Genomic DNA, 135,551 nt, shown 5'->3' on the forward strand with positions numbered 1-135,551 from the left:
GACGCTGCTCCGCGTTCGCGGCTCGGGGCAGCACCTCCGCACAGCGGTCCGGTGCCGGTGCCGGACCCTCGCCCCCCGCATCCCGCATCCCCCCCGCCCCCGGCCACCCCCCCCCTCCGCCCGTGTGCCTCCTCCTGCACTTTTCGGTTGGGGCGCGGGCCCGGCGGGAGGGGGGGGTGGGGTGAGGGTGAGGCCGTGCCGTGGCAACCGGGCGGTTTCCAGGTCAACAGCGGGACGGCGGCGACGCCGGCTCAGGGCGGGAGGGGAGGGCGGCGGCGGCGGCGCGGCCGGCGGCAGGTGAGGGCGGGCGGGGGCCGCCGCGCTGGGGCGGGGGCGGCTCCGCACCCGGGTCGCTACGGGGGGTGGGGCAGGGGCGCAGCCGCCAGCGCCGCAGCGGCGGCTCCCCGGGCCCCGCCGCAGGGCAGAGGGCTGCCCGGCCCCGGCGCTGGCGAGCGGGCTCGGGGCGGGGGAGTGACGCCGAGCCGTAGTCCTTCACCCCAGAGGCCTCGGCTTCCCCTCCCCGCCCGTTTCCACGCGGTGTATGTGGGGACAGGGTCGGTTACCTCAGGTGGCGGCTGTGGGGGCGGCCGCCAGGGCGTCGCGTAGCAACCGCTTGCCAACGCCGGCGAGTGACGTGGCCGTGCCTCACCCCGGACGGCCCCGGTGGCCGGTCAGGCCTTGCCTGGCCCTCCCCCCCTCTTCCCCACTGTGGTTTCGCTGTGACACCCGCCGCCCCGTTTCCGCAGCAGGCGACAGCCCACCTCCTCCCTCCGCACGCCCTTCACCTGGGCTTCGGGTGGCCTCGGGCGGCTTCTTGGCCTGGAAGGCCCGCGGGCTCTCCCGAGGCGTTCCCGGGAGGGTGGCCGAGGCCGGCGGAAAACCGAAGCTGTGCGGTGGGCGAAGGTTTTAGCCGCTTGTTTGCGCTGGCCAGAGCGGAAGGGTAGAGGTGCCCAGATGAACTCTCGTTCACCTTTCGAAAATAACCTGTTTTGATTCAGACTTTGGGCTGAAGGTTATCCCGGCTGTCATCGGTTTTGAACTCTCTTTTCCAAGACTTGAGGTAAACTCGCTGTTTCCATTGGAGGTCGCTTCGTCTCCTTTCAAATGCTCCTTTTCATAGGGTGCCAGCATTTCACGGCCAGGTGCTGTTCAAGTGGCTGGGGGGTGGTGCTGGAGGCTAACGCAAGGGGAAAATCTGTTGCCACACACCCTGGGCATCTGGAAAACGAGATGGCGCCTGGGATTCATTCTCTGATGCGGGCCGCTGCTCGACGTGTGCCTCGGCTCTTACCGTGAGAGCGCTGTGGCGCTGTTTCTGCAGCCTGCGAGAGAGAAATGGCGCAAGCCTGGTGGTGTGCTGTGGCCATTCACTATGGGCATCATCTGCCATGGCTCCCCTGCGACAAGGGCTCCTTTTTACTGCTCTGACACCAACTCCAGCCTAATCAGGGGTCATTGTCCTGGAAGGCATCTTCTGTGCAATGCCTGGGGTGTTAGGGTGCAAGAAAAGAGTCTTTTTTTTTTTTCTTTTAAAGTCCTCCCTGCCTTTCACACTATTCGTGTCTTTCTGTGTGAGCAGGTCAAAGACTGGAATGGTTTATATGTTTCCATATGAGTATTTAAACCCATATGAGAGGAATAAATAGCATGTTCAGTTCTGCAGTGAAGAAAGAGGGCGGAGGCTAAGTTATTTTTTTGTCTTTGGCTTGTTATTTTATCCCGGTTTTGCTTTTCCTGTAGGAAAAACTGCTTGGTGACAATAGCTAGCAGCTGGCCTGCTAGTGATTCATAAATATCCCTCATACATTCACCTTATTTATTAAAAGAAAAAACAAGTAAATGGAAAAACACCATGTCTGAAAGCGACACGCTCAGCCAATATATGCTGCCTTGCTTCATCTGGTGTCTTGTTTTCTATGCATATATTGTGTTTTATTCACAGTTGGGCCTTATACCACATACACATACACGTATACATGCATAATTCTTTTTTCTTTGTGACTCATCTTGTAGTCTTATAGGCAAAGTTATGAATCTCTTCACAGAATTGCATCTCAGATACTCCCAGGTTTAGTCATAAATTGGATTATAGCAAAGGTAAGGTATAATGCAAAGCAATAATAGAATATAATGCAACTGGCTGACAGCAGGCCAAAACACTACACTCATTTTTCTAGCGTATCTGTGCGGAAACTTCCTTGTTGGCTCTTTTTTTATGATAATTTAGAGGGAAGGAAGGGAAACCGTATTACCAATTTCCCACATTCCCATTTGTCAGTATAAGGCTCCCTGTCAAACCTGACTTCAGCCTTTCTTGACATGGGGAGTACCCATCCTTTTTCATTTATAATACTGCTTTCCTGGAGGAAAATCTTAATCTCAGCCTTCTGCAGTTTATTATTGGCTGGGCCTGTGGGGCTGGTCTCCAGTTCATATTGACCTGTGCATGGCAGTATTTTATTTTTTTAAAAAACATAATAATTCCTCAGGTTTTTAAGAAGAAAGCAAAGAGGAGCTGCCAATCAAGAGGTCTGTCATGACTGGCAATCCATGTAAGAGACTTGCCTGGAGTGACTGTGAGTATTTCAGGACTATTTTTGCATAGATCCCATGTTTTCCTGGGTAACTTCCAGTTTTGTTTGCAGCATTGTGGTGTGCATGCTGCTAGCTGTGTACAAGCCATTCTGAAGTTGTGCCACTCTCACCTGTGCTGTATGTGGGGTGCTGTGCTGGCCTTTCTGCCTTTTTGGAGGAGGAAACTGGGAACGACTGTTCAAATGACTATAAACAGTGCCCCTGACTATATACAAAGCTCAAACAGCTGCAAACCTTCACCTCTCTCTCTCTCGAGTTAACATCTGTCACTGCTGCTTCTGTATTGAGTGGAGGAGGGGGGCTGGTAAAATGCCAACCTCTGCAGGCATGCCAGCTCAGCACCCTGCTTGTAGGACTGATGACTGTGAAAGAGCTGGTACCGGTCTGCACCACGCAGAAGCCTACTGTCACTGACAGATGATTTCTGAAGATAGAATCTCATCTCCTGTATGTATTATTAACTGAGGGACAGGCTAATGAACCTTTGTTACAGGTCAGTTGTAATATTTGATCTTAGGGCAGAGTTCTGATCATATTCCATACTAGACTGAAAGTTGGGGTTTAGTCATTAAAGACAGAAGTACCCTTCTTTGCGTTTTGGACCAGTTTGATCCATGCAGCACATTTACACCCAGCTTACAGTATTTGGGCAATGGAAGACAGGGATACTTCAGCTAATGTTCATGCTGGGGAAAATAGACAGAAATTTCAAAAGTCCCCAGAAAGTAAACTTAGATACAGCAAGGGTATTTGATCAACTAGAGCCAACTTAGCTCATGCAGAGTATTTTGGGAATGAGCAGGAAATACCAAAGTCCTTTTAGAACCTCTGTGCTGAGGAACAGTGCCATTACTGTTGTCATTGCTTCCATTTCTGCCTCAGCCACTCTAGACCCTGGGCTGCCTCTGCTGCCAGTTGCCAGTGGGGCTAGACCAGCCAGCTGTACATTGGTCCTGATTGATTGTTCTGTGGAATTTAAAATGAAACTGGACCATCATGCCCATGATTTCCTGTGCTTGCACATAATCCATCACAGCCTGGAGCAGATACTGCCAGAACCATCATTTACACTTGAGGTAAATGATGTGAGGAGAGGGAGTTTCACCAGCCTTGCAATAAAGTCAGGATCTGCTGCTGGCGCTGATATTGCTTAGGGTAGGAGTTCAATGTGTAATTGTTAATAAATCCTTGTTTATTGCATAATGCTGCTGATGTGTATGTGGTGATGGTCAGACAGTCTTTGAATGCCTATAATGAGTTCTGATTCCAAAGAGTTAGGAGAGATGTCTTAGGAGCCTGAAGAATTACCATTTGGCAAATCGGACTTAGATTTCAGGGCTTGGATTTCAGCATACAAGAGTTGTTTTCTTTAATAAATTGAAGGTAAATGTATATGGATGAATCAAAAGACACAACAGCAAGTAGATCTGTAGGACTGAGAGCAGCTTTCCAGATTAAGAACATTGTTCAGTATAACAAAAGAAAACAAGAGGTGAGCTATATGCGTACAGAGTACCATGGAATACAGGTAAAGAAAGGAGACAATTGAAGTGAATCATTTGGTTAAAGTATAAATGTTGTGTTTCCCTCATTTCTCTTTACAACAGATGTCTGTGCTTTGAATCAAAGACAAGATCCCAAAGATTCCCATGAGGCCCACAAGAAGGAATCAAAAGAGAAGGGAAGGAGACTGGCAGTTAGTCAGTGGGACACAGATGTACAGCCTCTCGTTTCATCTTCTAAATGGCTTCAAAGTCATGGGCTCAAAAGAAACAAATTGTCCCTATCCCAGATTTTGTCACAGATTGGATTCCAGCACAGGAAAGGTATAAGAAAAATCAATAATAGAATTATAATAACCCCCCCGACTTTGAATATAAGTGCACACTCATTTTGCACCCCAGTGCACACAGAGGAGATTTTCATGTTGTCTCATCTTGTATGATAATGGCAGAAAGGGAAGCTGTATCTGCAGTTGCTGACATTGTCAGTTCAGAGAACTGAGGAACTCCATCTCCTTTTGATCTGAGAAGGACTTAGGATCTGAGAAAGGCTTTCCTTATGCAACTGTACTGTTGCTTTACCCGAGGCTCTAGTTCAAATCCTCTCCAATTTAGCTATAGCTGGGAAATAACTCGTGCTGCTGAGGCTGTTTGTCTTTTTTTCCTGCAAGTAACACACTGTAAGATTTCTATCCATTTTTAGATGGCAAATATAATGTGTGTTGTGCCATAAACTGCAATGTACTAGTTGATCATCAGGGCTAGCCAACCTGCTTGGGAATAGTGTATTATTTCCAGGGATCCAGCTTTAAGGAAGCAGTTAAATTTGATTAGAATTCAGGCTGCTTTTCATGCAAAGTCAGGCTATAGGAAAATGTTCCTTCCTTTGCAGTTATCTGACAGCTGGAGGGGAAGGGTTTGCTAATAATTATTAATCACTGCCATAATAGTGCTGTGCAGAGCATGGTAAGATATTCTTTTCTTTGAGCAGCTTGCTGCCTGAGAAGTAGGAATTGTAATGTGTTGCAGTTGTTCTAGGTTGCATAATTTAAGATTTTGGCTGGCTTGTGTCCATGGGGCATTCAAAGATCAACAGTGCGGATCTTGAAATCCTGTATGCTGTAGATGAAGATGAAGCTGTTAAGCAGGGTTAATGTTACAGTGTAATTTTAGGAAGCAGAATGTACTGGCTTAGCAGGGCAGCATGCTGTAATAGCTGCTTTGTGGTGTTAAATATTCCCACTCCCAATGTTCTCCTGTCACTGGAGGTCCTGTAGAAGATTTCTAGCTACTGAAAGAGCAGAGTGCAACCTTTTCCTTAGTTGCACCCACTTCTGCACCCATTTAGTTGTGTAAGAGAACAGTATTATCTGTACCAGATCTTGTATTTTGTTTGATGAACAAATATTTGCAAGTCCTGTTGTGAGGTAAATGGATAATACAGAAGTTTAATTGCCTAAACCTTTAATTTATTGAAGTCCCCTGTAACTTTTTGGTCTATAGATAATTAAATGTGTGGGTTTTCCCCACTTCTGACTAAAATGGCAGGGAGCAGCAAGAGCAGGGCTCTTGGGGGAAAATGAGCCAGAAGGCAAAGGGCACCACAGCCCAGGCAGTGCCCTCAGTGAGCAGGATGCAGTCCTGCAGCACCTAAGCACCGCAGGCAGAGCAGGGTGCTGCTAACCGTGTCCGCAGGCAGTCCCAGGCTGGGTGAGGTGATGAACCACCTCTAGGGCCCAGTCAGGGAGTGCAGCCAACAGCCAGAGGCAAGACTAGAGATAAGGCCACAACATGGGTCTTAGAGGCACGTGCAGGAGACAGAACTGGAGACAAGGCTATAACACAGGGCTGAGAGGTCTATCCAGGAGAGAGGTCCTAGCAGCAGGACTTGAGACAGCTACACCTACAACACAGCTGAAGCAAAGACTGGGTGCCCAGGCCTGGGTACAGACCCAGGTGAGGCTGATTGTGGCAATCGAGGCCTGTTGGTGCCCTCGGGGCCCTGTCAGACATAGCCAGAAAAAAATGTAAACCCAAAACATAGTTAGGGTTTCTCTCAAGTTTCTTAATGTTAACTCTTCAATACAGTTGCATGTGCCTCGCACGTGGATGGTATGCACATCAACCTGAAAAGTATCTGTTTGTAGTAATCCTTATGATTAGCAACTTGATCTTTTGTGACCTTTACTGTAGATTACGTGACCACCTTGGGGAAACTTGTGGCTTCTCGGTATGCAGATGGTCTGTTTCCTCAATACAAGAGAGCACAAGATGTCAGCGTGTATAATGTAAGTGTGACTGACTTATGGTAACTTCCCTGTGCACTTGGAAGTTGTTATCACGTAGCAGAATGATGTGACTAAAATGTCTCCCTGTGGCATGAAATACTTATATTCTTTGTGAGAACTGTGTCTTTTGATCATTTTTTTCCCCTATTTTTTAGGTGATTTCGATCGGTGGTGGACAAGCTAGATATCTTTTTCTTTATTTTCATTGCAAAGTCTTATGCTCTTGCCTTGGTGCAGCATTGCAGTAAGTCTTTCCAGACAAGACTACAGTTTCTAAGCAACATTTACCCTGTCTTGAAAGAGGGAACGCTTAAAAAGAAGATGCTCAGCTGAGTCAAAAAAAAAAATAAAATCGTAGGCAATAAAACAAACGGGGATGCAGAAATAAGTAGACATAATGCGCTGCCGTTGCTGATGCAAAGCGCTGCTTTGCTTAGTGCCAGTGGGTCACAAAAGGCTCAGCCTGCTCTATAGAGACAGCTAGCTGGAGCTCTGCCCAGGCTCATGTTCTAAGGAATGTCTTAGCAACAGCTGCTGGCGGCCCCATTGTTAAGAGGATGGATTCTGATTGAAGAGATATCCATGTGCGCAAGGAGGGGAGAGAGTTAATTCATAAAGGATTTTACAAAAGCAAATGGCTTGTCATTTTTTTCTGATAACTAGAGTCATTTCTGAGGCACAAGGCTTAAGAATGGGAAAAGAACCATTTCAAGGAGCCTTTTCCTCTCATTTTTTCCCATTGATTCCATGTGAAATACCTATGTGTCTTTTAATCTTAGGACATGTTGTGAGCAGTAGGGAAGACATTTCTAGTAGTATTAAGGCAGCAATGCCACTCTGCAAGATCTGGTGACGTTGTGAGGTCTCAGTTTGGATATAGTGTACAATATTGTGTACCATGGTTACCATGGGTTGAGAAGAAGCAATTCAAACCAGTACAGATACTGGGAAGAGCTAGTAGGATGAACTGCAGTGGAGTGCTGATCTTATAAGAGGGTTGATGTTGACGTATGTAAGTAAGGCTGAAGAAGACTGACAAAGGGTGGCATTATTGCCCTTGAATGCCTACAGGAAGGCAAATTACAGGGATAGGGAAAAGCTGTATTTTTTTTTATGCTAAAAGGCATGCTAGCCCAAGAATAAATGGGTATGAATTGCCATGAATAAATTTAGGCTGGACAGTCAGAAGTTTTCCAGCCCTCGGAGAAATGTGAATCTGGAACGGCCGACTACAAGTGAAGGGGTGGTGCAAGAAAACTGTTTTATTTTAAGATGGAGTTTGATCGATGTAGTGCAATAAGCTTTTTGTATGAGTCTGGCTGTCATAAGAGGAAACTGATTTTCTAAGTGCTCCTTCCCAGGCCTAAATTCCTTTGGCAGACAGCCTGAGACTCTGTATCTGGGAGGCACAGTACAGGGCCCTAGCTGACATTAAAGAACAGAGGAAAATACAAATGAGAGGAAGAAGTGTGCAGACTGACACACAAAATATCTTCTCCCCGAGAAATGTTCTTGTTTAGAAACATTTGTATCTCCAAAGTTTTGTACTTAGTCCCGGAAGGGACTGTTGGAGGTAGAAGGTAGCTGGTAAATTAGCTTGCAGGGGTCAGAGAGATTGGGGAGTGTCTTTAGTGGAACCTGTGGTGAATTTTTAAACCCAGAGATCATTTTGCATGGTGAATGTGTATACATATATTCATAGGGAAGGGTCTGCTGTTTTTAATTTTAATACTGAATCTAGGTTTTACTTATTTTACAGATATGGTATGGGAACTTTTTGTTGTTGATTGCAGTCTGAACTAAATTTGCCTAAGCACCTACCCACAAATAGTTAATCTGTAATGCTGGGCATTGTTAGTGAAATAATAGTACAAACAGGAAACATTTTACATTTTCCTTTCAAATGCTAAAGACAAGGTGGAGATTGAAGTGCCCCAGAACCAAACCATAAGCTCCCTTGTATGGCTGTACAAAGTTTTAAGAGCCAGTCAAAATTCTAGTCTAAGAAGGTACAAAGTTTCTGTGTCCTTGTTTGTTCACCCATCTGCTCTGCAGCCCTTTCTACATTCTAGCCTGTGTTCAGCTCATTCTAATTGCTCCAGTCTTGAGACAGACAAGTCAGACAACCCACTGGCACTGTCCCATGCTCATATAAAAAGATTATGAAAAGCAATTAGGACAAAACGCGGTGTCTTTTCTTTATAGCTTAAATGCATTTGTCAAGTATTTGCTCTTGAAATAGTGGAAGAAAAATGGGTTGTTTTCACTGCTACCTTGGCTGGCATATCTGGCACTTGCAAACCAGCTATTGCAGCTGTGCTAAGCTTGGGGCTGCATTTTTATTATTTGTTTTGATGTTCAATTTCTTTCTCTCCCTTATTTAAATAAAGCTGACAGCCAAAAAAGAACTGATTCTTCATTTTGTGGATTGTCTAATGGGAGCTATTGAGCTATATAAGCAGCGAATGGAATGGTTAACCAGTGAGAGCCGGCAGATATTTGGAGTGATTCAAGAACGGTGCATTGTCATTGTTTTGGATTTTGGCACTGTGGCTCCAACTGAATTTGATCTATGTCGGGATGCGCTTTCTATGGTACTTGTGGAACAGGTGACCCAAATTGCCAAATTCAACCTCATTCGGTAAGCAGAAAGAATCATGGAATCATAGAATGGTTTGGGCTGGAAGGGACCTTTAAAGGCCATCTAGTCCAACCTCCCTGCAGTGAGCAGGGACATTTATAGCTGGAGCAGGTTGCTCAGAGCCCCGTCCAACCTGGCCTTGAATGTTTCCAGGGATGGGGCTTCTACCACCTCTCTGGGCAGCCTGTGTCAGTGTTTCACCAGCCTCATTGTAAAAAATTTCTTCCTTATGTCTAGTCTGAATCTACCTTCTTTTAGGTTAAAACCATTGCTCCTTGTCCTATTGCCACAGGCCCTGCTAAAAAATCTGTCCCCATCTTTCTTATAGGCCCCCTTTAATTATTGAAAGGCTGCAGTAAGGTCTCCCTGGAGCCTTCTCCAGGCTAAACAAAGAACTCCATGTCTGCCCATTGCTGGAGAATAAAAAGAAGCCGCATATCATATAGACATGTGTTTGGATAATACGCTTTCTGTAGTGGAAATTGTCCTGATTCATGTCGTGGTAGTATCTATAGATTTTGCACCAAGCTTCACCCACAGTCATGCTGAGCTTGCTACTTCCATTTAACAGAAGACCATTGTTACCCTGAAGAACAGATAAAAACTAACAGGACCCAAATAGCGATACATGCCTTCTATAAATGTAGCATAGTAAAACAGAAAGATAAGGGGGACTTTGCAACAGCAGTAGTGCTCTTCAGGCGTCTGAGTATTACAGAGTGAAACAGTGGGATCCCGTCTGACTGCCTAGGCATTTTTGTGTCTTTAGGCGTTACAGATTTCTGCCTTACAGCTAAATGTACGCCCCCCCCAAGTGCCATAGGCAGGGGCATAGTCATTTGTATTTCTATAGATTTCCATGGTCACAGAAATCGGTAGCAGAACTAGGAAACAATACTAGATTTCCATAACAAAAGGACAAATGCTTGTTCCCTAACATGAATAAATGAATTTGGATTTAGTTAGAAACAGAAGAATAGAAGCAGCTATTCAAATTTATGTACCTCTGCACAAATTCTCATATATGCTTAAAGGTTTGAACAGGCAAGCTTGGGTTTGGATAGATGAGTGGAATTCTGTGACTATGAAAAAAAACGGTGCACAAAGTAGGTCATATAATTTTAAAATTGGTTCCACAATGGTAACTTGCAACTACACTGTAATTCTTAAAGTTGTTTTACCCAAGCTTTGTCCTACAAATTTGATTCTGGTGCCCTATCTTAATTCTCTAGCTTGTGATAGAACTGAGATTTGAAAAGTAGAAGATAACTCCCATAGCCTTTGAAAAGCACATAAAATGTTTTCTTCAAAAATGATCTGCAAAGCCGAGTCAAAATTGAGGCACAACAATTGTGTTCATTGATTTGTTTGTTTGCACGGGAGGGAGGCAAAGGACAACATGGCATATAAATTATGACTTTAAAAGAATCTTGGAAAACATAATTGTCTTTTAGATTTGCAGGAAACTTCAAAATAGTCCTTGATGGAATGCTGCAGATACTGGAACCAGTTGGGTTTTTATTTTATTTCTGTCTTTTTATGTACAAATACCCAGGCATACATGCTCATGTACTTTGTACTTCTGTACTGCCATTGAGACTAAGGCCTTTGATCAATTAAAATATCAAAAAGCTTAGCATCATAAGTTTTATTTTGATCGGTAGATAAAGATCAGCCCTACTACAAAAAAGCGTGTCAGTTAAAATGTTCTGACACAAAGGTCATGCAGCAAGTTGTGGAGAGACCTGTGGAAGCCAGAATTTTTTTTCATATACATGTTTTAAAAGACTTGATTGTGTTTTTATGTTAGGGGGAGATATGAATTAGGAACTGTTTTTAAAGTACTTTAGCTCTCTTGACCCTACTTTGGAAACAGTTGTCTCAAAAAAATTATTATAAAATTTACAGTGTTTTTCTAAGGGTTTTATTTTTCCTTTACTTCTTTTATTGCAAGTCTAGATTTAGTATGTGTGGTTTATTGTAATTGTTACTTAAGAATATAAAAGAATAGTGGCTTTTGTTCTGCCAGCATTATTCTCACTATTTCTGATTTATAGTTAATGTCATTTTCAGGGCTGCTCAGGATCTTATGAAGTGGCAACAGAAATCTACTCCTGTGTCTGAGCATACTGTAAAGTCTGCTGTTACATGGCTCTGGAAGCTGGACCGTATGACAGCTGCCAGCCATACCAGCCCTGCTGAAGCCCTGCTGGAAGCCATGAGTGACGAGGCGGTAAGCTCATACAACTTTTCAGAAGCCTCAAGTAAATCCAAGAATATTCAGGGCCAGACTGGGTACTGTGATTTGCCCTGATGAATATTGCAAAGATAAATATTAATGATGGCATTTGGAAAGGGTTGTTTTTTTTTTTTTTCCCCCAAGTGTAGCTGCATACTGTGTTTACTGATGGCTTGTTTGTGTAAATGTACTGTATTTTGAATGCAGAAACTTGTTTATTTTCTTTTCTAGAGTACACAGAATAAATAACATATTCAGTCATTAAGGGAAAGAGAAAACATCTTCCCTTCCACTTTCTTTGCCATACATGTTTTTCAGGGCTTCAAGTTTATGAAAAAATTGCTAGTATTAACATTGTTGAAGACAGGGAAACCATTTTTATTTTGTTATGTACCCAAAGTGCTCATGGAAAATTATATTTAAAATCCAAAATAGTAAGTACTGAGATTTATTTAAGCATTAGCTCATGGTAGTGATATGAAAATGCTTTTTCATCAGCCAGGCTATAGCTAGAGTTTCTTCCAGGGCAAAAAGACAAAGCATGCACAGGTATCACTGCAATTAAATTCTCTCTGTTTCTAAAAGCACCATATTACTTTATTCATTATAGCAGTCAGAAGGTGTAAAACATAGATGCCATCATTTGAGATAGTCACTTAAGACTTGTGTTGTTAAAGAGATATTTTATGAAATTTGCGTTCAATGTACATTGTTTCAGCTCCCTAGCACCTGAATTGAATGGAAAAGATGGTCTACTCTGTATAGCCTAGAATTATTGGTTTTCACTGCCATTAAGATCCATCCCTGTGCACGAATCCAGTCCTAACTCCTTTGTAAATCTCATTCTGAAACATTGTTAGAAGGAGAAGGTAAATTTGGCTTGGATTTCCTTCTGGTTCCCTGTGCTGGTGGATTCTCATCCAGGTGAATCTTGATGTTTGGAAACCAATATTAAACAGGAATTGGGTGAGGAACAAATTATGGAAGTGAGATTTTTTTATGACTGCTTTTTTAAAGGCATTCTTTGTAAATTTTAGACCAGATACAAGGAAGAAATTTTTTTCACTGAGGGTGGTTAAACACAGACACAGGCTGCCCAGAGAGGTGGTAGAAGCCCCATCACTGGAAACATTCCAGGTCAGGTTGGAGGGGCTCTGAGCAACCTGCTCTAGATACAGATATCCCTGCTCACTGCAGGGGGCTTGGACTGAATGGCTTTTGAAGGTCCCTTCCAACCCAAACTATTCTGTGATTCCATGATTCTATTATAAATTTTATTAACGTTTTAAGTTTGCAGTGTATTACTGATTTCCTGGTGGGAAACAAAAAAAGATTGTATTTAGATTTCAGCATTGTCAGGACGAAAAAAAGGCTTGTTGGACCTGGTGGGTCTGCATATGAATAAACAGAAATTAAAATCTGTCCAACAGTGAGACATCTATTATTTTTTTCTGGACATTGGTGGGCTAATGGGTAATCCGGGGGAGTCAATTGTGGCAGGTGCTCAACATAAAACAAACTTCAATTACTCCTAACAGCAGTCATTATCATTCATAACTGACAGTTCACTTGAGGCCAAGCTTCACTGTACTGCAGGCTGGGAGAGACCCCATTCAGTCCTAGGCAAAAGCTGCGCACTCACTGAACAGTCATAAATGACTCATTTCTCAGAACTGGCTTCATCAACAGAAGTTGCTCCAAAACAATAGCTCTTTTTTCCCCTAGACTTGGCTCTTCCTGTCATTCCTTTAGCTGAGCTTTCCTTCCCATGTGTGGTGACTCCCTAGATTTCCTTTCTTCATGACCTGTCAGTGCCAAACTTAGGGTCACTTTGCTGTAAGGTTGCAACCCTTTGATCTCTACCTGCCACAGATGCATCCACAATGTTTAACTTGCAGTTCAGTGCAGGTGCCACTCTGCAAAGTGTGGGTCACCCATCCAAAACACACCTCCCCACCAAGGTAAAGACTGTGAGGAACTGTTCATTTTGTTGTTCTTCCTGCATAAATTATAACTTTCAAAATATGAGGGACTAAATGGAAAAGTTTTAACCTTTCCCCACTAATCTCTAAGGAACATTTCCTTTGTGGTATGGTGTTGCTGGGTTTGTAGTTAAGCAGAGTGAATTGTCTGTGGTTAGCAATTTTGTTTATTTTCTTGTGAGGAGCTGGTTCTGCATCAGCTATGCCCAAGAAATGTCAGCATTTTAAAAGTTGCAGAGGCAGGCAGAAAATCCTTTGGAGGAAGTGTGAAAATTGATATCCTTATTGAATATCAAGTTTATGAATTGTTGTCAGTCTTAGGAGGGACGGGGAGAAGATGTGAATCTGAAGGAACACAGGGAAAAGTGGTTGTGCAACATGCATGCATTCCCTCAGGTCAGGAGCTTCTTCAGGAAAAGGAATAGGAACAAGGTGTTGTCCAGCGACTAAGTCTCAGCTGGGAGAGCTGTGGGCATGCTTGGATAGCTTTTCAGCTGGTTGAAACAGAGAGGGAACTGCGTAAAACTGAACTAAAGCACAGATAGGAGCAAGAGTTCTTTCATTTTGTTTCTGTGCACCTTTTTCTAAAGCTAATAAGTATTTTGTTAATCTTGCACTTTAATGAAACTCATTCATTCTTCTCTTTAACCTTAGTGTTTGTCTAGCGTTAACAGTGATGCCAGGACACCTGGCTGACCACAGACCTCTTGCTCCCAAGCAAGCGTGATGTGTAACTATGGGCCCTGCCTCCCACATGGAGTGTCTCGCCCACTCTACAAGGGGAGCCCAAGGCGGCAAGGTGCTGCTTTGTTTATTTGCCTGGTCTAGCCTGAGATTGGGTTGCTGGGTGGGAGAGGTGTCTTCCAATGCTGAGGATCAGACCAAGTATTTGTGGCAAAAGGTGGAGGAGGGAGAGAGCTTGGAATCCAGAAGTCATGTCAGTTTGTATCAACGTGCTTAAGATGGGGACAGTACGGGGATCCTACAGCCTGGAAGCTTTGAGTACCAACTGGACAGAGGATGTTCATGTGCCAGTCTGTGGATTCAGGGAGCTGAAATATAAATCAGTATCAAAGGCAGTAGTGGAAATGCGTGAACACACTTACAGATGATACTGAATTTGCTTTACTACTGCATGAAATTATGTGGGTGCAGAAACATTTCCTCAGTGCCATCCCAGGCTCAAATAGTTGTCTTCTCTGTTGTGGTGCATGTCCCGTGGTTCCTATTTGAGTGTATTTTTTTCAGTTAAATGACTATTTATCAGATATTTATCAGTTGGTATGTACCATGCCGTAGGACTGATACTCTATACTTATTGTCTTGAACGTCGGTGTGGGATAGCTGCTGTTACATTTCTTTTTAATGATGGTGAAAAGTCAAGAAGCATACTTACCATGAGGACTGTTAGCATGGGTAAGTGCAGGTAACATCAAACTTCTCATAATGTCCTTTCGTTATTGCTTGAGTATTACATTTCTTCAGCTTCTCTCCTTGCAATAACGTTTTCAGAATATAAGTGTGTGTAGTCATAATAAACCTGCCGAGCTCCTTCTGCCTTGGAAAGTATAAAAAATACGAATTATCTGTTGTCCTGGTTTAACCCCAGCTGGCAACTAAGCCCCACCCAGCCGCTCACTCACACCCCTCCCAGTGGGATGAGGGCAAGAATCAGAAGAGCATCACTCTGAATGCCCCCCCCCCTTCCTTCTTCTTCTTCCCCCAGCTTTATATGCTGAGCAAGACGTCATATGGTATGGGACATCCCTCTGGTCAGCTGGGGTCAGCTGTCCCAGCTGTGTCCCCTGTGTGCTCGCTGGTGGGGTGGGATGAGAAGCAGAAAAGGCCTTGGCTCTGTGTGAGCCCTGCTCAGCAATAGCAAAAACATCCCTGTGTTATCAGCGCTGTTTTCATCACAAATCCAAAACACAGCCCCATGCTAGCTACTGTGAAGGAAATTAATACCCTAGCCAAAACCAGCACATCTGTAAATACCAACATTAGCATTCAAAGAATGATGCATCTTTCCTGCCCTAAAATACATACTGCCAGTAAAAGTGTGTCTGCTATGAAAGTTCCTACTGATTTTTAGCCCTGGCAAGGCACCGACATAGCATCTCTCTTCATAAAAGTGGAATGTGGCGCAGAGCCTTGTCTTGACTAATAATACAGTTGTCCGTCCTTATACCTCTCTTTGGTTTCCGTTAACTTCTGTGGAAAGGGGCTTGCACCGGGCAGAATCAGACCCAGGGGCTGTGGACCAGGTTCTCTTCTCATTTCAGGAAATTTGAATTCATTTGAGTTACTTGTGTAAATGAGAGGGAGAACCAAAGATTTGAAAATCTCGTAGCCCAAGTAATGCATTAGTTCTACCAAATTTTCCTACCAGTACTTAGCACAGGACAGTGCTTGTATAAGCACCAGGGATCTATGTAAAACAATGTCTTCCGATTCCCAGTTTTGTTTCTGTTTAATGACAGGTTGAAGCTGTTTATTACTTTGCTGTGGGTGATATTCCAGTGGACACAAAGCAGCTACTCCTTGAGAAGGTTTCTGATGGCCCCTGTCCAGTCAACGCTGTCTCTTTCAATGCTAGGGAAGATGAAACCATTATTTTTCTGAAAGAGTTGAGCCGCTTGGCCTCTGGCAGGTATGACAAAGAAGCAACACAGTAATGATTTCAGTACTTGTAAAGTGCTTTGCTGCTAGGAATGGTATCGGAAGATATCTGAATATAATCCCTGTTTTACTCCTGAGGAAAATGAAACAAAGCAGTTCAGTAAGCGGTCTGGGGAAATTGAGGAAATAGTCTAAGAGATAGAACTAAAATGCAGGTCCTACTTGAACAGACCGGGTTGTCTCCACATATGTGCTCACTGGCTTGCAGAAAGGCCATTCCTTTTTTATGTCCTAAATCATCTGGCATCTGCTCCTCTTTTGAAGTCTGAAAAATTGTTCAGGGGAAAGGGTCACAACATAAACTGAAACAAGTTTTTATTGTATTGCTTTGTGCTTTGGTAATATCCACAGGCACCAGCAAAGGGTCTAGAGTTTTGTTGGATCACGTGACATACAGGCATGTACTGAAAAGGTAATGCCTGTCCTAAACGGGCAGTTCCTGGAACATCAGAAAACTGATGTGGTGTTATCCATCAGGCCTGATTGTGTGGAAATGTAGTTCTGTACTGTGCTGTCTAGCATCTGTTTGGTATGGTTGGTGGAAACTGATATATTCCACATGGCTTATTGACCACTTCAATCTTGATTCTGATCTCAAAATAAGGAAAACATGAACAAAGACAAAACTCTACAATACCAAACTCATGGTGAACAGCAAGAGGGCAGTAGGAGTCAGTAGGTGTTTCTCTGCTTAACAGAAGTCACTGTACAGTGACAGAGCTGTGAAATGGCTGCTAGCTCTTTCTGTTTCACTGTTGTTTGTGCAAGAGTGGGAAGACCTCCAACAGTAGAAATCTCCTAAATGACAGCAGAGCAATTGGTAAGATGGCAGCTGCTTAGCTCTTTTATAGCCATCTGTGTTTAGAAGTAGCTTTTAAGAGATGGAGCACCTGCCAAAAAACAGGACTGTGGGAGAAGTGTTATGTTTGCTTTGGTCTGATGTGTGCCTAAAATGATTGTGGTCATTTAGAACTGTGGTACCTCGATGGTACCAGGTACATTGCTGGTCACCATCCTTCACTTTCTTTTGGCAATGTTTTTACCTCCTTTATGAAAGGAAAGTGATTGTTTCTTGTATGGTAGTGAAAGAGGCAAGAAGAGTTGTGGGAGGGAGCTGAGAGGAATCGTTTTGTTTGATATGATTCCCACTGTCTTATTTTTACATGAGTCTAGCTTTGGTGCAGAGACTTAATGGGCCAATTAATATCTTGCTGCTGGGTATTTGCCCGGTAACTGTCTATGAGTTTAAGTCAGCTTTCTGTTAGGAATGGCTAAGTTCATGGGCTTTTCATGGCTTGAGCTTGTTTCTAGTGTAGTTCTATTTTAGAAAAGCATCTTTTTCCTCCTCCGAGATCTTTTCTGTTTTGACAATGAGGGTAAATGAAGTCTGCTTGACTTCCTGATTTGTATGTCGATAATGCAATAAATGTTCCTGTTGGGCTTTCAACTGTGAGGATAATCTGGTAAAAAGGTGTTAAGTGTCACCACAGACATCTCAAATGACATGCTTGCTCAGCATGTTAAAAGCATTAATTAAAAATAGATTTCCAGGAGATAGAAAAGGAAGGTGCCTCAGAGTAAATGATACCAAAATGAACAGATGTTCTTCATGAGAAGACTTCAGAATGTACATAAGTGTATATAAAATGTTTGATAATATTCATAGTGTTGTTGTAGTTGTAAGGTTTAGATTATCTTGAATAGAAAAGCAGATAATCCTGAAGTTGTACACTACTATGATCTTGCACGTGTGACATATATCTCGTTAAAATTAGGGAAGTATTTATGTAGCTTACATACTGGTGAAAACTCATTTTGTATTACAGATTCCATGCTTTTGCTGAGAAGAATGACTATAGAGATGCTACTGGACCTGCACTAAAATGTGAAGAGGATGGAAAAGGACTAATTGCCCTGAATTCCAGAAGAGTGAAAGGGCGAATGCCACTAGGTAGACAATAGAAAAGCCAAGATAACTGATTTTCTCAGCAAGGTTTCAGAATAGAAATGTAATACGGAAACATGCTAAGTGTAAAATCAAAAGAGGCCTTCTGTAGGTGGAGTGAGGACAGGAATGGTCAAATGGAGATTGTGTGGGTGGGAAGGAGAGGGAAAGGAAACAAGAGAAGTGAAGAGAGCAGAGGATGTGCATGTGAGAATGAAAAAGAAGTGAAAAAAGGAAGATTTATTTAGGGAGATGAAGAATAGTACTGGTGTGCTTATGCCAGTGACCTTGTGGAAATGTACAGAGAAATGGCAGAAAGAAAGAGAAATAGCGTGGAAGACCATCTAATACAACAGACACATCAATACGGTTCATATGTAATATGAGGGGATTAAATCCACATGAGGTTGACTTGCTTCTCTCAAGATCTGGATTTGTCATAAAAGACAGGCAACAAGCACAGTAAAGTCACCATAGAAAAGAAGGGACAAAGGCAGCGGGGGTGGGGGGGAGGGGATTGATGAAAAAAAGCCCAGGAGGAAACAAATAACAGAAAGAAACAGTTTTCCTGGGGGGTGGAGCTGGGCAGAAAGTTCGAAGTGTGTTTCTTATTAGTCACACTGCTGCTTCCTCTGGGTAAGTCAGCCTTACTGTTCAGTGGGGCTGGACTGGGGACTTGTGATGTGAAGGGAGGCTGTGGTGTCAAGTCTGGTATCTTTATCAGCAGGACATCAAATTAAAAAAATGATTTATTTTAAATATCAGGAGGCATAAGACCTCTTTATTCTAATGGCTTACATCCCCATTATGCTGAGGGGCATCAGTGTTGCCCCAAAGGTAAGATTAGTGTTATCCTCTTCTTACTGCTAGGGAATGTGTGGCATAAGATGGATTTAGTGACTCACCTAAGATCGTTTGTCCGTCTTGGACTAACTGGCCCATGTTCCCTGGATTGTATTCTAGCTCCTTGTGTACTAACCTATCCTTCACTAGGACTGTTGTTATAACAGTGTGAGAGAGCCATAGTGGGGAGCCAGAAGTAAGAGAGTGAGGTGTCACCCACCTGTTTTTTTGCTTTGTGAAGGGACACTGAAGCCTCACACAGGCAGGGTTTAGAAACCAACAGCAGAGTATGCTTCAAAACCCTATTTCAGAGCAGTATAATGCTCTCCTTCAGTCTGCTACGAGTGCTTCCTCGCTGGACCCCATTTGGGGGTGTGCATGGGGGGGAGCTGGCTTCCTCTTCCCCCAGGGCAGTCGACGTGTTTCAATAGATGGGCCTAGAGCTCCTGTATGACTGAAATTACTTCCTCACCACTGTTTCTAAAGCCGAATGCTGAATAGCTTTAATCACTCAAAAGGGCAGTAATCCCCTTGAAGTGCATTGTCTGTTGTGTCTTATTGCTATTATGGCATAGAATTTACACATTAAAAAGGAACAATTAGCTTTCTGCATTTACTAGGTATTATAAGCACAGTCGTGACATCACTGGCAGCCAATCATAGCGTTTCAGTCGTATGCAGAATCTGAAGTCCTTTCAGAAAAGAAAACACGTTGGAGACATTATTCTGGTCTGTGTCTGATGTCTCTTGTTTCAGAGACTCCTTCAAGAGTGCAGAAGGCAATAACAATAAAAGTGTCGACTACTCACTAATGGGCTCTGAAACTGGTTCTTGTATGTGTGGCATAAACTATACAAGGAAATAAATACAGAATGAACCAGAGATTTAATCTTCCAAATGTGGTATTTCTTGAAAATAAGGAGAGGCACAGGAATATTTTGATTATGCTTCGTTTCGCACCACAAACGCAACAGCTGGAAACTGAAACTCATCATTATGTTTTATGGACTGGAAAAGCTGTTTTAAGGACATGTGGTAGTTTTCTGGGTATCCACTGCATAACAGTGTTTTGCAAATGCAGGATAACTTCGTGTTCACTGTTTTTCATCTGCTTAGCCAAAACAAGTCGGAAGTGAACTATTTAAAACTTTAGATAAGAGCTCCATTCTCCCCTGTTTTGCATCTTGAGCAGTCATTTAGAAATCAAGCGTGAGAAACTGCCGAATTTGAATTTTTTTTACACTCATTTTGAGTGGATGCTTGAGATCAAAACAGGTGTAAGCCAGTAAAGAATTAAGGTCCCTATGTTGGCAGGCTCAGATTTACTTAAGGCAGAGGAATGCTTTTACATAAAACCCAATTTCACCAACGTGCTGATTATTTTCTCATTCAGCACTGATTTTCATGTTATCACTGCTGCCTACATTCTTTGTGTAGCTTCTTCGTCTGCAAAAAGCTGCAGAATTAAGCAACCCTGCTATGCAGTTAAAATTATAAGTGGAAGGGAGGTGAAATTTAAGTTGGAACTTGAAGACATAAAGGGCAAGAGGTGGTGGAAGCTGTGGAGAAGAAGGTTCTTGCCGAAAAGGGGCACGGTTGTGTCATCTGCTTGGAGTGACAGGGAGATAAGTGCTAAACAGGGCTTGAAAAGCAATGGAGCCTTGAACTAGATCCTGAAATGAGTAGTGCGTCTTCGTTGGCTGAAATAGAAACAACAGTAAATCTCAGCACAGTGTTTTCCTGTGTAGTAGAACGGATGAGCCTGTATGCGTGAAGAAAAAGCAAACAGATTGAAATCAGGATTTGACTGATGTGACAAATCCGAAGAGGGATGTGTCTGACCCCCTGGTCAACAGTGTAAGCGTGTGTTCTTAGGCATGCTTGATTTTCCACATTTACCTTATGGTTACAGAGAAAATTTCAGATTGGTGTGTGTGACATGGGAAGCATAAGAGCGCCAGCCTCCCATATGACATTGAAGTCGATGAAGTCTGCGCTGTTTACGTACACAGACATGGGAGAGATCGAACTGTCCGTTTGGAGAGCCGGGATGATGACTTAAGAGTAGCTACTTTGCCTGCAAGCTGTAGCAAAGATCGTTGCCTCTGCTTTTTCCTTGCATGTGCTTTGTCTAGTCCTAGCAGCTTTAACCTTGGCCTGGGCAATCTCTGTGCTAATGTGTAGCGAGTGATGCAGATAGTCGCTCTGCGATACCACATGAGATACAAAGTTCATTTGCTTTGTCCATTTGCCCAGTGGGAAAGGGGCTGATCGGGCTGTGGTGAGTTTCGGTGCTGCTTGACCTGGCAGGTACACAGGTAAAGCTGTGTACTCCCCTCTTGCGCTCCTTTGTACCCCTCTTCATCCCCCTCTAAGTGGGGATTTTAAAACTCAAGGCTTGAGGGAACATTGCTATGTTCTGCTGCCACGTAGAGGCTGAGGAAGGGACCAGCAGCGAAAAAACGAAATTGCCCATCTTGGCTTGCAGGCAAATGAAGTTTAAAATAGATCTTATTCCATTATATTTGTATTTACTTGCTTCCACGGTCTAAGTCAGATAATCAGAGAAGTAAGAAGTGTTTCTGTTTTCCATAAGCTGCTTTTGCACTTGCACTTGTATTTGCTTGATGTTTCAAAGATATTGTAGATTTTGCAGGCTTTTTATTTGGGAGGGATTTTTTTTTTTTTTTTTTTTTTTTCACAGCAGGTTTTGTGTCTTGAGTATGAAATCAAATGGGTTACAGAGACTTGTCAAACTGGATGAGTTTGTCTGCTGGGAGGTAGGTGTGGAAAAGCTGCTTCTTTTAAGATTGTCTGACAGTGTTAAATAACTGGGAAATGGAAATGAGAGTGGTTATGAGTTTCCGCGTACATGTGCAAGTGTGTTTGTGTTTTCGCTTAGACCTACCATCTTGCTTCTCAATTTGCTTGTGTCAGCAAAATGCTTCTGCCCCTCGCCGCAGGCTCTTCTCGCACCCTTCCCCACCCTCTTCCTCTTTTGCAGGCCCTCCCTCCTCCAAAGCAGAAATGCCATTCAACCGAGGGCAGGGCACATCTGAAATGTTACCCAGAGTGAGGTGCTCTGCAGGGTTGCGATGGCTGTGGCGAGAGCCAAAAAAAGCCGGGGCCAGGCGGCAGGGTGTTGAGGCCAGTTCCCTCGTGTGTGTCTGGTGGCAGCCCTTTTGCTCTTGCCATGTGGTGGTTTTTGAGTGGGAACCAGGGGGTCCCAGGGGTCTGGCTGTTAAACCACCAGCTAGGGCAGCTGCAGGGGGGACACTTGACAGCAGGGGGTGGAGGGACGGAGAGGGCCCTTTCCCTCTGAGGATATTTTTATGATGAGGTCTTTCCTGGGACATAGGCACCTGAAGGCATGCAAGAGCCAGTGGGCCTGGAGCAGTTGGGGACTGCACCCCCCAGGAGAGTGACTTTCGGCTGCTGTTTGGTTGGTGGCCCCCCAAAAATGGCACAGCTGAGGCACGATCGCAGGGAACTTAAACCAAAGGGAGATTTCTGCTTTCTTGGTCATTTTTTACTGGTGCGTTTTGAGAGACGGGCTGCAGGTTGAGTACAACCCTGGAAAATACTGTGCATTGCATGTGTCTATATTTTGAGTTTGGGAGCTTGGTTTTGAAAAGCGCAGCTTTTCCTTCCGACTTCTCCTTAGCTGGAGAGGAAAAGAAGCTGAGGTGGAGGTGAGCCTCCCATGTAGAGAAAGTTGCTACAGTTGTCACTGCATGCAACCTGCTCTCCCAGTTGAATCCAGGAAGAACTGTTGCCAGGTAAAAGGTTTTTTAAGCAACGTGACTTTGATAATGTGCAGTTGTTGATGCCTGCATTTGTCCTGTATAACGTGTCATCAAACATACTTGCTTTGAAAGTGCATGCAGTTTTACTTTGCTGTGCTGCAGCATAAATAAGAATTGTGTAATAGCACTTCAATATACATATCTTACTGGGGACAGTAACAGTAATCCTGTAAATTTAATGAGTCCATAGCATCAGTTTAAGAGGAAATGAAGCAACACAATGATACCATCAGTATTGTTTTAAAGGTAGTTGAAATATGCACACTTCTTTGAATATTTTCATATGAACATAAAAATGTTCATAAAATTAAATCTGGATCCTCGTATTTGATAGCTTGTGGAGGATATCCAGATTTTGTTGGAGACAGCCCCGCTGGAATTGCATTCTTAACAGTCTTAAGCTTAGAAATATGAGCATGTGTGGTGTGAATGCGTGTATTTCGTGGTTTTAACTGTGACAACAGGTGTGTGTATATGTGTATATATCAAATGGCTGACTACTCATCAGAAGATCCCTATGCTAGCTCCTTACTTGCTGGAATTTTGACAATGCTCAGATTTTGTGTGTTTTGCATTTCTGGGGAGAGATTGTTTCTAGTAGAAAAGCTGAATTCTTTCTGAAGTATTTGAACAGAATACTTTTCTTAAACCTAAAAGATAAAGATAACAGACTGAGGTTTTTTTTCCTTTTGTGTTTTAAGTTGTGGAATATTTTGCTTTGCTAAAGCTTTTTGTAATTTAGGAAATGTTGATCTTTGTTCTAATGGCTGAAACAGATGATTTTGAAATGCAGGAAGGTCCCAGGAGATGGCAGTGTACAATAACGCATTTCAAAATATTTCTTGGAAACTAAAAACATTTCACAATTAAAGTCAAGTTGTTATTTTGTAAAATGCTCATGTTATTATTTCAAGGAAGTTTATCAAAGAACAAAATGATCATGCTTGTTTGTTTACTGATAGCCTACTTTAGTAGACAAGTTTGCATGTCTTACCTTTTATACGGTGAACCACCACTGTATATTAACTGAACCACTAGATGATAAGATACAGTTTGGCCTCTTCAGCATCTTTATGTGCAACTCAGTAACAGATTGTAATCTGCGATCAGTTGTGGTCTGTGTCTGTGGTTAGGATAGCTCATGATTCAGTTTCTTTTATATTTTTACTGTAACATTACACAGTTTTTCTGTGTTGTCCCATATTACTTACATTTAAACTCTTGAGACTAACCTAGTTTACACATTTTTTAGTAGTCTTCATACTGCTTAGGTATACATGGAGCCTCAGTTTTAATAATTGTACTCTACTAAATAAATACTTATTTTAATTTTTTAAATCGAGACAAACATATCTACTGAGATTAAGAAAACCTTATATCAGCTCCAGCTTTGGATTTTTCAATTTTTTTTTTTGAGAATATAGCCAGATAGTAAAGCATTTTATTTTTGTTTAGCACTTATTTATGACTGTTGAGAATTGCTAGGATAAAAATAAACTTATCTTAGCAAAATTTCATCATGTACTTTTCAAGAAAAGAAGATTTAATTTTAAATAAAGGTATTTATGTACTTTAAGGGAGTTGAAAGAGTAGAAAATATCTTCTCTTCAAAGTTTCAAAGGTGAGTCTAGTATTTGGAGCCAGCATTTGCAATGAAGTCCAGGGGACAACATGTGAATTTCTTTGTGGCATTTCCTTATTGTTATCCGAGAGTGTTAAGGATTTGCTTCCGCTATGGGAACAATCTGTGGCCAATGCTGGAGGTTACTTACACCAGGCTAAGCACCTCTCATGTCCTGGTGCCAGCTTTGAACCTTTTTTGAAGTATGTCAAAGAGCAGCACTTGTCACTGCAGTGGGACCTCAAGAAAAACAAGGTTCTATGGCAACATCTGGATGAATCTAATGACTTTGTGGTAATTGAGGAGTTATAAAAAGCAGAAATTTTCTCAAAATGTCAAGTTCTATTTATGATTTCTTTTGCAGTAGCTGGTGTCCGTGAAGATGTCTTTTTGATCTGGAAGGAGTTGGAGGAAGCTAGAAGTACAGTGAGACAAGTTCAGAAAATCTTATCAGAATCTGACCAGCCTGCTTCTCAAGATGGTATAATTTATGTTTCTTTCAAGACAGTTACCATTATATGCATGATCAATATTTTATTTGTGAACAGTTTTGATTACATGTCAATTTGGGGATGATTTTCTCAGAAATACGTATATACAGGTAGCACCTATACTTGGCATCTAAACTTAGGGTTGTTTGAAACTTTCCCTTACAAATCTCGGTTCACTACTGTTTAAACTTGCTGAACTTTACCATCTTAGGCTGAAACACACCAGTTTTAGTTCACCAGTGACTAGGTTTAGAAATTGCCTAGATTTGAAGGTATCAAAATTATTTTTTTGTGGTGTCGCTCTCTCTGCCTGGGCCAGTAAACCTTTAATTTTATTCCCCACAGTGCTAGGGGAGTACCTCATCTCTCTCCCATCATGGTCTTCTTGGGATAGCCTCCAACCTGGTAGCTAGTTCATTCCCCTAAAAGGGAAGAAGTGTGGGTTTGAATTCTCTTAGTCAAAGGTAGAGGACTAAAACCAATTCTGGATGAGTGCTCTGACAAGTGTTGTGTTAAGAAACATGGAGGAACACCCACATTTGTTCATTAAACTAATAGTTCCTGCCATTATATTTGGCCTAGAACATGATCCATTTTTTGTTCTGTGCATATTGGTTGGATTGAGCCCTATTGGAGACAGAAGCACAACTGGTTTCTGAATCTTTGGAAGGCCTGAACAGGGGATGGTGAGAAGCCGCTCAGCCGTGCTAAGATGGAGGTGCTCTGGGCATGCTCTGGAAGCAGAATGATCTCACTGACAAGACTTAAATACTGAAAACCTAGGAATCTGTAGAGTCTAGGCAGCTTCAGTGTTGAACTGCAACTGAGGAAGTGGATTTTCAGGATCATAGCTGTGATTGTCAGTGTTTGTATTCTGCATTAGTCCTTGGTTTTAAAATACTTAACATGGTGTCTGGTGGTATTTTTTGTCTAAGTTGATACAAGATTTAGGTTGAATTAGCACAAGTCATCAGTGATTTTGTATAGCTCCAGTATTTTTGCTTGCAGTGCAATTGCCTTCACTTTTGGCTAGATGGAGGCTGGGGCCAAATATCCTTTTCTGGATCACCTGCTGAGGAACACTTTGTAGTCAGTTTGTCAGTCGCTTGAACTCTCAGTGGTGTGTTGAGATGTGTGACTAGGGTGGTAATGGTGAAGATTTGAAGCTGGGAACTTTCTCTGCCTGCACTGGGTTTGAGCATCTGTCAATAGCATAACTGCAGAGCTTAAACTTGAGTTTTTTCTTCTGTGAAGGCATAATACAGTTCTTTGTACTGGTAATAGCATCTTCTGAATTAGCAGGACTTTCCATGTGAAGTTAAACAGCTATACCGTAATGCATATGAACAAAAAGACCACAATAAAGCTGCAAGGGCAGCCCTAATTTCAGTGTTTATTTATGTATTCCTGACTATGCAGCTTTAATGTTCTATTAGTATTTGCCTTCATACATAATCACTTCATAAATAAATTAAAGAAATGAAATTACAGTGTAATGTATTTTCTCAGTTCTTCAGCACTGACTGATCCCTATTGATCCGAGCAACTGCAGCCTTTCTGTTTGTCTGCCTTTCTTCCTGTGTTTGCCGTCCTGATCTACTGCAAAACGTAGTTTGTTCTGAAGACCGCAATATTCTCCAGGAGAAGAACCAGAGAAAACCAGACAATTTTTCTGCTGGCTCTCCAGATGATGCACTAGTTACTTGAACTGAGACATGACTTTTTACATAAAGCATGTCAAAGAAAGAAAACGATAGTTTTCTGTTTAAAATTATGTGAGTGCGTTTGTGACACTTGCCAGACTGGCTGTTCTAAGGATGACAAGCAATCAGAAAGCAAATGTTTCCACATGAAAAGGCTCCAGATCTGCACCTGCCCTGATGCTGGTTCATCTCTCTGTGTTTTAAGGCAGTAGATGTCTCCATAGGTTTGTTTACAGGGTCAGGATCTCAATACTGTTGTCACTGTGGCTTCATTTAAACACAGTAGGCATTTATAGTACCTAAGTCCACCAAAATTAAAGTGTGACAGAATAAATTGATGCTGCTGTGAGACCCACTGCTGGGTCGTTTGGTTTAGGTGTGATTTGTTGAGCTAGTGATGAGTGTGTGTAGAGCCCTGTATACTAGTACCAGTATCCAGAGATGTGCAGTGCCTAACCTTTAGATGATCCTTATAAAATTTCTAAGACAATATGACATAAAAGGGTAAACATAAGAACAGTCATACCAGATCAGGCAGAAAACATACCCTGTTTCTTTCAGTATCAATTAAAAATGCTAGAACTAGAGAAAATGTTAAGATGGTACACAAGTGATTCATGATTTAGGATACATGGTGCAGTATTCAGTCTATAATAATGCAATATTGCAGAGAAATATTGCAGTAAAATATCTTCCAAAGGTGTTGTAGTTTGCCTTTAAATAGCCTTCTGTAATGGGTTTGCGTGGCAGGGTTTTGGTAGTGGGGGGATTACAGGGGTGGCTTCTGTCAGGCTTCGTCTGTGTCTGACGAGCCAATGCCAGCTGGCCCCAAGATGGACCTGCCGCTGGCCAAGGCCAAGCAAATCAGCGATGATGGCAGCGCCTCTGGGATAATGTGTTTAAAAAGGGAAAAAGTTATTGCACAGCAGCAGCTGCAGCTGGAGAAAGGAGTGAGAATATGTGAGAGGAACAACTCTGCAGACACCAAGGTCAGTGAAGAAGGAGGGGAAGGAGGTGCCTCAGGTGCCAGAGCAGAGATTCCCCTGCAGCCCATGGTGAAGACCATGGTGAGGCAGGCTGTCCCCCTGCAGCCCATGGAGGTTAATGGTGGAGCCGATATCCACCTGCAGCCTGTGGAGGACCCCATGCTGGAGCAGGTAGATGCCCAAAGGAGGCTGTGACCCCATGGGAAGCCTGTGCTGGAGCAGACTCCTGCCAGGACCTGTGGACCTGTGGAGAGAGGAGCCCACGCTGGAGCAGGTTTGCTGTCAGGACTTGTGACCCCGTGGGGGACCCACGCTGGAGCAGTCTGTTCCTGAAGGACTGCACCCCGTGGAAGGGACCCACGCTGGAGCAGTTCGTGAGGAACTGCAGCCCGTGGGGAAGGACTTATGTTGGAGAAGTCATGGAGGAGTGTAGCCTGTGGGAGGGACCCCACGCTGGAGCAGGGGAAGTGTGTGAGGAGTCCTCCCCTGAGGAGGAAGGAGCGGCAGAAACAACGTGTGATGAATTGACCGCAATCCCCATTCCCTGTCCCCCTGCACAGCTCGGGGAGAGGAGGTAGATAAGTCAGTAGTGAATTAAGCCTGGAAAGAAGGGAGGGGTGGGGGGAAGGTGTTTTAAGATTTGGTTTTATTTCTCATTACTCTGATTTGATTGGTAATTAATTATGTTTTTCCCCGAGTCGAGTCTATCTTGCCTGTGATGGTAATTGCAGAGTGATCTACCTGTCCTTATCTTGACCCAGAGCCTTTTGTTATATGTCTCTCCTCTTTCCAGCTGAGGAGGGGGAGTGATAGAGTCGCTTTGGTGGGCACCTGGCATCCAGCCAGGGTCAACCCACCACACCTTCTCTGAAAAAGACCAGCGGCAATGCTAACCAACGTTTTCAACTGTCTTTTCAATTGTATCTTCTGTTGTTTCATTTTCTCAAATTATTCTCCTTGAAGTTAGAGATCTTATACAAGAATCTTTTCTGACATTTTGTAATCCAGCCTTCATACTACTAAGAATATTCTGGTTATATGTTAATCATGTAGCTATTTATCTTCTTTGCTCTCTGTCTTCTGATGGGTTTGTTCCAGTTACAAAGGATTTTTTTGCGAAGAATTGTCTGATAAGAAAAAAAATCCACAACCAAAGCAGAGAATATTAAAAATCAGTCAGAAACAGCAGCTCACTCTAATGCAAGCAGAGTATGTTTGAAAATTTTTGCTCCAGTCATAGGCTGTTTTTGAAAATGGCTTATCCAGAATGAATCGTGTTATACAGGAGATTTTGTTTGGTTTGTTTCCTTTATTAGCAACCAAAGCTGATCATCCATTACAAAAGCATACGTCTGACAAATATTTGACTTCTGAGAAGTGGTTGCAGAAGTATGGCTTGAAAGCTCAGAAGCTCACACTGTACGATGCACTTGCTGATTGTACTTTTCGCCATGCAGATGGGATTGTTGACATAAAAACTAAACCAGAGGATGAATCTTTGCAAACTGATGCTGTGAGTATTGTTAATTTTTCCTCACATCCTGTGAGTTGTTTGGTTTTTCTTTTGAAGCTTGAAAAACTTGACTGATAGATGAATTTATGGTAGAGTGTCTGGTCCATTGTTTTGTAGTTTTTCTTAAAATTGGCTTACTAGTGGAATGGGACAAAGATGTTCATAAATAAGATTATTTCAAAGGGCTCTTTGAAAATTCCTGCTTCAAGGACTCCTTCCTGGTCCACGTCTAATCTGCAAGGAAGAATTGGGACTGGCTTAAGCAGTGCCTTGGTTTTCTATGTATTTGTGTGGGGTACGGCAAAGATTGCTTGTCATCTTTATTTTTCCTTAAAAGAAGAGTTGGTCTCAGCTGCTCCAGTGTTTGCAGGTCCTTAAACAAATTTGAATTAATTTGTATTCTATTTGTTGTTCTCAAGCTCTACAATTACACTGTTTGGTAAGCTTCGGTTCTTGCTAGCTACAAGAGTAAAACCAGTTTCTACTGACTTTTGCTAGGAGCAAATTCTGTGACCACCCTATCCCGTGTCTATTTCTGTACCTGTTCATGTGCAACAAGCATGTGCCTTTGAAGTTTGTTTGCCAAATATTAAAGGTACTGCAAAATAGTGTGTTTTGGAACATGAAACATGTTTTGCTTGGCTGTAGGAGACAAAGAGGAAGGTGATTCATGCAAAATACTGTGACAAGTTTGTACATACCTTCTGGAAAGATGGATCTGTAGTTCACATATATGTTAGTGCAGAAAAGTACAAGCAGTATGAACAGAAAATGAGAACGGCTCTCAGACAAGTGGAAGGAAGGTTAGTGTTCTGTCATGTAAAATCAGTTTGTATTATTTTATGTTGGTGTTGAAATGTTTGTCATTTGCTGTCATAATAAGCTGAAGTGGTTGGTGAACTGCCAGGAGCAGTACTAAGGCAGAAATCCGTTTTAATTCAGAATCTTGTGCGTAAGATTTCTTAGTAGCCATGAACAGTTTTATCTTTTGTTCTCCTTCTGGAACACAAATGTGAAAATCAGTCTGCACATTATTGAAATACTGCTGAAAGTGCCAAAAAGCATCAGACATAAGGTGGCAGAGAGCTTCTAGAATCATCAATAAAACTTGGTAAACATTCATCCCGTGTACCTAGGATCCCTTGTGATAACGCTGACACCAAGTAGCACAGCTTGGCTTGTGCACATACTGATGATGGTTATCTGCCTTTTTTGCAATTTTGTGTTGAAGCAAGCTTGGAACAGTCTAGATTAGAGTCGGGACACGAGCTATTAAATAATGTGTGTGATCAGAAGTTCAGCGCTCAAGCTAGCTCCCTAGTTTACTTTTCTGCAACTGTATAGATACACTCTTAGATTTTGGAGGGCATATACAAAAAAATAGGCAACCTGAGGGTCTAATTCATCTGTTCTGAAGATGCCCTAAAGTAAATGGGCTTTTATATCTACATTAGGAGAAGAAGGAAACTGAAAATGGATATTGTAGAACCGAGAGAAAGACTAAATGTTGCCCTCGGTTTTGTATATTAGGGCAATGAGATGTCCCACTGAATAAAGCAGGAAGTGAACTTTCATTTTATTGCTGCTTCTGTACCAAAAGTATAACAACCTGATTACATTAAGCAAGGTCAAACAGAGTTTGTATTCCTTTTAGTTTATCTTAATCTCTCTGTATTTAGGATAACATTAACATGCTGTGAAAGGAAAATTTAAGGTGAGTATGTATTTTGTAATCCAAGGCAAGATTATGAGTTTGCTGTTTCGAATCATTCATCTCATTGTTAAAAAGTCTTGGTAGACCTCATCAAACACTTTGGGAGAAATAACTAATGGCAAACGAGCTATCAGTTGCAAATGTAATAGGATCCTTTAAGTTTCCATGATACCATTTTTTTAAACCTCTGTGGAGATGAGTAATATTTTTCCCAGGGCCATTATATTCCATCTGTTAAATGTCTCTGTTTCAGAGTAGACAAGTAGTTTATGACTCTCAAGGGAAATCAGATTTGGACCTGCTGCAACCATTACTGAGGGAATGTTCTTGTACACAGCAGTATGTATGCACGTATTTAACTGGCAGGCATGCTTCAATCCTGTTTAAAATTTAAAACTCAGTTTGTATTTAAGGCTCAAGGTCAGCAAAGCATTGAAGCATCTGTGTTATATTAAGACTCTTCAAAGTGCTCAAGTTACTTGCAGAATAGGTTCTCAAGTGGTTTCCTGAAAAGGGAGGCATATTAGCATATGCTTAAATGATTTCCTGAGATCAGCCTGGAGAACATAGAATCACAGAACAGTTTGGATTGGAAGGGATCTTACAGACCACCTAGTTCCAACCCCCCTGCCATGGGCAGGGACACCTCCCACCAGACCAGGTTGCTCCAAGCCCCATCCAACCTGGCCTTGAACGCTTCCAGGGAGGGGGCAGCCACAGCTGCTCTGGGCGACCTGTGCCAGTGTCTCACCACCCTCACAGGGAAGAATGAACAGTTAGAGGGGCAATAGTTATAGTTACTTCCACGTGGGATTTCCCAGCTCTAACTACCTGATAATTGACTTTATAAAGGTGCTGTATTGCTTTGTCTGTTTTGTCTGCCTCCAGATTCCTACCGAAATTAGAAAATAAAAATATTATGTGTTATGTAGTGACAGAGGATTGGTTCATCAAGGCAAATGTACCACTTCTGACAGTGACTAGTAACAGGTGCTTAGGGAAAGAGAATAAAAAGTACAGCAGTGATAAAAAGATCCGTCCTGTCAGATTCTGATATACAAAGCTCCAAAGTTGTGTTGTTTTTTTTTCCTCCCCCAGGATTAAGTGGCTTCAACAAGGAAGCAGAGGGCTCTTTGGGAATGTGTTTGAAGATGATGTCTATATTCTTATTGATACATCCCAGTCTATGAAAGACAAGCTACCATTGGTGAAGAAGAAAATATTTCAGCTCATACAGGTGTGATAAAGTGATGATTCTGAAGACTGAGGAGCATTTTAGAGTAGGCTGATCTTTTCTGGATGGTTGTTACTCTAATGTTTTTTTTGTTACTATAATTTTTTTTTTTAAATAGCAGCTTTATAAAAATATTTTTCTTTTTCTTGATGTGCTCATTTTCTAGATAAAAGTTTATATTTCTCCTCATTTGTAGAAATAGTTGAAAAAATCTGGAGAAAATGTTAAAAACTCAAAAAGTTTTAAGTAGTTCTTTCCCTCAAGCTACCTCCCTCCTAAAAAAAAAGAAAAGAAAAAAAAGAGAAAAAATGAAAAAAGCTATGTATTGAAACACCTTTTGGCATTTTCATTTTTATTTTTAAGCAGTGTCATCCAATTCCATTGGCATGTTGTGATTTGTAATGTGTGTTCTAGATTCACTTTCATACTTTTACAATAGAGGGTGTAGAACGCTTTGAACTTGCTTGCGTGTTACAGTGACTCAGAACTTTGCAAGAGGACTTGCAAAGTGCAGAAGTACCTCAAAAGCAGTGAGTCTTGAGAGACACGCCTAAGATAGGGTTTGTCTCACCTAGTTTTAAAAATCTACGATGATGTCACCTAAGCTATACTTGAGAGAAACAGGCACTGTTAAAACATATTAACTTTTTTTAGACCTGAAAGGAGTAACTGACAAATAAAAATTCCATCAGTCTGGCATTGATAGCAATCATTAGTAGGGCGAGAAAATTTAAAACTCTAACAGAGAGGTTTTTAAGCTGAGCGCCCAAGTCATAGGACATAGTATGATATGGTCCTCTAGGCAGATGAGCACTAGGAAATTACTAGATAATGTGCCAGGAGGTTTCACAGGCAGCTGCACAAAAATGGTTATGAAAGGGCGGCAAAGATTCCAGGCTCCGAAAGGTTGTACGGGCTTGCACAAATCTTCCCCTCCTTATAACTTCTGTCCAAAAGCAACTTCAACAAATTCTTAATTCTGTTTTGCTATCCTAGTTCCCCTTGCCAGTGCTTTACATTTGATTCTTGTTCTCCTCCTCTGAATGATGTCTTCCTTTGTTTCTGATTTCAATTTGCTTTCATAAGCAGTCATAGTCTCTTCCTTATAGCACTGTTCATATCCAGTTTTGTCTCTCTTTCTTGCCCTCCTAGACATTTGCTGTTCAAGTACTTTGAGAAATATGAGGAAATGGAGACTTACATTGGGAAGTTCAAGTAATCTTAATAATTGCTGCAAATAATTGTCTCTGTATGTCTGTACACCACAACTGATTATTATCATAATATATTGTAACCATATAATCAACTATATATTAATTAAAACAACTCCTACTGGTCAGTATTTCAGGAGACAAGTATTCTTTTTTTTAACACTGAGTAAAATTCAGATGCTGTCTCTTGCAGGAACAATTGAGACACAAAAAGAGATTTAACTTTGTGAAATTTAGTGCCCAAGCAGTGGCATGGCAAGAGAAACTTGCTGAAGTTAATGAGGAAACTTTGCAAGATGCTTGGCTTTGGATAAAAGGGCTTGAGGTAACATGGCAACTAATTGTCACAAAGTGTGTTTGTACAAAGTTGTGTCTTCTCTTTCTGTATGGCTGGGGTATTTTTGTATTAACTAAGTATTTGACTCGAGTAAGCTGAAAATATAGATGATGTATAGACTTTAGTAGATCTGAGTACAATGTGTTTTCTGTCAGGTATAATAATCCTTTAACAATGGACCTGCTTGTAAGATGATATTAATTCAACTTGCAGCCTGCTGTGTTTAGTAGCCGCAATGCAAACATTGACCAATTTTTGGTTTCTGTAGGAACCATGGCAATGCTCAGAGCCTGTGTCTAAATTTGTCACTCTTGCTGCAGGACTGTTCGATGGATGAGGGCTGTAGCTGGCAGACTTAGAGCTCAGAGGTGATACAGGAAACTGGTTCCAGCAATGTGGAGGAGCATTTCTAGTCCCTTTTGGTGAATAGATAGACAGTTGACTTTAGCCTTCATGGGAACATGAGAGCAACCATACTAAGGCCAAACATCACTCTGTCTACCCAGTATTTTTTCTCTGACAGTGGCCAAAATCTGAGGATTTTTCCCTGAAATAAAGTAGAATTCCTTGTAATCAGCCACAGTCCACCACCAGGTTATAACTGCCAGCAACTTTAGGACCAGTTAATGTGTCAAATGTGGACGGCAATGTTATGAGCACAGGACTCAAAATCAGCCATACAGCAGTACAGATACATCCCATGTTATGTTTTCTAACATAAAAAACATGTTTATATAATAAAACTCCTCAGCATTATGACAGCTCTTCCTCAGACTTAATCATGAAATTCCTGGGGATCAGGGAATTAGGGAAGCTACATAATACCTCTGAGACTACGAAACAAGATAAATGACTTGGTATTCTCAGAAAATACTAACAGACAAATGTGTGGGGAAAAGGAAGTATTAGTGCGGCTTCACTGAGTAGTTGGTGAATACTTATGGCCGAGTTTAGTGAGCTTAATTTTACTGCCTTCCTTGGGACTTGAAAAGTTGGCTCTGTTAAAGCCAGATATATGTGGTACAGCATCACGCAAGTTCAATAATACTTTGAACTACTATAATTTGATAGTGTCTTGTATATGCACTTGGGAATGGCCTTTTTCATCATTATTTATGAAGCTGTGAATTGTTGATTGTAAATTTCCTTCTCAGTTCAGATCTAGATATCCGAAATAGCACAGGGAATGGTACAAGAACAATCTACTTTTTTTTTCGGGGGTGACATCTGCTGCTGACCTTTTAGTCTGTTTAAAGCAGTGCAGACATAAATCTGAGATCAGAAAGCTGGCTTTAAAGTGAAGCTGAAATGAACAGAAGATTGCTCTGGAATATTAATCAGAGTAGATCCTTTGATCTCATTTTATACACTTTAGTCCCAGGATGTTGAATAAGGAAGCTGAGCTATAAACAGTAACTAACAGTTCCTTTAAAATCCTTTAGAGGTGATAACATTTATGATTTTGGGGGTGATTATGCCACATATTTGAAGCATGTCAACTTTGTTTAAACACCGATAAAACCAGTGTTCATTTGTAACAGTAGCAACTGAGAAATCTAAAATTAACAGCTTTTACCATAAGGTACATAGTTATTTCCCTTACATTGTCAGCATCCACAGTGTCTTCCCATGATACAGTGGAAGAATTTTTGTTGTTATAGCTAACTTTTGTGCTAGAAATTGAGTGATGTTTACATTGATGTGATGAGAGGGTAGATGGGAGATAGTCTGGAAAAAGTATTGTTCAGAAAACCAGGAAGTCCTTTACTTATTTTTGAGAAATAAACTTGTGCAACTCTTTTGTGGAGCTTTTGAATTATTCGGTTAAATAAAATATGTATTTCAAGGGAGTGTGGTGAGTTGGCAATCAGGAGCAGCAGTGGGAAAATACAATAGAATGTACCTTTTATCTGACATCTTTCTATCTGTTTATAGTCTTTTAGTGATTGCTTTTGCTTCTACAGCTCATATTTCTGTGGCGGGCGTTCTGCTTACGTGTGTTTGCAGAAGTACTGAATACCAATTTGGTACCAGTTTATGCTACTTTGACACTTTGATCTTTCTATCTATTTGACATAAATATTTTCACCATTTTATTACTGATTTCAATTCTGTAGTATCCCTTGAATCAGTATCCTGTCATTACGAATTTAAGAACAGAGGCAAAGAACTGTTAGTATTTATAGCTGTTTCTTTGTCTTTTTCTTTTTGGTTTCTTAGGTTGGAAGTTCCACAAATACACTCAAAGCTCTGCAGATTGCTCTAGCTGATACCGACACTCAGGCTGTTTATCTCTTGACTGATGGGAGACCTGACCAGGTATTTCTGAAACGAGAAAACAGAAAATGCAGCAGTGTGGTGTCAGAGGGCTGAAGCAGGAGATGAATATCCTACCTGCAGAGCCGAGCCTCTTGAGTCTCTTGGACGTTGTCATAGCATTGAAAAATTGTATCTGAGAAATGTGCTGTTTGTGAAGGGGTTTTGATTAGAACTCTCCATCCACAGTCCCATCTTTGGTGCATGATAACTCATGACATTTCTCATGAGTTGTTTTAAGGATCTGGTAATGGATTAAACATTAAAGCTGTGTGCTAGTATCAAGGTTAGGTTTTGTGCTAAATAAAATGTCTCTTTAACTTAGTACAAATATCTCATGAATTAAAAATAAAAAAATAATTATGGTCTCATGACATGACTGAATTTAAATATTAAAACCCTGCAATCTTGCATGACAGCTTGAAAACCTAAAAGGAAAATGATTGATAGCAAAATTAAAAAAAAAAGTTTGCGTTAAACATTTTTCCCCAAAGAATACATCAAATATGTGAGTAGATACCTTCTTACATTCTGTTGCAGAACTTACCCAAAGGCTATCTCATGTCTGAATAGTAAGGGCCTAATTATTAATTTACATTATTTTTGCGTAAAGATGTTACAATTAATAGTGTTCCATTAGGTCTCTGTATGATTCATTTTTTATCCTACTGAGTCAAATTTGGTCTAATGTAGGTGCAATTCTGGAACAGCAGCAGTCTAGAGTTGCTTTAAGTCTAGTTTTAGGTGGATAATGAAATCAAAAGGATGCTTTTATTTTTGAGTGTGTTGTTACTGTGACTTAAAGTGATGCTATCTCATATTATATCACACTATATAACACCAACTGAAAACTGGAAAAAAAACCCACTTTCAAGCTATAATGCATGGTGAAAACTAGCCCATATGCTGAGAATGGCATTTTAAAAATACTTTATTTGCCCTTGAAAATTTATCTCGGTTGTAATGGCAGATGTGCAGCAAAATCCTGACTTTACTTAGGTAAATAGCTGGGCTGAAGACCACATGAAATTAATTATTGAAGCATATTCAATAAGTCTAGAATTCAGATTTATGCAGAAATAATTTCTTTATACCTTGATAAGGAAGAAAAATGCTAACATCCCACTTTTCTTTTTGTTCTGTTTTTCTTGATAAAAGAAGAGCAGCCCACAAGGAAGGGTGGATTTATATGCTTCAAAATTACTTGAATATCAAAATGTAAACCTACTTTTAAATTAGCGGATGAGAAACTTTAACTCACATCTTTCAATGTTGTTTTTATTTCAGTTTTAATTTGATGTTTTCTAAAGACAAGATTCTTATTGGCTATCACTCATTAAAATTCAATTTACAATGGATTAAAATATTTGTATTGTTTCACACTTTTGCTAGCTAGGAGCATATATTAATATTTTATTAAAGAATAATTTGGCTTAATGTACACCTATTCAGATTCTTCATTTTAATATTTTTATTAAGTTAGAAATTAATGAATACTTTATTTCTTTTTACCTAGTTAATAATGGCTTTTATGAGTTATATTATACTTTTTTAGATGAGAAAAGGAAAATGTCCGTAGTAGTTAAAAAATTGAACTATTAAAGTGCAACAAACAATTATATTGCAAATACTGCTAAATTTCTCAAGATTTATGACAGTATGCTGAACAACCAAAGAGTTATCAGGTGTTAGAGAAGTAGGTCAATCATTTCTTTCTATCAGATTCTTCAACATTTTTAGACATGGTAGATCTTTTACTTTTTTACCTTATTTTTATTTTTTATTAGAAGAGGAATGCTAGTTTTCCTTTTTTCTCAGCCTCTATTTTGTTTCCTGGTATTGAATCAACTTTTTGTTGAACTAATTTAGCTTAATAATAATAACAGTTACATACATGCAAAAATATTGTTCCGCATCCAGTGTCACTGAACACCAATGTAGCAGTTTAATTTCCTATACTTTAGTAATTTCCTTTAAGACTTCAGAAACAAAGGGTACTGATTATATTATAATTTACATTCTATTTTATTAGAGCATCTTGTGCCTTAATACATTATCAGTGTTTCAAATTCAGTTTTAAATTAGCTCATTTTATATAATTATAAAATAGCAAGCCATAGGAAATATATGCTTTTAACTGATCTGTCTGTCACTAAGCAAGAGTATGACTGATTAATTTGTTACAGATTCTTCATGTTTTGATAAACACATTTCTAGATGCCGCATATGTAATATACCCTATTTAATATACCCTTTTCAATTTTCAGCCCCCTCAAATAATTTTGGCTCAAGTCCAGCTTCATCGTAAAATTCCCGTCCATACTGTATCCTTCAACTGCGATGATACAGAAGCTAATAAATTTTTGTATGAACTATCTACTGAAACAGAGGGACGGTTTCATTATTATAACATTTATTTGACTGATGCTGATGCTGCAGAGTTTATTGTTGTGAGTATCTGAAAATAAATATGCTTGTTTCTTCATGCTATTGAAGGAACCGTAGGACTCACGTTATGGTGATTTCATTTTACAATAGATTACCGAAAAAAGAGGGTTAATCTTAGTCAGATTTGAAGTGATGTGAAAGGAATGTGTGACATATTTTGCTTCTGAAATTTTATTCAAAAGCTTATGAAATTTTGCTTATGAAATTTTTTTCAAAAAAGCCCAAATATCATGCCAAATCCATTTGTAGTGGTACTGTTGCAAACACCACCACCCCCTGAAAACCAAAACCCCAAAACTATATAGACCAAATTCAGCTCTGGAAGAAACATATGTGATCTCTGCTATCTCAGAAATAAGTTCCTGTTTAAAATGAAGCTATGGTTTGTATCCTGTTGATAAATGAGAGAATGAAGAGCTGGATTTGAATGATGAAGAATGAATGATTCTATGAATTTTACTAAAAGTTTGCTCTACAGTAGCCACTGGGGAGAGATCTATAATAGGTAAAAAGACTAGAATAGCAGTGATGTATCAAGTGTGACTAAGCAGCTCAATCTAACAATCCCCAAGAGGAAATTTCTGAATAGACAAACAGAAACATCCATTTAAAGCATGGTCTTGTTTTTAATAAAAGTTAACACTCAGTTAATTGGTTCCACAAATTTTAGAAATGGTGGTAGTGGAACAATGAGCACAGCCAGGAACAAGACAGTAGCAGGAAATATAGATCTTTCCAGACACCAATTAGAAGGAAGATGTGAAAACACTCTGGCACTTGAAAGATACAAGAGAATGTATTGGGCAATTCCGGTGATTCTGCTGATGAGGACAGCGTGACACTGCCCACATTGGAAAGATGAGGGCCAGAGTCTGTGTTGTCCACCTCCAGACTTCTGGCCCTGTGGGACTTGTAAAGGGATCCTCATGGGAATTTCCTTCCTGTTTCTTCCTGCCATTCAAATGATTCCCAGTCAATTCCAATGTTTTCTTGAAGAGTAAATTTTTTACTTCCCATTTTTCAGGGACAGTACGTGATAACAGCTGTGATCTGTAGAATGACAGGACAACAGCTGTAATGTACATATCTTGTAGTGTATTTTATTTATTTACTTATTTATTTGCTTGCTTGCTTGCCTGGAATGAGGGGAGCTACTCGCCTCATTACATTATTCAGAAATATGTCTGTTCATATCTCAAGGGGTAACTGGCTTGTTAGGGAATGCTTGTCCTGTTCCTAAAAAGGAAGAACAGTTTGAAAGGCTGTATTGCCAAGCACAAGAGACTGCCTGAAAAAGGATAAAATTTTGCAGCTGTCCTAACTGAGTCATTATTCAAAATTATCATCAGAGCTTCCATAGTTTCAGTTCATAAATGAAACATGTTTAGGAGTAATTGTAATAAACCATTTAAATTTCTTTTTGTTAGAGTGAAGACATACATCTTTTGAAAGGAGAGATTGAACAAGGAGAAAGAGACCTAGAGAAAGTGAAGGCCTTTCATGCTGAATGTCTGATGATGGATTGTTATAACAGAGAAAGTGATCCAGAGAATATGTATGTCCTCATACTGCTATTATGTTACCAAGAGATAGGAGCTATCCATTACATTTCTTCTTTTTTCATTGTCTTGCATTTTTAACCTCTGACATTCTCCTCTTTTAAAAAGAACGGTTGTTTGTTTGTTTGGGTTTTTTAACAGTTACAGTAATGGAAAAGGAAGATCTGGAAAATACACTAATGCTGTGATCCGTGAAACAAAATTATCTCAAAAATCTCAATAGTCTCAAATTACTAGGAATAATTAAAGCAAAGAGGTGAAAATATTTTTCTATCTTGAGCACATGGTGAAGTTGCTCCCTCTGAGCTAGAGAATTCATGAAAAATTACTGTCGTATAGGTAGAGCTGGCTTGGTACTTCATGACTAAATGGCTACTCACTGATTGAAACGTAAATTACATACAAATGTATTTGTTTAAAAGATGGCAAATACCATGAATGAAATTCAGCTTACTTCTTCTGACATTTTTGATTTTACGATGTGTGTCTGTATGTTCATGCCATATTTATCCTTGCTTTTTATCAAAAGATAAGTGATATCATCATGAAAAATATTTTCATGTTCAGCATCAGTTGAAAAACATGTTAAAAATCTCATGGTGCAAGAATGACCATTCTTAAAGAGGTACTTCCACAGCATACTGAAAACAGACTCCTGAGCCACTGTGGAAAAATTTTCTTCATGTCTGATTATACTGAGTTTCTGTTTGGGGAGCAAACACAGACCTAGCTTCAAACTTGAAGTTACTTGTCATCTCTAAGGAGTACAGCCTTAATAAAAAAATAGCTTGTCCAGTGCCTTATTTATCTGTGCTGCAGTAAGAGTATAAAAGCAAAAATGTACATTAAAAAAAAAAAAAAAAATCAGATTTTTAAGACAGAAATCTATTAAAACCACTAAGCTAAAATAAAAGTATTAAAATAAAGTAAGATAAAATAAAAGTGGAGCGTGCTGTGAAACAATTTCATATCATGGAAGGGCAGGTAGGATGTCCAGTATAAAAATGTAGATAAGTATTTATTTCAGAACTTGCATATTTTATTTTTTATTAGTACTGGGACATAGGTATATTTGCGTGTGTGTATATATATATATATATATGTATGTGCATATATATGTGTGAGTGTGAGTCATTTTCATTGCTGATTTACTCTTTCTCCCAGGATCCAAAGTGGCTGTTACAAAACATTCTGGCCTTATTAAAAATATATGAGTGTTGCCTTAAAAGTAATGAACATATTTTAAATAGATGAAGAAACGACTTTTAAATAGTTTAAAAAACTAAGAATATTTTAACCTCCTTTGAACTCCCCTTTGAAATGCAGACTAGGATAACAAATAAAATATTTTGCACTGTTAGAAGCATTAGAAATGAGTATTTAAATTACCAGAAAACTTCAACTTAGCAGTTTTTAAACCAGTGTTATGTGTTTGAAGTAATTTCTTGCTTCTTTCTTCTTTTTGTCACTTACAACCAGTAATCACAAGCCAACACATACTGTGTCTTCTGTAACAAAACACGCTGAAGAGCTGAGTACTACTCTTAGCAGTAGACCATGCTGTGCTTCAGAAGAGCCAGCACCGACACCACATCAGCAAATCTGGCAAACCACTGCTGACAGTCCAGCCCGAAGGAAGAAAGCATTACATGCAGGTAAGACTAAAATGAACTGCAGTTGTTAGCAAAATTTCTTCACTAGCTTGAAAAGACTCTGTTAAAAATAGCAAAAAGCATCCCTCGTTGTAGGAATAAATGAAACCTTTGACAATTTAAATAGAATTTCAGAAAGATGATTAGCTAACTTCTCTTCATTTTTACTTTTCAGCTATCATACTCATTTGACCCAAACAGACAGATAAATCTCTGCTTATTTATGCTTCATCAGAGGCCCTGCAATGAAAAATTAACCATTTCGACAGAATATTTTGAAAGCTCTGTAAACAGTTTTTAAACAGTAGATATTAAACCCTTATATCTTTTTATTCTAAATAAGTACATCACGGGCAAGAATGAGGAACTGATCTATATTTCACTAGTTACAGCACTACTTATACTATTTCTCTTTACTACACTAGTTTTCTCTTTGAGGTATCCTTTGTATGCAGTTTGAAACCAAGTTTACCCAACTGATGTAAAAGAAGTCTTCATCCTTGGGGAAGTATAAAGTACAAATTGTGCTGAAGTAATTTTATGCTTGAGGTCTTGTGTAGGCAGTCCTTTAAAAATTGAGACTGGATACCAAAGAGGAACTCAAAAATCCCAGGCATGTATTTAAGCAGTAACTTAGCTCTTCCTTTCTTTCCCTTTGAACACCTGCAGAGCAAACAAAGACAAGTCTGCTGCGAAACCTGCGCCATAGTGTGAAATCTAGGGAAGAAAGCCCAGAGGAAGGAGTATCTCCTGAAAAAAAGAGTTTTTCTGTCAAAAAGAGCGTGAAATGTAAAACCACTTTCACAGGCAAGTTGACAGAACAGGAAGCTCTGGGTGGGGCAGACCATAACATTTCTCCTGCTGCGTTCGTAATTAATGGCACCCCATTTGAGGCAAAACGGGGCAGACCTGCAGTACAAAGGACTGGAACGCAGCAGAGATGAGGAGAGCTGGGCACGCAGGAGGGTATTGTTAACGAGGTCCTTACAGCTGCAGCCAGACTCCTGCCAGTGCCCAAACTATTCAGTTTACTACAGCTTAGTTATGTCCACAGTATGTGGCAGCTGTGAGACAGCTATACCTTAGACTGCTGAAAGGATATCACAGTTGCTTGTTATCAACAGAATAAATAGATCTTGAGAATCTTGTTATAAGTAATAGGTTGTTGTTGTGATACAGTCATTTGTAGCTATGTTCAATGTGGAGGTTAAAGCTGTAAGTGGTGAGTCTAATTCTACGGTACCAATGTAAAGGGAGGTTGCGATTTATTAATATGCTTAGGCTTGTGAAAAACATGCTCTCTGGGTCAGGATGCATATGTAGAGACAAAAGTATTTCCAATGGGGCTTGGGTGTACATCCAGATAGTTTTCATTTCTCTCAGTATAACTCTGAACTTCATGATAGGTCCTCAAAGTTGTTCTGAAACATCACCTATGGTACTTAAACATGTTTGATTTTTTACATTTCAGCATTTTACTTTCAGTTCTTTATACAGAACCTTTTATATAGGTTTTCATAGCGATATACCCTAAATGAGCCACTCCTGGCCATCTAATTAGTGATAGTACTTGGTATCACGTCTTGAACTGGGTAAATAAACTGTTTAATCTTTCTTTTTGGGTTATAGGAAATGAATATATAAAAATTTCAAATTTTTTTTAAAAAATTAAATTATTCCCCACCTATTTTATAAATTTTCTCATTGATTAATTAGGGCTCATGAGGCATATCATAACACTGTTACTATTGATCAAGTACCAAGAAACACAGGAAGCGTAATTCTCATTGATTAATTTAGCAACTCAAATCGACATTATTGTTTAGTCTTTGTGACATTGCTTATAGGCTCAATCAAAAAAAAAGATGCTGTTATGTGTCAGCTTATTTATGTATACTTTTGTGTGCAGAAAACCTGTGAGATAATGAAATGCACATGTTTTATCTTAGATTTGAAAATGCAGGAAGCTGTGAAAAGGACATCTAAAAGGTATGTGTGTGCATATATAGGTACATCACAAAAATTATAATTTATATTTTTCTTCAGTCATTTCACACTTCTCAGATGTGTTTCTACCTTGTACTGCATCTTATAGTATCCTTTTTTTCTAGTTCTCTAGATATCTCTTCGGCTCTTTGGTTAAAGACCCATGGCTTGGTTGCTAGGCGACTTACCATCATGGATGCCTTAGCTCCTACAACTATCCCTCATGGTACCAAATACATCCCAGTTCTGGACAAGCATGTAGTTTCTAAAGTGTTTGATGAGGTAAAACTCTTAAGCTGTTTCAAAGCAAACGTAAAACTTCGTACTGTTTTCAAAAGGATTTTTTATTAATTTCTATATGTATCATAATTACAATCTCTGGTGTTCATTGTAGATGGTTGATGTGCACTAAGTGGATAATGCATATTTGAATGTTCATTCATGCATTAGTAAGAAGATAAAACTGATAGTCAATAGGATTTCTTAAGTTTTTGAGCTATATGTTTTTCTTTCACAGTTACCAGTTGATGGCAGTGTGCAGCCATCGGGTGTTCAGCAATTCCTTGAGCACCACAGCCTCTACTGATACATACTAATTCACTGGAATATGTACTTTAGGTCCCTAAAGTCATTTGGAAAACTGTGCAGGTGCACAGTTTGTGGATTTGTGTATTCTCAAGGTTTACATGTGTCCGCTAAGGCCTTTGAAAAGTATTGGAATTCAGTAGTTAAAATTTAGTTCTGGTGCAAAATTCGTGATGAATTGTGTATCATGAAGCTCTAATTCCACTTGAAGGAAACCCATTTTGTGGCAAATTACTCCAATCCTTCTTGTGTGATGCATCCTATGAAAGTCCTATGAATATGTTGCAGCTTGTTTTAACTAATAAAAACTGTTTCTTTGAACAATACACAAAGAAAAAGCTAATCAGCATCTGTTTAAATATAAGGGGTAAGCGTGTGTTTTGTAATAGGATGTGATACAAAGCTAAGTAAAATATTTATAAAAAATGTTCATTTGTACATTTTGAAGTTTTCATGTTTGTTTTTTAAATTCAGGAATGTGGAATTTTTGCTATAGCGTGCAGATTGTGGAAGCAAAGCCAGATCCTCTCTTTTAGTAAAACCAAGTCAAAACCAAGATCTTAAGGATTTTTTTGAAGTGTGAGGATTTTTGGTTTTATGCAATAAAAAGATAGCTTTTTTTTAATCAGAACCATTTTAAAACGTGCATTTTAACATTTCAGATGTAAAATAGCCGTTTTTCAAAAAAAATCAGACATTCAATGATTACAAAAGTGTACAAAACCGTCTACTGTAAGTGAAACGTCATCAAAAGACATTGTGACTTCCCATAACTCTTATGTCTGATTTCTGAGCAGTCACTTCTTTTCCCATCTTTTTCTAAATACACCGACAAAGTAGAGCTTTCTTCCATGGTTCTAAATGAAGACTCCATTGAATCTTTACCAGTCAATCCTGAGCTGTATTTTAACTGCTATTTGCAGGATCAGTAGTCTGTAAAACAATGGTCTTTGAAAATAGTCAAAACTATGATTCAGCAAGTGCTATTTTTTAATTTTTAATGGCAGTTCATGGGAGCTTATGGTAGTCTAGTTCAGGGCTGAATTAAGTTCAGTGTTCTTAGATTGAACAGCTGCTGTATAGAATCCAAACAGTGATCCATGGGCTTTCTTTAGATTCAGGGATATAAACACAAAATGATATATCCTTTTTACCACTTTTTCGTACCTGCTAATCCCCATTACTTATATAAAGACATTCAGTTTCTCAGGCAGTGGAGAATTATTTTTCTATGTATAGGGGCATGGATTTTTCTGGATCTGAAACAGTTTATAAAGGAAAAAGAAGGTTGGGGTTTGCACCAATAGAATTTATGAGCTATGGAACCCACTCTCCCTCAAGCTTCATGCCAGCGTACCAAGGAAAAGCAGAAAATAGATTCTGAGACAAGGTATAGAGCTTGAACAGGAGACCTTAACAAATTGATTAAGAATCTTGATTATTCCAGTACTTCAGAAGATTTCATTGAAGATGATAAAATGTACAGACATTTTTGCATTCTTCCTTCTGAGATCTTAGCTTTCTTAGTGTGGAATGCAGACATCCTTGTTTGCTTTTCTGAGGATAGTATAATTTTTATTTTTGGCCTTGGCTAGCAGTGATGACGGAGTAACTACAACCAGTTTTCTCGCCTTGGCGATGCAGCAAGGAAAAGGTTTCCATGACAACTGTTCATTAACAAGAGGCTGACCTGTTGTTTTCAGTTCTGTGTGACCTGTCAGTTCCACCTGAGTTATTTCAAAGAGGTTAAGTCGTTAAACTACCCATCAGATTCATATCCAGAAGCAAATAAATGGCTTGGGGGCTTGTCTAAATTACGCTACGGTAGTTCTGGAGCAAACCTTCCCTATAGAATCATGTGAGTATCTGTTGCAGATTGTGGCATCTTCAGTACAGCTTTGCAAGTCGTGGAGTTTTGACTCAATGCTTTGCTCAAGAGAATGAAGTTCAGATTCAACTGGCAAACCCCATCTTTTCTTGGTCTAAAATAAGAAAGATGTTTCTAAAGTTATTGTGCTTTGGTGTTGTCTTTAAAATTTTGAAATTTTTGTTTTCAATAAAAGCCAATTTGAAACAAGGGAATTCTTTAGATAGGAAAGTTTAAGTATTTCTTTTAGAAAATGACAAAACATTTTGGCACTAAAAAGCTTCCCTGTGGTTTCTTTCAGCTGTCAAATTTCACTTTATGAGCATTTTTCATTGCTCTCCAAGTATGCATAATATTTCCAGTTTACTAGTTGCTAAGAAGACATTCCATTCCGGTTTTATTTTTCAATACTGTAATAATGTGTTTATGTTTGTCTGCCCCTCATATTCTATTCAAAGAGTTTTATAAACTGTATTAAATATTCATTTTGCAAATGGTGCTGTTTGTACTTGGAGTTACTCTGGGAATTTGTAAGGGAATGTAGGAGAGGGCTTCTACATGATGAAGCCCTGCTGAACTTTTATTAACTTGGTTTGAGTAATGTAGCAGACAACAGCCATGGCAGTATGGAACTGGAAGAGGGGTACTCTCAGTTCCTTGCCTTTCAGCTTTGAAACTGCACCTGGAAATGAGAAGTAGCCAGATGTCATGGCTTACAGTTCTGGGTAGAGATTTACCTCATCTGTCTCTAGCAACGTACTTCACTGACATGTTCCCATTAATTTTAGGTTCTAAGTGATCTTAAGATTAATTTAACATTAGGAGCTTTGATGTGGTCTGGCATTGATATGACACAGATTTATCAGAGAGAAGGCGTCCTCAGAAAGAGAGGGAGATATACAAAGTCGCACCCCTGCTCCTGAAAAAATCGTCATACAGCAGTAATTTGGAATCCAGCTAGGCTGTGGTGATTCAAACACAAACATCACTGAAAAATGTTCCCCATTAAGGAAGTCTTTTCATTGTTTTATTTTCTGTTTGCTTGCCTTAGTCCTCCAACAGGGGTTTTAGTTTTATTTAAATTGAACTTCATCCATCTTTTTGTCATCTATATTCTGATGTCAGACAGGCACTTGGGGAAGCTTCCCACTCAACCATATGTGTTGAAGACAATTTTGGGAAGAGTAACATTCTCAGTCTTCTCAATTTCTTTCTTGGATTTTTTTTTCTGTTTATAATCATTATCAGGACATTGACATATAAAATAGCCTTTCTTATACGAACTGCTGAGTAATTTAAGAAGCTGAAGGATGGTGGGACTTTGGACTGAGGGATGGGAAGGCATTTTTCCTCCTCTCTGTCATCCTTTTCTACCCTTTTCTCTGCCTTTTGAAGATCTACTTGTAAGTGCATGACTTTCTATTTTATAATGAAGTTGACTTATGTAGATGCTGTATTGTGAGATTTGAAACGTATTGAAGTTCCTGATTCTGACCAACCTGATTAGGTTCCTAAGCCTTATGGTGGTTCATTAAGACTAGTTTCAGTGAGCGTTATCAACGTTGTTCCCTCTTTGGTGATCAGTGTGATGGCAAAAAATGTTTCTTTCCATCTTTAATACTCTTAATTCCTTAGAAAATATGGTCTTCAAGAATAAGTGTATTAAATACACTTAAATAAGTAACTGTCACACCTCTGTGCTAGAATTAGAGGGTAAATAAGACAGTGCTGTTTTAAAGCATACAATCTGGAATATGGTTATGATCTAGACTTGCTTGTCTCCCTTCTGACCTACCCTTCCATTATTAGAGTGGGTTGATTGATGGTATTGATTTAGTTAGAATTAACTAGTAGTTATGAATCTTAATTTGCAACTTCTGCGTAAAGGGATTATATAATTTCAGAAGATTTTATTAACAAGCTGGAAACTGTGTCTTAATTCTGACATTTCTTTGAGGTGCTCAAATCTTTCTTTCTGCAGCCTTCCAGTGTTCTTTCTGGCTGTTCTGATCCTTGGACATGAACTCATGGGCATTCAGTTATTCTGGTGGAGGAAAAGCTTTATGATAAATGAAGTCTTTGTCTTTTGTTGTATAATAGATACTACCGTTGGCCCATGTTAGCAACGACAAGAAGCAGATCACACTAATTAATCCTCAGGCGGTGAATCTTGATGCCTATAAAGAGAAGCTGGAACAAGCAATTAAATCCTATGAAAGGCAAGTCTACTCATCAGAAATTTATCATGTTTGCAGTCTAATTTCAGATTTCTTTTATGTAGTGGGTGTTTGCTCACACATGCTTTGCTCAGTACTGTTAATCCTACATGTTGACACACTAAACCACCATCAACCTGTAGGAGAAATATTTATTTTCTTAAAAAAAAAAAAAAAAAAAAAGACAGAATGAAAAAACACGTAATAGGCAAAGGGGTAATAAATAGCGTGTTGCTCATATTATGTTTGTTCAATGAAAGAATTGCTTTACTTTCTGGGAATAAACCTGAAAGCAATCAACCCTGGGGAGGAATCTCCCCTAAACATACTGTGCTAGCCAGACTTTTAACTTACAGTTAAGCTCCTAAATCCGTAGACTGACATTTAAATAGTGGCCTGCTTTTTGCTGCCAGCTGCCTAGCACTTAGCTATGGATGCAAGAAAGTAACTGAGGCACTTATAAGATCCTGACAATTTTAATATATTTTTTTGAGAGAGATATATGTTGTGCTTATTAATTAAATGTTGGTAAAAGCACATCAGAAGTAAAAAGGACAAGGACATTAGATCTCTAAGCTATTTCTTTCCTTGATCTAACTTTGTGCATTTTTTTGAAGCACACAATTATTTGACTATTAATGTCATTCAGTAACCTTATGAGACCTTTGACTAGAATTGTTTTAATAAGTAAGATGTCTTTTTCAGGGTGTATTCTAGTAGCATTTACAGATGTGACTATTTTATATGACCAAAAAACCCTTGACTACAAGTGTTTAGCCTTCAGTGTTTGATGAATTCCACTGAGGTCCTTTCAGGGATTTTTTTTTTCCCCTCTGTAGCATTATGCTCATACTAGGTTTTTTTAAAGCATGTAATAGCTCTGTTTGTCATTCCCATTTCCTATTTCTAGATGTATCCATCTTTTGTGGTAAAAAATCAATAATTACAATTTGCAAATGCTGCTTGCTATGTCTAATATTAATGGAATTCAGTGAAAAAAAATCTATTGATTTTGTGTGCTCTGTCACTGAGACAGTGCTGTTATTGTCAGGCTGTTCCATAGAAATCTGGATTTGTCACTTATTTTGATAGAAGGTCCTAGTGGTGTGTTTATGATGGTGACTTCTGAAAAATATTCAAGTTTTTCATTGCTGTGCCAGACCATTGAATATTTTACATTTACTGACTTCAATTTTGAGGGAAAGAGAAGGGTTTTCTGGTTAAATTCTGACGATCTTCTGCTGACAGCATTTTCACAGTCTCCCTAGAACTGTGGTGATTTGGAGTACTGTTTACTTATGCCTACCCATAGAGGTCAATGAATCAATGTATTTACAACAGTGGGATTGAGTTCCCTGCTTCTGTGAAGATGTATGGAAGAGAGACCTACCTGAAGATCCTTATAATTGACAATGTAAAAAAATATTCTCATTGCTTTTCCTCTACATGTGAAGCAGCAACCCAGTCAAATTTATTTTGCTCTAAATGCCACAGTACTTTTCCAGTAATCGAATTTGCAAAGGCTGCAGTTCAGCTTTGTGAATAGTGATTGGTCACAAATTTATTCTGACATCTATAGATGAGACAATACATCAGGGCGTTCAGTTTTCAAGAACAGAAGCAAGCATGACAGTGACTTCCCCATACATAGATTGAACTTAGCATAGATTTAGAGGGAGAAAAGTGGCAAGGGCAGAAATTGTGTACTCTGACAAAGAGAACATCCAGTATTGAAGGAGAAAAATGCTGGAAGCTTCAAAATGTGTACGATCTTGTATAGCCAGAAGCTTTTACAAATGAGTTAGTTATGAGCGTGCACATTTAGAGATATGAAATAGGCAGTAGAGCATGCTGAGACTGCAGATTGTGAATGAACTAAGTAATTTGCATTCTAAAAATGCTGGGGTTTGGTTTCTAGTAGATAAAATGAATCATTAAGAAATTCATATTCAAAATCTGGTGTTAATGAGCTTTTTTGTACATGCACCAGTAAATCTGGCAAGACTGTTGAAAGTCTAATGGTTACCATCTGAATTTTTCCTAGCAATGAATTTGTTCTTGTATTTCCAAAGGAAGTTCGGACATTTTTCTAGAATTACAGCAATTAGGATCACCGGTAGAGGTTTTTTTCTGTGGTATGAAATGAGGTAATTGAGTGATGGCTTAACTGTTCGAGATGTTAACAGAGAAAACTGTAAGCTAGATGACCTAATAAAAGTTTGTAATTTACGTCTAAAAAGCAAACCCAGAAAGTTTAGTGGTGCTTTTAAAAGTCCTCGGAACTGCATTGCTTTGGGTTAATCACTTCTGTTTCCCTTTCAGTAGCTTTTCTTCGTAGCCAGAGTTTAATGAAGTAGAAACCTGAATGGCACAACTGAGGGGTTATCTTAGCAGAAAAAACCCCCACAAACTAACATAGCTCTCTATATGTCTTCAGGCTACAGTTTTCTGAAACTGTTTAATTGGAGGAACTGTGCTTAGCTTAACTGGCATTTAATCAGTTTTGTTATTTGATTTAGCTTGCTGGTGCTGAAAAGAACCATCCATAGAAAATCCTGGCAGGAAGCAGCAGTGATTGCCATTAATCCTTCTATGACCCTGAAATAATCATGCTGCTACTTGATGGAAGATGCTGTTTTCCCATCTTCTCTTGCAGTTGATAATTTCATAGCTGAATGATGAGTATACAATTTGATGATACAGTGCTCTTGGAATACAAATCAGTGCAGAGATCTTAAGAAAGCGTGTTTATTTGCTAGTTTTGAGATGATCAGATGCACAAGGAACTGCATTCCCTCAAAAACTGCTTTGCTTTCTTTAATAGGCGCCTAAACCAAGTTGTTTGGAGAGCACTGTCTCAGGAGGAAAGAGCTAAGTAAGCAATCACCTTTTGGTTTTCGAACTTACCTCTGAAAGGCTGGTGATAATGTTTGATACTTTTTTATCTATTTATCTGTATTTCTGTAACCAGCTGGTTTTATTTTCAAATATTTCGTAACTACACCTTGCTTTCAAAAATGTATCTGTGATATAGAGTAATATTAAACTCTGGACCCTCTTCTTGTAGCACTGATTAATTTTAAAGGAAAGGACTTGCATTCCATTCTAATGGTGCTGGTCTGTTTTTAATCAGTGTCAAGTGGCAGGGCCTTTGGAGGGCAGCATGTCATTGCCTTTGGCATCAAGGTAAATCTCTCATTCGGTAAAGAGCACTTTAGTGGCTGGTTTCTAAAGGTATAATAAGCACCTTTACAGCATGTGCTGAAACTATATCACACTGGGAGTTTGTACTACTTTAGCTTATTTCTGTATGTTGATTTAGAAAACTAGTAACTGTGTAAACAGGACTGACATCAGTGAAGTTAGCATCTGTTTACTTCAGAGAATAAAGTGAAGATCAATTGATGAAAACTGAATGGGTGTGAAATATTCCTAGGCAGAAAAATGGGACTGAAAACTAAAATGCTTTTAAGAAGACTTAAGCTAATGAGCAAAAATCACACAGTTCTATCATCAATAAGGAGAAATAAAACCCCATTCTGGTGCAGAGAGGAAGTGAAGGCTGTTAAACAAAAGAACAGCATATAATAATAAAAAAAAAAGGAAATAAATGTCTATTGATAGAAAATGGGCTGTAGAGTACAGAAATTTGACAGAGTGGTATCAAAAATATTTTATTGTTGGTAATGTATGGCTAATTATATATACAAGGAAAAAAAAAGTGCCAGCAATTGTACAGTCTGTTGCTAGAGGGGCATATTAAAATTGTTAATATTGGTGTATAGAAACTGAAATATTTGATCCATTTCTCGTCTAAATTTAAAATTTGAATGATCACATTCATCTGTTGCAAAAGGATTACAAGATACTTTCAAAATTAGTAATCTGGAAGGATAAACAAAGTCTACTAACTTGGTCACAGAAGTCCTGAAATAGTTGTTTGAGGAGCTTTCTGGTTCACTAGTGTGTATTAAAGTGTTATATCTCAAATACTAAGAAAATTCAACTTTACTAGAGAAGTGGTAATATTGTGCTTGTGTTCAAAATGATTGAGAGATCCAACTCAGGAGATAAGTTAGCTTGACATTGGTTATGAATTAATAATGGATTCAGGTAATAGAGAAAAAAAATCTAGCTAAATAACTGCACTGGTCAGGTTAATTTTAATACAAAGCAGTTCCTAGAGGAGCAGGAAGATGAGCAGTGACAAAAAGTAGGGCAACGTGGTAGGCATCACTGTGGTTGTATGTGTTGTTAAGAGAGACACTTAAATACTCTCCCCAGTTCTAGGTTTCAATTTTTTTTTTTTTGAATGTTGGCAAAGCTGTAGAGAAGAGCCACAGAAAAGCTACTTTTAGAGTAGTAAAAAGTATGTTACTTCCAAAGGAGATGTAAAGAATTCTACTTGTTCTGGATTTTGGAGAGTTCAGTTTGTTTTTTATCAGCAAGATGACTGTATATATTTCACGTTTGGTTTGTAAGTACCTTCAGTGTGTAGCTTCAAACTGGCTCTTTAGTGTGGTGGACATTGACATAACCTGAACCAAGGATAGAATAAAATCCAGATCATTGAGTGAAATTGAGCAGTGCAGGACTGACAGAGGAATAAACAGCAAGAGATTGTCACTATTTTACATGATCAGTCAAGACTGATCTGGCAAATCAGGACTTAGTAGATGTCTGGTGACATTTTAGATTGTCTAGGTGCTTGCCACTTCACCCTGGCTGCTGCTTCAGAAGGGCCAGGGATTACCATAATTTCTCAGTTGTATCTGCAAATTCTTTATTGACACCTCACATATTCTAGGACATCTAAAATGGCACCAGACATCTATGCTCAGCCACTTGAATTGCTCTGTAGATGTCTTTCTATGAGATATGGATAAGCCAGATGTGATTGTTTGACTGAACATAACGGCAGTTGGGTGGAACTTGCGGCATACAGAACATCGGTTGGATAAATCTAATGTTTTATTCTGCCTTTGTGCTTTGTGATTCTATTTGTAAAGTACTGCCAAAATTAAATTTTTTCTTACTTGTGATTAATAATTTCTTTTAATTTTTTTTTTTTTAAGATTTAAAGAGGATGGGCCAGTTCAATATATGCAGCATAAAGAAGCTTTGCTGGAGGCTTTAGAGAATTTGGGATGGCCAATTTCCTATGAAGATGTAATATTGTTAGAAGATGAGATATCGGCAGCATTAACATATATTCAACAAGCCTCTGATCTTCAGGAAGCTGTCAAAAAGGAAACTCAGAAAAGCTCAGAATCACACATAAGCAACCATAAAAAGGTAATAGATTGGAAGGGATTTTTTTTTTCCCCCCAGATATTCCTTTTCAGTATGTGCTTCTGGAATAATTTTGTGCCATGATTATAGCTGATAAAGTAGACATTTAGCCTAATGCTATACAAATAGAGAGAGGAAAAAAGGTAGTTAAGAAGAGAGCAAGATTTCAACAACTTTTTCGAAGTACTGGGGAAGCAGAAGTTCTGAAGCTGAGTGCCACAGAAATCGAGCCTCTTAGAAACAAATCTGAGCAAAGTACCTTTATGTCTTCTGCAACGACAGCAGAAATATATGGGAAAGAAGAGATATATTAACGGCAATTATGATATAACGTTTGTGGTTGGGTTAAAATCTGATTAACACGACAAAAAGATCTTTTAATGTTGGAGTAATTCACTGTAATATTCCATGGTGTCTTTCTTGTAAGAGAAAAGAAAGAGAGAAGAGGTGGGATTCAGCTTCATATTGGGTCACGAAAATTTAGCTGTCCGTAAAATGTAGGCGTACATGAACTCATGACTAATCTTACAGTGTTGTGAACGGAGTTAGTAGCATTTGGAGCTCATCCTGAAGTGGACACCTACTTTTCGTGAGCCAGAGTTCTCTCTCTGCTCCATTAATACATTAGCTATTCTGAAACTGTGATTGAAGTTCATGGGTTTTGACTGATATGTAAATACATGCCCCAGATGAACCTCTGATTTTACTTGGAATGCTATTGAAAGGTTTAATGAAATGAGTATGGAAATACATGAAGCAATACTTATTACAAGGCTAGTAAGTTATTTTAGGCTGCCTTGTTGGAAGAGAGAATGTACTTTTTCATTGTAGCTTTTTCTGTGGTGATATATATATAGTAAGAAAACATATCTTAGGTTACAGTGTTGTATTCCCCTATTATTATTTTCACTCTTTCAGAACATTCTTGAAAATAAATTGATTCTACCTTAATGATTTTACCTTCAAGATGTGAGTATGTGTTCTCAGGGAAATGAAGAACAGACTTTTAAGTTTTTAAAAGTGATTTAATCTTCCCCAATGGAAAGATTTCTGTATACATTATTGATGCTTTGAAATTCAAAGTACTTATCTTTGAAAAAAACAAACCATTTCTTTTATTCAGTTTCAAGTGCTTTCATCTAAATGCTTCATCAAACAGTGTTTCACTGGGAGTGCTGCTGCCTCCGCAGAACTGCTGTCTAGGTAGAGTAATACTATGATAATATTAAAATAAGCTCTCTAGGAAAATTATAAGAAAGAAAATATTTTCTCAGACCTCTAAGTTCTAGTAGAGGATAAGTAAAAACAAATAGAGAATTAATCATAAAGCTCATATATTAATATATTCCTTTTGTTGTTCATTGTTTGATATCAATGAGTCTGGGAAATTACTTTGATTGAACTAGAAGGTGTGGCTGGCCTAGTTGCAGTGAAAGCTCAGGGAAGTCCTATGCTTTGTATTGCGTAGGAAGCATAATCAAATGATCATACTAGTTCTTTTTTGCCCTGACATATGCGTGTATATGTATACAACTTATATATATTCACAATATATGTATACACACACACATATATCAATTTGAAGAGGTAAGCTAAGTGAAACTGAAATGAGCACAGTACAAACCTATACTGTGAGTTCTTACCAATGAATGGAAATATACCATTGGAATTTATAACTGTAAATTATGCCACATATCCATATCCTCTGCTTACCAGAGTATACCAAAAGTCCTTTGTTTTATTTGACACTCCTTGACTGAGATATATGTCTCTTCATTGAGATAGTTTTCATGATGAGCTGTGGCTTTCTACATACTATCACGTAAATTATAAATAATTATGTGTGATCAATTGAATAGACCATATTACGATAGCACAGGCCATGTATGAAGACAAGCGATTATGGAAAGCATCACATTCCATTTTCTGTAGGTTTTGAGATTTTTTTTTCCATTTTACTGACTTCAAAACCAGATGATCTTGATTCATTTTACATTGGTCTGAAAATGTTACATTGCTAATACAGCTATTTTGATTATTGATTTGCCTCTGCCATACGGTGTCCCAATACAAGAGCAGCAGAAACATATTCATGTTCCATTTGTTGACTGCAATTTCACTGTTGCCTTGAAACAACCAATGTGTGCTCTCAGACATGATGTGATTAACATTGTGCAATCACTTATCCTGAGTCAACCTGCTTTAGGAGCCTAATCAGAGCACCATCTTCAGTAATTGCTAATCTGCAACTGAAAGGCTTTAAGAGTGAGAGGCAGAAATGCAGATGTAATTAGAGTTCTGTTTATGTGGTGGAAAAAACAGTGGAAAAAAAAAAAACAGAAAGAAAATGAAGGAGCCTTTAAAAAATGCTGTCGGATGTTTTTCCAACTGTGATGTCTGTCTACAAAATGGCATAAAAAAATAAAGTGCCAGCTGAAATACATTACAGCAAGGAAATAGCTGATATGGCACTGAATGAAAATTGTCATTGCAAGATGGTAGAAAAATCACAATTATCCTGGAGGTTTATTCAACAAAGCAAACTTTTAAATTTCCTACTATTTTTTTTCACTAAATTCAAAATAAAACCCCTTAGTTTTTATCTTTTGAGGGTTCCTAATTACCTACACAACTTCTTAAAAGAATTAGTAATCCTTTTTTGGATGTCCTTGCTATGAGAGCTTTCTGTTTAAGCCTGCAGCTGAATTAATGATCTGGTTATCCTCCCTCTGTGCTCTGACCTTCCCTGGGATCTGTGTTCACGCTGCTACGTTTGCACATACCTCTGAAGGTACATTTACTTTGGTTTTGGTTTTGGTTTTTTCTGATACATAACTTTGACTTAAAATATTGGATCCGTTTTCTATTTCGAACCTGTCAGGCTTAACAGTCAGCCATCATTTCTTATGATGTTTTTTTTTCTCACTGAATTATAAAGCTGTTTGCAACATGGTGTCACCTACTAAAAGGAGTTGTTCAGAGTCCCCTACCCACTTGTCATTTAACAACCTCAGGTCTACTGGGGTCATGGCATTACTATTCTCCAAGCCTCATAGTTTCCAGGACAGTTTAGTGCATTCCGTTAATGGCCATAACATTTTCATGTAACGTATTTCTTTCCCCAGTGTTATAATCTGGCCTTTGAGAGTGATGGAGAACATTTCCTCTCATACTAAATACTTCTGTATCTGCATATGAATGGACTTCAGATTCTGCAGAGACATAAAGCTGCATTAATTGCTAAGGATTAACTCTCATTAATAATATGCTATTAAAAGTACTGTGTTTCCCTTGGGATGAGCTTGAACATGCAAGGCTTGTGCTTGTTTGCGATCCCACTGAGTGGTCACCATGTGATTAAAAATAACTTAAAATAGTTAGTAAGTATAATGTGTTTTGTAAAGCATGTCTATTTCAGTGGAAGAGGACATCTACTGTCTCCCTCAGCCTGTTCTTTCTGAAAAATGTATTTCATATAGAATTGATTTAATTATTCCTAATGAAATATTGATAGCTGAGACTTGATTCTTTACACGAATGGAAATTCTGGATCTCCCTTGGCAGTTTCTTCTATTTCCTGGTGTCCTATTTCTTACACTCCTTATTCTTCGTCACTGTTTAAGGGTCACTAGTCCCTGTCTGTTGATACCTTTTTTGCATTCATATGTTTCCTGAACAGCTTGGCATCCTCTGCCTTTGTTCTTCTGTCTCTTTAGGAAGACGAGGAAAAACAAGCATCCCAAATAGCGAAACAACAGAAGAGTTGTAACTACCTAGAAAGGATTGGTCAAATTTTCCATTGTCGTTGGTGAAGTAGCCTGCTGGACAGGCAGCGTGCGGCTACAAAACACCAGGGTCTTTCATAACAATGGACTGCGATCTACACAGAATGGGCTTGTTGCCACTGACAGCCTGGGAAAGGCAGCGGTTGCTTGGCTCTGGAGGTGTCAGGGTTGTGAAAGAGCAAAAGTTAGAGCCAAGGTACATGGAGCTTTGTGGACAGTCTTCCTGTCCATTCTCACTTACTAGAAAGTGCGAAAATTAATCTCTTTGAGAGGGAATTCAAAAATGCAGCAGGTATTGGCGGAGGTAAACAAAGTCTCCTTCTCCTCATGTGGTTTAATGCATTGCCTTCAACGGGCACATAGCTAAACAGCGTGAAAATCCCTGAGAATCAGGTGGGACTCTTTTGTAATAAAAATACTGGAGAACGATATCCCAGAAATGGGCATTTTGACAGTGTTTGGGTCAACTGCACCTAAAGGCTGTGCGAGAGGAAAGCGAGACGGTATTTCTGAATTCTGCAGGACTCAGCATCCTCATTGTGGATGCCTGTGCAGTCTTTAGGAGTTGGATTAATGTGGAGTGCTGGAAGTTGCCCAAGCTATTAGTCAGGCATTACAAATTAGTTGATAATAAATATTCAGCAGCAGCTGTCCCTTTGGAGCCTGAGGAATTAAGTAAATGGTTTACTCAAATACCTTTTTGTGTCTGTGGAGCTGTAAGTCTTTGCACTCAAATCAGCCTTTGTTAGGTTGTACTTCAAGCAGTCAGTTACGTGCTGTGAAGAGCCTGTGGTTTAGACTGAGTTTGAAAAACAGAACTGTTGATATAATGTATGTTCTATAGGGGTAAAGAATAAACTAGAAAACCCTCACATATCTCCCATTTAAAATATCTCTGCCTCTTTTTGTGCGTATTTTGCTTATTTTTAGGACCTTTTCCTTTTTTTTAGGTTGTTTGTGATATTTATGTGAGAGACTGGAAGAAAGAGTTTGTGATAGCTGCGGTGAAACTGAGAACAAACAATTTAGTCAAAGTTATTCCCATCTTTTCCATCATTATTGACTGTTAAGGGAAATGGAGTATCAAAAGCAAATACATCTTCTTAGGAAAATAAATGTTGTCAGACAAGGAAGCAGGTCATACGTTGTAGCAAGCAGAGGTTTTTAGGAGCCTGTGAGCTATGGTTGATTTTCAGAACAGGGTGTATTTCTGTGGAAAAGTTTGAGATTTCAAGCTGTGTGTTTTAATGATTCAGGGGAACTGTATAAGAGATGGATGCTTGCAAATTGTTTACGAGGTAGGATAATAAATACGTGTTTTAAAAATTAAGGAGGAAACTGATTTATTTAACTTTGCACTTGCTTAAAATTTATATTTAGAAACATTATTGTGAGCAGTATGGAGAAAAAGATAGACTTTTTCAAGACTTAATTTGCTGCTGTTGTAAATATAAATTATGGTGTTTTCTCAAGGATTATTAAAATGTACTTATAAAAATACTGGGATTATGAACTTTTCAATATTAGAAAGAAATTGTTTTTATATCACCAGTTTCCTTAATTTTCTCAGGAAAGCAAAATTTAAAGTGTTCTTTCACATTCTGCCATATCCACATAATACACCAATCCTCTTGAAACTTCTGTAAGAGAGATGCCCTGAATGGGAAGAAATTCTTTCTTCTAGAAAAAAAGGGATTCAGGAATATGATACATTAAAGGCAAATAACACTGAGACTCCATAAAATGTTACTGTGAGCTACAAAAGGCTTTAAGGTAAAAGAATATGGTGACTGTGAAGTCAGGTATGCAGGAGCTCAGAAAGCCTGACAGTATATTTCTACAGAGCCACTTGTGAGTCTGTTTTTCACATCCTGTGTTTTCCACAGCCCCCTGCTTCAGTTCTTGGGTGGGATCCATCGAGCTTTTTTGCGTTCTTCATTCAGTTACTGCTCATTGCAGCCACTGCCTTCAACTAGGAGTTGAGTCAGTCCACAGCCAGCCAGCCCCATTGGTATTTCTATTTGCACCATCCGGTGCGTGGTCAATCAGATTTATTTATGAGCAATTCAGCAGTAAGCTCCGGTGTCCTGCGTGGCTGAGGTGTGTTACAGGAGCTGCAGACTGGGGAGCTTCCCCCCCCAAAGAGGGGAGTTAGTGTATGAAGAACCCAAACTAGCAGGGTAGAGTAGTGGTCAGTGGCAGCTCTGGAAAACATGGTGTAGTATTTTGCTGAGCTGGAATGTTTTAAAACTGCTGAAAATTTTAATTTTGAATTTATAGTTTGTAATTAAACATTTTTTCCAGACACTTCAAGATTTTTAAATTTATTTTAACTCCAGATTTGGTTTTTTAACCACTCATTCTGTACAGTGAGGTACTTTTAATCAAAATAAGATTATTGTGAAGACTCGCCTATCTGGACAAAATGAATGTCTATAGCACCTTCACTTACTCTGTAAAATCAGTTGATTTTTCTTTACCTCATCCTTGAATAACAATTGTACATCTTTGTAAAATTTTTTCTAGGAAAATGGCAGCCATAATTCGTCAAGGTAAATTTCTCTCTGAACACTTGAAAATGTATTGCTATGACCATGTAAAACAGGATTTTACAGTGAAAACTCTTAGGTGATGTTATCCGTGAGTTCTTCCTGTAACTTCACTTCCTCTGTTTATAGCTATTCTGAACGTTTAAAATAATTCCAGTTTACTGTGAATTATCTGCAGAGGTCATAACATTACATTGCCTAAATTTTTAATTAATTCCAAAGGATAGATTGAGGCTGACTGGTTTAAGCTGTTGTGGAAAAAATAATTGTGCCAAATTACAGAGACTTGAAGAAGAAACTGTGAAGTCAAAGTCTAAAAAAAGACAAAAAGGCCAAGTATTTGTGACTCACAAAAGCCAAAAGGTGATTGCAAGATCAGACGTCACAGGATTTTATTATCCAGGTATATATTTTTGTCTACATTTAAAATATTTTGTAGAGTTTCTTAATACCTTAGTTTTCATCATAATTATCTACTTCTGCCTTAATTAGGTTTAATATTACATGTGCATATTCATGAAATACATATCTTGTCTGTGCACATATATACATTTATAAAAAGACATACCTTTTGTAAAGTTAGAAAGCAATGATACATTTATATAAGAAGAGCACAGAAGGAAATCCTTTCAAGTAACCGAGTATCTGAGAATATCACCCTGTCCCTCTCTGATGTCTCCCTTGAATGTTTCTGTTGAGTGTTTGGCAAAATCCAAGCTTTTGCATTTGTTCAGAGAATTCATTAAATGCTTCTGCCTTTTTGTTGAGTCTTGAGCCAGAATGATTGGTAGGTAAAATTGTTTTCCATAGAAAAATTTTTGCGTGTACGTGTGTTTACTTTTGTGTTACCTTTATTTGTTTGGTTTTTTAAATTACATATTTTTAACTCTGGCAATAGTTTCGTTATGTCAACTATCATCCACCTAATCAGCTTACAAATTTCAGACCTGGGCTTGAAAATTATTCTTCGTTTTATTTTTATGGCATTATTAAGAACAGTTACTAACACTGTATTTTTTTAAAGTACAAATTTCTCTATTGCCCTAGCACAGCTTACCCTAGCTAAATGAAAATGAAGAATATATAGTATAGATACATTTGCCCTCAGTGATGTGTGACAGCTTACAGGATTTAAAAAAAATTTTCCACACGGAGTAAAAGAAAAATCATTTGAATGTTTTATTATGTTGCTTTTTAGGAACTGTGATGAAGAATATCAGTTCTACCTGTGCACTTGTTGACTTCAGCAATGGAGAGACCTGGACTGTACCTGTGAAGTTCACTATACCTGTGGGAGGTGCTATGCCGTGCCCGTATCTGCAGGTGAAAAATTGTATTTTTGTATGACAGCAAATACGCATTTTTAATTTTGTTCATTTAGTTACACATAGAATAACAGATAGTTTTTTAATATCTTTTAAATACATCTACTTATTTTAAGGAAGTGTTTTTAGTGATAGTAATATTCTATTTTCCATACGCCATTTTTCATTTGTTTGGAGCTTGTTTTCATTGTAATCCTATTCCTCTGTTTATTTGAAGTCTATATTATTTTCTTTATAAAACATGAATATTTGCCCACCTATAGAAGAAAGGCAAGCTATTTATCAGCAGAATGATTGTGTCCTAGCACATAGATTATGAATCAAGGAGAGCCTTTCATATGCAACGTGATGTACAGCATGATATAACCATTTGTTTTTCACAGCATATTTTAAATCCAGCAGATAACTTGGCAAATTACTAAAATTACTAAATCCAGCAGATTACTAAAACAAGTAACAGTAATTAAAACAATTTCTTATTCCAGTTGTTTTTATTTAAAATGTATCCACTGACTATCTGTAATCACAGTTGTTTTTTCACGTGATTCTTATTTCACGCATGAGAGAGATGATGGACAGAAAGGATACAGAATGGATATAGCTGTTTGGAATATAAGAAGCATTTTTATAACTGTTTTGTTACACTTAAAACTAGAGACATGCCTTTCTTTCTGTTTGAGATGAGGGCAATTCCTGAGCCGGTAGTTCCTGGTATTCTGTAAAGGGAATATGCAACTCTAGAGAAGATCTGCAGAACTCGATAGAGTTGTTACTTCTGTGTTCATTTTTAAAATAATTTTGTATAAGTCAGTTACATATGGAATTCTCTAAAATTCCCAAGGTTGGTTTAAAAGCTTATTAAAAATGTATAAATCTGTGCAAAGTCCAAGGGAATGAAGAGCTGTAAGAGTTTCCTCATTCAGTTCAACTTGGTAGTTGAGCCCCAGTACATTTAGTTGGGCTCTGTCCTTTTTGCGTTGTGCTCTCTCCCTGATTCAGTGGAAATTGTGAGTGATCGGTACATGCAAGGACCAAGTTCTTCTTCTTTTCTCTTCTTTTTTTCTTGTAAAGATCAGTATTAAAGCATGGGAACATGTTAGAATGATGATTAATTAAAAAATATCTTATCATTTACCTTTTATGTCTTGTAAGACCCAAAAGTTACACAGTTCTTGCAAACTGATGCTTTCCTCATGTGCAGGTTGGAGACTATGTGTTTGCCAGAACTGGGACGCAGACAGGAGATGAATATTATGTGCCTGCCATTGTCATAGCAACACCAAAGAGAGTGGAAACAGGTGACAAACTCTACACAGTTCTGATGTTCAACAACGGGAAAGTAAGTAAACCTAGAAGATGATACCAATTTGGCAGTGGCATTACCATTCTTCTCTTTTTGATGAGGCAGATACAGTTTTCCAGGCTAATGTCCCAATCCCTGTCTCCAGATAACCAAAGTAAATCAGATTTCAGCACTCAATGAAGAGCTCATGTAATAGACATGAATGAAATAATTCTGTAGGGTAATTTATTCTTAAATCATACTCTGTTCTTTCCTCTATAATCCATTTGGTGGCTTTCACAAGCTCCATCATGCTAAAATGGGAAACAGCAGGAGTTTTATCAGTCAGTATAGTCTTCAATTAATTTCATTATGTTTGTTTGTAAACCATTATGATAATTTTACTGCATTTTTCATAGTGCATATTAAGAAAATGTACTTTGTGCTTAAAACTTTTATCTTCGTTATTTAGAGGCTGATTACAGTTACATTAAAACAGTTGACTATTTATACATGTGTATCTTCATTGTTTCTGAGATTTAGATTTAAATTAGATGAATGTTTATTGTGTTATTGCAGGAACACTGTGTAAGAAGCGGGCTTATTAAAATCAGCCAAACAAAGTATGCCTTTTCCTGTCGGTACATAAGAATGGTGCAGACGGTGGATTATATGACGTGAGTATGCTTGAACCTAAAAATATAAAAGTTATTTTATATGAATCCTAAATGTTGCACTTTGGGTTCAACTACGCTGTCAGATTTCCATATATAGTACTGTAACTACAGTTGTGAACTGGCTTGCTCTACACATGCAACCAAGTGATTTGACCCACAAGCACGTCAATCAGAAAAGTATTACCTGTCTGTCCTACCATTTCATTATCTGGCAATTTATTGCCCTGTTTTAATCTTGGGAACATTGACAGGATGTGATGATTTGAAGCATAGTCCCAGGAAGCTGTTAGAGGATTGCTGAAAGGTGAGATGGAGTTTCTATTTGTTGTAGACTTTATTTTTCTTTTAAGATATTTGTCGTGATAGAAAGCTCTTCATCGAATTGCAAGTTGTTTCTACTTGGTTTAAATCTGGGGAACAATGAGGAGAGAGCGTGTAGGATGAATATGAGCCCCTACTTAAGTTCTGCAGAACTTAGGTATAGCAGATGTAACATTTTCCTGGTGTGAAGTGTGCAGTGGTTCCAAGTGATTGTGGATTACTTTCATCTTGTGTTAAGTTCTAGTTTAATCCATTTTCTGGTAATGATTCCAGTACAGTTTGAAACACACTCTTCTGCCAGCTTGCAGCCACAGCACATAAACAAATGAATACCCCCACTTTACTGAGCAGAATTCCAAATCTGGAAATACCTCTGTGGTGGTTTGACCCTGGCTGGATGCCAGGTGCCCACCAAAGTCACTCTATCACTTCCTCTCCTCAACTGGACAGGGGACAGTAAATATAATGACAGGCTAGTCGGTCGGGATAAGGACAGGGAGATCACTCAGCAATTACCATCACAGGCAAAACAGACTTGACTTGGGGAAAAACATAATTTATTATCAACCAAATCAGAGTAACGAGAAATAAAGCCAAATCTTAAACCCCCCACCCCACCCTTCTTCCCGGGCTTAACTGTATTCCTGATTTCTCTACCTCCTCCCCTCCAGCAGTGCAGGGGGACAGGGAATGGGGGTGGGGTCAGTTCATTACACTGTTGTTTCTGCCGCTCCTTCCTCCTCAGGGGAGGACTCCTCACACTCTTCCCCTGCTCCAGCATGGGGTCCCTCCCACAGGAGACACTCCTCCATGACTTCTCCAACATGAGTCCTTCCCACGGGCTACAGTTCTCCACAAACTGATCCACGGTGGGTCCCTTCCACAGGGCGCAGTCCCTCAGGAACAGACTGCTCCAGCATGGGTGCCCCACAGGGTCACAAGTCCTGCCAGCAAACCTGCTCCAGCATGGGCTCCTCTCTCCACAGGTCCACAGGTCCTGGCAGAAGCTTGCTCCAACATGGGTTTCCCATGGGGTCACAGCCTCCTTCAGGCACATCTACTTGCTCCAGCATGGGGTCCTCCACAGGCTGCAGGTGGATATCGGCTCCAGCATTAACCTCCATGGGCTGCAGGGGGACAGCCTGCCTCACCATGGTCTTCACCACGGGCTGCAGGGGAATCTCTGCTCCGGCAGCTGGAGCACCTCCTCCCCCTCCTTCTTCACTGACCTTGGTGTCTGCAGAGTTGTTTCTCTCACATACTCTCACTCCTCTCTCCAGCTGCAATTGCTGCTGTGCAGTAACTTTTTCCCCTTCTTAAAAGACGTTATCCCAGAGGTGCTGCCACCATCGCTGATGGGCTCAGCCTTGGCCAGCAGTGGGTCCATCTTGGAGCCAGCTGGCATTGGCTGCATTGGACGTGGGGGGAGCTTCTAGCAGCTTCTCACAGAAGCCAACCCTGTAACCCCCCCTCTCCTACAAGAACCTTGCCACACAAACCCATTACAACATCAATGCCTTTTTTCAGGCCAGATCATCTACATGATGGCAGCCTTTTTTTCACTGAAAAGTAAACCTGAAGACCGTGGTTTCCTACTTAACGTATACAACTAGTTGAAGAGAGGCAGGTATATAATTGAGCTGAGTTCCAGCAAAATCAGTGGAAGTCTTCCGCTTTCACTGAGTTGAATTATATTCCAAATGAGGTACCTTATTAAGAAAAGATATGACTAAATGCATAAGCAATTAGAGTGGCTTCCATTCTACATGCTTTGTTTCATGACTAAGTGCTTTAATATCAAATTTAATATTCATTCTCCAAACAGGCTTTACTGGCAAGCTGACTAGCCATTGTTATGTACAAATGATGAGAAAATTGAGTTATTCACTGGCAAACAAAGGAATTCTTTGGAGAACTGACTGAAATGGATGCATTAAATTTTTGCAAATGAGAAAGAAATGTACTCATTAGATCTACATTTTAGATGAAGTGATATCAAATCTGGCAGATATCTGGGTAAAATAGTATGTGAAACTGCATATTCAAGTCATGTTGGTTGTGAATTTCTATATAGTGTTTCCAGCTCATAAACACTGACCTGTTTGTAAATGCACTGGCCAGTTTATATAGCAGATGACTGAAATTAAATTAATGGAATCTAAATAAAATATTCCAGACAATATTGTTGCCATGACACAAAATAATGGACTCTCAGTTAAGGCATTTGTTTTGTCCCCTTTAAACTAAACTAAAACAGTTTTTAGCACGGCCTGGAATAGAGCATAAGTTTTGTAAGCATAATGATTGAGCACATCAATGCTTTACTGTTGTTTTAAGCACTGAAGTTTTCAGTATATCATTTCTGAGTTTTTATGCAGCAGTTGTAGATTTTAGAAACAAACCACCACATTTGAAACGATGATGTTTTTACTGCAAAATGTCTCTATTTTTGAGGATAGCACTATTCATATTGTCCTCCAATTACCACCATTAAAGGAACGTGAGAACTGCCCTTAAACAATGTTACTTCAAATGCTATTACTTACATCTGATTGCTAGTGTTTTAAGGACACCAAAGCCCAGATACTCCAAGGGATGTCGTGGAACTCAGAGCAGTGACACTTGAGCATTTGGCAGCTCTGAGAGTGGAATTTAGATGCTTTGGCTCCATTGATGTGTATTGAACATCAAGATTTATGCACAGAGTGCACTGAAATGTGTAAAGTAGCTAACAAGAAATGATGAAGAGAGCTGAGCATCTGAAACTGAGACTCTCTTAACTTAGATACCCACCTACAGCCCCAAACTAGACATGTTTGAGCCTTTGGAATTGCCAGGGTCCTCTGTTGGCACTGGATAAACTAGTAATTGCTCTCATATAGGCAACATAGACCTAACCCCCAGGTACCCAGATGAAGTGCATTGGTGTGCCAGTAAAAGCCTTGGTGATCGCTACTGATTCACAAAATTCCACAGTTTGCTGCCAGAACCACAGCACCTTCTTTTGCACCTTCCCAACTGTATCATCTACTGCAAGATATTTCACTCCATCTTTTTCCACATTATGTGTCATATCTGGTTCTGCTGAACTTTTAGTGTCTTTACCAAGAATTAGCAATAGAAGCCTGGTACTGTAGAGCTTTTATAGTTAAGGGTCTTTTAAGTTTCCTAATTCTTGGATCTACAGTAAATTGCTTTGTTAAGATTTGAGTAGACAGTCCCTGACAATGCACTCACTAATTCAGCATGTTCGTCTTTTGCTTGTAATATTCTCAGCTAGGTTTTGAGTTCTCTGTAAAGCCACATACTTGTAAAATGAAATCTCATTCCATTCTTGCTGCTTAACATCTAGACATACGTAATGTCCTCTTCTGGGCATTGGCTACATCAACTAACTCAGTGGCTGCATCATAAAAAGCTGGTACAGGCCATGATTTTACTTTGTATTTGTTTCTTTGTGTAACCGCCATGCTGTGTTGGATGATTGTTTCCCTGTTATGAGGAGGTGTGCATTCAAAGCCATTGAATAACTGTATTTCACTAGTTACACATTAATCAGTTTCTAATATTAGCAATGCTATGGCAGTGCTCCAGCCCAGATTGAGTTGGAGTTTCCATTAGAGCCCCTGCCGTTTAGAGGGCATGGAAGTGTGCTTACCTCTGAAACTCATTCTTTATTATATTCTCAAATAGATACCCACCTCCCATGTCATCAGAGGGGAACAGTGCAGCATATTGCTCATGGGTGCGCACAGATCTAATGAGAACATTGTTGATAGAAACAAAAAGAAAAGTAGAAACATAATTTAATCAGAAGGGAAACAAAAAGTTTGAATGCAATATGGTATTAGAAGCTCAAAAAGAGGCAAACCTTGTACGCAAAGTCCTGTAAAACTAGGGGAAAAAAAGTAAAACGATAGCCCAAGCTCCCCTGTTGACAGGGAGTCCTCAGTGCACACAGATGTGTTACAATAGCTTGGCTAATTCTTCAGCTCTGTGTTCCTTAGGATGGTCTTTTGATGTTTATGTGGTGTGTACTGGAGGTCATGCTTAATTCACTAATCTTTAAAGGTACTAGTGTCGCTCTCATCATTGTAGTATCAGATGCTAGCACCTGTTTGGGGTGTTTTCCTGCCATCAAAGTGGAAAGAAATAATTATGGCAGAACAAGCACTCCGCAAATGTAACTAACAAATTCCATAAGCAAAGTAAACCACTATGTGCTCTGGGCCCACACCATAAAGGACAATTATTGCCCAAATCCTTTTTCGAGTTGTAAGAGGTAGACAGAATTAGGGGCCAGAGCCCTGTTTTAGGCCATACTTCACTTATTTTATAAATAAAAGGGAAATTGAATTCTAAGACATTTATAGCCCTGTCAAATGGTCAAGAGTGTGACAAGTCCTTCTCTTGCCAGTACTGTGAGCTGTGGGAAAAGGTGAAATGTATGTTGTGTAAAAAAGGATTTAAAATAGTATACAATATGTGTGCTTTTGAAATTTAGCTAGAGTGAATTTCCTTGTCTGATTTTCTAGCCTGGACAGAGAGACCACAAAGCCCTATCCTCACTCATCTGTGGAAGATGAAGGAGGAGAAGAAGCAAAGAAAAGTATTGTGAAGGAAGATAGGGGAAAAAAGAAAAAGAAGAGGAAAGCAGCAGACAAAAGACATCCCAGGGAGAGGATGTTGGATTCTGATGATGTTTTTTTTGTCTCCAGAAGGGAAGTAAAACAGAGAGGAAGAAATTCACTGCCTAGCAATGAAGAAGAATTTGGAGGTAAAGAGGTAGCTCCGTGAAATGATAAATGTTAGGGATTTAACAGATCTCATGGGCCTTTCATTAATACCTACACAAGGAACCAGGTTTCTACATTTCTGAGTGTTATGCCAGCCTGCTTTTCCCATGTCCTACGTGATGAGGTTCTTTCACCTCCTTTGGAAACCATTCTTCACACTGATCACTCTCAGCATGTGTTTCCACAGCAAAGGGAAGAACTGACTAAAGCATGTTCCGGCATATGCTACCTTAATTTCCCTAACATTTACAGTAGCAGTGAAGATGCAATAATATCTAGTTAGCAGGGTAGATATTCCAGTCCCTCTACTGTTTGTTACTTGTTAGATTAATTAGATGTTATGTTTTGGGCATTAAATTGTTGCATATGGAGCACAATGCTTCAGGGGTTAAACGGCTTTTAGTGTCTGAGCTAGCTCAGTTAAAGCTGACACCACTATCTATGCTCCCTTTTACTCTGCAGTAGAGACCTGGGCTAGCGTAGGTGTGCCATTACATGCCACAGTCAGCTCTTCATTTTAAAGATCCTACTGTCAGTGAAAAGGTAAGAGGATTTTTATCCATACCTGCTAGTTGTACCTCCTTGTGCTATTTTAAACATGTTCTCAACACCCTCATTAATTATTTACCGCCAGAAGTAGTGGTTTATAGATTCACTCCATCATCGTGTTGTCAGTCAACTTGACTTGGCTCCTCTGAACTTTCCTTCTGGGTTCCCACTCATCTTTTAAAGATTGTCTGCAAATTCCATTTACATTGCTTATAATGGGTATTTTGGTGCCACTGCATTTTAGAAGTGGCCTGGTCAGAATTATGTGAGAGCAAAGGAGCTGGGCTTGTCCCATAGCTGTGTGAGAGACCACAGCTTCTGCAGGCAGGGCTACCTCACTGGAAATGCTCAGTTATCCCAGACTCCTCCCTCTTGGACATCTTGAGATGCTGAGTAAATGTGAAGTAATGCTATATGTGATCAGCAAGTCCTGTTGCTGATTCCGTGTGGGTTGAAGGAAAGATGAAATGAGAGCAGTGGCTATCTCTGCACTCAAATCCTGCCTAGACTTACCGAATAATCTCATAGTACTCTATCAAGACTCTCACAAGGCTTCAAGGTGGTATGCAGGTCAAACATGCTAGAGAGAATACCCTGTCCTCTTCTTGTAACACCATGGACATTGGATATGGCTTTTTTTTTTTGCTCAAATGTTTTTTCATTTACATATCCTTCTGTGTTTTATCAGAAAGGGGAAAATTAGAGAGCTGATGAAGATGTTAAATAAAGCTATATGGTCATCTTCACAGGGTTTCATCAGATAGCTCTTTATCCCATCTCTGTATGTGATGGTGTATTTATCATCTTTGGGTATAGATATATGTCCAATTTTCAAATGATTTCAAATTATTTCATAGCATTTTGTATATATAATTTTGTAAATGATATCAAATGTGTTACTTGACCCCTGACGTACACATGTAATTTAACGGTGTGAATACTGGATTTAATTTTAAAGCGTGAAGAGAATAAAGAAAACAAATTTGCCTGGCGTTGTTTTTTCCTTCTGCCCAGTATGAACTATTAGTTTACACTTACTGCTTGACAGTCCAATGTGTGCTGAGCACCAGATCTGTGAGATTCACCTATACAGGTTAACACTCACCCTCAGTAGTAGTCATAGTTAATGATACTGATATAAGAGTTGAATAACATGGGTGAGGTGCTGGAAAGCTCTACTGTTCTAATGAAGTGTTGAGTTAGTCTCTGTGGACCAGATATTAAAAATATCAAGTATCTAACAACACACCTGCCCTTCTTGGAGTTCGTAATGCTCAAATAAGGCTCGATATTCAAGTGAGGATCCTGAATTGCAAAAGTACTTACGAGCTGAAACGCCCTGTTTTCATCTTCAGACACCTACATAACCCTGAAATCTCAAGTGTTGCCTCTCATATGCTGGACACACTAGTCTTCATCAGAGTGATCCCTTACCCGATTTTCCTAGTAGTTGTTTTCAATACTTCATTATTTCTTGATTGTTTATAACAAAGGCAGATTTTTTTAAAAATAGAGTCAGCATCTCAGAGAAATGTTTTGACCACCTGTAAATACCATTAATAGTTAAAGCTAATAACTTTGGTGGCTGAATAACTTTTACAGTAACTAGGTTATGCTTATTTTTTCAGGATTTCTGAAAGCCGTCTGTTAAACTGGGAACTGGTTTATCTGAAAGACGCATAATCCTCCCACATATTCTTTTCCTTGTAATATTGACTACCTGAATAATTTGGATATCTTTTAACTTTTGAAAAAGCTCAATAGTCCTGATCTGTTTGCCTGAAGTAAAGGCTTTTTCTTCATATTTACACACAACAATTTTCCCTATGTGTGTATGTCTGTAATGTGTTAAAAGCATTTAATGCCATCAGCAATTCTTACATTTCCTTTCCGAAGGGTTGTCTTGTCACTTCTTGTGAACTCTCCAGATGATAGATATATTTTTTTTAATAATCTGATCAGGCTGTGTTTCCTAACTACTCCATGTGTTAATCAACACTTCTTCCTACGGTTCTGCTGACTTCATGTGTGCATTCACCTGTTATATGAGGAAGTAAGTTCTTCTGAACTTGAATGAGCATTGCCCACTACAGAGATGGATTTTCGTGCTCTCCCAGATAACGTGGATTCAGCTGCATGGCTCTCACATAGGTGGTTGATGAAGCCTTGTATTTCCATGAAGCCTTATATTCTCACAGAGCCCTGGGTCCTGTATGAATTAATGGAGCATTTTGGAATGTTTGTGATTTGGTTTGTGCTCAGCTATAAAATATTCCTGATTGTCAGGAGGAATCCACAACTTATTCCTGTTGTTCTGACTCAGGGAAACAATGTTAACAGAAATGAATAAAGATTAAGTAATTGTGTTAATTATTTAGTGTATATTAGCTTCATTATTGCGTAGATGTGTAATTTTGTCTTATTTATTCCAGAACTATTACATTTAATACATTATTACCTTAATGAGTATGCTTGCTGCTCTTATTGTGTTAGTTAGCTCTGTACGTTTATAAGACAGTGAATGAGTCCTGGCAAATTCCTGCTGACTGTTAGTGGGCCAATATTTTTTGTAGGTAACTTGAATAATACTATTTGATTGAAATACATAGCTCCATCATGGGTTATTGCAATAATTTTTTTTATAGGTACTTTAAAAAACATGTATTTGTTTCTATAGAAAAATTCTTTTCCCTGTCTTTCTCATCTTCCCTCTGTTCTGTTTTCTGCCTAAAATCAATGTTCATTTCACGTGATTTCCTTGTTGATTTTCCAAACTAGTGATCTAGCAAAGAGCTAGAACAATTCAGAGTGACATACAGGTGTGATACACAGTAACAGACTGAATTGCCTGATGCATTAGCAAATCATAGGTAACAGAGCCCAGATCTCCTTTTTTAATTCATAATGTGATGTGACTTGAAGCAATTACACTGGTAATTACTGCAACTGCCAGTACTGGGTAGGTGGGAGACCTCTGAAGATGATCATTTTCTGTCCTTTTCTGTGGCAAATCTAGTTCCTCTGAATTGGGTTCAAGAGTGTAACAGCTGTGGCACCTGGCAGTCTAGTGGATTTCCCACAGTAGGATTTCACATTTTCAGCACCCACTTGTTTTCCAGTCTCATTTTCCAGATAGTTCATTCAGCGTTTGGAGAAGGCTATCAGAGTAAAGCACTGTTCCCATCTGTTGGTCATGGCTTGTTTAATAAGCAGTTGATGTCAATTCAGCTATGCCTGCATCTGTTACGTACTGCAGCTGTGTGTTGTTCAGGGCTCCCCAACAGCCTCCAGATTTAGCTTTTGTTTTCCTGTTGGTAGCATGGTACAGCTTGGCCAAAATGACTCTCTCTACTTTCAGGGTTATCTACTCATCAAAAGAGGAAACAGTCTTAAACTTTCCATCTCTTTCCCCATAAAGAATGAAACATGGAGATATGCAAGGGAAGGAAGTGTAGGAGGCATGTGTTGGGCTATCTGAGGGTGGAGAGGAAGGGTGATTCTGTCCAGATTCTGGGAGCCAGACCAGGATGGTTTCTTTCAGCATCTTGGGGAGGTACATAGAGGGCACATGCACTGAGTAAAGAAAACAGTTAGTGAATTGTGTGTGATAGGGACGCTCATTTAACAGTGCAGCTTTCTTTTTATTCAAGGTAGCAGTATGGCACAATACTTTAGTCTGGCAATGCTTTTGTGCTGCAGACAGATGCCGTCAGTTTATAGGATACAGTCAGGAAATTTCCTGACCCTCACACAGGTCAACTCCAGATTCCTGTCTCTCAAGGTGCCCAAGAATCAGAACGTTCCTTTTGTGTATCCAAGTGGCGATGATGTGCATTTATAAGACAATTTTCATGGGCACACTTTTGATTTTTAAACCCTCAGCTTCAGGGTTTTCAGTGGTAGCTATGGATGATCGGCATTTCTAAAACGAATCATACTCAACTCTCGTACTCACTATGTACTCAACCTGTGCTGTTGCTTCCCCACCCTGTATACCATATCTTTATTCTTCAGATGCTGCCAACAGATTTGTTTTCTACTACACGAGTGTTTCTTATATGATCATTTAAAAGCAAAAAATCCCCCCTAAAGAAATATATGAAGCAAAATAGAGTATACTTCCAGACTTTTGCCATCCATTCATTATAGAATCATAGAATCACAGAACGGTTTGGGTTGGAAGGGACCTTACAGACCATCTAGTTCTAATCCCCCTGCCATGGGCAGGGACACCTTCCACTAGACCAGGTTGCTCAAAGCCTCATCGTTTCGTGCCAGGAGGATGCCTGGTAGTTGGTCATCTCATTTGATACGATTGTAAAAAGTGACTTTTCAGTGACACGGTATTGTTAATAGCAAACCAGAGAAGATAAGCATGGTTCTACTGGGTCAGTCAACAGTCCATGTAGCCTGGACCCTGTCCCCAGCAGTAACTAGAAGATGATTCCGGAGGAAGGGTAAGAACGAAGGTTGGCATGTGAATAACAACAGCTACAAGCTGAGAAAATGAGAATACTTAAAAAGCAGACTGGTTTGAACTTGTGAGGATGAAAGCAAAAAGGAAAGCAGTGAAAAGGCTCTTTACACAGGACTATTGCTCTGTTACCATAGTCATGGAGTCATTTGTTCCATGATAAATTTCAGGGTGTGTGTTGGGGGGTGTTGAACTCTTACATCCAAGCTCATGGTGGGTCAATATTTTCTCTCACTAAAGAGTACCTGTTGTCTCCTAGTATCTTTATTCTCCATTTCATTGTCCTGGTGTTCATCAAGGCGCCAAAATCTGCAGTTGCTGAGTGCTTCAAATCCCAGCTCACCGAATCATCCCTGCTGCTTGCACAGCCCTGCTGTAGAAAAGTCTCCAGATCCTGATAAAAGCAACATCACCAGAATTATTAGAGTCAACATGGAGCAGCAAGGATTGGCAAGACAGCCTCAGCACCACCACGCAGAGCAAAGGAAGCCACATCAAGGGTGCGTGATGAAGGAACTTGTGAGGAATGGATGAGGCTGCAGATAGGAAAGATTTTTAGCATGTGTAACTGTGAAATTTTTTTCCTTGAATCAAAAATAAACTGACTAGGTAGTACTAAATTATTTATGATTTTGCAGACTTGCTTTGGAACTATGAAAAAGAAACAGTGTCAGAGGTTCAACTGTGCTGCTGAAAAGCATCAGTATGAGAAGAGGGAATGGAAAAGCGTATTTGTCACTCATTTGAATTGTTAATTTTGGGTCTTTCTTACCAAATGCCTTTTTCCAAAACTCGTTTTTCACAGACTCAGTCTGTAAGGCACCTGGGAACAGCTGCTGCAGGGAACCCACTCAGTTTTTCACTGGTGCTGACTTTTACATGTATCTGTCCTAAAGTTTTTCCACTGATGGGCACTGTCCCATGAGAACACGGATGAGGTCCTTTGCCATCGAAGACTAACCTCTTGGTACCACAGACTTAGACCAAGGGCTGAATTCTCTCTGACAATTGATATAAAGCCAGTGAAGGCAGAGGAATGTTTCCCTGTTACTGTTACTGTTATTATTTCATTATAAATGAAAGCAGGAGTTGCACCTAGACACATTTAGAAGCCTCTCTAGTCTTATCTCCCAAATAGTGGATAGGTGACTGAGCCCAGTAAAAAAAAAATCCAAATAAAGATTCATTTTCTCTAACAAATGTAATGTGATATTCACTGTTGAAGATGCACCATTTGAAATAGCGCACAGTCGGGGGCATGTAGTGTATTTAGCACTGAAAATTCTCACCTCAACCAAAGTATGACTTGTGGATGTAGTGACACAATTATATGGTTGTCTAGGGCTCTCTGTTAGTAAGGTGATGTCTGATTCTTAGTATTTTTGGCATGCCAAGGTGAATGGACATTAAAGGTTCTTGCAAGGTTGACTGTTGATACCTATGCAATTTCCAGGCAGATGTATGTATTTGTCTTTACATTTGAAGTAAGAGACACTTAACCAAATAGAAACAGAAGGTGGCCAATTAAAGTATACACATGTACATTTTGTGACCCAGCGGTATATTCATATTCGGTGAATTCCAGCTTTTATAGTAACCAATTTAATTGCAGACCTTTTTTGTCTTCCAGATACATGACACGTTTATAACTGGGTCTGACTGGTAGGATATTCTTCTGCTTTGATGTAGCAGCAATATCTCAGGTCTCTTCCTTTATTACTGCCTCTACATTTGGATTCTTCTCTTTTTAGATGTCTTTTGCAGATGAAGACTATTAGATTAATCTTACATTATTATTACATTCCACATATCTTTCTGAACGAATTAGTAAATATGAAAGTTTGCTGCATGATTAAGCAAAGGGTAGTGGAGACAATGTCACCTTACAAGATGGCGTCCGGCTGTCCTGGCACTTCTGGATGCCTAGAGTGTGACACCGTTACTGCAGATTTCAAATGGCAGTGATGGGGTACTGTGCTAGCTGTACCTAGGGGCTCCAGGCCCTGACAGAGCCAGTGATGCAGGGGGCCAAGGACACCTCTGCAGCTGAGCGTAGATTGCTGCATGTTGTTAGAGAGGCTTTTGCATAGATACGTGGGGAAATAATTTCCATCAGTGGCAAAATGAGTAGGACAGAAATACAGAAGACCACTCCACAGTGAGGCAGATTCTCTTGAACAAGTGGCTGAATAAAACTTCCCTTAGTATTCCACTGGGTGCCATACAGATCTGTGAGAAATGCAATCAGGCATGTCAACCAAGCGCGGGATCAAAACTGGCGGCACTGGTAGTCTGAATGGTGAATTCTTCTTCTGCATAAAGGGTGATTATCAATCACTGTTGGTTCTTTGGACAAGCTACATTTAAAGACTGATTTATTACAGAAATAGGGATGCTGATGGATGAGCTCCCTTTTCACTTGTTATTAAGGATCCATTTCACCGTTCCTCTCTGGGTGTGCAGGCTGACCTCAAGAAGCACCTGTCATGGGATAACATTTATTAATTTTCCCTACTGCGTCTCACAAGACTTTTTTCGTGCCTGAGTTTGGTAAAATAGTTTGTTGAGTTGCTTTGTATTAAAGCTGGGAATTGTCAGGATGATTTATTCTTTTCGTTCGAAGATTCCTGTTGGTCCATTTGCACAAAGCAAGCTCAGTCCCAAGTTCCACACCGTGGTGCAGATGTGCAGGAGGTTATGTTTTCATATGCTTACTTCTTTCCACTGATCTGTTTTAAAAAGGCAAGTAGTATTACAGTGGTCTGTCAACAAGATGAATTTTCCAATTAGATCTGCCAGATGGCTGAGCTTGACCAGGACGGCCTGATTTCACGTTCTGTCAATAGAGCATAACCAGATCACTGAAAATCCAGGTTGCTGGTTCCTTGCGCTGCCTCATACAAAGTAGGCAGTGGTGTTGCCTGTCTGGCTTTGGGACTGGCCAAGACTATGCTCAGACTTCTTCCTTGTGAGTCTTTTCCAACTACTAAGATGATGCTTTTTCTGTTCACTTCCCCCCTGCCCCCACTTCTGTTTCTTTTTGGTAAAGAAAGATAGCCTATAAAACAAAAAAAAGAGAAGAAAGTCATATTCACCCCCACCTGCCTGTGTCATTCTGGATCAAACTCTGGACCCCAGGAGCTGGGACTCAGCCCCTGGCATTCAGCATTACACGCATTCATTAGTGATGCACAAGAGGGTAAAAAAGAAATACTTCATACTGGAGTGCTCAGTTGAGCAAGAGAAAGGCGTAGGAAGAGAACACCTGCCAGTTAGCTGTCGTATTGCTCGTGCGGCTGTGAAACTCCCGAGGTCCAAGGGAAGTAAGGATAAAAGGGGAAATGAGAGTAAAGGCTTTTATGAGACCAGCTGATAGAACTGGAGGAAGCGGAAAAGCTTCTGAGAGTGAATTCCTTTAGAAAGGCATCAGTAACCTCCTACTCAGTTGTGAAACCATGAAATCAGATCAGTCCTCTTTTACAAGAAAAAAGGCAGCTTCGTGGGAGAAGTTTGTACAGCAAACATTGACTCAGCCTGCCCAGGTACGCAAAGGACATTTTCCTCCATGGCTATTTCCTTTCTTGCCTAGTGAGAACACTGCTAGCTTGGCCGCTGCATAAATACAGCTGAGCTCCAAAGGGCTCAGTCCTTTGATAAACAACACTGCGAGAGATCACATAGGTGCTCTTAACCACACATCCACATTGCTCCAAGTGGATCTGGGGCCACCTGTGATGACCTCTTGTTGATAAAATGAGGGTGTCAGCATCAAGCCTGAGGTTTTTTTCCCCAGCTCTGAGGTATTTCTCCTGGCAGGAGGGTGCCTGGCAGAGGTGGGTGCAGGCTTATGCTGACTGCTCTTGAAAACTGAGCAGTTGGCAATGGCAGTCCTCCCCACTCTGGCCCTGGAGCCAGGCCAACAGCACTAAGCAACCGCTGTCCCTAACCAAGTCACGACGGGAGGTTTGCTGGTGAAGCCTTGCTGCTTCTGCAGAGACATGCCTCAAACCGGCTCAGTAGTACCCACGTTCCAATTTAACAGAAAACACACACTGAAGGGCAAAACTGTGTGAGGGTTGATTTCAGCACATCATAAGCTCAACCTCCCAATTACAGGGCTGTAAGAAAAGGTTAGAAGCAAATGAATACAAACACATCTGTGGCCTAAACTGAACACCAGCTCTTTTTGCCCAGCTTTTCCACTCCAACCAGCTCTTAAGGTTGGGGCCTCAGCACTGACAGTGCCACCCCTTCCTCTGAAAGTTGCCCCACGTCTCAGTCCTTAGCAAGTTTAGAAGAGGTCATCGTCCACCTCCAGTGGCATTCCCCGCTCCAGGCAGTTTCCTCCACATGTAACTCAGAGCTGAGCGATACGGCATCTGTGCAGCTGCCTCACTGTTTTCCATACGATCTTTAGCTGCCTGAGGCTTTTGTGGGAAGGATGCTGGGACATTCAGGATGCAGGCTGCGACACGTGGTCACAGCTACTGGGATCGCTTTTGTGATTGTAAGCTGATTTTTCTCTATGTCAGACAGTGATGAGGAGACTGGAGATCTGTGCACACCTTGTCTTTGTTTTATGTCGTGTGTCTCCAGCAGAGAAGAAAGAAGGTCAAAGAGGGATGGAGATTTAGGACAGGAGATGCCATAGTTTTCAGGGAAGCTGATGAGACAGAGATATTTTAGAACTTTTCCGCAGACTGTTCATGCCTTTTTCCTCTGGAAATAGCCTTTCATTCAGAGAGAAATGGCTATGGACAGGTATACAAGGTCTTCCGGGCAACCATTGTACGGTTCAGCGTAAAAAGAAGTACGATGATGTATCACAGGGCCTCATTTGACAAGGTGGTGGTTTTTTATTTCCTAGAGCTTGCCTTTGATTTCATCGATACATTTATCCCCCAGCATCTGAGTAGTTCTTCTGTGACATTGCATTGGGACTATTGTCCTCAGTTTCAGTAGTTTCAAAAAATAATTACTGTAATTGAATTTCACAGGAGTGGTTAAGGCAGGATTAGATGGAAGTCTTTTGATTATAGGACTGTGGCTAATTCCAATACCTTAGTTCCCTTGAGGTAAGCTGTGAGTTTCAGGCTCAGCTGAGCTCTAAGGCTCAAGGCTAACCTGAACAGTCTGGCAGATCTTCCCTGGTTTTGCTGTAAAGGTACAGAACAGAACAAACTTATTCAAACCTGCACCAACCTTTCTTCTCAGGAGCTCACAAGCTCCAGCGAAGCTCTCTCTAATCCGGGAATGTATTCTGAGTTCACAGCACAGCACATCTGAGTCCACATATAGGTTATACATTTTTTGCCTCTCCTGCTTATCCTTTTTAATTTTTCCAGGCAGACTTCTTCTGCAAACAGCTCTGTCACTGCCCTAGGTCATCCAGAAGCCACATGAAGGTGGTAAGCAGGCTGCATTGGTTTAAGATCCACCCTGCACTACGAGAGCTACGCACCTGCTAGTATGCTCAGAGTTAAAGCAGAGCTTCGTTGCTTGTTCTTGAAAACAAAATCTAGGTCAGCAGTAAATAATAAACACTTGTGGACACTGACTTTTCAAGCTCAGCATTCTCTTCGGATTAAATCACTAACATTCCGTCCTCCTTGGAGTGTCCTGCTGGCCTCTACCTGAAGGCAGAGCTGGTGCCTACGTGGTGCCACAATGCCACTACTGTGCCTGCGCTCCAGGTACCATGCTGGCTGGAGCTATTGCAGGGTCTGGCTCTGCAGTATGGGGGTCTTTGGGGCGTTAGTCTCCTGGCTTGCTGAGATGAAGTGAGATTGCGCTTGCTAGGAACGTGAAGGAGGATTTCTGGGGGGGCTGGTGTGCTTACATAACAGCAATTTGTGGAATTACCATCTCCTCATGCTCTTTCTGACACAACATACCATGAATCTTCTCACTTTTCATGGCTCAAACAGAAAACCAAACCTTTTACCAAGAAATGTGTGTGGGGAGTGAATTCAGGCAATGCGGTGAACACAGATGGGGAATATAGCTGAAAATGTATTGTTTTCTTCCCATTGTTCTTCGTGTTTTTCATCTTCTCTGCCTGTCTGCAGAACCTGGCTTTGTCCTGAAAGTCTTTCCACATATGATGCATTCACTTACCACCCACAGATGCTACCTGTTTATTCTTTCCTGTTGTTTTCATTGATCTAACATGACAGTCACCTTGAAGTGAAAGAGCTTTGCCCTTGCTAGGCATGCAAAGTATTAAAAAATATAAATATAAAGAGTAGCATGCAAAATACAGGGGCTAGGCAAGTTTTTATAGGGATTGCTGTTGTAGGAGGTCATGGATACTGAATCCAAGATGTCCATAAAAAGGCAAGATGCTGTTGGATTGAATAGATAACTCACAGAATGGTGACAGACTAGACACTAAGGCAGGGTATGCTATACTTTTCAGTATTTATTCTGGTATCCATTTTTTCCTGAGCAGAAGCATATTTGGGTACTTACTGACCAGTTTTTCGTTCACATCAAGACGGGTGACATGGCGTCAGTATGTAATTTGCCTGCAGAAAAATTGTAAGAGGTATGTCACCAGAGGAAAAAAATCTTTCACAAGAAAGTACCTGCCAAGGATAACCACCAAACTTTCTTTCCTGCAGCTGCTTTACAGATGAAGGAAACTCAGACCCTCCCTTGCCAAACGAGAGGCAGCACTTCAGCTTCACAGCTTGGTATTAAGCGCTTCAATATTTTTTGGCACACAAATTTAAAAATATGTTTTCAGACAATTACATTGTGAGTATGCCTGCAGTGCTGGCAGCTGAGTGTTGGTCTGTTTGTTCTCTTAATTAAATAGATGGCTAAATGCATTTAGCCACATTAGCGTTGGCTGGGGTAAGTGGTGCTGTACTTGCTAGTCCCGTGCAGCTCTGCCAGTCAGACAGCAGCTCCACACTGTCACTGTGAGCTTTCATCCTGAGCACAAAAGCTACACATAGACTTCCTTTGTGTCTTCCTTGACAAAATTAATTTTCTTTGCCCCTTTCTCATTTTTGTACCATGGAATCTGTAGCTTAATTCTGGCTGCAAGAGCAGCAGGAGATTGCATATTTTACTGCCACAGAGAAATGGGTTACACTCAAGGGAAAAGATTAAGAGGATGTGTTTTATAAATGGCGCAAAACAGCAAAGCCCCATCATTTTCCATAGTTGGTGGGCATTTGGGGCATCCTTTCTCCTGTACATGTATGACACTTTGTGCAGGGTGGAATCTGGTCCACTGAGAGGAACTTTCCTAGGGACAAGCTGGCAGCTGACTAGTAACTTGTAGTCCATTTTTCTCCTTTTTTCCAAGCCTACATACCCTGTATTGCTTAAAAAGAGATCCATGCATTCAAATGACCAGTCTGTGCAGGTTTAGCCATAACCTGTACAATTTGACTACAAAAGCCTTGAAGTTCACAGCATGCCAAAGCACAATATTCCTCGCCTCCCACCATTAGCCGTGTCTCCCACCGAAACTTTTGTTCCTGTGTATATGTGACCTTATGCATATGTGGTTTTTATGTGCTTTGTCAAGTACTTTTTAACTTCAAAGAAGTCAGGGAGAAGCTGAGAGGTCAGGTCCACTCCTTCACAGAAACTGGCAAAGACAGATCTGAGAATTATTATGTAGTCGCTCGGGCGGAATAGGTAATAAAAAGGAAAGTTTTCTTTTATTACTCGCTGTATCTACAAGCACATCTATTGCTGTTTTGCCTTTTTTTTTTTCTTGAATTAGATTATGAGTACTTCTGCAAGAACTTGGGTCTTCTTACAAGCTATGTAATACTAAGCTCAACGGCACTGCAGTTTTGATCTTTCCAGCAGCGGCCCCAGATAACTTTAAGGGGCTGGACACCAATGTACATGACTTCAAGTTAATTCCCATAATATGCACCTAGTGCTTATGACTATATAATACTTTTAAAATGCACCTCATTTGTGACCTAAATGGGTTTTTATGAACTAAAATGTGCAAAAGAAAGTTAGCCAACTCAGTGGTAAGACCCACGCTTGACAATTTTCATCTGAGAGTCGAAATCTAAAAGCAAGCACTTGGTGAGGAGTACATGTGTGTCCAGGAGACAGGTTTAGCATCTGAGCTGAGTGGGAGGAAAATCCAGTGATCCACGACATAGATGCGATGCTCAGGAATACAGTAGCCACAAATATGCTTCCTGAGGTAGTCTAAATAAATTAAGGAACTTTGAAAGTCTCTATTTTTTTTCTCTTCAGACTCACAGAATTGAAACAAAGAGGATGAAGTCCAGCTGCCTAGACACATGTGTCCAGTGCTATCTGAGATGCCTCAGGGTCTCCAAGACATCTGGTTCAGGCTGGCATAGATGACATAAGACTAGTGGAAGACTCGTTTGGTCTGGCTGCTCGCTGCTGGGCGAGGTAATCCACAGCACCTAAAATAGCACTGAACCCTGTCAGTGAAGTCATTCCTTCTGGTGAATACTGCAGGAGAGGCTTAGGTTTGTCTGTTTATAACCATTACCATTTATATCTGCTTAATTATGTGAAGAGTGGAAGAAATAATTTTGCCCTTAGAAAGCTTTAGAAAAACAAAGGGACGCCTACAGATACTAAGGCATGCCACCAAAAAAACCCAACAAAACTCTCATTAAAAACATTCTCTGAGCTGCTGCCTGGAAAGTTATAGAGAGAACATTTATCCATTCTGCAAGATACATTGAAAAATCATTCAAGTCTAAAAAATAGTCATAAATGACATAAAAATGTTAACATAACCACCATCCTGAAACTTGCTGATGGCAAAGCCAGGTCTTTTACCTGGACTGCAAAGAGAAAGGCTTCCTGGCTGAGGAAACAGCACCTTTTTTTAATCTGTGGCAACCTACAGGTGGGTTCAGCTGTGCATGGAGTTTCGGGCCCTGTCAGCGCCATTCTCCCTTGCTGACTTGCTCTCGTACTTGACACACTTGCTCTCTGTGTTTGTTCAAACAGTGCTTCACTAGTGGAAGGCTCTTTTCTCCTACCAGCCTGGCAAAGAAAACAAGAAAGGGAGCTTGTCTCTTATTTGAGAGCACTCTTTGCTTGCAGTTGCATGCCCTGGGGTGCATCAGGGTGCCTAAAGAGACAGGCATTTACAGAGACATTCAAAAATACTTGTTTCTGGGCCTGAAAACCCCACAAAATGTGTAAGTTACCCTAAAACTCTGGCCCAGGGTTCCCTCCAGGGGTATGTGACTTGAGGGTACAGATGCTGCATGCGTAATGCCCAGCACCCAGCAGCATCCAGCCCCGAGCTCTGGTCAGGCCCCGCAGGGACCTCACTGTCAGGCGAGGCCGCAGGGACCATGCTGGCTGCCTGAGCCCAGCTGAAGCCTGAGCTTGCCCTGCTGAATCATTATTTGAGGGGACAAAAATACCCCAGCCACCCCAGCTGTCCAATTCTTTGGACACAAAGAATTTGCGGAGTAAGATTTGAGGTGGGAAGAGCGATTTGTTTGCCATTCTTTTATTTCTTTACTTTGGTCTTGCAGACAAGGTGATGGATACGTTCCCCAGTGCCATTTATACTGAGCCACAGCTGTGCTTTCCAGCACCTGATTTTTTTTGTTGTGAATTGTAGCAAACAGGACTATTCCATACAGCGAACTCAGGTTTTCCTTTAAGCTAACACCCTCTGCTGTTCACTCCTGAATATTATGCATAAACAAAATGTACCTATGATCAAAGTGACTACTGACTTCTGTGTGGTACAGTGTTTTCTAGACTACTGTCCTAATTTTATTTTTGTTATTCTTTAAAACTAGTACAGCAGTGATTTAGACACCTGACCTACCCTGTGTGTCTTTCAGAAAAAGTAACATGCAGCGACATCACTTTTCAATACTTTCGATGTAGTATAAAACTTTGGGATTTATATCAGAAAATATCTGCGACTCCTGCAGTGCCAAGGATGGCCTAATCGCACTTTGATGCTGTTGAATATTGGGGCCTTAGTTTAGCAATCAGAAGTTTGTGAAGCTGATTTTTCTTACTTTTTATGCTATATTTTTGTTTGACATAGTTATGAAAGTTGAATGGAAATTCATTGTGAATGATGATCGCTCACATTTAATAGGTTTTGATTTTGGAGAAGACACTTCTTTTCTGTGTTTAAAGAGTCCATGTGAATGAGTTATCAGATTCTGAATTATCATGTAAAGCAGACACCTGGGCTTGCCTACCTCTGAATTACAGGCACACACCATTCCTCAGCTGCTTATGTACTGATTGGCCCGTGCTTTGAGGATAGGGTCAAGGCAAATGAAATAGGCCTAGAATGAAATATTATCTGTCACTGGGAGAAGGGTGCTAAAACCAAAAGGACTTTTAGTTCTTCCCTGTGAAATACAGCTACATGGCAGCGGCAGAAGAAACTGCTAAGCTCTCCTCCCCAGTCTCTCAGTAGCATGACACAAGTGTCTGAAGCTCAGTTTTAGTCTTCTTATCTCTGCAAAGAACCACCTAGCACATTGGGCTTTCTAGCAGTCCCTATCTCCCTTGGCAAGAAAAGGGTTTAAGGGTAACCTCACTTTAGGAATGCTATTTTCTAGGGGCATGAAACTTGTCCTTCGGTGCTATTCTCCATATAGCATAAGGCAATCAACGAGGAGCTAAGCTTTATGAATATAATCTGCCAAAACATTCCTTTCCCTCTCACCATTACCAGAATCAAATCAGCCAGTATTTGTTGTTCTGTGTGTAGGCAGGTGCAAGCATGGTTAATTCTTACCAGCTACTCAGCATTTCAGCAGGATTAATCTCATGAGTTTTTCTGTCTTACTGCCAGCCTCTGAAGCTATTTCCAAAAACTCTCTGGGCCTGTCTCTAGCCCTTAGGATTGCTGACCACCCAAAGTTTTCCCTGAGTTTACTCTGTACTGAAAAAAAAGAGGCACCATCCTGGGAAATCCCTTTTCCCTGTTGCAGCTGTGCTGCCATTTCTCGTTCAACTTTCCAAGAGGCACCAGAAGATTAGCTGCAATCTCTTTGCAGGCTGCTAATCCAGAGTGCTGTACCGCAGTGCCTCGCTGTCCCTCTGAATATGACATTAAGTAAACAATAAACAGAATAGTGTTCATAGGTGCTACAGCGATATTAGCAAAGATGTACTGATACCCCTGGCCTGAGCACCGCTGAAATAGCTGTAATACCCCTGAGGCAATTCCACAAGCCTACTCAGGCCAGGAGGTACAGGGTGATGCACAGTCCTCCTCATTCCTTCTGCATGGGCAGCATCAACTTTCAAATTTATATTTTGCTGACAGTTAATGATACGGAGGGTCTTTGGTCATTGTATAGGATTTTTGAATATGTTATTAGTTTGCTGAAATAAAACTGCTGTTGATATGCAACTAGGACAAGCTGGCCTGAAACTAGGATGATTTCACTGTCTTGACAAACATATGCATCCTGATAAGCTATGATAGGCTCTGCCAGTTCATGATAAGTTATCATGCCTTAACGATCTGTGTGTGTGTGTCTAAGTTAAAAGGAGTTAGGGCACAGGTAGCCTAGTGCTCACTCTACAAAAGAAGATATCTCCCCCAAAGAGAGACAGAAGAGCCATCTAACAAGAACCTGCCTCTCCCATCAAGACAGCAGTGAGAGCCAGTAAGGCGCTCAGTTCAGGTGAATGGGTGAGCATTGGGACAGCATTAATCACTGACCCGAGCTCTCAGACAGCTTCTTTGTTCATGCAAATCTTGTATACAGTATGTTCTCATTGGCAAAGGTTTCTGGTGTCTTTGCCTTTGTTGTCTGTGGTCATCTCAATATCATAACACAACTGTTCCCACCTGCCCCAGCAAGCTCTTTAAAAGCTATTTCTTATTTCAGCCTTTCACCCTTGCGTCATCTAATTTGTGTGAGCTGGGTCTGGCCATATCTGCCAGTGACACCATAGTCTGAGTACTGCAGGTCTGGCTGTGGGTAGTTCGTATCATGTTGGACTGCTGCTGCCCTGCTTTACTCTCTGGTTTGCAGAAAGTCATATAAAGACATTTAACGGTGGCAGACAAATGAAGATTCAGCAGGTCTCAGCACTCTCTACTGAAATATTGAACTTTCTGTTACATCTTCAAATGCTTGCTTTTTACGGCTATCATTAACACCAGTATTAGCGAGGCATGCTTTACGCTTTGAGCCTTGTATACAGCAAATGGAAATAAATGGTGTTTAAATAAATAAATGGTGCTAAAATAACTCCAAAGCTAAATAAAGAAGATGGATAGGGGTTTTTTCTTCTCCTCTTTGTTCAGTGGTTGAGGTAAGTCACTGCTTTCCCATAGGAGGCATCAGACTGCTTGGAGTGCTGTTGAAATTAGGGTCAGCACATGGACGTTTGGAGCAGTTAGACCCTGGTAGCTTTCCCACACACTTTAGTTCTGCAGTTTCTTTAGTTCTAAGCTTACAACTTGGCACAGTGCTTACAGAAAGCAGGTAGACACATACCGCTCATCATTTGTCTTGTGTATCTCAGGACACAGTCCGTCTTGCAGTCTGGACAGACTGTTGTTAGATCCAAGTCAAGATATTTATGAGTTCGTGAAAGAGACGTCTTTAATCTCTGATTCTGTGATTACCAACATCGGGCTGCAGACTCATTAGTGAGGCCCAGCAATGACGGCAACTGCCTTCATAAAGCACAGTGACAAAAGCTTTTAAGCCCTACTTTATATTTCATGTAAGTGTTTCTCTTCCCTTGCGCTTGCTGCTAATGGACCACCATTATGGGACTGAAAATGCCAATTTATTGTTTGGAGGAGTTGGGCTGTATCCCTATCAGTGCCTCAGGCCTGACCAGCATTTCGCTGAAATTCCCCTAGAGACATAGGACAGTTTTATTTTCACTGAGAGATAGGGTTATCCTGAGAAGCAACACAAAAAATAAGCATTTCTATGTATACTTATTATCCCAAGCTAGTCACCTGGGAAACATTAACAAGGCTGCATTTGCAATCATGTTTGTTTAAACAGAGCAGCATGAAAATTCAGAGAAAAATCTCCACAGCTCCCTGAGCATCTGTAGTGCTTCTGCACAGCTCACCGAGCCTGTGTCTTCAGGCAGTTTGACTCGCACAGGATGGTAAGTGAATTCACAGGCAGGCTTGCAGTCAGTCAGCGGGAATTTCCACACCTCTCGGGCCACAAGCCGTGTCCCTGCTGATCAGTGACCATGGGCTCCCCATCCCTCAGGGCTCTTTTCTGACAGAGAAGTGGCCATGGGATCGTACTTGCTTTTCTGTGAAATGCTCTGTAACCTGGCTGTGCTATGTAAATTATACAGCTGAGTGCTTGCTCGGGCAACAGGCAGGAATGTTCCCTATCTACCTGTGCATTGGTCTACGCTTAAGCAAATGCCTCTATTTGCCGTGGCAGGAACACCAAACAATATTAGAGGCTTACTGTTCATTCTTTGGAAAGTTTAGCCTGTAATGGCTTGTATTGTGATTTTGCTTAAAAAAAAAAAAAAAAAAAATTACAAGTATTTTTCAGGTGATCTAAAACACATGGAAGTAAATTGCCACTGTAAATTTAGATCCTAGTCCAGACAGCTGGAAATCTAGTCACTGCTCTAATGAAGAATTTAAAAATCCTGATAGTGGATAAGCAAGCATTATACAGAAGACAATTTTGTGACCATACACTAACTTCACTACTAATTTAATCCAGCAGTAAGATGTCTATAGGTGAAATTTAGGTGGCTTTAGGTGGATGCTAAGGCCTTTTTTTATATAAGAAGGATATCAACCCTGTCACACCAAAATGTGTAGGATGCTTTCCATTGTTTTCAATGGGACACAGCAGCTGCTGTGTATTCAGCATTTACTTTTATGCAAACCAAGGAAAAGATCATTTATTTTTGTTTAAAAAAAGAATCGCACACAGTCCTGTCCTTCCCTCTTACTGTACTTCCCCCGCAGTGGTGCAGGTTAAGGTAAAATAAATAGAGTTTATTCACTTATAATTAGGGCAACATGGAGATTACAGGGTGGAACACTAAATAGGTATGTGTGCCATTTTGCTTTTACTAATCAGGATCTCTCTCACTCTAGTGGGGCTAGTTTCTGAAAATGGCTTGGCCGTGTTCATTTTTCTACACTAGTAAGTTCCTCACAGGATTAGGCTGTTTCAGAACTGTGAAAATACCTGTGATGTGGATTTCATCTGCCCCATTGGAATGTTTCTATTCCTTCTTTCTGTTTTTTTCTGTCTTTTGAACCTTTTTGTCTTGCATTTGCATGTGTGAACTGTATAGTTTTGTTCCACTGAGCTCCCGCTCCGCAAATCGTCTCCAAATCATAACTCAAGCTGTTAAATGCGAGTGTTTTTTTTAAGGCAGATCTAATCAGTGTTTCTCTTGGGAATGAAACCAAATGAGCTTTCCTCAGGTTTGCAATTCAGTCCAATTATTTCACAGATCTCTGTTCATTTAATTCCTCTGAAGTGGAACAATCAGAAGAAATGGGTCAGAACTACAGTGCAAACAGGAAATTACGATTTCTCAACCTGAAGAAAATGAGATTTTAAAGCACATTTATTTATTTATTCATTCACTCATTCATTCTTTATTTATTTATTTTAAAAGCTTTCTTCTTCTGTCATGCATCCTGGTTGCAGACCACAGCAGTCTTGAGAGATCTATTAGAATAATGTCAATGCCCTCACAACAGAACCACATAGCCAAAGCCTCAGATACTGTAAGCTCAGCTCTGTTGATTGTCCTGGACCTACACCAGTTTAAAGCAGCTGACAACCTGAAGTTCACTAGAGCGAAAGGATGAGGTATCACTTCACAGAATCACAGAATGGTTTGGGTTAGAAGCGTCCTTAAAGATCCTCTAGTTCCAACTCCCCTGCCATGGGCAGGGACACCTTCCACCAGACCAGGTTGCTCAAAGCCCCATCCAGCCTGGCCTTGAACACTGCCAGGGAGGGGGCAGCCACAGCTGCTCTGGGCAACCTGTGCCAGTGTCTCACCACCCTCACAGTGAAGAATTTCTTCCTAATACCTGATTTAAATCTCCCCTCTTTCAGTTGGAAACTGTTACCCCTCGTCCTATCACCACACTCCCTGATCAAGAGTCCCTCCCCACCTTCCCTGCAGGCCCCCTTTAAGCACTGGCAGGCCGCTGTAAGGTCTCCCCGGAGCCTTCTCTTCTCCAGACTGAACAACCCCAGCTCTCTCAGTCTGTCCTCACAGGGGAGGTGCTCCAGCCCCCTGATCATCTTTGTGGCCCTCCTCTGGACTCGCTCCAGCAGGTCCGTGTCTTTCCTGTGCTGGGGTCCCCAGAACTGGATGCAGCACTGCAGGTGGGGTCTCACCAGCGAAGAGTAGAGGGGGAGAATCATCTCCCTCAACCTGCTGGACATGCTGCTTTTGATGCAGCCCAGGATATAGTTGACCTTCTGGGCTGCAAGTGCACACTGGTCACATTTGTCACAAGAGTACATTTTGGGTCACCACAAGCCCATGCAGCACTACAGGCTTAGGGAAGAGTGGCTGGAAAGCTGCCTGGTGGAAAAGGACCTGGGGGTGCTCATGGACAGCCAGCTGAACAAGAAGGCCAACAGCATCCTGGCCTGTATCAGAAACAGCGTGGCTGGCAGGAGTAGGGAAGTGACTGCAGCACTGGTGAGGCCGCACCTCGAATACTGTGTGCAGTTTTGGGCCTCTTACTACAGAAAAGACATTGAGGTGCTGGAGCATGTCGAGGGAAGAGCAATGAAGCTGGTGAAGGGTCTGGAGAACAGGTCCTGTGAGAAGCGGCCGAGGGAACTGGGGTTGTTTAGTCTGGAGAAGAGGAGGCTGAGGGGAAACCTTATTGCTCACTATAGCTACCTGAAAGGAGGTTGTAGTGAGATGGGAGTCAGTCTCTTCTCCTGTGTAACAAGCACTTGGCCTTGTTGAACTTCATGAGGTTCACACGGGCCTCTCTCAAGTCTGTCAAAGTTCCTCTGGATGGTGGGGTAAATCTTGGATAATATCATACGTATTGTCCCATTAATCACCTAACAGATTCAGAAGGAGACTCCTAGCAATGCTGCTGAACACTTCTTTTTGACAACAAAGGATGATTATGTACCAGAATTTCTACTTTGGCTATTGCCTGTCTTCCCCATAGGGCCTGACTCTCTCCGTGTTTTAGTTGTTCATTGTAACCACACACGGTCTGTGAGACATACCGCCTCAGCTGACTGAACAACAGGGGTTTATGCTCAGATGACTAATGCCAAGAATCGGCCTCAAGATGTGGAAGGACAGCTCTGACATTGTATCTGCTTCCAGCTTGGGGCCTGATTCAACTCAGCGATATCAGTGAAACTGAACTCCACATCAATGCTCTGAGCCCGAGCTAGCAGATAGCAGGGTGGATTTACAGAGCTAAGGTCACATATCTCAGCTGGTTTGATCCTCTTCTCAGATCTACTTTTTGCCTTGCAGATTAGACATTCTTCAAAATGCTGTCATGCTGCTGGATGCAGGAGGACACTGCAGCGTATCCTCCAGCAAGTGATGAGTTTTGAATGCTTCCAGGCTATCATGGGCTCAGGATTTCATTCTACGATGAAATGTAGATGTGAGTCAAGGGTCTGAAAACTCCTGTTGCAATTAACTCCTGTTGTTCTGGTGCATTTGGGAGAAGTTACTGCTACGTCATCTATCTTTTTTTTTTATTTATTTCTCAGAGGCTACTGGTGATTAACCTGAAAACTCACAAGCCAACTGGTCCTGGAGTTAAAGGGAGCTTTGACTTGACAGACCAACTCTGGAGAAGTGGAAAGCAGCTGGAGGAAGATTTCTGTGCGAAATTCTTTCTTTCTCAGAAGATTGTCAAAGTACATGTTATAAAAAAGGGCAATTTATGGACTCGGTAATTGTGAAATTTTTTTTCCCCCAGTTTTGTGTCTTTTGTTGATTTTAAAGAAAATAGCTGAAGATTTTTACGGTCATTTAGCTATTGTGTTATTGGCAGTATTTCTCTAACTCACAGGCATCTAATGAATACAATAAAATGGACCTATTTAAAGACCACAGCATGATATGAGAGGCAATTTCATTATAAGCAAGTAAAGACAAGTAACAAGACAGGCAGTGTCACAAAAAAAGGGGAAAGCTGTTTCCCTGTTCTCTCTCCTAAGTCTAGTCTAAGCCCTGCACTACAACTAACCTGCTGAAGACAAAGACTTCCTAAAATGTATTGTTTGAAAAAAAAAAATGAACAGAAAATATTTTGAGACATATCACCTCAGCTCACCAGCCATTTTCTAGCAGCTATGGGATTTTTAAAGCACAGATAGTCACTCTGAATCGGTGTTGGAGAGGTTGTACTTTGTGTGATATGCTTTCAAGGAAGACAGGGATATTGCAAAACTAGATGGGAGAGCTCTAAGAAGCAAAACTTTTCAGAAGAAGCCAAAGGAATGCGGGCCCTTCATCATATCCATCGAGTTGGTGCAGAATGTTCCTGCAGCATCCGCTTGGCTGATTTATAAGAGGATAAACACGTTTCAACTTGGCAAGGTCTTACGACCAGAGGTTGCTAGCAAGGAAAGGCCCTGTTTTCAGTATAAATGGTCTGATACTGTGATTTTTTTGTAGAAATATATGTGCAGTCGGAGGAAAATGTTCTCAGTTCTCCAAGTCAACAGCCAACTGGTTTGAAAAGTGGATGGAATAAGACTGAATTAAAAAGTTATTGGGCTGCACTGACACTCAAGGACATGAGATGCCTGCCAGCGCTGAGGGAGCCATTGCTAGCCCCATGCTGGATAAGACTGAGAAGTGCTTGTTTTTGAGATGGACTGCTGAGAAACCCTGCACGCAACAGAAAACTCTCGGGTTTAGTACGGAGCAGGTGACTGATACTATTTTCCTGGTGGCAGCTGGATGCTCACCTTCTCAATCTACTATACCTGTGTTCAGTAATTTGTGAATCCTTGTGGAAGTTAATCTTATTATTGGTGAAATGCATGAATGCACACGAACTATTTTTCTTCATTTTACTAATCTGGCTGTTTAACTCTCAGATATTTTCTCTTTCGTTGTTCTCTTGTGCAGCAAGGTCATTTCTTCACCTGCTTTTTTAACAGTTCCTGAGGATTTCAAGATAATGATAGTAATTGGGAGAGGAAACAGGCAAAATGTGGACTGAACCCAGCTAGAGAGTGAAGAGCAGAATGATCATGGGGAATTTTGGTGGTAGTAATTGTGGTGAAGGGATGAGGGGTGGACTGTGTGTAAATGGTCCACTTTTGTTAGTGTCGTGATGATGTCATTTTGATTTTGGTGTAGGGAATTGTTTTTGTTGATGTAAGCGAAGTTTGTGAAGATTGTGTGATGAATGTGTATTTTAATGATAATTCTTAAATATGTGATTCACAGAGGTGAGGGGTGGAATATACCGGGTTTCCGTGGCAAGGTTTTGGTAGTGGGTGGTGTTACAGGGGTGGCTTCTGTGAGAAGCTGCTAGAAGCTTTGCCCATGTCTGACAGCCAATGCCAGCCGGCTCCAAGATGAACCTGCTGCTGGCCAAGGCTGAGCCCATTAGCAACGGTGGTAGCACCTCTGTGATAACATATTTAAGGGGAAAAAACGGCTGTGCAACAGCAGCCGGAGAGAGGAGTGAGAATATGTGAGAGAAACAACTCTGCAGACACCAAGGTCAGTGAAGAAAGAAGAGGAGGAGGTGCTCCAGGTGCTGGAGCAGAGATTCCCCTGCAGCCCGTGGTGAAGACCATGGTGAGGCAGGCTGTCCCCCTGCAGCCCATGGAGGTTAATGGTGGAGCCGATATCCACCTGCAGCCTGTGGAGGACCCCATGCTGGAGCAGGTAGATGCCCAAAGGAGGCTGTGACCCCATGGGAAGCCTGTGCTGGAGCAGACTCCTGCCAGGACCTGTGGACCTGTGGAGAGAGGAGCCCACGCTGGAGCAGGTTTGCTGGCAGGACTTGTGACCCCGTGGGGCACCCATGCTGGAGCAGTCTGTTCCTGAAGGACTGCACCCCGTGGAAAGGATCCACACTGGAGCAGTTCGTGAGGAACTGCAGCCCATGGGAAGGACTAACATTAGAGAAGTTCATGGAGGACTGTCTCCCGTGGGAGGGACCCCATGCTGGAGCAAGGGAGGAGTGTGAGGAGTCCCCCATCAAAGAGGAAGGAGCGGGACAGACAACGTGTGATGAACTGACCGCAACCCCCGTTCCCCATCCCACTGTGCTTCTCAAGGGGAGAAGGTAGAGGAACTGGGAGTAAAGTTGAGCCTGGGAAGAAGGTAGGGGCAGGGGGAAGGTGTTTTTAAGATTTTGGTTTATTTCTCATTACCCTACTCTGACTTTTGATTGGTAATAAATTAAATTAATTTCCCTGAGTCAAGTCTATTTTGCCCATGACAGTAATTGCTGAGTGATCTCCCCGTCCTTATCTTGACTCACAAGTCTTTTGTCGTGTTTTTCTCTCCCCTGTCCAGCTGAGGCAGGCAGTGGTAGAGTGGCCTTGGTGGGCACCTGGCATCCAGCCAGGGTCAACCCACCACACAGTTGCAGAGGCCTAGTGTCTAATAAAACAAGTTTCTAGACAGTAAGGCACTATTTAAGTATTACTTGAATATTAGCATTTTCCTGGACTTCAAAATAAAGTAGGAAAGTCTGAAAGTGGGTATTGGCAGCTATATTTTAATTTTATTAAAGTGAAGATAAACCTAGATATACAGTGAATTCAAACTAAAAGACTAGAAAATTGAATTCTTGGCACAAAATAAGAAAAACATGAAACAGAGAAGTAGATGGGCACAAATGAACAGGGCCTTCAGGGTAAGTATGACAAGTTCATGACATGAAAGATGAAAGAAAACAAGAGGAAGAATTTGGAAAGTGGACTGACAGCTGAAGAATTTCACTTGCAAGCTGTAAATAAGCCGGAAAAGAATAAAATGAGAAAGGAAACTACGGGAGAGAAGACCGTGTTTAGTAACCAGGTAGCTGAGGACCAAGGTGTGAAAGACTGTAACATAAAGGGTTGCTTTTTCTTTGGTTTTCCCCCCACTTTTCTATTTTGAGGTGCTGGAACTCCAGATTTCCCCTTTCATATTAATTGTGATTTCCAGGTGCAAACCTGATGCTTTGCTTAATTGTGGACAGAGTAGAACAAAACTGATATTTAATTTCCATATAAAACTACAACATTCTTTGTTGAAATTAGACATGGTAATTCATGGTGGTGTTTTCAAGAGGTGTCTATCAGACACTGATAGGTTTAGGTCACTGAGTTAAATCACCAATAGTGCCTTGCTGAACATAATTACTTTGATCAATGATGTCTTGCAGCTGTCAGCACATTGAACTTACTTGTTGATGGCTCTCAGAAGACTCATTTAATGATTGTACAAATGAAACGAGATAGACTCGGAAAGAAAATGTCCTGGAAATCAGGAAAATGTTGAAAAGAAGGAATAGTTGTTCCCTGAATAAGAATGTTTTTACTTATATCTAATGCAAAAGTGAAAAGGTATCTCTTTTTGCCTGTCACCTTCAACATCAAGGCAACCGGCCAAACTCTGCCACTAGCAGGCTGAAACCTGCTAGCAAATAGGTTTGAATACGAACATAGTTGGCACATAGGAATAAATACGAGAACTGGAAAATGTTGCCAAATTGAACTACAGGACTCAGGATGGTTTTCTGTCTCTTAGTGCCTACTGCTTTGATAATAACTGATGACAGCAAACAGCAGTTAAATGTTTTTGTCAGTCTGCTGTGCGTATTTCATGCTATTAGCCAAGTATGTTTAGAGCACTAGTGGTTCCATATCAACACTTGTCTGAATTGTCTCGGTCTAGCTCTACATTTTTAAGGTGTTTGTTCAATCTCTTTGGGGCATTATTTAGTAGAATTAAACCTGTGAGCTTTGCAACTAGTTACACTTCATTTCGGACATAATTTCAAATATAATTTACTAGCCACATCACTAAGGCTGCCTTTGAAGAGGTATAGTCCCAATACTAATGTTTGGAACAGTCACCGATATTTAGAAAAGCAGTACAGTTAGCAAACCAGATTTTCACCTGGGTAAATTTACTCCAACTAAAAGCCTGTTCCAGCGTCTCTAGTGAATTAGCTGAACATGGTTCAGGCGTGGCACGAAGCCCTCACCTGTGCCTCAGAAGCAAACGATGCAAGAGGACTAGAAGGAGGGGCAGCTGGCTCAGCAGCTCCTTCCCATACGCCGACCACACCATGCCAGAGCACGGAGACCGCTGGAGCCATTTTGGTTCCCTCTCGCCTTTTGTATGTCCCCAGAACACTCTTTGTACGTATGACGGAAGAGGGGTCTTTTGTTTGACTTGATGTGTAATGGTCGTGTGTACAATAAGCCTTCTTAAAACTGCAGCAAGTTTAAACCTTCTCTTGCCCTTTTAGGGGGCTTTTCAACGCCTGCATGATGCTTGCATCCTTTATAACAGTGTTTCTGTTTCTCGCTGTAAGGAGCTTTGCTACCGCTTTGTCCTTCTCTTCATGAACTCCCAACTAATCCCACCTTCCCTGAGTTACTTGCCCTTCTCTTCCTTGCCATTCCTTGCTCTCTCCAACAGATTCATTCCCCCTTTGCTCCATGTTCACCTCTGTTATTAAAGCATGCTGCTTTAATGAGGCATGCCTTGCTAATTTGGACATCAAATTGGTTTATGGCATATTTTTCTGGGAGGTGGTATAGAGCACCCTGTCCCAGCTATCCTGTGCCGGCAACAGTAATTGCTCTGAGCCATCCCGAATTGTCACTTCAATGGGAGAGTGGTATGAACTCTCTTAGCTCTATTTAGTGCTCTATGAAGTTGTACCCTATTCCCCAGAGGAGCATTTAAAGGCTCCCCAGTCATTCAGGGGCATGTGGTGGCAGATAGTCACTGTCTGATAAAAAGTCAGTGAGCTATTTGGAGCTTAACCAAATCCCTCCCTTCTACGCTTACAATCAATAGGAATAGTTGACATGGAATCAGTGACGGAAGGATCTCTGGCTTTTTTTCCAATGAGGAACACATGGCTGGAAGCAGGAGCTGGCAAAGCACAGTTCCATGCTAGCGGGGCAGGAAGGGCAGTGCTGATGGGGAATCAGTGGTTGTGAGTTGGTAACAGCTCTGTTGTTCCACGTAGTGCCCCGTCTGAAGGCAGAAACATGCAGTGTCTCTCAGTGAACACAACTTCTTGAAGAGGACGAAAGGGCTTCACATGAATTTGAAGAGTTGGTACTGTTTTCCCTGCTACAAATTGTATTTTTCCAAATACTTTTTTTTTTTTTTTTTTTTAATGTATTTGCTATGCAACAGTTTTTAGTGTGGAAAGGGCTGTTTTTTCTAATACAAAATATTGCTTATGTCTTCAGTACGTATTTTAACAACTTACAGAAAATAAATAATAGCGTTGTAATTTTAGATTTTAATTAAGGCTTCTACCCCTCTATGGAACCGTAAGTGTAGGTTTAGTATTTCTACAGAGAATGATGACTCCAGGAAGAACCCAGCAGAGAGAAAGGAAAACAATCAGTGCAGGCTGTATATTTATACACTGAGAAATCAACTATCTATTCTAAAATTTATGTAATTCAGATTCATCTAAAAATTTAGAAATAATCCTATATTTTTTAAAAAGTTGTTATATTGACAATACATTATTTCCTTGAATAGAAAATAATATATTTAAACAGACATGCATGTTATGATAAATGCTTAGATAAATTCAGTTAACATTGCGTTCCTTTATTCTCTGAGATGTAATTCTGTGATATAAAAGATTTGATGACAATCCTTTGATTAAGGGAGGTAAACTGAGGTACTGTGAAGATGTATTACAACTTTAACATAGCACTTTCTCTACGTTTTCTCATACCAGTACCACTGAATACCAGGACAGACTTTGGAAAGCGATGCATTCTAGATGTGGACATCCATTTTTTTTATTCAGCCTGATTCTCTTATTGTTCACATCTGGGACCTTTTGGAAATCTCCAGAGCTTTTTCCTGGATTACCCTCCCAGGCTTCCTTCATGTAGCTATCAGAACATGGGGACAAGGTGTACAACTAGACCCTGCCACAGTAGGAAGCAAGGACCTGCAAAGGGTGCATATCTCTCTGAGTAGAACCTGGAAAGTGCAACTTGAGCTTCTTGAGGGACAATAGCAACCTGGCACTTGATGCACACCTAGTTGACCGTCTCCCTTACCAGTGCTTCCAGGACACCACCCAGAGTTCTCCTGGGGGGCCAATCCAGAAGGAATCAAAAAACCACGCTCTTCTAACACTTTCTGCCTCCCCAGGAATTTCTGTTCTGATTCCCCAAAACCCTGTTACTCTGATGTGATAGCTGCATCAGAAAGAGAACTCGAGTTTCTGATGGGGTTTTAAGAGTTTTAGACATGGCCTTTTCCTCTCCTTAGTCCTCATTGTGTGATGTGGCTTATCTTTCTTATGTAAAATAATTCTTAGGGAGGGGAGACCAGTGAGTAACTCTGCCTTTCCATAAACCCAAGCACTTAAATGCATTTCTAGGGTCATGTTGTGTTCAATCTGACGAAGTGCAGTGGTCTCTCAGTTGGGAACGACGATTGTTCCAGCTGAAGAATCATTTTATAGAGCTTTCACACATGGTCTTTTGTTTCCAGTTCTTCTGGAGCCTGCGAAAAGCAGAATCAGAACTGAACAGGCGAAGTTCAGGGGAGTGCTAAAGCCTTCGGGGAGGTACATGAAGATGAGGGAATCATGCTGCCTGGTGCAGGCTGGGGGTCGGCATGGAGGTGAGCTCCCTCCAGGTCAGGGAGAGAGGGCCAAAGCATTGAAGAAGAAACCTATTCAGCTCTACACCGTGGAGAAACGCCTCCTCATCAAGGAGGTGTCGGTCCCACCAGTAGTGCCGTGGCCGGCTGCGGGGGTATCACCTCCTCACGGTACCCCTCAGGCAGGACGTGCAGGCACGGCGGGCCAGAGACCAGCCGCCCTCCCAGGGAAATCCCCTCCCTGAGGGCTGCCGAGGGGGTACACGCTTCCAGTTGGCAGCGGAACGTCCCCCACCCGCCCTCCTGACGAGGCCCCTCTCCTCGCCCGCCCAAACCCGCTCCCGCCAGCCCCGCCGCCGCCCTCAGCGGACGGCCCCGCGCGCCAGGCGGGGATCGGAGCGCGGGGGGGGGGGGGGGGGGGGGGGGGGGGGGGCTGGTGCAGCGGCAGCCCACCGGGCCCGGCCCTTCCGCGTCCGCCGCGGGCGGCAAATGAAGGCGCAGGGGGCGGCGTGTAGGAGGACGCGGAGGCAAGGGAGGGCGGCGGGGAGCCGGTTTTCTCTCTCTGGCGGCACGCAGCTCCGCTTTCGAGCGGCGGCCAGCTCCGCTGGTGGACGCCGCGGAGCCTCCTCGCTCTGTCCGGCCTCTCCCCGCGGCACGGACCGCGGGCCGGCGGCTGAGGCCGCCGCGGAGGCACCGGCGGGAGCGGTGAGCGCGGCAGAGGGCCGGGTGGCGTCGACGACGTTACGCTGCCTGGCCGAGAGCGACTGAGGCGGGTTGCGCGCCGGCTCCGACCCCGCCACCTTCCCCCCGCCCAGGGAGGAGGGGACGAGCGCCCGCCCCGGCGCCGCTCCGCCCCGCAGGTAGTGAGTGCCGCGGGGGCCGGGGGGTGTGCCGGGGGGTGTGCCGCTGCCGGGGGGCGCCGCGGCGCCGGGGGAGCTGCCGCGCAGGGTCACGTCGCTTTTCGCGTGGGGGACGGCGTCGCCGCCCGGGGCTGCGGGTCCTCGCTCCGCCAGCGGCCCCGGGCCGGCCCTACCCTGCCCTGCCCTGCCCGCGGCGGGCTCCCAACTTTCCTCGGCGTGGCAAGCAATGTGCCGGAGCTCCGCCGAGCCGCTTTGACGTCTTGATCCTCTCCGAGAACTTAACAGGATCGCAAAGCCCTTCGAGCGGCTTTTCCCGGTGAGCCGGGTTTAGGCGGGCGGGTTTCGGCTGTAATCCGCCCGCACCGAGCGGAGGGGCGGCCGCGGCGGGCCCTGCCCTGCCCCGCCGCCCCCGCCGGGCCGGGCCGGGCCGCCCCGCCGGGGAGGGCTGCCGCTGCCGGGGCTTCCCGGCGCCGCCGGCCGGGAGCGGGGTCCGGAGCGAAAACGCGGCGGGGAAGGGCAGCGCTGCCCGTCAGCGCTGCTTAAGGATAACAGCCCCGAAGCGCCTGCAGGCGGGCAGAGAGAGAGACAGACAGACGGACAGACGTTTCTGAATTGAGATACTGCGGAGGAACGCGTGGGAAGGTGAGTCTGAAAGAGGAGGCGCTAAGCCTCCGTTTCTGTTATGCCCGTGAGAGTGGGATCCTGTCCTGCACCCGACTTCGATTCTAAACCTTAACTCAAAAGCTTGAAATGGAAATATGGACTTACAAACTCTTTTTTTTTTTTTTTTCTTTTTTAATAAATAAAAGTATTAGTTGGCTTAATTGACACAGAGATCCGCGTATCCACAGTTAAATTGGATCCAGGACACAAATCCGTACAGAAGTGGGGCCGAGGGGAATTACCCCACTCCTGCTGACTGATGCTTAGCGCTACCAGTTTGATCCATGTGTCTCAACTTTTCTGCTGCCCGTGGTATAAGCATGAGGTTGTCAAACCCTATGTAAGGAAAATTCTAGCAAATACTACAAGCAATTTAAAGAAAATTACTTTCTTGGGATTCCTGGTGCTCCTGCTAAATTTACCTTGTTTTCAGCAATATGACATATTTTGCAAAACTTGTATAAACGAGGCCATAGTGTGCCTAAGAATGTGCAAGACACGATAATGACTATAATCAATGTCTTTCTGTAATGCACGGTCTGCTCATTTGCTAAGAGGAAAAAGCCAAAAGACAAGGAGTAATGACGTGAACGTTACTTTAAATCTCTGAAGAACTGATGTTAAATGTAAATCTTGGTACTGGTTAGTAGTGGACTCTTTTTACTATATTTTGTTTTATAGATTAAGAGTTGTTACATTCAAAGCAAGTAGTAAGAGGACTTATATTTAAACTCTGGGATTTTCATTGTTACAGCTGAGTAAATTCTAGTTTCAGATGTTACAGTTTTTGAAATAGCATAACTTTGCCTTTAGTCGGCATAGATTTGAATTTTTTTCTCCAATATTTTTATGTTGTCTCCTTTTGAGTATGCATGCTAAAATCATCTGCTTAGAAAAATACACGGTGTGGATGATAATGGGACTGTCAGGATGCCTAATCAGCAAGGGTGATCACGGTAAACAAGCAGTGAATGACTTGAGGGAAGAGCACATCAGCTTTAAAAAAATTATACACCACCCGTCCATGTCAGCATCTCTCAGCTTTGCCTTTTGTACACCTCTGCACATCCCAGCTTTTGTCATCCAATTTGCACCCAAGCTCTGTCATTTTGGTTCAGCACGTTTTGCTGCAGCCTTCTCCAGTGTTGCCATCTGTTTTCATTAGCATCTTTTAAATCCTCTTTGGTCGAATGCCTTGTTACTGCATGTGAAACGTGACACAGATTACCTCTCAGGTTTTACTTCCCTAGCCAAATGGGATGGCTGTGATAGTTTTATGTAAAGTGGGCAGGGGGTGAATTTGAATGGATAACATTCACATGTTTGCACGTGCACGCATGTAAACATATATATAGTAGATACTCGTTCAGAAATGTAAACCTGCTGTGTTTTAGCTGTGTTCATGCCCTTGTTATGTTCACTTTTAGGAGTTACTTTGTCAAATGAGCGCCCTGACAGACATGTTGGCAGAACTGGTAAATTTTAGACAGTGGTTACAGAAGCCTTGCACAGAGCTTATTTGCTGTATAGAAACACAGATGCCTGCATTGTGTTAAAATGTGTTAGCAACAGAAACAACACGATGTGACTTGGTTGTCTAGTCAACCATAATTTCTAATTTACGGAGTTTTAGTTTACAATGTTATGTTCAATATACACAGCTAGTTTCTCCTGAACAATTTCCAGTCTGAAAAATAATACATTCATAGAAAATGGTCTGCAAAAAAAATTAGTAAATCTTAGAAAATTGAACTGTATTACTAACAATTCATAGACATGAAAGAAAACTCAGTCCAAATAATTCAATTTATTTAAAATATTATTTTGCTACTAAAGGGTGTCAGGAACTCAACCATCAAATGGATGAAGGATAATCATATCCATTTAATTCTAAAACTTACACATGTATGAATACGCAGTGCTGCATATGGCATATGCACATCCTGGAGTACTTGTAAGAGATAGTGTATTTGTTTGACAGATCTTTAGTACTGAGGTTATACTAGGCTATGCATATAAATTACGTGCGTTTTCAGGAGTTATCAGTGGATATGGACTATGGAAAATGCAATATGATGTAGCAGAGAGTAATAAAATTTGAAAAGTGTACTTTTAAAAGAGGCCATAGGATTGAAAGCTGTTGATTTATACTGTTATGCATAATGATTCATGAGGATAAGGTTGTGCAGCCTGCTTATTATTTTTTCAAGCCCTTGCGCTTCATCCAGTAGCCTTTATAGAAAGCTGATTTCCATGAGAGTGTGCCAGAGTTAAATCTGCAGGTTAATTTACAAACCTCCAAATCACTGAAGAAAAAAGTTACACCTTGTCTTCAAATCGCATAGTTGCCTAAAGATCCAATGTCCAGTCTTTGAAGTCCTTTTGTTGCTTGTACTGGTTGATACATTGGAAATGCAGACTGTCACACAACATACCTAACGTTCAGCTGAACCACAACTCTTACAAAGTGATGTAACAAGGATCATGTAGGTGGAGGTCAAATCCCAAAATAAATCCCAGAGACTTACCAGGGTTGAACCTGAGAGGCCGTGTGAGGATTTGTAACGTGTCTTAACTAAAATGATGTAAGTGATCCGAGGCAGCTTATCACTGCTTCCATAACAGTAAGTAAAATGTTGTTGAAAGCCTCAAGCACAACAGTATTTTACCAACTACACAAATACATAAGATCCATTATAAAATCATATGTATAGTCACCTTTTACTTTGTGACAGTGATACATATTTCACCTTGAGAAGCTGTTTTTTCAATTCTGTCATATTTTCTGTCTGTAGACCTTTTAATCTAAATAAACAAGCTTTAAGAATATTAAGTGGTGGTATGAACAGCTTGATCTGCATCATTACTTGATAAACAATTGCATTTGCTTCATATCAGGAGGATTAATATTTGCTTGGTTAATGGTTTTGAATTAAGTTAGAGTGAGTTAACATATTCTGCCCAAAAGGGGAACTGCTAGAGTAGCCCAAATTTGAACTCTCAATGCTCTTGAGAGGGAGACTATAGTAATTCAAACTTCTTTTGCAAATGTTTGACAGGCTGCGCAGTTCATTTTGGTGGCTTAGCTGATAGACAGCAACTTCCTAAATTTCATACAATTCGTAATATTTAAATGTGTGCCTGTGTGTTGGGCTTTTTGCTACCAAGCATGTGCAAAATTGTCTGAAACCTAGGCCATGAAGCTGCTCAGAGGCCTTGGCTGTGTCCAGCTTGCAGTGGGTGCTGAAAACAGGCGTTCCTGCCACTGCTCTGCTATGTGTTCTCAGAGCACTGCAAACCCGTGAGAAAGCATGTGTGAGTGTACCCCGTAATCTGTTGGTGGGAGGCTCTGGAGAAAGGGGGAGAACTGTTTTTTTTGCTTGCTTCATTTAAAGCAGTCTTGAAAAGTTTCTCATCTTTGAGGTGCAGCTCCGAAGCACAATGCAATTTGCTGCAAATGGGTGAATAGACTTGAGAAAGGGGGAGTTATGGCTGTGAACTGGGCGTCACCTCCTTTTGGCCTGGAGTTAGATACCCAGTTACTTTCAGTCTCCCATTTTAGCTTCAGTCCTTTCGCATTGGCTAGCATATGTCCCGTCCTTCTCAGTGCCTTATTCCTGGGTACCTGATTTTCTGCATGCCTTCTGTAGGACATCCACTGGATAGTACAGCTCCTAAAATTTAGATACTGCAGCCTTTATCCCTCTAGTTGTTAAGTCTTTAATGTTATAGCTATAAAGAGATCAGTAGAACCCCATTTTCAAAATTGGGAAATGCTTATATGAATCTGAAGTTTTCGTATGTTACTTGAACTCGTATTTGTTGTCAAACAGCTGGCTGTCTTGATAAAACAGGTCTTTTATACCAGACAGTGCATATAAAATCATTTGACACAAAACATCAGTTGCTATTGAATCCAAAAGGAAGAGGATAAAAGAGTACATCAACTATTTGCATTTGGAGTAGGGAGAGCTATCACTAATGTATAATTTGTTGTATTTTTAGTAGGTTAATATGTCTTTCTCATGTAGCTCTAGTTTCAGTCTCAGGGATTTATGCACTGAAAAGCAGTATTCTTGAGTGTTGAATTATTATTCATCTCTTTTAGGTTAGTATAATTGGTAGCAAGGAAATAAATACTAAGTGAGAAAGCTTGTTAAAATTCTGATTAAGTCATTGGTAAAAATGTCAGTCTTTCAAGAGCTAGGATTGTTTCAGTTAAGTTTTATTTTGCTGTCTGACACTGGAAAATTCTTTAACTTGAGGTAGTTTGTTTTCCACAGTTTGAATTGGTGTGCTTAAAGATGAGTCACTTAGTTCTGGAAAATGAAAAATTAAAATGATACTTTAAGGGTCCAGTTCTCCAATTTGGTTGGTAACTAGACTGGGTAACTAGATTTAGGCTCAGAGGACTATCTGTCTGTCTCGCTCATTAAATTACTTGTAAGCTCAATACCCATTTCAAGTGCCTAACATGGATTTATCAGACTTGTCAACCTTTAGGTAATCAAGTTTTACCCTCAGTGCAATTACTAGCTTTAAATATTCAGAGCAGAGAGTATACTTCAAAAACAACAGAGACTTTATAAAAGGCAGATACCTGCTTGCATTGGGTGCAGGTGCCCAGGCGCTGGCAGGGAGGCTGCAGGGGCCTCTGTGAGGAGAGGCCAGGAGCTGCCTGTGCTGGACACAGCCACTTCCAGACAGCTCCAACAGACCCACCACAGGGCATGGCTGAGCCCCTCAGCCAAGGTGGTGGTGCTTCAGGAATAACGTATTTAAGAAAGGGTAAAATGCCACACAGACAGTGTGTGAGCAGCAAGGGGGAAAAAAAAGTGTGAGAAACAGCTCTGCAGACATTGAGGTCAGAGAAGAAGGAGGGAATGTGGTGTTCCAGGCACCAGAGCAGAGATTGCCCTGCAGCCCATGGAGAGGACCATTCTGGAGCAGATATCCACTGTGGAGGACCCCATAGTGGAGCAAGTAGCTATTTGCTGAGGGAAACTGCAGCCAGTAGAGAGGAGCCCATGCAGGAACTATGGCCCATGGAGAACCCACACTGGAGCAGGTATATCCTGAAGGACTGCAGCCTATGGAATGGACCCACACTGGAGCAGTTAGTGAAGGACTGCAGCCTGTGGGAAGGACCTGTGATGGAGCCGGGGAACAGTGTGAGGAGGAAGGAGTGGCAGAGAGGAAGCGTTATGGACTAACCACAAGCCCCCACTCCCCACACCCTGTGCTGCTGGGTGGGGTGGAGGAGCTGGGAATGTGTGAGTGAAGTTGAATCTCAGGAAAAAAAGTGGTGGGGGAGGTGTTTTTGTCTTTGTTTCTCACCATGTAACTCTGTTTTAATTGGCAATATATTAAATTTGGTTTCCTCAATTCGAGTCTGTTTTGCCTGTGATGATGACTGGTAAGTGATCTTCCTGTCCTTATCTCAACCCATGAGCTTTTTCTTCTTACTTCCGCTAAAAAAGGAGGAGGTGTGAGAGCGGCTGAGGGTTGTCTGACAGCCAGCAAGACGAACCCACCGCACTACTGTAAAACTGTTTTTTGTAAAACTACAAAAACCCTGGTTTTTTGAATACAAAGCTGAGCCCTACTTAGTTCTTAAAACTGTCTTGTAAGCAGCAGTTTATAGTGGCAGTTTTAGGACTGTAGATCCCATCTAGCTGGAGCTGTCTGTCTGCAGCCCTGCAAAAGGTGTTTGTGGACTCTTACGCCTCCGCAGCGTTTTCCTGATGGCTGACTCCTGATGGCTCCATGCTCCTTTTAAGCTGCTCCCTGGTCAGTCTCTTGCCAGATTTTGGATCCAGTTTTGACATGCTGATCTCCTCCCTAGACCTTTAAACACATTTATCATTAGGAATCTTGGAGGCCTAGAAGGAAGAAATATTTCTCCTTTATCAGATAGCCAGTAGTTTGTCAGAATTTTATGTGCTTCATGCAGGGCCAAACCACGTTGCTTCAGGAGGTATCGCCAGCTGCGCTGTACCCAAATTACTTCATTATTTATTTCTACCAGACCTGTGTTCTGTCTCTCTCTACCACAGCTGGGCACGCATGGTACAATTTAATAATGAACCTTCATCTCGTCTCCCTACCTCCTTCCAAAAATATATTAATGTATTTTATTACTTAATAGTAGGGTTATATTTCTGTGAAACTTTTCTCTCCTGCTTTCCTCCAGTCTAATGCAGAATAAGAGTTCAGACCACACTGTATATTGGATTTGGATTTTACGGCTGAATTCATTGTCGGGGCTCTGCAATGAGCTCCAGTTTCGCCTATGTAATTTTATTTTACAGCTTCTTATTCTTTGCCTTTCTAGGGTAAGCAAGCCCCATTTTTCTTTCTTTCTCTCCCTTTTCTGTGTCCTTAATAGTTCTTGCCATGCTTTTGTTCTGCGGTATCTTTCTGTTTAAGAGAAGGACTAATAGTGTTTCAGATAAGTCTGCGCTGTTGTTTCATGGAGCGGTTCTAGTGTTCTTTGTGTCATTAACACTTCCCATGTACACATCGTTAGCTGTTGTGCCAGCAAGCCTGCCCTGCATGAAGAACCAGTATGAGCAGGGCGTTTCACTGAGCTGTACCTATTTAGTGTTCAGGTTCCCTTTCTGAGAGCATATGGTTAACTTGGAAGCTTATAAGGCAGTAGTTTACATGCTTTTCACCTGCATTCATTGATTTTCATTGCTCCCGTTTGCCCACTTGTCATCAAACTGAGAAATTGATCTAGTTGATGTGGGCGACCCTGAAGTTCCTTGCCCTCCTCTTGTTTCTCTGACCCATGGTATTTTTTGCCGTCCTGAGATCTTTTTGTCTCACTGCTCCTTCTTTTCGTGAGCATCATTAATAAAGGTTTCCTATGGAACCCTGAGGAATGTTGTTCTTAAACTTTTGCAGTCGTGAAGGTGACTGTTTAACCCCATTCTTGCTTTCCGTCTTCTAAGCAGCTAGTTTTTAACCCAAAATAGTGTTTGGTTTCATATCCTATGACTTGGTTTTTTTCTTTAGTGTCATAGCTTTTGGAAGTCTAAATAAGGTATGCAACTGTTTCCTGTAGTCAGTGCTCCCCTGGCATACTCAGACTGTTCCAGGAGCTTTGGAACATCTAATTCCAGTATCTATTAGTAGTGTCTAATTCCAGCCTAGTAATATCTAATTTCAGGAGATTAGTAGCATCTGGAGAAGCCATTTCGGTTTGAAGTTTAAAGAAATACTGTAGTTACTGGTTTTTAACCAAACTTTCAGGAACTGATGCAGAAATGACAGGTCTGGAAATCCATATGTCACACCTACGTAAAATCTAGAAAGGCATTGTTCACTGCTCTCCGGGTTCAGAAGCAATGTGTCTTTTCAGTGAGACAATACACATTGTTGGTAGTGAATTACCTACATCATCCCTAGACTTCAGAAGGTTTTTATTATCTCATACTTTTGTTGTTTTTGCAGGTATTTATTTTGTTGGAGATTATAAACCAGGTAAACCTTGTTTAAGAACGGCTGTAGATAGACATCCATCTCATTGTGAACCACCAGATCTAATGGCAGGGTTATTATTGTGTTAGGTGGCAGAACTAGTTAAGATCTTAACTCAGTACTAACTTTGTGCTGGAAATACATCCTTAGGAAAAAAGTTAATGCTTTGTTACTTATCTTATGAGTTATTCCTTTCCCACCATTAAGCTTTTAAAACCTTGAACTAGAATAAAGTGGAAGTTTAATGGGGGTACATAATGCTCTCCACTGGGAGAGTGACAACTCCTCCCTCCTTCCTGCAACAGATAGCAAGTTCTGTTATGATTTAAAAGAACAATAAAATTATTTGACTGAGCTTTAAAGGAGAGCAGGGTCTATATGGAGCAGTAAAATCTTTACTCTTAAAAGTTACCTTTCGTGAGACTTGGTGTAGCTCAAAGCAGGGGAGATGAAGTAGGCAGCAAGAGCCACTATCAGTAGGAAGAAGCAGTTTGCTACTGTGCCTTGCTTTCTGTACATGCATAGCAGTTTGTCAGCAGGAAGCAAGCTGCTCTGTTTTCAAATGAAGCGGCCGTGACACCCTGGCTCCTGCCAGGTCTTCAAGTATTGGGGCAGTGAGACAGAGTGTAAATTGTAGGCTACTTCTGCAGATTTTGGTGAGGTGGACTTCGAAGAAATCAGTAACAGTGGAAGGAAACCCACATTTTCTTCTTACCCTGAGTGATGTATGAGAATATGTGAGAAATATGAGAAATAGGAGTTACCTTAATATTCATGGCAAAATAAATATTCTAATCACCAAAGTGCTATTGCCTGTCATCTATCTAATTCTGTGTTACAAAGTATGTAGTAGAAGCAGTAATTATAACTAAAAAATGATTTCTGAAATATTTTCCTAGAAATGAGATATTTTTGGCATCATACCTATTTTGACACCTATTCATTTGACCGGTTAATTTATTAATGACAATGTTTGTCTCTCAGTCTGAATCATTTTAGAAGAAATATTCATTGATATTATAATGGAGATATGTTAACTTATACATAAATAATTTGGCAGAGTTTTTTGAACAGACAAAATTGATTCATTTTGTGACTGCTCCAGTTAACATTTTTATACGTAGCTATGTTTTTAGCATAAATTATCTGCACTTCACAAATTAATTCTTCTGAGTGAACATTCAAATTTGAGAGCAGGTTGAAAGATCTCTCTCTGTCTTTTTATATCAATGTGTAATGGAAATGCCCATTTTTTCTCCAGTAAAACTTAAGTTTTAATCAGTGTGTACAGGGCTCAGTTTAAGGTGAGGCACAGTTATACATCAATTGACCTACACTGAGGCAAAATTAGTAGTGGGAAATACTAATCAGATTTTCAGGTGTTAAGTGATGCCAAAGACCTATTTCTAGACTAATTTTGTTATGTCTGGATGAAAAAATAAGTCAATATATTTTATATTTTGAAATATATTAAATAATTTTAAAAGTTGTTCATGATTCGCTTTAGTTGTATGGGAGTCGAGTGGAATATGTCAGGTATCTGGTTTTTAAGAAACTGAATGCATAACATAGACCTAATTGTGGGTTGTGAGCTTTGCTTCAGGAATAATTCAGGGCAGAATGTTAGTTTCTGTAAGATGTGTATTTCATTTGCTGCTAAACCTGAATGTTGTATGGTCAGTGAGACAGAGGATTACAGGTGGAAAAGGGACAGTAGGTGGTCTGAGGTAGTTGAATGATTCCAGGAGAATTTTGTTCTAGTCGTGTTTCAAACAAAAAAGGTCCCTGGATGGAGTTCCAAAACTTAAAAAAAAATTTCAAAAGTCAAAGCTTTCACTGAAAGTCTTTCAGTTCCTCATTTTTAAGACACTTAGTCTTGAGTCTTAAAAACCTGTTTTGCAGGTGATAGATGTGACATGAATTTGGTAAGGCATTGAAGGCCAAATCTGGAAAGGAATTTAGGTCAATTTCCTAAATCTTCTTGGGGCTGGGCTGGTAAATAACAGAGCGTGTCTTGAAGCAGAGTAATAAAAATGACATATGGAAATAAATTGAAAAAAACCCTAGTATGTGTTTAGTGAAGAGTTTAGATAATATAGAATTAATTCATGGCATATATTAAGCTGAGGCATACATTTAATGAATTACCTGTTTGGTTAATATGCATTTTCAGAATAAAAAAACTTAATCATAAAATAGATAAAATTAGCACAAGGGGATCAACTTAAAGTGGAATGGGTTGTCCTAGCATATGTATCACCAAGCTTTTTCTGTTAGGCTTTCTAACTGTAACATTCTTTTCATGAGATTTTAAATGTAATTTCACTCTGTATAATAGGTGTGACAGTGTAGGTATTCAGAAAGCCCAGAGACTGAAAAAAATATAGCTCATGTCACCCTTTTCTTTGGTCATGGTAAACTTTCTTTGTTACACTTTTACTAGCACTTTTTTCTGTCTAGTGTAAATCAGTTGAGAAATTGGTATCATACTGTGTGTGTAAAATATCACTGGCTATTCTTCAAGTGGTTGAATTTGCTTTTGCTGTTACATTGTTTTAATAAATAGCTCTTTTTAAGTACAGAGCACATTTCTTTTGCGGCCTTCACAAAATGTTTTTTTTTTTTCCCTGTTTCAGCTGTCATTTAGATGTTGATATGTAAAGCAAAATGGCAAAAATCAACACCCAGCACTCCTACCCTGGTATGCACAGACTGTCTGTCAGAACTACTGATGAAGATATTGAAAGGACTGGAAATGGCTGTATCAGGTAATATATTCCTTTCATCTCAGTCAAGAGGACAGATTGGTGCATAGTTTGTGGCACTTCTCTAGCTCTGCGTTATGGAAGCGTTATATCATGATATTGTTGACCTGTTGCACTTAACAATGTCTATCCAAAGTACGGAAGAGACTGCAACAGGAAGGTTATCATGGCTTGCAGTTTTGGAACCAGAACCTGTATTACCTTGGGAGTAAAGCCCGTTTTCACATCAGTGGGAATTACACCGACTTATTAAAGAGAAACGTCTTTCTCAAGACACCACGCACATAGCAGGGCCTGTGCTTCCCACAGAGGCTGTGGGATTTGGAGAAAAAGGGATCCTCCCAGTGCTACGCAGTGGAAAGGCTCAGGAAGTTTTTTTTTAAAAAGTAGCCTCTGCAAATTGCCTGGTTCTGTGATAGGGAACATTTGTAGTGTATAAAGAATATCAATATTTTTGTACTGGATTTTCAGAGTCTCTCACTGTATGGTGGAACTGTAAGAGTTTCTTTACATTCACTTGTCTCTCTTTTGATAGTTTGAAAGTGGCTGCTTAAAATGTGCCGGTGAGCTTGCACTTAGATTTTACACCTTATGAGCCATTTGTCTAGTCTGGGCAAACCCTGCTGGGCCTGCAGGAAAGTGTCTGATGATTGACAAGACCTGTATAGACTGGAAAAAGTGTTCTGCTTTTGGCTTGTTACGGTCAGCCACCTCCGCTATGTGGACCTTGTCAGACTGTCTCTTGCTGTTCAAATGTGTACCCAGACTAGAGCACTCAAAATCCTGCTGAGATGATGGGACTGCGTTACGTTTGCGTGCCCCGAGCATCTGGTACGGATGTGATCCCTGTCATGTTCAAATTGGCCCTTTTTTTTCTTCCTACTTTGCTTACGTGACATTTTTCGTCATGTAGGTGTACCTACACTAGTGAAAATGGACCTGCTTTTATTCTACCCAGTATGGCTTGCTTGACTTAGATATACTACCCCGTGGTCCTCTTAGGGAGATTTGCAGGAGCTGTGTCCTTTTGTCTCCATTTACAGTGCTGTACTAGAAACAGGGAAAATGCAGATTGAAATGAGCCTCTTCCTTTCCTTTTTATAATGTCCTTTTTGTAGAGGATATCAGTGATTGCCAGCTCACAGAATGGGATAACTGGCAGGGATGCGAGACTGTGGTTATGATGGTTTAAATGGAGAATTAAATCACTGCAATCATCTGCAGTTTCAGAGGCAATGACTTGCTTATGACAGATAGAGAGACTGAAATATGAATTGTACTTTATTGTAGTGATGATGATGGTCTTGAAGAGACATCTATTTAAAAGAAAGTTTGCCGTTATCAGCATTAATTACAGGAATTCATAGACGAGTAAAAAGATACAGTCTTGATCTGTGAAAGAGATCTCATATTTAAGGTTTTTTGATTGCTGAAGTGATTGCTAGTAAGTATATACAATACCTTTGTAATACCACTCAAAGAATTCTGATACACATTTTTTTAACTCAGATTTGTTTTCAGATATGTCTGTACCAAAAGATAGGTCCTATCCAAAATTTTAGCTCTTTGTTTCGTAGCAAAATATACAACTGTAGACACTGGGAAAAAAACCCAGGTTTTCTAGAGTAGTAGCATTTCTCTTTTGCCTTTATCTTCCTCCAACTCCTGTTGGCTAAAGTTCAACAAAGCAATTAAGCACATTGCTTAGTTCTCATTAAAATCAGTGTGTGTTAAATTTATGCCTGATGCTAAGGATGTGCTTAAGTGCTTTTCTGCTGTGGAATGAGGTGTTACCAAGGAAAAGCATTCACTGAAACAGTTAACAGAAAGCTGTTGGTGATCTTTAAACTGTCCTTCTCAGCTATGCTGGAGTAGGTGATTCATGTGCCCATATTCTTATAGTGTAGTGTGCTATAAAGTTGGTCCATTTTGCTAGAACAAATATCAACAAAACAAAAAATAACAAAGAAGTCTTCATTTTTAAAATCCAGCCTTTGTATGGAAACAGCTCAAATAGGACAGGCAGCACATTAGCTTATAGACACAGGCTGTCTTTCTAGAAGTTGAAAGTAGGATTTAGCTGTGCCGTGTAAATGTCTGGATTTCAGTGTCTTTATGTGAGTAGGTCTCTGAGTTCCTGCTGTCATCAGTGGAGATGTAGTCAGTACTAATAGTGCAGCCTAGGGAACTGTTCAGCTTACCCTGAAGTTGCATAGCCCTTCAGGCTCATTTGGCTGTGTCGATTATGAGTGGTATTTATTTGCCTAAAATAGGCATCTGAAGCTATTTGAGATACCATAGAGTATCTGAAACATTTAGCTGGGGCTAGTGGATATGAGGTGAGACCTGTGTGCTCTGGAGAGGCCAGATAAAGTATTTTGAGATATTCCAAATGGTACTAGATTCCTATATTAAGGCAAATGAATCAAGCCCTAAGATGGCAATTGACTATAATGGGAACTTAGCTACTCAGCTTACATTAGAAACTCTAATTTAGGCCACTGCCAAATCCTGCCCCTGAAGTCTGGCTCATAGTCATTACTCAGAAGGGCTTCAGCAATTCCTGTTTAACTGATCGGAACTTAAAAACAATTACCACTGAATGAAAATTCAGGATTATTTGCATGCATTGTAGGTGAAAATGGTCTCCTGGGGTTTGCTTGAAGATCTTTGTGCAAATTTAGAGCCAAATTAAGGTAAGGGACAGGTACAGAGCAGGTGCTGATGTAAATACCCTTCCCAGAGCTTACTCTGCTAGATACCTCAAAAGTATTGGAATAAATCGGCCTTTAGAGAGCTGAAGAGGCATGGAGGAGAAACCTTAGTGTCGGCGAGTTCCCTGTAAGATACAGTGACAGTTCTACCCCCGTGGAAATAAAGTGTTTTTCAGCGTGAGCCAAGGGGGCACAATAATCTGATGATGTTCCTGCTTTGTAACCTGCTCTTTATTTTTCGGCACATTGCACATTCTCTTCTCATGTTGATTTCAGACCGTGTAACACCCTTGGATAGTAACGGCGGTGGTTACTTTTTTACTGCAGATACCAAACAAGCTTATGGAGTCCAGATGGGAGTGAGTTCATCTTTGTAAAAATAAAGTTAAAACTGTGCCGCATGCATTGAAGGTGTTGCATCAAAACCCCCATCTGTAACTGTCCCTCTGCACCAATATAAAGCCAGCTGACAAATAAGGCCTCTTGTATTATCTGAACAGGTATGAGGAAGGTCAGGAATGAGTATATGAGCTTTATAACAGGGAGTTACAATAATGGAAGAAAGAGTTCATTTTAGATTTACTTTTTGATTTGCATTTGTGTGAATTAAAGTGGAATATGTTTGTGATTGCTGTGTAATATTGCGCAGCTGTTTTCGTAAGAGTTGCCTGGCAAAGTCCTTTGTGTATTGTTTTCTGATCCTGATGCAGCTATACATAAGCTGTATTTGTAAAAGTGAAACGAAAGCACATCAGTACTGGCTCCATAAAATGATTTTCATTTTCCTGAGTTGTCTATAACTTTTTTGTAAGGTAAACCTGAATTCATTTACAAATTGTTATATTTAGTTATAACGTAAACCTAGTTGTAGAAATTCTTGATGCACATGTAGAGTAATCAGAAAATTGATTTTTAAAAACAGACAAGCAACCAAAATAAAAATATAGACTTCAAAATTTTACTAGTTGAGTCCATAATCTACCCAATTTGATTCCAGCAGTTGCGTCTGAGGTTTTGCCTTTTTTTTCCCTACAGAATACAAATTTTTCAGCAAGTGTGTCTGATCACTTATTGATAAGAATCTGACCAGTTCTAAATTTAAATAATTTGGAATTTTTAATTTGTTTTACAGGACTTTGGGTCAGATTGCAAGGTGTTCAGATCAGGTCACATGAAGCATGCAGTTTTCTTTCACCTAAATTAAAACATTTCTTCAACATACTTCTGGCTCCAGACACCAAAAGCCGTACACTGGTTTTAGTGGGTTCCATTAAGTGCTCTGTAGCTACTTGCTAGCAAGAGGACAGACAGTTGGTAAAACTCTCAATGTTACAGACGCACAAAATATGATGAGCCTGTGTAGGGACAATGGAGCGCAGCCTTCCACAGTCCTGAGGAGTATGGATGTGATGATCCTCCACACAAAGCACTTTACAGATGATGTACTTAGCAAGCGTGACCCTGTGCTGATAAGTGGAGCTAGTGGGACAGTATTGCTTTTGGTACCTGACCTAGCTTGTTTGGAGCTCACTGCACTGTTCTGCACTATCTCTGCACTATTCTGCATTGCCTTCCTAGGCATTTACTCAAAATAAAACTGAGCTCTTCGTTCTTAGCCTTTTATTTATTGTCAGCAGATGCCCCAGCACAGTAATGTCACTAATAAAGGAGACTGGGACTGAAAAGAGTTTACAAAAAAGAAGTAAGAAGGATAGTTAACAGTGCATTTTGGATAGCAATTTTCAACTCCTGCTTGGCTCTTGTTCCCACTGATAAACCAGCACAGTTACATCAAAATAGAACATCACATGGTATTCATTGTGTTTCAGTATGCTTATAGAGGCTAGTAAAATTGAAATAGCTTTCCCTCTGAGACTTCAGAAAAAGTCTGATTGTCCCAATTTCCTGGGCCTGACCTCTGTGTAGGGTTTTCTTAGACTGATAAAGAATGCACTCTGATAATCTTTTTTCTTTTTTAAATTCTACTTGGAAGGATACCTAGAGTATTTTAATTCATGTCTACTTTGTTTTCTGTATTATTATTCACTGCTTTATTTTGTGACCCTTATATTTAATTACATATGTTTAGAGCAAATATAACAACTTAATGTACAGTTGCTAAAAGCAATTGAGTTACTGCAACTTAGTGAGATGCTCCTCATTATCTGAGGCACTGATTGAACACGAACTTCCAATCCATGCGAATGTGAAATAAAAGATGCTGGCCTAAGCCTCCGGGAAGGGCTATCTCCTTCTGCAAAGACAAATTTTTTTTCACATCTGAATAGTGATACTTTAAATTATTTTTTAAGAACTCCCACTATCTTCTTTTAAAAACTTATGTTCAGGACTCAAAAATAGTAATGATTCGTAAGAACAGAAGTAGCAATATTAGAATTTATTGCTGTCTAAGATCACACAAAATGTGCATTTCTTTGTAAAAAGGAGTAAAAGGACTTAAAAATGGCCATAGCAGTGCCATCTTAAAGACTGAGTAGCCCAGTATCCTTTCTCCAGCAGATCTGTAGGGAGATGCTCCAGAACAAAGCAAAAAAAACAGGCAAACTGCAAGTATCTGCAACATACTTTCCTCTAATACCCTCCCAGCATCCAGCTCAGGAGACTTCTTGAGCTGAATGTGGGCTCTGTGTATCTGGTAATCCATAATGGATTTCTGTTCCATGAGTTTGTTTGTTCTCCCCTAGAAGCCATGCTAACTTTGGCATCCACAGCACTCAGCACCCACAACATAAACTAGGTTATAAAAGTTTTTCAATACTAAGCAGTGTCTATCGGTGTCGTCTTATTGGAAGAGAAGAAGAAAACAGTTAAAAAATTGAGAATTCTGGGACCGTCAGGATCTATCCTTTTTAGCATGGTTCTTTGCATACAAATAATAAAGTTTTAATTCTCTGTTTGTCAGTTTCTCAGCTGTGAGTACACACAAAATTGAGCTGCTGATTATCCTTTTGTGGGCATTCAAAATGCTGTTGCCAGTTCTTAGGAAGCTACTGCAAGTATCATTATAGTCAGTGTTTTCCTGGCAATACAGATTAACAGACTCATGTGAGGGTTCTTGTTTGCATTACAAAGGGGGGGAAAAGTGGTCGTTAATGGATGTGACAAAGTCTTATGAAAGTGAATATTAAAGAATGAAAAACGCAGAGAAAACCCTAGGAGTCTTATAAAAAATCCAGAGTGAAGCCTGGCAAAGTCCATTTTCCATTCCATTACTGAAACATGAGGCTAAAATTCCATCTATTTTCCTCTAATGCTAACTATTTCAGTGCTGATAAGTAGTCTTACAATTACAGGAACTCATGGGAGTTGGCAGACGCTGCGCGTAGCTTAACGTTATAATCGCTGTCTGCAGTGATGTGCAAGCAGGCTGTTACAGTGTTTTCTGCATGTGGCAGCAGCCTGAAGTGCCCCATCCCAGCCCTGAAGATCTGTAGCCCGTCTGCTGTGCACTCGGTAACGTTTCAGTTGCCGAGCGAGCAGCGTTAAGCCTGCGGTTATGCAGCTGGTGGCAACAGGCTGGTAAGAACAGAGTGAAAGCAAAAAGAGATGCGCTTTTGCCAAACCCAAACAAGGTCTAGCAGAACAACACTGAAAAAAGCAGTGGGCAGTCACTTTAAAGCCACCCGGGGATGAACTTCACATTGAAAGCAAGCTCCTGATGCCTTACAGGAGGTGTTAGGGTAGAAAACGTGCTTCCCGTAATTGTGTATCTGCACACCAGAGTAGTACTGACCAGTAAGGAATCAGTTCCTGAGCTTGCTGGAATGGATGGCAGAGCCTCCACTGACTTCATTTTGTGTTGGATGGCTCCAGAAAAGCAGGAATACAGGCTTAGCTCTATGTTTGTCAAATCACAGAATCACACAGAATCACAAAATGTCAGGGGTTGGAAGGGACCTCGAAAGATCACCTAGCCCAACCCCCCTGCCAGAGCAGGACCACCTAGAGTAGGTCACACAGGAACGCGTCCAGGTGGGTTTTGAATGGCTCCAGAGAAGGAGACTCCACAACCTCCCTGGGCAGCCTGTTCCAGTGCTCTGTCACCCTCACCGTGAAAAAGTTTTTCCTTATGTTAATTTGGAGCTTCCTATGCTCCAGCTTGCACCCATTGCCCCTTGTCCTGTCATTGGCCATCACTGAGAAGAGCCCAGCTCCATCCTCCTGACACTCGCCCTTTATGTATTTATAAACATTGATGAGGTCATCCCTCTAGGAAGAGGACAATTTGCTGCATTGTTTCTTGATGTAGTGGTGGAAAGAATCAGATGGGGGGAGGTCTGCTGGAGGCCATATGGAATTCTTATAAAAAATAAATTTGCTTTTGCAGAACCCATTCACTGTGTGAGGATGCGTCTTCAGAACTGCAGACAGTCATTTCTGTGGAGGGAAGACATGTATCTGAATCCCAGACGAGCTCATTCACAGGCAGGGGAGCAATGGCAAGGTAACATGCTAACTAATACCATTCCCAATATTAAATTGAACTTGTTGAAAGAGACTGGTCACTATTTGGAGGCAAAGTAAGACGAACCATCACTTTCCAAAGAAAATGGATGGAGTCCAGCTGAAGAAAGTCTATGAAAAGTAACAGAAGCTGCTTTTGACCTTGATTCTGAACTCATCACTTATTCATTGCTAATAAAAACCTTAGAATCCTAAAGACACTGAATGAGCTCATGCAAATTAGTCTGAATACAAAAAAGTAAGTTATTTTTACATGATCAGATGTGAAAATGTATTGAATGCTGAGGAAATGCATGAAGTGAGGCCAGACTGTAAAGTAAATGGATGGTAAGTGTTTCGTTCTGGCTGATAGCTGATGCAATGTTTGTTTCCTATCAAATAAGACATAATGATTGTTCCCTTGTTGGTCAGTGGCTCTGGCAAGGGAGGAGGCAGGGGCTCTTGTGTTGGCAGTGCAAGAGTTTCTCTCAGTTTTTAGAATTCAGTGATGTTTGTAATGGCTAGGGAGCCTTAGTCAGCAAAATTGAAGTCAACTATTTGCTTAAGTCGTTTGCTTTACGGGGACTTAAACATAGACCTGAAGTGGAACTTCAAAAACTTAGTGTGTGTGCTTTCAGTATTTCCAGCTGAGACTACAGAGCTCCGTCTTCAGATACTAGTGTTACACGCGATACAGACCATACTCAGTTTAAGCATAGTGTATTGCAAAGAGCAAAGAAAAAAATTACTATAAAACTAGAGTCATTTAAAGAGTGTTGTTTACGCTTCAGCCTTTTGGGTGGTGGAGAATAGACTTTTATTTCCCTGTTTGGTTGTCAGACAGTGACACCACTGCATGTAGATTACAAAGTCTGCAAGCAGTTGGTTTTAGGTGAAAAACATTTATAGGTGTGTGTTTTGTGTAAATGTAAAGCACATGAATATATAAGCTCATATTGAGAACTTCCTTTTTAATCTTTGTTTATATTGTTCTTTAACCTTTTTCAGGATAGTCTGTAGCACATGTGTAGCTATGGTTACTTGTGCTCTGAACATACAAGGAAGCCTGTGATGAAAACATGAATGGTTAGCAATTGAAATATTATGGTAACATAACATGCCTCTTGAATGCAAATTCTCAAGGACCTAAGACAACAGCATTTGATGGACTTTGCTGAGTATCTTACTTTGAGATGTAAAGGGCAAAAAAGTGAAAATAATGTAGCATGGCAGAAATCGGAAAATTCTATTTCTTTGTTTAGAGAGGCTTGCAGTCTTACTTCGTAAAATCTGTTTGGTCCTTGACTAATAGGTCTCATCAACATGCTTTATTTTCTAAGGTAAGTAAGTAAGAGCATCCATATTAGTAGTTTTCCATACCACTCCTTGTCTGAAAGCTGAGCTGTGCTCGGGCAAAGAGAAAAATTCTGTAGCTTAATTTTGTGCAGCATTTTTGGAATAGAGTGAGGAATCTATTAAATGATCTCAGGCTTTTACAAGGAGCTTTTCTTTTCTGTTCTTGGTAGGCTTTGAGTTCTCTTAATTGTTGGCAATTGTAGGTGGTTTATATGATGGTACCTTGGTATAGCGCTGAAGAACTGGAAATACCTTTTTCTAATTTCTGATATGTGGTATTATTCCTGCCTTTTTTGTCCTTTTTATTTCAGGGTAAGAGAACTTGGGCGAGATTTATGAGGAGGTATAGTTAGGCCCTTGAGAACTGCAATCAAGAGGCAGATTTACTTTACCATAAGATTTAAATTGTTCACATCAACCTCTTTATGGGTTCTGAGCATATGTAATACTAGCCAATGCAGAGCAAATGTAAAGAGCTTCCCTTGAGTAGCCCAAGGTCTCTGTAAGAAGTTAAGCATTGTTCAGGATTTCATTATGCTGTTTTCAAGGCCAAGGGTGGGAAACCTGAGTTAACACCACTTTTGTCCAAACTAGACTGCTGACAGGAAGTAGTACGATATATTGTGGGGGTAATAAATATAATCACTTCTGTAGATTTCAGTCTCCATTATTTTCAATTTTTCAGAAACATGTTTTCTTTTGAAATTTGACAGAAAACATTGTAAGGATTCATGATGTGAATTAGTGGGTAGAGAAAAAGATACATAATGATACAGTTGATATCTGTACAGTTGATACATAATGATAAATTAATTACGTTGTCATGATTTTTTGCTGATCTGATTTCAATGCTCTGCTAGAAATTTAGGATGAGGAAATTGTGCTTCCTGTGCAGTAGGCAAGTTTATATGTGTTGGGCAATTAATACGTCTGCGGACAGAACCTTTGAAATCTTGGGGAAAGGGGCTGAATTTTTGTCAGTCCTTATTTCGAAGTCCATCCTCCATCACGAACTATTCAGCTTTTGTTTCCACTGTGCGTACCAGCCCTTGAGCGTGTGATCCTGTGAGTATTTTGTATCTCCTAATTCTGTCAGTCCAGGATTCCCCCATTATCACATAATATCAGAAGTTTGTCAGAAGTCAACTGCCCCACCCCAACCGCTTGGTTTTCCCTCCACTTGGCAAGAATATTATTCTGTTGCTCCTGTGGTGCTGGTACAATGGAGTAGGAACTGATGTGTGAGATACTTTCCTGATCCACTGCAAAAGGTGATGCATGAAATTGTGGGAAGTGACTGGGTTCACACAGTTAATCCATCAAGTTTAATTTCATGGCAGGTGAAGTGGAGAGAAATCCTCCTGGGCTCCTCGTTGTGGGGATAAGCCATCTGATGTTCTTGTCTGGTTCGGTCAATGTTATATGTCTGTTCCATGCAGGCTATCACGATTTGTCGTATCTATGAGGTCATGGGCCACAAGACATTTGCACCATGAAGACCAAAGACCTGATTCTTTCCTAGAACGTATCCGAGGGCCAGAGCTCGTAGAGGTGTCCAGTAGGCAAAGCAACATCCGCTCCTTTCTGGGTATCCGTGAGCGGCCTGGGGGAGTAAACAGGTAAGAAGATGTGTTTATACTTTAAATGAAGATGACAGGTTATGGTGTTTTCTTGGTGATTAGGATGTAAGTTTTATTTTAAGAAAAGAGTAAGGAGCTTAGCATGGGAGATAAACAGAGTATCTAATTCTGCCCAGGAATCTTCACATAACTGAAGTATTACGGCTTTCGGCAGACTTTCTCTTTCCCTCTTAAGCATGCTGTGGCAAAGATCTTAAAGTAAAGGATTTTGATCATGCTACTTCAGGCAGAATGGTTTCTCAGAACTGGAATTTTATCGTAGGCTACTTGTGCAAACTGATGTTGCTAAACTCCTCTCTACTGAGAATGAATGCAATTTCTATTTCAAGAATCTAGGATGTTGCTAGTTGTGTTTTTTCAGGACATTAGTGTTATGCACATTATCTGCTAGTGTGAGGGAACTCCGAACAAGCAGTTGTGCAAAATGTGTCATTGCTTTGTTACACCTACTCAGGAGCTGCTGATATTACAGAAGGCTTCTGATGCAGAAGTGAAAAAATCTTTTGGCTGCTGACTTAGCTTATTAGCACCTACTCAGTCTTTGTTATGGAAGGCAGGTTCAGTCTTATCTTAATTTTTTTCCAATGAAACAACAGAGGCTTGCAAGAGAAACCTTTATGTGTTTGCAGTCTTTTGACCTGGTGAATTATTATTACTTTATAAATATACGATACAGTGTTTTAAATTTAACTCCAGCTAAAAGAGGAAAATGAAGTCCCAAGACAACAGTTGACTTTCTGTTTGGCGTTATGCTTTGAAGCATAGACTCCTGTGTTTTTTGCAGTGTTAAAGATTGGTAGGTAAGCAAGTAACAAGTTGATTTGTTTCAAAGTCTCAGCTAGTATTTCAGATTAGAGCAAGAACCTTTGAAGGGCTGTGCATGATACAGGTTACCTTGATTCGTTGTGGTCCGGCACAGCCTTATTATCTTCACTTGATCTTCTCCTTAGAAGTTCAGCTCAAAAGGACATTTTGTGGAAATAGCCAGACTGTAGTCTGATTTTTCAAACAACTGGATCAGTAGCAACTGCAGATTCAAAGTAATTATAGAGGAAAACATTGATCCTGGGCCAAAAAATCTCTATATAAGGCTATTAGAAGAAGGGAATTTGGGAGTATCCATCCTTGCCTTCTCAGTTTTACATCGTTGCCATGTGACAGTAACTCCCAGTTGTTGTATCGTGAAGGCATAATTCTGCAGCAATGGTAGGTATGCTTGTTACTTATCCACAAGCCTTGACACTGCATCTGTGAAGAAGACTTTGAAAGGATTGAAGAAAGCTTAAAATAGTAGCTAAATGAGTACAGGGCTAAAATTAGTGAGATGCATGTTGCCACGTATTAATACGCCTGAGAACAAGCTTCGGGCATCAGATGTGGTCACAGATGTGTATGCCAAGCACGTGGTAAAAAGAAACTGGTGCCTTGAAATAGTTATGCAAAGGGGCTTATCACTGCGGTCAAAGTTGACCTTCCTAATCTCATCAGTTCATATGTGAGAAGCTAGTAAGTCAGTCTGTCATGTCGGTAAACACGTGTATGAAATACCAACAGTCTTTACACTCTTTAATGTGTTTTATTTAACTTGCTGCAGTCACTGGCCCTTGGCCAGGTTTAATGTCAACTATAGCAACAACACCAACGAAGAGTAAGTACTGATAACTTCCAAACACCTTTCTAGCGCTAGCTCCTCTCTTTTTCCCTTTCCAGTCTACTAACTTCTGTAGTATAAACTCCTTATCTCTTCCTAAACCTTTCCTAAAAATATAGTTTAATTCTAAGGAAATACCTAGTTTTCTTAGTATGAAAAGCATCCTTCACGCTCCCTGTGATCTTCTCTTTTCTGAAGTGACACTTACCTCTCAAGCAATGAATTTGATGAAGCATTTAGTCCCTACCTCCTCTAGTTCAGCTGGCTGATTTTACTGCATTGATTTATTAATTCTTTAGTTTTTAAATGAGATTCGTGTATTCATTTTCTAATAGCGGTTTTCCTTTTTTAACATACTAGTCCCCTTTTGCAAATCAAGTGCCCCCAAAATTTCAGGTTGTCAAATGAGAAGTGAATACTGATCAGGGTACCAAGGTAACACTTACGTGTACAGTCTAAATGAAAACTAACCATCTTTTTAAACTGTGTATTTCAGTTCAGCAGATATTGTTGGTGTATAGAGAGTGACAGGCAACATAATAAGGCTTGCATTGCAACAGAAGCTCTGACAGAAGCAGTCCTTTGGAGTCTAGTTTATATATTTGACAAGATATTCCACAGTGTTACACCAAAGAGAAGTCTCTTGAAAAGATGAAGAGTTCCTGTAATTTAAAATTGCCCAACACCAATATTTGTTGCATGTCTTGGACCACAGCTATCGGAGGACGTATCTGCTATGTAGCATCCAGCAGCAGATCTGTTCTCATGCATGGTGATAGTTAATTGTTTTCATTGCTTCCCAGATAAAAACGAAATTTGAAAATAATCAGAACAGTTTCTGATTGTGTCAGAAATGCTTTCAGGAAACTCTTGTTTTTTTCTTCAAGTAGCTCCATCACGGGCTAGCTCAAACTATAAATTTTAAATGATGCGGCAAAACTTTTGTGCATGTACCTGAACAAGAGGACTTTCTGCTCCTGAAGGAACTTTTTTATTAGGTTTGCATAACTTTCATTAAAAAAGAAAATCAGTGTGCCGTGCACAGTGACAGAAATCTGCAGAATTTTATTTAGACTGGCATAAAAGTGTGCTAAAAGCCTGGAGCCTGGCCTGCTAGTCAGGGCCCAAAGGATCGATTAGGGTGGAAATACTGCTTTCTTACTCTGTTTCTGACAATGACTCATGTACCTTGGGCAAAACTTTCATCCTTCCAACGTTTCATTATTTTTAAATCAAGACACCACCTGTCCGTCTACCTGCCTGGCAGTCTGAAACATACTTGATTTGCAAAGTACTTGACAGATGAGAAATGCAAATATTTGACTCATTCAAAGACTATGACAGTGTTTTTGTAGGGGCTGATGAAGGCACGTTTTCTAAGTCTGAAGATGCACGCTCCTTTTAGTGTGCTGGAAACACAGAATGGATGCTACCATATTGCTGTGAAAGAGGACAGGCACAAACAATTGTTTTATTAGTTACTGGATTCCGGTTTACTCAGTAGCACTGATAAAGAAGAACAAGATGCAGGTCTTCCGGAAGCGTTGGGTTTTTCATTATGTTAAAGACCTAAGAGTGCCTGCCCCTGGGGAGCTGTAGGTGATCCTTTCAAGTCTTTGATTATGGCCGAAGATTTCCTCTGAGTGACTACTGCCGCCAGACTAGAAGTAGGTGGAAGTATGATAAGTTGGGAGTTACCACGACAGAGAGATGAACAGAGACCACAGAAATGGAAGAATCTCACTTACGAAAGATACCTATAGTTAACAGGTGAGTTCGTAGGAGATCTCAGGCCAGAGAAGAAGTATTGGCATTAGATGCTGAGTGAAATAATGTTTTTTCTCTTGGTTAAAACAAAACATAGGAGAAAGCTGGAATTGTCAAAATATTCCCTCCGAAGTTCACCACCACTGAGACATTGCGATTTATGTCTCAACCTACTTTTCCCTGCATAACAACATCTACAAATGTATAGTGAACCTACCCTTTGAAAATTATGTTTACTTGTAGTTCTTCCTTTCTGGTAGGAATGCCAGATATTTGAAGTATTGAGGAGCTGTGGTAATGCTAATGACAGCAACTGTGAATTGGCCTCTAGATCGGGCACCATGCATAGTAATGTGCAGTGAAATGCTGACATGGTTTTTAAATAGGAAGGATTTTTTTGGGGCACATTTGGAAAAGAAGCCGTAAAGTCCAGGGAGGTCAGTGGCAGAGTGATGAATGCTTGAGCAGCAGTTCCCACTGCCATGTAGAAATCAGCCTCGGTAAATGAAAAGCTGTTTCTTTCAGTAGAGGTGCATGTATAAATAGAAGATCAGTCAACCCAAAGGTTCTTTCGTCCCCCAGTTATGCTCCCTTGCAGTGTATAATTTTTTGCAGTGTTCCCATTCCCATTGATTTTAGCAACAATTGCAGTGTATAATTGGTGGCGTTGGTCAGCTTGGTGTCAGTATTTTCCTGGATATGGGGGAGTGTAGGATCTCAGCATTTTTTAGTAAATGAGTCTGGGCTTTTCCAAAGTGCACTGCACCACCATGGAAATGTCTAAGGGAGCATGTGCTCATTGCTGATAGGTGAAAGCTGCTGCTATCTTAGAATTAAGGATGGTTTTCTTGTCCCTTGGAATGCTTCTTTCTCCCCGTAACAAGCGCATTCATAGACAGGGCTGCCATTCAGAGCGTGGACGTTTTCTGATCTGAGTAATACGAGCAAGTATACATGAAAAGCACAAGTGAGCTGATTAAACTTTTTACCTGTTCATTCAAATCCTGTAAGCAGCACTTTTTTGACTGTTATTACGTATTGTGTCTTTGCTGTGGGATGTTGCCTTCGTTGAACTAATTTGTCCTTTATTAACACTAGGGCAAAGGGAGAATCAGATCCAGTCTTGGCAGTTCAGAAGAGAACATGTAGCTCCCATGGGAGCAGGAGTCCATGGCTTTCATCCAAACCAGACCTTATGTGTGGAGAGTTATGTTTATGTATGCATTATCCACATACACTGCAGTGTCAGGAACATTTAGGCTTTTCTGTCTAACACATGGGGACACTTTCTGCTTCAAGGAATGAAAAAAAATTGCAATACAAAAGAGGGAGATCTCAGATGATGGATTTTCTGCTTGTGCAAATGATTGCTTTCTTCAGCTTACGTGATTCTTGACCAATGTGTGTAGCAAATTTAGCTCTAAAATTAAGTATTGACAGAAAGGTGTTAACTTTCTGCAGTTATTAAGAGGATGCGTGGGCCTACCTGCGTAAGTTAACATAGCTCAAAACTCTTCTGTTCAGACAAACCTAAGAATGGGAGAAGTCAGATCCATCTTTATATCTGGCTTATCACATTCTAATGAGCTAAATGTGAAAATCCCTATCTGGAATTAAATCTTGCAGCCTGGGTCTGTGCTGAGTACTATGGAATGGTAGGATATAATTTTGTTAAATCGTTCATATTTTACTTTATCACGTGAAAAGCAACTAATAAACAAGGGGACAATCATCATTCCATTAAGTCTAGGCAAAATTCCCATTGATTTTAGCAACAATGGAACTTCTTGATTAATGCTCAGCCTTTGAATACAGTGGCAATCAAACACAGGCAAAGCAACTCGGGCCTGGCTCCTCTGACCACATGTAGACACCTGCATCTGAACTATGCATCCCATTCATCCTTTACAGTTGATGGAAAGAAAAAATGCTTTTAGGGCACAAGTCATCTTGTAGGTATGGATTATGAGATATGGATAATCTCATAGATACCGTAGAGATCTAAAATAGATGGCTTAATGATGTTGACTATAAAGCATTTATTAAATGACTACTATGTTGTTAAAGGAGACACACCTCTTTTCTCTACATTTACTGCTTTTGTTCAGGCATTAATTGGTTATAGCTATGTTGGTTTTAAAGAACTGTGAGAGGAAATTCAGCCCCATTTCATTTAATTACCATTAAAGCTTCAGACAGTTACTGTGAAGTTTTGGATGTGCAAGAATGTTGACAGTTTGTTAAGCCAGTTCGTGTTCTGTTATCATTTTGTAGAGTTCTTTTTAAATGCCTGAGTGCTAAAGAATGAAACAAACTGGAAGCATTTAATTAATGTCGACCTGGTACACTGATGTCTGAAAAGGTCAGAAAAGCTTGGGTGACTAATGCACAGAATCAGCCAGCTGGTTACCTGATGTGATAGTGTGGTGGTGTCAGTCTGAGAGGCCTCAGCCTGTAGACCATTTTTACCTGTTGGATCCCTGTCCTACTCTGTCTGGCGTCTAGTCTAGTTTCCTGTACCTCAGCATCCACCCTCTCCCTTAACTGCTAGAATATTGGTAATATTGCTAAGACTTACGTTGTGTTGTACAGCAAAAAGGAAGAAAAGAAAGAGGTTAAAGAGGAGAAAAAAGAGGAAAAGAAAGAGGAAAAGAAGGAGGAAAAGAAAGAGGAAAAGAAAGATGACAAAAAAGATGACAAAAAAGATGACAAAAAAGATGATAAAAAAAAAGAAGAGTAAGTATAAAGAACGAATGTGTGCTTGTAACGCGCCTCCTACACTACAAAGCATGGTATGACATTTCATTGTAACACTACCACGACAATTACTGTTCTGTAGGCAGCAGAATGCTAGCCTGTCAAATCTTTAATATTTTTTCCCCTTTGGAAAGCTGCAATTGCTCAACAAACTTGTTGCGTCTTTAAGACCTGTGTTTAGACCTATCATGAACAGCTTCCTAGGTCAGTAAAAGGGAATTCAGCTATTTCTGGTCGCTTTGGTTTGCTGTTGAAGATCTCTTTTTTACTATGAGGGCATTTTAGGATAGCAGCCTGCTTTGCAGATCTGCACTGACTTTTCATTGTTCCAGAATGTCCATCATGATTAAGAGCAGATGAACCAAAAGCCTGGTTTGGAGAAAGAACAAAAATCTTATATGTAGAAAAATTACAGATTTACTAATAAGTTTAGTTATTACACTGACTAGCGTATTTAATTACTTAATGTGGTGCAGTTCATTACTAGTGATCACTGAAGTTTGCTTCTGCTGATTAGGGAGATGCTGTATTTCTGCAGCAAAATGAGATCATTTGAACGCTTTTGACAGAAATGGATCCTGCTCTTGTTTTGTTCCCCCAAAGCTGACCCAAACGTATCACAGTTTAATATTGCCAGTCATTAAAAATAACAATGATAGCAGATAAAAAGAAAATGCAAATGCATCTGAGTGGACTTCACTGTTAAGGAGTATGTTAGAGCAATACACTGCAAGTTTATATGTATTTATGTGGTGGCATGTGCTGTGTAGGCATGGGGCCATGTAGTTAGGAATCGCTTCCAAGTGGAATCTGCTTGATCTCAAGAACTTGACTTTCTTAGTCAAAGCTTTGTTTGATTAGAAAGCCTTTGTTCTAAGGGTTCTCTTTTGGCTTCAATTACTATGTAGTAAGAGCCTGAGCTTTACAGTAGCTGAAAGCGTTTTAAAACATTTCAGCAATGAAAATAAATGTTTTAATGTCTAGAAGGTAGTGTACTCTGTCATATGAAGACCGTATTTCATGGTCACCCATTTTGAGTGACCGGTTTTTTAGAAGAAATGGCTCAAAACCTGTTAAGATGGCAAAGTAAATACTTTTTAGATTAAAGCTGCTTCCTTTACTAGCATTATCATCTAGATATTCAGCTGAGAGCAGGGATCATGCCACAAATACACACAGATATGAAATAAATTATCATTACATTTTAATGTATTTACATTCTTGGAGATTAGGAAAAGGCACACAAACGTGTATCCAGCCGTTGCCCGTATTTCCTCTGGTTCCATACAACATGCCTAATCACTGTCTATTCCATATCAGTCTTTCTTGTGCTGGGGAAGGGCACTTCTGAGCGTACTCTACATTTGCCATTAGCCATGCTGGTCTTTAAATCTCCTTTAAATTCCAGGCCTGTACACGTCATTTAGCATCTCTTCATTGTTGTGAGACCTAGGGAGCCAGGACTGTGAACGTGTGAAATTTGCTTTTACATAATATTTAGTAATATTTAGAACATTTAGTTCTAGTTACACACTATATATGCGTATGCACCCAGAGTCTTACTTGAATAAACATGTATTTGAATACATAATGTGTTTTACTTGTTTAAATGCATGCTTATACAATCATTTCCATAATAGGATTTGCCAAAACCATCAAAATTAATCTGCAAAGGAAGGCTCGCTCTCTAGCAGTGGACTGTAGCCTTCTAGCTGGAATGATAACACGAAACATTTAATATTTTACTTTTTTTCAGTGGGGGTCATATGCAGAAAGGCTGTGGTTTTCAGCCTGGGCGATGTGAACATCTGTGTTTTTCTTTTCACTCTTACTTTTTCCAAAGGTGGGTCAAGCAAATGAATAGAGCGTGTCAGATGGGACAAAGCTAATACTGGGTATCTCATCTGGAGCCGCCTGCATGGATACTTTCTCTTCTTAGGCAGCTGTGAATTCTTCATGAGATGGGCAGCCTCCAGAAGAGGGAGATCCAGCAGGTCACTTCATTGCATTCCCAGTGTAAATCTGCATGTTTTACTTTGCAGGAAGAAAAAAGAGATCTTTGTGATAGATCCTTCAAGCAATATTTACTACAACTGGCTGACCATAATTGCAGCACCCGTGTTCTATAACTGGTGTATGCTAGTGTGCAGGTATGGATTTAAGTTAATAATAATTTTAGGTTTCAAATTTAGTTTCTCATTAGGTTTCTGGTGTAAATTATCCTCTTATCTCCCTGTGGTATTTTTTGGGTGTCTTACCTAGAAGATTTACAGTTCATATACCCTTAGGGAAATACGATATACATACCACTGGGAACAGGTGGCCAGTGTTTCTTTTTGCCTTTTTGTCTAAAACCAGTTGTAAATTGCAAATGAGCGTCCTCGTGAGCGCTGGCTGTGGCCTTTGTGTGCCACCTGGTGGCTAGCTGCAGAGATGTGCCTTGGCCACTGTAGGCTCAGTAACCACTGCTGGAGGTAGGTCTGCCAATCACCCAGTAGAGAACAGAGGGGAGGGGTGTAGGCAGTGTTGGGTCATCCTTAATTATATCGTGCGTCTATAGGTGCTTGAAGGGCGGGAGGATTTTACTCGAGTATTTATTTTCCCTTGTAAAATGTGGAAATCAGTTTGAGTCAAAGGAATGGAGTGCTGTGGAAATGGTTCATTTAGGCTGTGTCAGATGGCGGGGAGAGATGAGGATGGCTTGAAACACTCAGAAACAAACCTTGTATTTGGGAGTTATCTTAATGGAGATGTGTGTCCCATGAAATGTGATGCGTGTTTAGTTCTAGGGATATGTGTATCCCTCCATAAGTGCCCTTGTGTGGCACGTATGTGTTTGAGTTTTGCTCTTGACCTAAACACCTTTGGATTCTCAAAGATCCTAATGTCTGTTTAGACAGCTCTAGTGTACAGATGTCTAGGCGTGGAGATACGCTGCCCTTAATTTTTCAGCGCCAGTAATGTGCGCTAACATGCTACTGGGACACACATTGCAAGTACTCTGCTAACGCAGTTGGTGTAATTTTAATATTTTTTTTAATTTCTTTAGAGCTTGCTTTGATGAACTACAAGTTGACCATCTTAAATTATGGCTGTTCTTGGATTATGGCTCTGATATCATCTATGTTTTTGACATGTTTGTCAGATTCAGAACAGGTGAGTCTTTCTGGGGTTTTACAGTGTTTTCAGATACAGCATGGATACAAAGGCTGGAAACAGAAATTCCCCTGTGGGGTCTGACCGGTGTCTCCAGCAGAACCCAGCAGTGGGGGCATTGCGAAGATGAAGCGTCTGACTGGCTTGGATTGCTTTAAGGCTGGACATCCCAACACCTGCTTTTCACTTGTATCTAAATTCAGTTCTGTCAGTGCTTAATAGGCGTGTCAAACGCTGACTGAATGGCCACTGCAACGGCCTGCACGGGGCAGGGAGCATAAGGCACTTTGCGTGTCGTGATCACACTGTGCAGGATACATTGCTTGTGCTCATTAGAGCGGGCAAGAAACCAGCTGCACCCCACAAGTGCTGCTTTCTTAGCCAAGTTGTGCAGCATCCTCCTCAGAACTTGAGTTGGTCAAGTGCAAGATCTGGGCACCCGTCTCCGTCTCCAGTCTGCAGCCCTCCGCCTGGAACCGGCACTGCTGCCCCTCTGTGTTTCCTGCAGACCCTGCCAGGTCCCGGCTGGGTCTCCCACTGCCTGGTGGTGGTGTAGGGTTAACCCAAGAGGGTGGTGATACGGGATTAACCCCGGCACCTCTGCTTAGGTCCTGCCTTGCTGAAGGAAGTGGGAACCTAAAGGATCTGTGAGGACTGTGCTGTATCATGTGTGAAGTGGTTCTCTTCAGCTCCCTGTCCTTGTTTCTGTAGTCAGGCTGAGAAGATTTCATATTTGAGTGTGCCCAGTTGATACAGATTCTGGCATTAAAGGGATAGCTGTTGCAAACTAAACAAGGTCATAATATAGGCCTAAGCAATGACATACAGTGATCCATACCATTAAATTGCTAGAATAGTCCTTGATGTACTTTGGTGCGTGCACTTTGGTCTGTGCCAGCTAGCACTCTCTCAGGCAGTGTCCAGGCACAGCTGGAAGGACAGCAGAGGTTGGGTGTTGTTCATGGTGTCATTTTTGGAGGGGGCTGGGAGAACTTTCATGTGAATAGAAGCTGTCATGGTAGCTGGTCTTGGGGACAGACAATGTCTCCTGGCTTGTTCTATTTACTGGTACAGATGCAGCCCCAAAATCTCCCCTGAAAGGGTCACAGAGTTCCAAAAAACCACACTGATGATTATAAAAATGAGAGTTCTTTTAAGTTTTCGATTTTTACTTTTTTTTTCATCTTTTTTTTTTTTTTTTAAATCATGTTTACCGCTTGACATTAATTATGGCTTGTGACAAGTGTAAACATAATTGTAAGACAGAGGTTAAAAGTGGTGTCACGTTGGCAAGCCCTCAACTGATGGCAAGGCAAAGTCTTAAACTTAGCAAGTACCTTGTTCAACAGGCAAGGCTTATTTCAGATAGCAGCCTAAATCACAAGGCTGCTGTATCTCGTGCGGGACAGGGGGGCTTCATCTTCTTCGTGTAGTTAAAATGTCAACTGTGACAACTGCAGTTATATCCGTTATTGTAATGGGAAAGAACTGCGCAGAAACTGGGCATGTTCAGGCAATGCAAGTTATAAAATTTCCATGGGCTGTCCTGATAATGATTGTATGGCTCTTAAAGCGTGGTTAGAAGGTCAGCTTTGCAGGGCTGGGTTGGAACTGCAGAATTGCTGCAGAGATGTCCTGCATGCTTCAGCGCAGGTGTCTGCTGCAGTTTCGGGCACTCAAATAAGGAAGTCGCTTCTTTTAGGTGCTGAAATCTTTGTCAGCTGTCTTACCAATCCCTCCTGGCTCTGCCTGTGCCTGCTGCCTTTCACTGTAAGTCTGCAAGGTCCGTCTGCCCTGGGGACAGAGGTTGCGGAAGCCTTTGGGGAAGAGTGACTCCCTCCTGTCTAAGGGCAGGGACTGGCTTTGACCTGGGATCTAGGTATCCTGCAACTGCTGTGATCCTCATCAGCTCCTCTGTGGTGCATTCCTGACTAGCTGCAGGGCCACCTTCGCTGTATTTCACCTGTTTGGTGACTCTGCACTGGGAAGCAGAAAAGATTCATGTCTCTCAGCAGCTGGTTGTGTTTAACATACTCCATGTTGTGATTATTTCAAAAGGTTTTACTGTAGGGCCTCAGTTTTGTGAGGTGACAAAAAGAGCTGAGGGGCTTTCTTTCATCTCCCTTCAGGAAGAAGGTGTTTTCAAAGCTATTTTTAGTAATTGTGAGTGAGAAATTCATCTGCCTGGCCAACTTTTCTGTTTTGTTGCGTAACTCTGTTAATAAGGGCACGTTTGACCAGCTTTTTCAGCACTTTTCTGGGAGGTAACACATTCATGGCACAGGAACTAATTCCACTTCTAGTCACCATCCATTTGCAGATAACCGAAGACAGATACACACATAGACGTGAGGCAACTGTACAGATACGCACGCATTCCAGAAATAACAGCGGTGCCTTGTAGGGCACAAAGAAACGCAGCTTGGTCTTCCTCAGCAGATGCTTCCCTCAGAAAGCTGCTGCTTGTAGATTGCTAAGGGATTAGCAAAATGTCATAATCCCTGATACACAGGGAATGTTTTGCTTTTCTCTCAGTGGACTTTTCCTCCTAGTGGGCAGACAGTTGGACATCTCCACTTACAATTGCAGCAAGTGTTCTGCTGTGCATAGGCTGTTCCCTGTGGAACATTTTCAATGCCTGGAGCTTTCAGAGGTACAGAACAGCACTGCAGCGGTACCGCTCAGGCAGCCTTTCTGTGAGAACTCTTAAACAGATGCAGTTTGCTTTAAGGTCTCTTACCGCAGTTTGTGTTTTCTCATAATTTTTAAAAATCGAATACCTTCCAAAGTCTTTTGAATGAAGAAATATGAATGTACAAAATTCTGCTTAGTAGCTGTCTCACTAGAAACACAAAAAAAGTGCAAACCATTTTCCCCAAATGAAAAGGAAAATCCTGTCGGCTTTAACATTGGACACAAGAGGAAGGCTCGGGGAGGCAGGGGGGATGGATGGACTGAATTTCTTTATCTCAAGGGTATCTGCTTGGAGAAAGTTTCCAACAATCCATTATACCTACTTATTCCTGGTATTTATTTAAAAATATTCCGCTCCTATTTTATACACAAGTGCTTAACGCTTGCTTAACTTTAGTTATGACTCATGCCAGTGATTCCTGAAAAATTAGACATTTGAATCTCCCCTTTCTTTTTTGCAAAGATACCTAAAAGAAAAAGATGGAGCTGTCCCAGAACAGAGCAGAAAACTGCAGGGTGCCCTGTGGTAATGATAGAGTCATTGCTCTTTATATTATTACTAACTTTGAAACGTAATTGAAATGTTTACATTTGCAATTATGTATTTTTCATTAAATTAACTCATAGTGTGTATCAATGTCTGTATGCATAACTGCAAAGTTTAATGTTCTCGGGTATCTGAAATGTAAGCCACGCAGTACTGTTGATGGTATTTTCATTCTAACAAGTAACGTATGTATTTTTACTCCTTGAAGGCTTCCTTGAACAAGGCTTGCTAGTTCAGGATGAAAAGAAACTACGAGATCATTATACCAAAACTGTCCAGTTCAAACTGGATGTGCTGTCTCTTCTGCCAACAGACCTGGCATATTTGAAGCTTGGTTTGAACTACCCTGAACTGCGATTTAACCGCTTGCTGAGGATTTCTCGTCTGTTTGAGTTTTTTGACCGTACTGAAACCAGGACAAATTATCCAAACATGTTTCGTATTGGAAATCTTGTCTTGTACATTCTTATCATCATCCACTGGAATGCGTGTATATACTTTGCAATTTCGAAGCTCATCGGGTTCGGAACCGACTCTTGGGTCTACCCCAACGTGTCCATTCCGGAGTATGGGCGCCTGTCTAGAAAGTACATTTACAGCCTGTACTGGTCAACGCTCACGCTGACAACCATCGGAGAAACACCTCCCCCCGTGAAAGATGAAGAGTATCTCTTTGTGGTCATTGACTTCCTGGTGGGTGTGCTGATCTTCGCCACCATTGTCGGTAACGTGGGCTCCATGATTTCCAACATGAATGCCTCCAGGGCAGAGTTCCAGGCCAAAGTGGATTCCATTAAACAGTACATGCATTTCCGAAAAGTGACTAAGGATTTGGAAGCCAGGGTTATTAAGTGGTTTGATTACCTCTGGACCAACAAGAAAACAGTAGATGAGAAGGAAGTTCTCAAAAATCTGCCTGACAAGTTGAAGGCTGAAATTGCCATCAATGTCCATTTGGACACATTAAGGAAAGTGCGTATATTCCAGGATTGTGAAGCTGGACTTCTCATTGAGCTGGTGCTGAAGCTGAAACCTACCGTCTTCAGTCCTGGGGACTACATTTGCAAAAAGGGAGACATTGGGAGAGAAATGTACATTATTAAGGAGGGCAAATTGGCTGTGGTGGCGGATGATGGCATCACCCAATTTGTAGTCCTCAGCGATGGCAGCTACTTTGGTGAAATCAGCATCCTAAACATCAAAGGTAGCAAATCTGGCAACAGGAGGACAGCCAACATAAGGAGTATTGGTTATTCTGATTTGTTCTGCTTGTCTAAAGATGACTTAATGGAAGCCCTCACAGAATATCCAGAAGCCAAAAAGGCTCTGGAAGAGAAAGGGCGACAAATTCTGATGAAAGACAATTTAATAGATGAGGAAGCAGCAAAAGCAGGAGCTGACCCAAAAGACATGGAAGAAAAAATAGAAAGACTTGAAACAGCTCTGGATACGCTGCAGACCAGGTTTGCGAGGCTTTTGGCAGAATATAGCTCATCTCAACAAAAGGTGAAGCAGAGACTTGCCAGAGTAGAAAACCGAGTGAAAAAATACGGTAGTGGCACCTTATCAGTTGGAGAAGCAGAGTCTGAAAAACGTGAGGAGGAGAAAAAGCAGTAATGGAGTATTTATATTTGCTCGTTTACTGGAGAAGGTTGAAGCATGTGAAAGCCATAAATGTATGTAAATATGTCTGTGCATAAATAGACATGATGATTATTTTTATATGAACTCAAGAGAACGGTTTTTAGCATTTTTAACTGAAGCAGTATTTTCTTGTAAATAGCACATTGTCACCTTCTTCTTAGGGGGAGATTTGGTCTGGCATTTGGGTACTTTTTTATATCGGGAGTGGGTTTCTTACCAGTCATGCTCAGAACGTCTGTTGTGTGTGATACGTGTAGGTCTTGACACGTCGTCTCTTCCCCACGCGTGTTGCGTTAAGAAGGCATTGTACTTAAAGCAGAACAGGTTGGGTGTTTTTTTTAAGGGCTTAAAAAATATTTATAGGGAACATGCTCTACCGTGCTACCTTGCTAGCTGATTAAATGCATGGATGCAAATCTGGGCTTCTCAAAAATCTTTGTTCTTTCACAGTGAAGCATCTGTGCAAACAGTTGGACTACAGCTAAGCGGCAGCGCGTACCTGGCCTACGCAGTGTAGCCCTGCATGTGTATCAGATAGCCGAGCATCCGGATGCTTTAATCTGATTCTTTCTGATGAGCTGGGCTCTGCACAAAGGACCGTGCTGACAGAGTAGCCGCGCTCATTCACGGCCTTTCTGGCATGGTCTGCGGCAGCCTTTGCTGCTCTGCAACAGCTTCGCCTGGGGAGAGAGTGGGAGATCTCCCAACACCCCCCCCCCCCCCGCCTTTTTTTTTTCAGCCCAGCCCCATCCCCATCCCCACTGGTAAAACCCCTTACTGGAGGGAGTCCCCGAAAGCTCGCTGGTGGAAGGCAGCTGTGGCAATACGGTTTCACTAAACCTGGGAAGAGAAAGAGGGCCCTGGTGCGTGCAGCTCCTACATGTAGGGTCTTGAATGAATTCCCTCTCAGCAAGCGGGCAGTCCCAGAGGGAGGCTACTGAGAAGCCGCATGGGCAGGCAGGACAGGCCGCCCCTGCCTGCCAGCCAGCTTTCTCCTGCAACAGGGTTTCTGTGAGGCAGGGAGAGCAAGCCCTGTGTTGCAAAGTCATTCCTTCCACTAGGCCTATGTTTTCTTCTTTATTTCATTTAAGGATGCCTACTCCACCTCCCTTTGCTGTTTACTGCCAGCTTTTTTCTCTGAAGCGGTCGTTGCACCACCATGTTTCCATTAGTTAGGGAGGGCGAAGGCCACATTTGCTCAGGTCTCGCTGATAAGAGCCTAGTCGTGCTGGTTGCTTTTCTACTCGCTGCAGAGCCATTGTCTCTGCCAGCGGTCTGGCTCTGGGGTGAATACACAGGTCTGGCCCACTCAGCCTGCCGTGACATTCGGGGCAGAACGGTACTGAGAAGGTTTCTTGCTTGGTCACATTGCAGCCTCGGGATTTGCCTCTTACACACCCCTCTTAGCCTCCACCACCCCACTGCTTCCAGCTTCTTTCCAGGCTTCTCTCCCTCCCACTGAGAGGATTTCGCCAATATTCTCCTGCTGGGAAGAGAATAGCTTTCAGTTTTTGCTGTACAGTATTTTTCTGTCGTGTAGCTTTCCCTGTGTTACTTTTATCCTCTGGTACCTCACCGACTTCAGAAGAGTAAGGAGTAGCATCATCTATGTCATGGGGGCTGGATCCTCCAGCGGCATTAGGTATTACCATGGCCAGTGCTCTGCCTTTTAGTTGTCCTCAGCCCCAACTTAGGAGCCCTAGCCATGTGTGGGAACAGATGGCCTGTTGGCAAATTGGTGAGGAACCCACTGAGAAGAGGGTGGTTTAACTTGATGGTAGCGAAATGGAAAGAGGTGGTTGCTTTGCTAAACGGAGTACAAGGCTCAGAGTAAGCCCTCGGCTCTGGGCAAGCAGCCGTCCCCCACCTATTGACATGTTTGAGCCTGGTGAGAGAGACAAATCTGACCGTGACTAAGGAATGGGGCTTTGCCAGCAGCACGGGCAAAGGGACCACCAGGGTGTAGATGTCCACAAATGGCCCTGGTCTAAACCCCTGTTAGCACCAGCCTAGAAGCCAACTAGACTTAGGTATCATCTACTGCAGCCTGGGCTTAACCTCTGTTGTCAAGATTACCACTGATTGTAATGAGGGCTTTGGAAAGTAGCTGAGACTTATATGCAGCCAGCAGAGTTTGGGAGTTTTGGTGCTTCAGCTGAATCTTGTCCTTATTTTCTCCAATGGCTTGAGATAAATGGTAGTCGGGGGGGTAAGAGAGGCTGCTTTTGGCTGGGGTCTAGTGCCCTCGCTCCCACGCTGAGGACGGCAGGGTTGCGGTGGGGCTGGGTGTTGGCCAGCTGCAGCGTACCGCTGTAAGCACAGCGCGGTCACAGGCTGCTGAACTTGCAACTCCCGCCTTGCAACGGGGGCAGGTACCGCAGTCGCCTGGGGCTGACGTCGGACGTTCGCTGTTGTGTTACTCCAACACCGTATCTGGTAGGGGCTCCATACTTACCGGCACGTTCTACGTCAGTCATCATTCTCTGTAAATACCTAACTGTCTACCCAACGTACTACAGCTGTTCCAGCCTACTAGGTATATACAAATAGAACTGTTTAAAGTATTAGTTATACCTGTTAAAAAGCCCC

General features: G+C 40.8%; 2 protein-coding genes across 3 annotated transcripts; both read left to right on the top strand.

Moving 5' to 3' along the window:
* Positions 1 to 1,230: 1,230 nt before the first annotated feature.
* On the top strand, positions 1,231 to 85,641 carry VWA3B (von Willebrand factor A domain containing 3B). Its single transcript, XM_086481929.1, has 29 exons — positions 1,231 to 1,292; positions 4,225 to 4,421; positions 6,291 to 6,385; positions 8,776 to 9,026; positions 11,100 to 11,259; positions 15,728 to 15,897; positions 17,753 to 17,877; positions 24,506 to 24,622; positions 28,638 to 28,834; positions 29,483 to 29,637; positions 31,647 to 31,785; positions 33,187 to 33,318; positions 35,551 to 35,649; positions 37,914 to 38,096; positions 39,522 to 39,643; positions 41,166 to 41,308; positions 41,975 to 42,112; positions 43,255 to 43,294; positions 43,417 to 43,573; positions 47,844 to 47,962; positions 50,784 to 50,834; positions 53,035 to 53,254; positions 56,968 to 57,059; positions 59,563 to 59,588; positions 60,784 to 60,908; positions 62,112 to 62,249; positions 62,772 to 62,869; positions 67,726 to 67,967; positions 85,514 to 85,641. The coding sequence occupies exons 1-29, from the start codon at positions 1,231 to 1,233 to the stop codon at positions 85,639 to 85,641; spliced, it is 3,921 nt and encodes a 1,306-aa protein (XP_086338055.1).
* A 22,833-nt stretch (positions 85,642 to 108,474) lies between these two features.
* Positions 108,475 to 132,935, top strand: CNGA3 (cyclic nucleotide gated channel subunit alpha 3). 2 transcript variants are annotated; one of them, XM_009960398.2, is made up of 8 exons: positions 108,475 to 108,575; positions 115,635 to 115,751; positions 118,546 to 118,725; positions 120,341 to 120,394; positions 124,757 to 124,900; positions 126,964 to 127,071; positions 127,971 to 128,077; positions 131,527 to 132,935. In XM_009960398.2, exons 1-8 carry the CDS (start codon positions 108,475 to 108,477, stop codon positions 132,933 to 132,935), a joined length of 2,220 nt encoding a protein of 739 aa, XP_009958700.1. The 2 variants fall into 2 exon arrangements, with proteins under 2 accessions (XP_009958700.1, XP_086338329.1); XM_086482203.1 differs by lacking the exon at positions 120,341 to 120,394.
* The last annotated feature ends 2,616 nt before the right edge of the window (positions 132,936 to 135,551 follow it).

This window comes from Leptosomus discolor, chromosome 1 (assembly GCF_034619465.1).
Source record: "Leptosomus discolor isolate bLepDis1 chromosome 1, bLepDis1.hap2, whole genome shotgun sequence".
In the NCBI taxonomy this organism is placed as follows: domain Eukaryota; kingdom Metazoa; phylum Chordata; class Aves; order Leptosomiformes; family Leptosomidae; genus Leptosomus; species Leptosomus discolor.

Coding starts and splice junctions, on each gene's coding strand:
- VWA3B (XM_086481929.1), top strand. CDS start 1,231: ATGGCGCCTGGGATTCATTCTCTGATGCGGGCCGCTGCTCGACGTGTG. Junction 11,260..15,727: donor AAGCCATGAGTGACGAGGCG/GTAAGCTCATAC, acceptor GTTTAATGACAG/GTTGAAGCTGTTTATTACTT. Junction 41,309..41,974: donor GAAGAAAGCATTACATGCAG/GTAAGACTAAAA, acceptor GAACACCTGCAG/AGCAAACAAAGACAAGTCTG.
- CNGA3 (XM_009960398.2), top strand. CDS start 108,475: ATGGCAAAAATCAACACCCAGCACTCCTACCCTGGTATGCACAGACTG. Junction 108,576..115,634: donor ACTGGAAATGGCTGTATCAG/GTAATATATTCC, acceptor TTGCTTTTGCAG/AACCCATTCACTGTGTGAGG. Junction 128,078..131,526: donor GTTTGTCAGATTCAGAACAG/GTGAGTCTTTCT, acceptor TACTCCTTGAAG/GCTTCCTTGAACAAGGCTTG.